Source organism: Bos indicus, chromosome 27 (assembly GCF_029378745.1).
Source record: "Bos indicus isolate NIAB-ARS_2022 breed Sahiwal x Tharparkar chromosome 27, NIAB-ARS_B.indTharparkar_mat_pri_1.0, whole genome shotgun sequence".
In the NCBI taxonomy this organism is placed as follows: domain Eukaryota; kingdom Metazoa; phylum Chordata; class Mammalia; order Artiodactyla; family Bovidae; genus Bos; species Bos indicus.
The window spans coordinates 26,849,017-26,993,195 of record NC_091786.1 but is presented as its reverse complement, the minus strand read 5'-3'; the positions used below and the strand labels follow the sequence as shown (position 1 = coordinate 26,993,195).

The window sequence follows — 144,179 nt, the reverse complement described above, 5'->3', positions numbered from 1 at the left end:
TCAGTTCTTACCATATTGATATTGCTTGAGTAGTGTGATTAACTCCCAGTTATCAATGTAGTTTGAAAAAAAGCAGTGTGGAGGAAGAAAATTAAATTATTTTTATAAGACAAGCATTCCTTAAATTAGATCTGATGGACACAGTTCTAAGAGGAGTGACTGCAGATTCTTAGCAGAGCTAATGAAGAGAAACTGGAAAGTAAAGTGTTGATTAGTAATGCAATGTGGGAAGAAGATTTAAAAGAACTCATTAGATAGAGATTAAGATAGGAAAATTTTGTGATGATATAAATTTTACTCATTCCTTGAAGTATAAGATCTGTTGTCTGCTTTATTGTTAGCATCATAATTCTGAATCTTTTAACCGTTAAAGAAAACTGAACTGAACTGGTATTTATAAGAAGTCTCCTTTAAAATACCCTGTGGAACCCTTAAAACACACTGCATTCTTACTTGTCACAGGAAACTGCATTTATCTTAGGATTTATAAGTCTATACTTAAGTCTATTTTCCTTGGTTAGGTAAGAATAATTTAGATCTATGACAGATTCATTTCTTTTTCTTAAATGTGAGAATCTATGTTTTGACCTGATATAGTCAGTTGAGCATGTTTGGTTATTTGAAGGTTGTGTTCAGTCAGCAATTATTGAACATCTGATTTGTGCCTAAAGTATGTTGTTTTGCTTGTGTGCATGCATCAGCTAATCTTTATATAGCCCCATACAGGCAAATGTTATTCCCTTATTTTATAAATGCATTCATGCAGAAGGCCCTTCAAGATATTTTGCCCCTAGAGTCATCTTAGTGAACATCAGTTAATAGTCTTCAGTATTGTTGGTTTGAAAAGAATATAAGACGTATCTCAGTGCTATTTGCTTTCTAATTCCAGTCATCAGCTTGTTAACCTGATACATATAATCCCTTGAAAATTTTGAATACACAGTGTGCAAAGAGCAATACAGTAACTTGAGATTTTTCATACTTGATTAAGAAACAATTGCTCTATGTGCATACAAATCTAGTCCCTTGGCAAAGATCATTTTAGTTATACTGAGAAGTGAATTATTTTTCATATTGAGAGTTATGCTAAATCAAGTAACTAATAACTCCCAACCAAGGTGTTTACAACTACATCTGAATATTAATGAAAACAATTTCCTCAAAATTGGCTGTGTTCCCACTTTTCTTTTCAAATGTTATCCTGAAGATTATCCTCCAGTAAGCTTTGGTGAAAGGCAGACTCTCTACTTTCCATCCCCCCCTCCTTGTTTTCAAAACTAACCCAAGATCGTTCACTTTTGTGACAGTTTCTTAAAGATACACCCACCCTCTTAACCTTTCTTACAGGTTAGTCATAAAAATGTTTCAGATATGTCATCTATTGAAAATGAACACAGAACCTGCTGAGTCAGCTAGGTTTCTTTTGTGGTCTTCCACTTGGTGGAATTTTTCAAGGCAAAATATTAGGACAGACTAAAGACTAATTTTATTGCCTGGCTTTCTGGGTTCTTGACCCAGGAACCTGCAATAATGAAAAAAATTTTCATACAGCCTCTACTGGTATCCATCAAATGACAAAGTAAAAATAATCTGTTAATGAATGATACTTCATCATGAGTGTCTCTTTTGGATCAAACCCTCCCAGCACATCAATGTGTTCACCAGCTTGGAAGCTCCACAGAGACTGAGTGACCGGAGTTTTTATTGGAATTTAATTACATGCTGCTGCTGAGTCACTTCAGTCATGTCCGACTCTGTGCAACCCCATAGACGGCAGCCCACCAGGCTCCCCCGTCCCTGGGATTCTCCAGGCAAGAACACTGGAGTGGGTTGCCATTTCCTTCTCCAATGCATGAAAGTGAAAAGTGAAAGTGAAGTCACTCAGTCGTGTCCGACTCTTCACGACCCCATGGACTGCAGCCCACCAGGCTCCTCCGTCCACGGGATTTTCCAGGCAAGAGTACTGGAGTGGAGTGCCATCACCTTCTCCGTTAATTACATGAACATGTGTAATTACATCCTTGGTCACACAGATGAGTTCAGTCCCCAGCCCTATGCCCTCCCCTAAGGTCAGGCTGGCCCAAAGTTGGCTGGCCTGACATGGGGTTGATCTTCCTGGTGACCAGACCCCATCCTGAGTCACCTCATCAGTATAACAGATACTCCCCTCACTCCAAATATGAAGGATTTTGGCCACTGTGTGGCAGGTGGTGGTTTAGTTGCTAAGTCTGGTCTGACTTTTGTGACCCCACAGACTGCAGCCTGCCAGGCTCCTCTGTCCATAGAATTTTCCAGTTAGAATACTGAAGTGGGTTCCAGGAACCAGGGACAACGGCCAGATATATTCTTTATTATAGCATTGCTGCTTATAAAAAACATAAATGGAGAGATGAACCTTATACTTGAATATTGGACAGAGATTCACCATTTGCCTTGCAGAAAAGAAAACTGATGATAATACTAATAAAGTGACATTAAGGAAAAGTTTCAGAGCAATAATTTATAAAGTTAATATTACTATGAATACATAATACATAAATATATTACACAGAATACTAAAGTGTAGTTCAAAATTGGAAATAAATTTGCAAAATTTTAGAAATCCAGAAGTGGACAAATAGGATTATTATGGGAGGTTTTTCACCTTATTGACCTGTGACAATAGATTGAGTAAAGCCATAGAAAAAATGACAATATATACAAATAGACTCAGAGGAACTTTTGTCATTCTAGCATTTCAGCATTATGATCAATGGGCTTATGTGGAAAAACATGGAGCAATTTCAGGTGATTTAATCTCAGTATCTGTTGACTCAGATTATTGCTGGATACTCCTCTCAAATGTTTTCCATGTTTTTGTTTTATGTATCTCCCCAGAAACAGCTGTCAGAATCTCAAGTGATACATTAAGTGAAATATTTCACTTCTGCTTGTACTTAATGTATTTCCTGTTTTTAATTCTTAGCCACAGTATCTTTCTGTATGGTGCTCACAGTTGCAAACAGAATCACATGTTACTGTCCTCCCCTTTGGTTATCACTTTTTGGTTATTTGTATCCATGTTTCTGTTTGATCACTCTTGAGGTCTTTCTGGTTTCCAGTTTCCAGTAACTCTTAGCCTTCAGATATTAGTTTTCAAAGTGTATCTCAAGCCTAATTTTTAAACAATTTTATTATTTTTAAGTGAATAACCATTTAGTTCTGACATTTACTTCCTAACTTGCCAGTCCATTTTAGCATTTATAAATGTAGCAGGATGTTTCCCAATTACTCACTGGATTTTGGCATCTTCATTTCCTTGAGAGGTCAGGTGAGAACAGCTGTGTGTTTGTAGTACTCTGTTATTCACTTACCATCAGCCATTATCCTTAGTCACAAATGGGTTCTTTTCTGGATCTTACTGAGATTTTTAAATTTTTTTCAAAATTTAAAATTTAAGTTATTTTATAGTTATAAAATGACTTTGTACTCATTGTAAAAATTTCACCAATACAGTAGAGAATTCCAATACAGTAGAGAATAAAAATCTGACAAAACCTCTACATCTCTCCCAAGAAATAGCACCTATTCTTATTTGGAGGAATATCCTTCTATTTTCTCTGTGGCGTATTTGTATGTGTGTGGTTTTACAGGAATGAGACTGTGCTATTTGGGCAGTCTCTTTTTCACCATTTAATATTATATAGGGACCTTTTAATAGCAATACATACAAGTCAATTTATATTTTGATACCCATCTGGAACTCCAACAAATTTATTCATTGGCTGTTAACCAAACCCTGATTTCAGATACTGGAAAGGAGAGTGCTTGAAATTAAGGGGTGATACATCCCTGCTCCAGACCTAGGGAATTATTAGCAAATGAATAATACAGTCATAGTAATCTAGTTTTAGAAAAAAATGAAAAAAGCAGAAACGTGAATTAAAAATACACTGAGATACCATTTCTCGCCTATCATATTGGTTCTGATTCAAAGCTGGACCATATTCTCTGTTGGAGAAGCTGTAGGGGAACAGGCTCTCTTCATACTGTCTGTGGGCATGTATAAACAGGTACAACATCTAAAGACAGTTTTCAATATTTAATGAAACTACATATGCCTTTAATCTCTGACCCAGGAACCTTACTTCCAGGGATTTATCCTGATGGAAACTCTCCACTAAAAATATAAATGTATTACTTGAATTGGAAAATCTTGGAAATTATCAAAATGCCCAAACAAGACATTGATTGAGGAAACTGTTATACTTACCGATGGAAGACCATGAATTTATAAACAGAAAATGAACAATACATAGGAACCATTAAGGAGTGTTTTCTGTGAAATATTTAATATTTTTTACATGAATACATAAAATGTATTACCCATTGCATAAAAAGAGATATATGTGCATATTTTTGCATAAAAGAACACAGTAAAAATGGAAAATAGTGAAGTTGATTACTACAAAGAGTAAAGGAGAAGAGAGTGAAAGGGGTGTAAGAAAAACATTTCCTGAATTCACCTTTTAGTATAAACTTTACTTTGAGAAGTTCCTATAATGTTTTATAGACTGAAAAAAAAATTAAATCAATAAGAATGGGAGTAAAACTATATGCAAGCAGAAATAAATTAGCCATTAAATGACTCCTGTAATAACACTGAAATGAAGAGTGAGGAGAGACCAAACTAAAGTTGAGCACAGCCCTTGGGCCATAAACCCTCATTCTAAGGAAATTTGATTGAATCTAAGATGTCATTGGTTGTAGGTTGGGACTCAATTTCAGAGATGTTAAGCTGCGAGAAAATGGAATCTTGTATGGGAAAATGAAAATTAGAATTCAATTAATAATCCAGATAATTCAAGGGTATCCAAACAGGACTTCCCTGGTGGTCTAGTGGTTGACTCTGTGGACCCCTAGTCAGGGAACTAAGATCCCACCTGTCAAGTGGCCAAAGGGGGGGTGGGAATTTTTTTTAAAGTATCAGAATAAGAATGCAAGGGGTTTCAGAAATCCCTTGCATACCTATACACTAACAATGAGAAGACACAAAGAGAAATTAAGGAAACAATTCCACTCACCATTGCAACGAAAAGAATAAAATATTAGGAATAAATCTACCTAAAGAAACAAAAGACCTATATATAGAAAACTATAAAACACTGATGAAAGAAAGATGACACAAATAGATGGAGAAATATACCATGTTCATGGATCAGAAGAATCAATATAGTGAAAATGAGTATAGTACCCAAAGTAATCTATAGATTCAATGCAATCCCTATCAAGCTACCAATGGTATTTTTCAGAGAACTAGAACAAATAATTTCACAATTTGTATGGAAATACAAAAAAAACCTTGAATAGCCAAAGCAATCTTTAGAAAGAAGAATGGAATTTGAGGAATCAACCTGCTTGACTTCAGACTATACTACAAAGCTACAGTCACTAAGACAGTATGTTACTGGCACAAAGACAGAACTATAGATCAATGAAAGCCCAAAAATAAATCCATGCACCTATGGACACCTTATCTTTGACAAAGGAGGCAAGAATATACAATGGAGAAAAGACAATGTCTTTAACAACTGGTGCTGGGAAAACTGGTCAACCACTTGTGAAAAAATGAAACTAGAACACTTTCTAACACCATATACAAAAATAAATTCAAAATGGATTAAAGATCTATTTGTGAGACCAGAAACTATAAACTCCTAGAGGAGAACATAGGCAAAACACTCTCTGATATAAATCACAGCAGGATCCTCTATGACCCACCTCCCAGAGTAATGGAAATAAAAGCAAAAATAAACAAATGGGACCTAATTAAACTTAAAAGTTTTTGCACAATGAAGGAAACCATAAGCAAGGTGAAAAGACAGCCTTCAGAATGGGAAAAAATAACAGCAAAAGAAGCAACTGACAAAGAATTAATCTCAAAAATATATAAGCAGCTCATACAGCTCAGTTCCAGAAAAATAAGCGACCCAATCAAAAAATGGGCCAAAGAACTGAACAGACATTTCTCCAAAGAAGACATACAAATGGCTAACAAACACATGAAAAGAGGCTCAACATCACTCATTATCAGAGAAATGCAAATCAAAACCACAATGAGGAACCATCTCACGCTGGTCAGAATGGGTGCTATCCAAAAGTCTACAAACAATAAATGCTGGAGAGGGTGCATTCCCACTGTTGGTGGGAATGCAAATTAGTCCAGCCACTATAGAGAACAGTGTGGCAATTCCTTAAAAAACTGGAAACAGAACTGCCATACGACCTAGCAATCACACTGCTGGGCATACACACCAAGGAAACCAGAATTGAAAGAGACACATGTACCCCAATGTTCATCGCAGCACTGTTTATAATAGCCAGGACATGGAAGCAACTTAGATGTCCATCAGCAGATGAATGGATAAGAAAGCTATGGTACATATATGCAATGGAATATTACTCAGCCATTAAAAAGAATACACTTGAATCAGTTCTAATGAAGTGGATAAAACTGGAGCCTATTATACAGAGTGAAGTAAGCCAGAAAGAAAAACACCAATACAGTATACTAATGCAAATATATGGAATTTAGAAAGATGGAATGATGACCCTATATGCAAGACAGCAAAAGAGACACAGATATAAAGAACAGACTTTTGGACTCTGTGGGAGAAAGCAAGAGTGGGATGATTTTGAGAGAAACATTGAAACATGTATATTATCATATGTAAAATAGATCACCAGTCCAGGCTCGATGCATGAGACAGGGTGCTTAGGGCCAGTGCACTGGGATGACCCTGAGCGATGGGATGGGGAGGGAGGCAGGAGGGGGGTTCAGGATGGGGAACACATGTACACTCATGGCTGATTCATGTCAATGTATGGCAAAAACCACTACAATATTATAAAGTATTTAGCCTCCAATTTAAATAAGTAAATTAATTTTTTTTAAGTATCAGAATAAATGCCAAGAAGTACTTGTCAGGGTAAGGGCTCTTCTGATATTTATGATAAGTAATATAGAAAAGTATGTGTGTGTTAGGGGAAATAGTAGATTATTGTTTAATCGGTACAGAGATTATGTTTGGGATGATGAAAAAGTATTGAAATGATTGTCATGAGGGTTGCTCAACACTGTGAGTGTTCCTAATGCTATTGAATTATATGCTTAAAAAGGGTTAAAATGGTAAATATATTTTACCACAATTCAAAAGTTGCCCCCAAAAAATTATTGTAAGGAAATTTTAGTAGAAAATTTAGAGTAAACTCTGTATGTCATTTATACATGTATGCTGCTGCTAAGTCACTCCAGTCGTGTCCGACTCTGCGAGACCCCATAGATGGCAGCCCACCAGGCTCCCCAGTCCCTGGGATTCTCCAGGCAAGAACACTGGAGTGGGTTGCCATTTCCTTCTCCAATGCATGAAAGTGAAAAGTGAAAGTGAAGTCGCTCAGTCGTGTCCAACTCTATCGACCCCATGGACTGCAGCCTACCAGGCTCCTCCGTCTATGGGATTTTCTAGGCAAAAGTATTGGAGTGGGGTGCCATTGCCTTCTCCATTAAAATACTTAATAAGATACCCATGTAATCTTGAGGCAGAGGAGACATTTAAAATCTCCTTAAAAGTTATTGACAGGACTGGTGGCAGAGCATAACAGACCATGGCTCTGGCTACCCGGTTTCATTTCCCAGCTCCGAATGTTTGGGCTCAGGCCCCTCACTTATTTTCTCTACCTCAGTTCAGTTCAGTTCAGTCGCTCAGTCGTGTCCGACTCTGTGACCCCATGAATCGCAGCACGCCAGGCCTCTCTGTCCATCACCAACTCCTGGAGTTCACTCAGACTCACGTCCATCAAGTCGGTGATGCCATCCAGCCATCTCATTCTCTGTCATCCTCTTCTCCTTCAGCCCCCAATCCCTCCCAGCATCAGTCTTTTCCAATGAGTCAACTCTTCGCATGAGGTGGCCAAAGAACTGGAGTTTCAGCTTTAGCAACATTCCTTCCAAAGAAACCTCAGGGCTGATCTCCTTCAGAATGGAGTGGTTGGATCTCCTTGCAGTCCAAGGGACTCTCAAGAGTCTTCTCCAACACCACAGTTCAAAAGCATCAATTCTTTGGCGCTCATCCTTCTTTACAGTCCAACTCTCACATCCATACATGACCACAGGAAAAACCATAGCCTTGACTAGACGGACCTTTGTTGGCAAAGTAATGTCTCTGCTTTTGAATATGCTATCTAGGTTGGTCATAACTTTCCTTCCAAGGAGTAAGTGTCTTTTAATTTCATGGCTGCAGTCACCTTCTGCAGTGATTTTTCTACGTCAGTACCCTCATTTAATTAATTGAAACTATAATGATAGCACCTACTTTCATAAGGTTGTAGTGACACAACTAAATGAGGTAACAATCTAAGAAGTTAGAATACCGTCTGGCATAGTAAATACTCTTATTATGAATGGCAAGACTCTTACAAACAAACATAAAATTCAAGTAACACACTGCGTGAAATATTGAAACAAGTATGTCAAACAGCCTAGAAATCAATAATAAGGATGTGAAAAAGCTAGTAAACACTCAATTCACATACACAGTATTGATGTCCAAAAAATATTTTTAAAAAATCATAATTTTTCACCTATTTATTTAGTCAATGCTAAAAATCAGTAGTATCTGAATGTATCATTCAGACTTGTGTTTAGATGGCAGTAACAAAATCCCCAAACGTAGCTTCAACAAATTATGAATTTTCTTTTTCACTCATTTCTGAAGCATCATCCTCACAAACTCAGCTCCCTACTCCCAGCTTTAAGAGCATTCTCTCACATTAATCTCAAACACATTTGCTTTTATGTCAAGGACCTCCCTCCCTAAACACAATCTGTCCTTCCCATTTCTCCTCAAGGTATATTTTGGTTCTCAATCCATCTTCTTTAGGAACTCCAAAAAAAAAATACTATTCTTACTCTCATTTTCATTCTGAGCTTGCCAGGTTTAGCTGAAACTCAACCTCCTTTCAACCTTTATAGACGAACCTCCTCGGAGATCGCAAATCTCCTGAATCAAGGCAGGTATCCCGTTTGTTCAGTACTGTTTCGCGGTCTTTTCACGTTCTGTCCTTCAACTACTTTGCTGCTATTTACAAGGCACTTGAGAACAGGAGCTTTCCAGCCATATTTCCCACCATATGACTGACTGCTGATGCTAGGAGTATTTATAGCTTACCAAAAAGACCTTAGTCTTTCACACATTTGTCCTCTGCCACCGTCCAAAAAACAAATCGGTGTAATTTCTTTCCTCTTCTCCAGGCAACTTCAAGGTTTTGCCCCGGGGAGAGAAGCTTTCGGTAGCTGTTGCCTAGTAGGGATAGTAAGGCAAGGAACATGAGTTCCATTCTGTACTGTTGGATAAGCTCTTGTAGAATTTAATCTTCACAACTTGAAAAGGCAGGCCTTACCGCACCCTTGTAACAAATGAGGACTCAGAGGCTGGGGGCAATCTGGTCATTGTCCAAGGACACAGCGAGGAGGTTGGCGATGCCAACAAGGGGCCCTTGCCCCCTGGTAAAGGATGCTGCCTGCCGCCACTTGTCTAATAGAGGAAGTATGCTTGGTGACCACCTGCTCTCCAGGGTATCTGGCAGTTAGTAGTTGCTCGATGAACATTTGCTGAGTGAACAAATCATTAGAACTCAGTAAACACTGCATAAATGTGGTGAAGAATGCTGGAGCTGGAAGGGACAACTGATTGATAATCAGAGTAATCGACTCGTTTTTCTGATACCTAAAGGGAGGATTCGAGATGTCGGTGCCCTACAGCAGGTTAATGGCAGAGCTAAGATATGGAAGAATTTACGTATGTATCTGTTTAATAGATAATGAACGCCTGCTATGGGAGAGTGCTAGACTCTGGGGAGACTATGTGGTCAAGGAGAAGCACAAGCTTCCCAATTCCCTCTCCAGAGCACTAAAAAAGAAGAAGAAGAAAGAAAATTCTCAGAGAAAAGGACGTAAAAGAAGAGCGAGGAGAGACTGGTGTGGACCCGAGTGGAGAAGTACGATACAAAAGGGAAAAGCGAGACAGCAGCGCGCCCGTCGGCCTGTTTCTCCGCCGCGCCACACGGGGGCGCTGCAAGCCTGCTCGCGTCCCGGGCCCGGCGGCGCCACCCGCTCGCCTTTTTTCCCGGCGGAAATGCCCAGGCGATGACGGAAAGCCGGAGGGAGGGGAGAGAAAGAGCGAGAGAGAAGGAGCCTGGGAGGCGAGAGCGGCCGGCGGCCGGCAGGCGGCGGGTGCCCATCCTCCGGCGGCAGCTGCGCGGAAGCCCCGCACGTCCCCGCGTCCTTCACCGACTCTCCGGGCGCGCGGGCCGGCGGGCCGGGGCGGGCGGGGGTCTCCCGGAGGCCGCGCGCTCGGAGCCGCCCGAGGGGCTTGGGCGGGGCGCGGGGTCCGCAGTGCCCGGCTCCTCCCTCCCCCGCCGGGAGCTGGCGGCGGCGGCGGCGGGGGGCTAGGGGAGCGGCGCCCGGGGCGGGGGCGCGCGGGGGGCGGGAGGAGGCGGCGGCGGAGGGGCGGGGGCCGCCATGGACGACAAGGCGTTCACTAAGGACCTGGACCAGTGGGTCGAACAGCTGAATGAGTGTAAACAGCTCAACGAGAACCAAGTCCGGACGCTGTGTGAAAAGGTGAGCGAGAAGAGGGGCGAGGTGCGGCCGGGGAGCCTCGGCTGGGTGGGGGAACCCCCTCCTCCTCCCCCTCTCGGGCCGCCCGCCCGCCTTCATCCCGGCACCCGGTCCAGGCACCTGCGGAGCTGCGTCTCCCGCTTCGGCATCAGACCCTGGGCGGGGCCGGGCCTTTCCAGGACCCCTCTCGGGACACAGCCCTTGGTTAGGCCCAGACCCCCGCTCCGCCCCGGATCCAGACCTAAGGCGTCCGGGATGGGTGGGCGGGGGCTCCGTGGCACCTGGAATTCATCACCCGAGTGTGATTGTGGGGTGACCGGCGCTCTAGTGAGGATTGCTGACAACCCCATTATTAACCCCGGCGGACTGGCAATCCCGAAGCTTCAACCGCCAGGCAGATTAATCTCCTGCAGCCTCGTAATGGAAAGTGCACCGAAATGAGCCTGGGTGTTGTGAATTATCAACGCGCGTGGTAAGAAACAGAGGCTTTTTCTCAGGTGACTTGGCCCTTCAAACATCGCTAATACTTGGTAATGCGTCAGGCATTTGTTTGTAGAGAGGTGGGTGTGATGGCAGACTGTGATTTTTTAAAATAGAAGTTGACTCTAGTTGAGACAGATGGTGGCTGGTCTTCACGTTGAGAGGCTCTTTGGAAGCAAAAATGTTTGATTTTTCAGAAACAAGACGGCAAGTCTTCAGTTTGGCAACAGTGCCTACCTGAAATGATAAGTGGGGTCTGTGTTTCTCCTGCAGGGTAGCACTTTTCAGAAGGTTATTTCTGTTTCTGTTACTTGTAAGGTTTTTTTTCATTGCCAAAAAGTAATAAAATATGCAGATGGTTTACTGTTTTCAGTCGCTCTTGATTGTGTGATCGTAGACAATCTTCTGAATTCTGTATCCATTTTTTTCTTAACCATTGGAATTATTTTGGACTTTACTTTTTTTTCTCATTCATCTTTTATAGCCTAGACTATTTTTATGTAAAAAGGTCTCGTGAAGGAGTAACAAAATTATTTATCCTTTAATGCTTTTGAATTGTTACGTATTTTTAAGCCATAATCCCTAAGACTTTCTTGATTTTGTTTGGAAAGCAGGATGCCTCAGAAAGGCATTGAAGGAAAGATTTTATTAATATTATTTATAGAGGACCCTTAAAATTAAATGTCTGAGAAATGGAAGAGTTAGTATTAAGTTGAAAATAGTGTTTTGTTTTTTAAATTAAGTGTAACGCTGTTTTGGGTCTTTATTAACATTTTTTTTTTTGAAGTATAATGTTGCATTTAAGTGTTCAACAACTCATTCAGCTATAAACATACAATATTCTTTTTCAGGTTCTTTTTCATTATAGGTTATTACGTGACACTGGGTATAGTTTCCTGTGCTATACAGAAGGTTCTTGTTTCTTTTACATAGTAAAGTAGTGTGTATATGTTAATCCCAAACTGCTAATTTATCCCCTCCCCATCCCCTTTTGGTAACCCTTAGTTTGTTTTCTATGTCTATGAGTCTACTAAATAACTATTGATACAGGAGGATGTATTTCTGTAAATAGAACTGGCAAAAAGTGGTATATTTGTGTTTCTGAGACAAATTGCGTATGGACCGCTTCAAGTTCTGGCTGCATTCAGTTTTCTTGTGTGATAACCTGTAATTTCACGTTTTAAAATTTGCGTTAAATCGCTGTCTCTCAGGCTCTCCTGTCAGGTGAATAACCCAGTTGTGCAGTTAGCTGAGTCCGTTAGCCTCACTGTGACTAGTAGACGTGGACTGTAAGCGGTGGGCAGCGGTGGTAGTTGAATCGGCTCTTCTCTCTGACTGTCTGATAATTTAAAGATGTCTTTCCGGAGAAGAATGTTGCACCCCTCCTCGATCACACGATCCTTTAATCACCTGAGCAAGCTTTCTGAATTTGTCCAGAGAGATTATTTTGACTTCAGCTCCTAAATAAATTGGACTGCCAGTCCCTAGAATCTTTGAGGTATATTTAAGCTTATATCTTACCCACTTTTTTCTCTGAATATTTGTACTTTTCCACCAAGCATGAATTTTTAAGTGGCAGCTCTGTCATTTATCTTTACCCTCCACTTTTGCCAGGGACGTGGAGTGCTCCGCCGCCCCCCGCCCCCGCCCCTCTCAGCCGTGCTTGGTGTGGAGCCCCTTTCCAGCAGCTGTGGCAAACCTTTGTGGTGTTGGTTTTCTGTCACCTAACCTTACAGTTCCATTTTACTTCCCTACCTCTGCCCTCCTTTTTCCTGCTGAGTGCAGCATTTGTTTGTAATGGCCAGCCTGCATTCAGACCCTGGCTCCACAGCTTGATGGCTGCCCAGCCCTGCCCCTCCTGTTCCTTATCGCTAAGGCCGGGGTGATCACTGACCTCCTGGTTTGCTGACCTCCTGGGGCAGTTGTATTAAGACTCCACTGGAGTGAAGTCCTAACAAGAAATTTGCAGTAGAAACTAAATGAAGGAAAGCTAAAAAAAAAAAAAAACCAGCTGTTCTATCTTCTTTTAAGTGTCATCCTATTTTCTTTTGGAAGAAGCTGCAAAATAAACAGATTTGTCGATATGACTTCTCTGTGGAAAATGTACTTCAAGAGAGGTTTTCCATTTAGTGGCTCTAGAACTCTGAAAAAGTTTCGTTATTTCTTGTGATCCCTGTTACCTGAAGCACAAACTGCTGGGATTGGTAGTAGTTCCTCACTTGGTCTACTTAATATGTGTTCTCCCCTTCCAGGTCAAGAATGGCAGGCATAAAGAATATAAGAGAAAATAAAAAGTTAAGCCTAATGTTTTAAAACTGTAAAAATCATCTTTTTGTTTAATTCTTTGTGACTAGATTTTAGTTTTTTTAAAAACATTTTTTGAGAGTCTATTAGAAATATTATTTTATAGAAAGTTACATCATAGGATGGTGATTTCTTCCTCAAAATTAAATTTCTGTTCTAACTCAGATTGCCTGAATCTTAATCAGCTGAAATTAAAGACCAGAGTGGTACTGGGAAATAGCCCTGTTTTGAGGTAGTGGCAAAATAAAATCCATCCAAATGCCAATTGGAGAATAACTATTGATTAAAAAATATATATGGGTATGCATGATATGGTATGTCTGGCCTTCAAGGTTAGTTTCTGTCTAGAGAAAAACTGTTTGCATAAAATAGTTAAGGCATGTCTTCCAAGAAGATGACCAACTCTTAACATGAACTTAAATTAGCAGTCCAGGGGCTCCCTGGTGGTCCAGTGGTTAAGAATCCACCTTGCAGTGCAGGGGACACAGCGTCAGTGCCTGATCTGGGTCCCACACGCCACGGAGTGACTAAGCCCGTTCGCCACAACTTCCGAACCCACGTGCCGCAGCCACTGAAGCCTGCGTGCTCCTAGGGCCCCTGCTCCACAACAAGGGGAAGCCCATGTGAAGCAGCGAAGACCCTGCACAGCCAAAAATTAAATAAAGTTTTAATTAAGAAAAAAAAAACGAGCAGTCGAACTTAGGGGCCAGTTGCACGTTTTGCCCTCTTGGTGGGCAGAGCGGTTGCTTCTCCGTCTGCGCACGGTGTGCACCGTGATTTATAAGGATAGGGGCCTGGAGAGCCAGCCTGGCACAGCTGAGCACATTCTGACTAGAACTATATTTAACGTTTGGTAGAGTCTCAGGAGGAGACATTTTTAGGCTCTTCGACCTGATAAACTTTATTTTATTCTGTAGAACCTTGGTGATGATATTCTAAGCAGGGAGGGAAATTTTAGCCCATGTGTGTGCGAGCAGAGCTTTATGCTGATGGTTATACAGTGGCTACTTAGAAACAATTTGAGGTTTGTATAGATAAATATGTAAATTCTGTATTGGTCTAATGGATATGTTCCTGGGTCCTGGCCTCAGCCTTGAAAGAAGCAGAATTCTCTGTAGGGTATTACTTCACTGATGTGAAATAGCATGCATAAATTCATGAATGCCTAAAACCATCTTAATGAAAATTAGGTCCTGGTAAAAATGATTTTTCTGAGTTGAGAAAAGCTCTCGAATGGTTTTCTTTAATAGTTTGTACTTAAAATTGGTGTTAACAGCCAAAAAGCCTGTTACTTTCATTTTAACTTCCCTTGAGCCAGCTCTGGTGGCCCATAGAGTTGAAAATGCAGTGATGGAGAGGACGTCCCTGGTGGTCCGCTAAGGAAGCACCTGCCTTCCAGTTCAGCGGCACCGTTTCGGTCCCTGGTCAGGGACTGAGATCGCACGTGCCGCAGCGAAACAGCCCACGAGCTGCAGCTGCTGAGCTCCCGAGCCACACCCAGGACCTGACACGGCCAGATACAAATAAGTCATTCTTTTAATTCAGTGATCGAGAGAGAGAGTAGCGTGTTTCTGTCTTACTATAACAAAAAATAGCATGACTGCGGTGAAATCTGAGGTTAAAACCCAGTATTACCAACTGAACAAATCATTTTCCGTGCTTATCTAAGCCATCCTTCATGTCAGACAGGTAAAGAAACTAAACCAGACTGGACTAGCATGAACTACTGCTCCGACTAAAAAGCAGCCTTTTTTAAAATCAGTTCATCATTTCTCAGCTGTCCATAGGATGTGTAAAATCATGTTCACAGATAAAATGAAGATAATTATATAAACTACTTTCACATGGAGTAGTTTTATTTGCAACATATGTCTTACTCTACTTTGAAGATCTTGCAGAGATTTTTCCTTCACTTTTTCTTTTAGGTGCTATGAAGGGCTTGGTGGATGAAGTCTTCTTTGATTAAAGGAAATCAAAATGCCATAAATTGAAGTTAAAATTAATACCAAAACAGTCACTGCATTTTACTACATAAACTATGTGTATTTCCTGAACTCAGTTTTTCTAAGAAAAAATGGCATTAAAATCACTGTCGTCCTTTCCTGGCAGTCCAGTGGTTAGGATGCCACGCTTTCACCACAGGGGATACCAGCTGAGTCCCTGCTCAGGGAGCCAGGATCCCGCGTGCTGTGTGCTGCTGCCAAAAAATAAAATTAAAAAAAAAAAAAAGATCCCTGTCATCTTTCCAAGAAGGCTAGTTCAGAGCCACAGCAGTGTTTCACATTGAGGTTTGGGCTTTCCTTGTATGTTTAAATTGAGGTACAATTCGTATAGTATAAACGTTTGCCCTATAAAGTGTACAACTCAGTGGTTTTAGTATATTCATCGTTTTGCGGTCATCTCTACCATATAATTCCAGAACATTTTCATCACTCCGGAAAATAAACCCTGTGCCCGCTGGCAGTCAGTCCTCACTCTTCCTTCTCCATCCCCTGGCGGCCACTGATGGACTTCTGTCTCTCTGAATTTGCCTGTTCTAGACACTTTATATCAGCGTCATCATGTGATACATCCTGTTTTGTGTCTGGCTAAAGATTCCACGTTGTAGCCTGTGTCAGTATTTCATTCTCTTTTGTGGCTGAATAAAATTCCCTTATATGAATATAGCACTGCGGTTGTTTTTAGGTTATTGCCTAAAAACAACAATAATAATTAGGTTGTTGCCATCTAGAATTTGTTTCAAAGTTCAAAAAGTTATTTTTTAAGATTGAAAAAGTGCTTAATCGCCCAGTCGTGTCCAACTCTTTGCGACCCCATGGACTGTAGCCCGCTAGGCTCTTCTGTCCATGGGGGTTCTCCAAGCAAGAATACTGAGGTGGGCTGCATGCTGTCCTCCAGGGGATCTTCCCAACCCAGGCATCAGACCCAGGTCTCCTACATTGCAGGCGGATTCTTTAACAGCTGAGCCATCAGGGAAGCCCATTGAAAAAGTAATACTTTTTTTTTTTTTTTTTTTAATTTAAGCATCTCAAAAATGTAGGGAAGGAAACCAGCAGGCTCCACTGTTAAACCCACCTTCCCCTCCCATTACCACCCTACCTCAGAGACAAACCTGAGGTGATTTTCCAGCCTTTTGTTCTCTCTGTGCAAAAAGCATGTGTTTTGTGGGCTAGTGAGGATGTTTGTGATGTACGGTTTTTATTAAGATGGGATCACAGTTATCCTAAAACCTTTTTAACCACACAGTGTCTTGTTCTGTGTACATATGCATGCCTCATTCTTTCTTAATTTTAACAGAGTATATGATTTTTTTCTTACTTGTGTTTCCAAGCTTGATATTACTTGGCATATAGACACTTGAGTGTCATTGAACTGAAAGAAAAAGTTTGTTCCCTTAAAAAAAAAAGTCAATTCTCATTTTTGGAAGAAACCTCATAACTGCAGGAGGACAGGCCACCATACTTACATTAACCTTGCCCTGTAGGATCTAGAGGGCTTCCCTTGTGGCTCAGCTGGTAAAGAATCCACCTGCAATGCAGGAAACCTGGGTTCAATCCCTGAGTTGGCAAGTCCCCGGGAGAAGGGAAAGGCTACCCACTCCAGTATTTTGGCCTGGAGAAGTCCATGGACTGTATAGTTCCTGGGGTCGCAAAGAGTTGGGCATGACTGAGTGACTTTCATGAGATTTAGAGGTTTATTTGATCTCATCTTTTTCAGAGATCACTCTTTTCTGTGGCTTTCTTTAGATGAATTTGCCTAGGAGTAAGAGGTAATCACTTTTTAATAGCAGATGATTTATGTATAAATAGAGGGGAAAGGAATTTGTATGCTGGCTATCCCAAAACCAAATTCAGTAGCTTTGTGGTATTTTGGTTCCAGTGATGGGCACCAGCACAGAAATAGAGATGTCAATAGCATGTCACCTGTTGAGGGGCTGGGAAGACTTGACGTTTCCATTTTCTGTATTCTTAAACATAGGTAGAGTGAAAATAATTATATGTGAATGTCATTTCCAAACTTATTTTTTCAGTTCTGTTCATAGATTTGACTTGACGGCAACAAGGAAGAATGTTTTAAGTGGGTGAGAAACGAAACAAGTTTGAAGGGATAGGAACACAGCAGTGCATCAGTAGTAACAGCGGTCTGCCTGCATGCATCTGGACCAAGTGGCATCTTGCATCACCACAGTCCTTCACTTCACAGTTTTAACTAGGTCTTATCAGAGTCTTGGGGATGGTCTTGGTCACTGTCACCTGTACGGTGTCACAAACTTCATCCGTAGTTCTTCAGGCACTCTATCATATCTAATCCCTTGACTCTATTTGTCACTTCCACTGTATAATCGTAAGGGATTTGATTTAGGTCATACCTGATGAAGTGATCAACACCATCCCCAAGAAAAAGAAAAGCAAAAAGGCAAAATGGTTGTTTGAGGAGGCCTTACAAATAGCTATGAAAAGAAGAGAAGCAAAAGGCAAAGGAGAAAAGGAAAGATATACCCATTTGAATTCAGAGTTCCAAGGAATAGCAAGGAGAGATAAGAAAGCCTTCCTCAGCTATCAATGCAAAGAAATAGAGAAAACAATAGAATGGGAAAGACTAGAGATCTCTTCAAGAAAATTAGAGATACCAAGGGAATATTTCATGCAAAGATGGGCTCGATAAAGGACAGAAATGGTATGGACATAACAGAAGCAGAAGATATTAAGAACAGGTGGCAAGAAAACACAGAAGAACTGTACAAAAAAGATCTTCACAACCCAGATAACCACAATGGTGTGATCACTCCCCTAGAGCCAGACATCCTGGAATGTGAAGTCAAGTGGGCCTTAGAAAGCATCACTATGAACAAAGCTAGTGGAGGTGATGGAATTCCAGTTGAGCTATTTCAAATCCTAAAAGATGATGTTGTGAAAGTGCTGCACTCAATATGCCAGCAAATTTGTAAAACTCAGCAGTGGCCACAGGACTGGAAAAGGTCAGTATTCATTCCAATCCCAAAGAAAGCAATGCCAAAGAATGTTCAAATTACCACACAATTGCAGTCATCTCACACGCTAGCAAAGTAATGCTCAAAATTCTCCAAGCCAGGCTTCAACAGTACATGAACTGTGAACTTCCAGATGGTCAAGCTGGTTTTAGAAAAGGCAGAGGATCCAGAGATCAAATGGCCAACATCTGTTGGATCATCAAAAAAGCAAGAGAGTTCCAGAAAAACATCTATTTCTGCTTTATTGACTGTGCTGAAGCCTTTGACTATGTTGCTCACAACAAACTATGGAAACTTCTTCAAGAGATGGGAATACCAGACCACCTTACCTGCCTCCTGAGAAATCTGTATGCAAGTCAAGAAGCAACAGGGAACAACATGGAACAACAGACTGGTTCCAAATCAGGAAAGGAGTACGTCAAGGCTGTATATTGTCCACCTGCTTATTTAACTAATATGCAGGGTACATCATGAGAAACGTTGGGCTGGAAGAAGCACAAGCTGGAATCAAGATTGCCGGGAGAAATATCAATAACCTCAGATAGGCAGATGACACCACCCTTATGGCAGAAAGTGAAGAAGACCTAAAGAGCCTCTTGATGAAAGTGAAAGAGGAGAGTGAAAAAGTTGGCTTAAAGCTCAACATTGAGAAAACGAAGATCATGGCATCTGGTCCCATCGCTTCATGGCAAATAGATGGGGAAACAGTGGAAACAGTATCAGACTTTATTTTGGGGGGCTCCAAAGTCACTGCAGATGGTGACTGCAGCCATGAAATTAAAAGACGCTTGCTCCTTGGAAGAAAAGTTACGACCAACCTAGATAGCCTGTTAAAAAGCAGAGACATTACTTTGCCAACAAAGGTCCAGCTAGTCAAAGCTGTGGTTTTTCCAGTGGTCATGTATGGATGTGAGAGTTGGACTATAAAGAAAGTAGAGTTCTGAAGAATTGATGCTTTTGAACTGTGGTTTTGGAGAAGACTCTTGAGAGTCCCTTGGACTGCAAGGAGATCCAACCAGTCCATCCTAAAGGAGATCAGTCCTGGGTGTTCCTTGGAAGGACTGATGTTGAAGCTGAAACTCCAATACTTTGGCCAGCTGATGCGAAGAGCTGACTCATTTGGAAAGACTCTGATGCTGGGAGGGATTGGGGGCAGGAGGAGAAGGGGACGACAGAGGATGAAATGGTTGGATGGCATCACCGACTCAATGAATATGAGTTTGAGTAAGCTCTGGGAGTTGGTGATGGACAGGGAAGCCTGGCGTGCTGCAGGCCATGGGGTCTCAAAGAGTCAGACACGAGGGAACGACTGAACTGAACCGAACTATCGTCAGTCTTCACGCGTGTTCAGTCATGTCCAACTCTTTGCGCCCTCATGGACTGTAGCTTGCTAGGCTCCTCTGTCCATGGGATTTCCCAGGCAAGGATACTGAAGCAGGTTGTCATTTCCTCCTCCAGCGGATCTTCCCCATGCAGGGATAGAAGCTGAGTCTCCTGTGTCTCCTGCATTGGCAGGAGGATTCTTTACCACTGATTCACCAGGGAAGCCCCTGTCAGAGTCGTAGAGATAATTAAGCTTTGAGTACTAAGTCACATTAAAGAAACAGTCATGAGAATTACATGCAGAGTTACACAGTGTCCAGAAAAGAGTTGGCATAGCAGCCCCAAGACCACTGTCTGATTAAAGGCTGGGTGTCAGGGTTGCCGTTGGTGTCTGGAAGCTTGGATTTGGGGAGGCTTCACACCATTCCCTGTTGAGAATGGCTCACTGTGCCTAAACCATTCATGCAAACAGTGTGATTTATGCTGGACACGTGGTTTTCTTTGAATGTCTAGTGGAGAAGGCAATGGCACCCCATTCCAGTACTCTTGCCTGGAAAATCCCACGGAAGGAGGAGCCTGGTAGGCTGCAGTCCATGGGGTCGCAAAGAGTCGGACACGACTGAGCAACTTCCCTTTCACTTTTCACTTTCATGCATTGGAGAAGGAAATGGCAACCCACTCCAGTGTTCTTGCCTGGAGAATCCCAGGGATGGGGGAATCCAGTGGGCGTCTGTCTATGGGGTCGCACAGAGTCGGACATGACTGAAGCGCCTTAGCAGCAGCAGCAGAGAGCCCAGCTCCCCATCTGGGCGCCGAGGCTGAAGAGCTTCCGGGTGACGGGCAGGTTGCGCATGGGCGTCAGGTGCGTTCTGTGCAGCTCCGCCTGGAGAGGACTCTGAAGCCTGCCCTTGGTTTGCTCAGGGCCGTGCGTCTGGCCTTTTCCGTCTGGTGATTGTGCTGTGTCTGTTTTTACTGTCGTAAGTCATAGCTGTGAGTACACTTGTGTGCTGAGATCTGTGGATCGTCTTTTGTGAATCACCAGCAAACCTGGGGCGCTTTTGGGGACCCCTGACACACAGAGGTTTGTACATTGAGAATTCTAGCTGTCAGGTGAACTGTATACTTAACTTCTGCCAGGCCAGCCCACCCTTTGCTTGAAGGGACCCAGAGTGATCGCAAAATAAGAGCACTTTACAATAAAGGGTGTGAGTTATAAATCATTTAGAAACATCAGGGATCTGTACTGTAAAGATAAAAATTTGTCTGGCCTGATGAAGTACTTCATTGTATGAAGATAAAACCTCAGGAAGCTATTAATGTAAAGCAAACACACACTGTGAATGATGTCTCTTAACTCATCTTCATAGTTTTATAAAACCTGTGCTGGGTTAAGATAACCATATGTCCTTAAAAGAACAGTTGAATTGGATAATATTTACATTTTGGTGCTTTTTATTTCCATGTTTAAAATAAGGTACTGAAGATAGTGTTTGTATATGAAGGAGATTTCCTGTTTAGATTTGGAACCATCAGCTGAATGTTGAGGGGTTTTCTCAGTAATAATAAGTACAAGACATCAGGTCCAGGGACTTCTTGGTGGTCCAGCGGTTGACCACTTTCCATTGCAGGGGACGTGGGTTTGATCCCTGGTTGAGGAAGTAAGATCCCGCAAGCCTTGGGGTAACTCAGCCTGTGCACCACAGAGAGCCGGCACAGCCAAAAAAAAAAAAATAGACATCAGGTCCAACTGAACTCTGATTTATGTTCCTCAGTTTGATTTTTTTTCCTGAACAAAATTAGGAAGCTATTTTTATGGACTAAACTTGATAAAAATGCTGTTTCATTTGTGAACTTGGACATTTCTGAGCCATTTGTCAAACCTCATAGGAGATACTTGATAATCTCTTTGCTGCTAATTGGAATTACACCTTGTAGCAGCTCTGCCCTCCTCCTTGCCCCATCCCAGTGACTGACTGGGCAGCAGGGAGCTCATGTCTCAGTTGGTACATATATTTTTACCATATTTGCTCATTACTTGAGAGTATTTTTTCATTTACTTCTGATTCTGGGCTCTTATAGGAAAAGTTGTTAGATAAGTGAGGTGTCATGAACTTGAACTTAGTCAATATATTTAATTTGTCACTGTTTATGTATAAATTCTGTACTTTAGGGCCTCTGAACAGTAACTTGAGTTATTAAATATGGAATAGTTGAAATAAATTGAAAATTGTCCTATGAGTTGGTGTAAGGTGTTTGTGAAAGAATTTGAATAATTGTGACTTTTTCTTTAATATTGATATTTGTAATCTATAAATAATATTGTTCATTTAAAAAAAAACAGCTTTGAGATGAAATTTCTATACCATACAAGTCACTGATTTTGAGTGTTCAGTTCACTGGCTTTTAGTACATTCATAGATATGTGCATCCATCACCGCCCTATTAGAATATTTTCATTACCCCAGAAGAAATCTCATACCCCTTAGTTATTACCCCTCAGCCCTAGGCAGCCCTGATGTTCTCTCTGTGTAGATTTGTCTGTTCTGAACATTTCACATCCATGGAGTCATCCAATATGACCACTTGTGACTGTCTTTCGCTTAGTATGTTTTCAAAGTTAATAGCGTGTAATCAGTCTTTCATTGCTTTTATTATTGAATAATACTCCACTGAACAAACAATACCATTATTTATTCATTAGTTAATGGACGTTGAGGTAGTTTCCGCTTTTTGTCCATTGTGAGTAATGCTGCCGTGAACGTGTGTCAGCTGCAGTTTTCACTTCTCGAGTGTCTGTCTAGGGGTGAATTGCTGGATCGCACGGTAGTTCTGTGTGTAACACTCGGAGGGACTGCCGGACTGTTCTCCACAGCAGGTGTACCGTTCTGGATTCCCACCAACACTGTGTGAACGGTCCCAGTTTCTCCACATCCTCAGAAACACTTGTAATTCTACGACGTGTACAGTGGTATCTTCTTGTGGTTTTAGTTTACGATTTTATAATGCACATTTCAGTTGATTTTTTCCTCCACATTTTCTTAAATAGACAAGAAATGATGCCTTCAGATTTGTGGTAGAATCTTTTTTTTCAATTGTTGATTTCATTTCTTTAACAGGCTAAGGAAATTTTAACAAAAGAATCAAATGTACAAGAGGTCCGTTGTCCTGTCACCGTCTGTGGAGATGTGCATGGCCAATTCCACGACCTTATGGAACTCTTCAGGATCGGTGGGAAGTCACCAGACACAAACTATCTGTTCATGGGCGACTATGTAGACAGAGGTTATTATTCTGTGGAAACGGTAACTCTTCTTGTGGCATTAAAGGTATGACTAAAGAAATGCATTTTTTTCCCCCAAGCTTTAAATCAGCAAAAGACAGAGTGGGCATTGCATATCATAATGTTCTAGTTTATGATCCATTCATTTTATAGCCCCTTAAAATAATGGTTGATTTTACATCTTTGGGGAAAAAGATATGAAAATGATGCATTAAACATCTCTTGCCTATTTCTGGCAAATTATTTCTATAGGTTGTAATCCATAGCTGAAGTCTTGGAATCATTTTTAGTCAACTTATCCCGCATATATAGTTAATTGATACTGTATTTTTAAAATTCTTGCCTTGAGAAATCTGTTATTCCTGTGTCTTTTCTATTTTTACTGTCATTTAACGCATATCTTCATCATGTCACTTTAATTAGTACAGTAATATTTTAATTAGTACAGTAATGTGGTAACCTACATTTCTGTCTCCAAGACCTGACCCCTCCAAATCTACCTTGCATATGCTGCCAGATTAAATCTCTCATTTAACTTTCATCTTATTTCACTGTTCCCAGCTCTTCAATGATTTTGTGTTACCTTTAGAATCAGGCTTACCCTCCTTGACTGATCCTCTACTGTCTAGCTTGAATTTGCTGCTTAGAGTTGGTAGCATAAACTTTTTGCCTCAAATCAGAGAGTTTAAACGTGCTGTCTGTCTCCAAATATTTCCTTATCTGATTTCTTCAGAAGATCAGTCTCTCTTATTTCTTACCCCTCTGCCACAACTCGGCTCAAGTCCTACTGCTTCCATGTTAGCCTTCCTCTTTTTACTCTAGATTATCATGAAACTTGCTCATATCCCTTATTTATGTCACATAGTGGTTTCTTGCCTTGTTTTATTTATTTCTCATTCTTCCTTAAATGAAATTAGTCCCCATCCAGCAGAATTCACGTATTATATTTCTGTGGAACTGGCATCTAGCTTTGAACTCTGTGCTCAGTGTTGGACACACAGTGGTTGCTTAGTAAATATATATGAAGTATGCACTTGCAGCTTTTTGGTTTACAGAATCTGATGCTTTTTCATACTTATCAGACACATTCCTAACTAAAAATTATTCCATAAAGTACATCTCTATGTTCTGTCATGGAAAGGAAGCTATAAATAATTTGAAATTTTGCCCAGATTTTTCAGAGCCTGTTTTTGTGTTTTGTTAGCAAATACATTCTTCCTTGTGGGAAAAAGGAGGAAGAGTGTAGAGTTTATCTCAAATCCAGATCTCTGGTCTGTGTCCACTGAGCATTAAAAAGTCATAGGGTTCTGGAAACACTGGGAAGACTAATGATAATATGAGTATGAGAAAGTGTTAGAGACAAAGAATCAGGTGCAAATATCGGTTAAATAAGGAATTCCAGCGAGGGGAGTATGAGTACATAGTAATGAAGAAAGATGACCATAAAAAAATATTTCAAAGTAATCAAGAGGGGACCTGGTGATGAGTAAGATAGTTTTTTATTCTGAGAAAGAATTAACATTTAATGTATTGGCCATTAAATGAAGCGGGTCAGAGGTTAATGTGCTTAACTAACGCTAGTAGCTACCAGGTATACCATGGGTTCCTTTTCCTTCCCTCCAGGTGCGTTATCCAGAGCGCATTACAATACTGAGAGGAAACCACGAAAGCCGACAAATTACCCAAGTTTATGGCTTTTATGACGAATGTCTGCGAAAGTATGGAAATGCCAATGTTTGGAAATATTTTACAGATCTCTTTGATTATCTGCCACTTACAGCTTTAGTAGATGGACAGGTATGTATGCGGGGGTGGATAAAAGCTTTCTTATTAGTAATTTAGGGGCTAGGTTTCTGTGACATTCTTTCTGCATCTCCCTGGCCTTGTCTGTGTCTTTCCCTTAAAGTTTCAGAACAGGGCGTTGGGTGAGTTTTATGTGAGACAGCAAATCCTTTCTTTCATCCTTCTTCACCTTCCTGCTTCCCTTTCCATCTATTGATCCATCTATTTATACACCATGCGTTAAGTGACAGTCTGATTCTAAGTAATCGGACAAATCTCCCTCCTTGGAAACTTTCAGTCTTCTACTAACACTCATAAGATAAAAATTATTTCCAGATGACCAAGTGGAAATATGGTGCAGACTGAAACTTTTAGGTGTAGTAAGGGATGCAATACAGGGAAATGCATTTATTTATAAATCACATTTTATCTGTAGAAAAATAGAAAAGAAATGTAAAATAAACATTTAATTCAAAGAGTGAAACACTAAATAATTTAAAGGATTAATTCAAAATAAAAGCAGAAATGGATACCAACAAATACAGAGTTGATGAATATAGCCAAACGCAAGGTTTGAAAAGTCTATTTGGGAAACATAATAGTAAAAACTGATCCAGAAAAAGAGGAGGAGGTCGCATAAAACACTGGGATTGAAAAATAAAGCATTACCGTTAAGTATGGAGGTACTTGCATATCACAGGTACAGCTTTACTTCAATAAAGTTGAAAAGATAGGTGAAATTTATTATAGCAGAATATTATTAAACTGCTTCAAAGAATTTAGATCAGTGTAAATAACTACCAGGCTAAGAAAAAACTGAAGTTACCAGATCTAGATAGTTTTATAGGCAGATTCTACCAAACCTTTAAGAAATACAACATTTCCATGTTTTAGAGCTTAGGAAAAGATGGAGAGCTTAAAGCTCACTCTGTAAAGCTAGTATAGCCCCAATATAACATCAGACATGGCAAGCACAGAAAGATAAAATCAGACCAAAACCATCTGAATGACGTGCTGTATTTTTGAAGCTCCATTAAGGAGTGAAATAGCTTAACTGGATTAAAAAAAAAAAAACCCCACTGACTATGCTGCTGCTGCTGCTAAGTCGCTTCAGTCGTGTCCAACTCCATGCAACCCCATAGACGGCAGCCCACCAGGCTCCCCCGTCCTTGGGATTCTCCAGGCAAGAACACTGGAGTGGGTTGCCATTTCCTTCTCCAATGCATGAAAGTGAAAAGTGATAGTGAAGTCACTCAGTCGTGTCCGACTCTAGCAACCCCATGGACTGCAGCCCACCAGGCTCCTCCATCCATGGGATTTTCCAGGCAAAAGTACTGGAGTGGGGTGCCTTTGCCTTCTCCGACTGACTATACTTATCAGCAAAACATCAGAAACCTCTTCAAAATCAGGAAGAAAGTATCCTCTAAAACTTTATTATTACTATCTCTGACTAAGAATCCCTGGAGGCTGGACCTGGGAGTACTGTCTCCCCTCCCTCCCACCAAATCTTTTATTTTTCAATTTTGTTTTTGGAAGTCCTAGCTAATGCACTGAGCTGTAAAAAAAAAAAAAAAAAATTGTATAAACACTGAGAAGTGAAAGTGAAAGTCGCTCAGTCATGTCCAACTCTTTGTGACCCCATCAGTCCATGGAATTCTCCAGGCCAGAATACTGGAGTGGGTAGCCTTTCCCTTCACCAGGGGATCTTCCCAACCCAGGGATCAAACCCAGGTCTCGCGCATTGCAGCCAGATTCTTTACCAGCTGAGCCACAAGGGAAGCCCAAACATTTGAGAAGAAAATAACAAAATTATGATTTTGTTATTTGAAAATAACATGATTATGTACTCAGAAAACTCTTAGAAAACTGACAGGCTGTTATATTAGAATCATTAACAGGCATCAGTAGGGTCTTTGCTGTAAGAGAAATTTTAAATTTTTATCTGTCAGCAGTAACCCACAGAAAAGGTAATGGTGGGTGATCACAAGCACAGAAATTGCATTCTAGAGAAAGCAGAAACACACTACATAAAATACCTAGGATTATAAAGAAAAAAGATAGAAGAAATATATTTGAATATTAACTGCTTTCTCTGATAATGTTTTCTGGTTTTTTCATTGTATTTTATAAAATTTTCCACTATGAACATTATGAAAGATTATTTTGAAAAGAAAAGCTACTAAGGTTGACATTTAGCATTTAATAAAACAAGTTCATTTTTTTAAAATTCCTAAACAGATATTCTGCCTCCATGGTGGCCTCTCTCCATCCATAGATACACTGGATCATATAAGAGCCCTGGATCGTTTACAAGAAGTTCCACATGAGGTAAACTTAAACTTAGTTTTAATGAAAAAGAAAGAAATATAACCACATGTGGTAGCCCTAGATTAGTCACGTGTGAGTGCTAATAATGTGTGTTATGTACTCCATTTTCCTTGCCAGGGCCCGATGTGTGATCTCTTATGGTCAGATCCAGATGATCGTGGTGGGTGGGGTATTTCACCACGTGGTGCTGGCTACACATTTGGACAAGATATTTCTGAAACGTTTAACCATGCTAATGGTCTCACACTGGTTTCTCGTGCTCACCAACTTGTAATGGAGGTATGTGCTTCTCCTGTGGGATGACGATCTCTGCTTCCAATAAGTGTTTCGATGAGGCTTCATGACTTAGAGTGTCAGAAACATCCCTCCCCATTACCTAAAGGAAAGGAGAAAAAACTTGGCTGGTTTTAGCAAGTAAGGAAAATATTGTTGACCAGAGCAAAACTGTAACTCACTTTAAGACTTAGAGAAAAGTTGCAAAAATAGTAACAAAAAAATTCCTTTGTATCGTACACTCAGATTCCTTGAGTATACTTTAATGTTTGCTTCATCATTCTCTCTCTTCCTGTTCCCCTTTCCCCTGACTTTTGAACTGTTCGAATGTCAGTTGCAGGTGAAATGCTCCTTTACATCCAAATTTCCGTGTGTATTTTGTAAGAATAAGGACTTTCTCCTAAATAACCATGGTATGGTTATCACAGTCTGGAAATTTTCATTGAGAAAGTACTATTATCTAAATACTTTATTCAAATTTTTATTATCTCACCAATGTCCTTTTATAGCTAAATTTTTTATAGCAAAATTTAACTATATTTGTGCGTTTAAGTCTAATCCAGGCTCATGCTGTATTCAGTCCTTTTTGACGTGGACATAATTCCTCAGATTTTCTTTGTTTTGGATAATCTTGACATTTTTGAAGACTACAGGCGTTTTGTAGAAATCGCCTTTGTTTGTGGTTTGGCTGATGTTTCCTTATGATTCAGGACAGGCATTTTTGGCGGGCATATCAGAGTATGACATGATGCTTGTGTCCTTCTCGGCACATCATAGCAGGTCATGAGATCTGTCCCACTACTGGTGGCATTCACTTGGATCACTTAGTTAAGGTGGTGCCTGCCAGATTTCTCTACCATGATGTTACTATTTTTTTTAAACACTAAAGGAATATAAATAGAATATAATCCTTCCAAACCATTAGGGAGTGGCTTCAGGATGTTAGAGAAAACTTCACTAATCCAGTAGAGTCAGGTAGGGGAACAGCATGTTAAATAAAGAACATGAGTGCGGGTGGTAAAGATACACCTAATTCCATCAGTCATCGTAAGGAATGCAAATGGATGGAAATGTGCACTTCCCTGAAATACTGAGACCTTCAGATTGGATACAGAATCAAAATTCATCTGTTATTTGGGATTTATCTAAAACATACTGATACCATAGACCAAAAGTACAGGGATGGGAAATGGTGTATCAGTATATCAATTAGATAATTATCCAAAGTATAGCTAATAATATGAGCAAGGCTTTAGATACTTATAAATAAAAAGAAGTCTTCACTGATGAAAACTGATCTGGTTCTATGGGAGGGAATAATTCTAAATTTTAATTTACCTAGTAATAGAGTCAAAATTCATAAAGCAAAAGTTGACATAATTTAGGAGGAGGAATTGAGACCTCTTCCATCACTGTGGGAGAAATTGAATACACATCCTAGCCCTGATGTCAAACATAGACCAAGCAGAAAAAGGTATTGCGCCCTAAGTAACAGAACAGTGTCCACAGGTGAGCCTCAGTGCAGATGTCTAGTATAAAAGATGGGCACCACATCAGGTGATGCACAGAATAAAGGTTGCATCTGTCAGCATAACAGTTTTACGGTGAAATACTGGTTTTGATGGGTTGGTTTTTTTTATTATTTTTTAATGTTGCAGGGATACAATTGGTGTCACGATCGGAACGTGGTTACCATTTTCAGTGCACCCAATTACTGTTATCGTTGTGGGAACCAGGCTGCTATCATGGAATTAGATGACACTTTGAAATATTCCTTGTAAGTACCTTTAAATTTTAATTGTATGGAATCACTTTTAAAAGGAGAACTATAATGTAGATTATGAAAATTAGAGGTAGAAGATTTCTGATTTTGAATTAGTGGGCCAAGAAACATGGCAAATCCTCTCCCCAACAGAACCCACCATTGGACTGGAGAATGTTACATTAAACTGTTATTTCACATTTTTGAGATTTGTCCTAAATGTATACAGCAAATGTAGACACACTGATTCTAGAAGATCTGCTGACTCTCAGCATAACACCTGAGTCTGTGGAATTTGAGTCACAGTGTGTTCTCTCCTGTTTCCAGATCCCTGGTACAGAAGCTACTCTGTAGGTGTGGCCAAGAAGACGGGGCTTCTTCCCCGACACAGGCAGATGCCAGCATATCTCAGCCTCTCCAGTCCAGTTCTGTACAGTCAGTCAGGCTGAGACTCCTTTCCCCTTCCTGGTCCTAGGGTGGAGGCTGTATTCCAGTTGGGCACATTAGGAGTAGAGAATGCTGCATCCCTGGTTCTTGCCAGCACCGGCTCTAGAACAGGGGATGCCACGAAGAAGTGGGCCTTCATACCCGCCTGCATCTCTTAGCAGTGAAATGAAAGTTCTGTTCAGAGAGATGCAGGGAAAAGTTCCTCACCTTTGCCTGAGGGGACTGACCTTACTTAGAACAGAGGGTCAAGAATTGCAAGCCTAAGTATTGTGTTGAAGACAATGGGTAATATGGTGGAGACCAATGAAGAAGGCTCTCATAGCTCCCACAATATTAGTAGCAGTAAGCAAAAGAGGAAAGCAAGGAGAACTTTAACAGATAAAACCAGGAAAAGAGAAGAAGAGCTTTCCTGAGATCATCACAACTGGGAGAAAAGAAGGCCGTACTCAGTTACTAGGCTGTATGGACACAGGTGTAGTCAGACATCACGGTCAAAATGCTGAGAGTCTAAAAGAAGAAATCCTGGCAACAGTAAGAGAGAAATGACTTACAAAAGAGTACCTCAATGGAGTAATCAGCTGACATCGCCTCAGAAAGGCAATGAAACATTCTTAAAGTGCTAAAAATAAAAAAAAATCCGGGTCATATCCCGCACAACTTCAAAATGAATGCAAACAGGGCATACTCAGATAAACAGAAACGGAGAGAATTCCGTTCTAGCAGACCTGCCATATAAGATACACTTCAGGCTGAAAGCAAGGGACACCAGACAGTAAGTCTGCTACACACAGAAAATAGTGATTGCATCTTCTTAATGAATTTAAAAATCAGTTGCATGGCACAGTATGGATATATTTATAGTATAGTTGAACTTATAAGAAATGGAATATACAGAAATGTAGATTTGACAGTAACAGCACAGAAGAGGTGGGGGGGAACAAAGCTGTACTAAAGTAAGGGCCACCAGATGGTAAATTTGAATTAAAGGAAGTATATGAAGAAAAAATGAGGAAGATATTTAACAAAATCTATAAATATATACTCATTCTCCTGTCTCAACTTAAGGTTGTAAGAGTGTGTAAAATAGTAATTACATAGTATACTAATTATATAGTATTATATATAATTTAGGGGTTTATAAAATATATATATGTGTGTATAACATCAGTAGCAAAAAAAAGGAAGTACAGATGGAAAGGAGCTATATGCTATCTAGGAGTGAACACCTCTTAATTCACTAGAATTTACAAATCTGAAGTAGAATTTTGCAAGTTGTATAGTCTAGGTTCTAGAGCAACTGCTAATAAAATAAGTGTACAGTTATTAAGGAATTTAAATAGTATGTTAGAAAGTAATATTTTACTACAAAGAATGCAGTGAGAGCAGGAACCAAGAAACAAAAGGCATAATTTTAAAAAAGAAAATGACAGGTATAAATCCAGTCAGTATCAGTAGCACTGAATGAGTCATCAACATAATGCTACCAAAGGGCAGAAATTATCAAGTTGCTGTTTTTGTTTTTAAATATCTAGCTTTATAATGTCTATAGGAAATATAATTTATATTCAAAAACATGAATAGGTTAAAAGACGCATGATGAGAAAAGATATGCTATGCAATTAAGAACCACAGAAGTGCTGAACTGGATATACTAATGTCAGGCCAAACAGATTTCAAAACAAAAATTGTTACTAGACGTGAAGAAGTATATTTCACAGTGATCGAGAGTCTGACTGTCAGGGAAATATGTCACAAAGATAGGCACTTGATAGTGGAGCCCTGAAATACATGGAGCAAAAGGAACAGAACCGAGAGTCAGACAATTCAACCATAGCTGGAGACTTCATTATGCCACTTGGCAGTAACAGGAGTACACAGAAGACCAGCAAGAAAATAGAGGGCTTGAGAAACATTTTCTCTCACATCTACAGAACTCTCCACCCGGCAACAGCAGAACAGTCTTCTCAAACACGCCTGGAACATTGTCCAGTACTGACCATGTGCATGGCTACAAGCCAAGCCTCAGTAAATTTAAGAAGAATGGGATCATACAAAGTATATTCTCCAAACATGGTTGGATGAATTAGAAATCAATAACAAAAGAAAAACTAGGAAAATGTATAAATAGGTAGAAATAAAGTCACTCCTAAATAACCTTTCAGGTAGTCAAAAAGAAAATGAGATGAGTGAAAATGAAAACACAGTGTACCAAAACTTACTGGATATCCCAGGGAAAGCAGTGTTTTCAGAGAAATTTATGGTTGTAAATGCCTATATTAGAAATCAGGTAGAATTAGAAGTTGACAGTCTGTAACCCAGAAGAGGGCTCCCATCAGAACTCACTCACGCTGGTACCCTCATCTCCAAATCCAGCCTCCATAACCTATCTTTACATCTTATGGACCTAGAAAAAGAAGAGCAAGTTAAAGTTAGTGCAAGCATATGGAAGGAAATAAAGTTAGTGGTGGAAATAAAATCAAATAGAAAAATACTGAAAACCAGTGAAACCAAACGTTTCTTATTGATAGAATTGAAAAGCCTTAAGTAGATTGGCCAAGAAAAAAAAAGAGTGAAGACCCAACATGAGCAAAATCCACACAAGCCTTACTGAAATAAAAAGAATTGCAAGGGAATACAAGGAATAACTGTATGGGGGCAAATTAGGTAAGTAGGATAAAATGGATGAATTCCTAGAAAGACAAAAAGAAAAACTACCAAGACTGACTCAGTAGAAATAGAAAACTTCAATAAACCTGAAGCAAGTGAAGAAATTGAATTAATAATTTTAGGACTTCCTACTAAGAAAAGCCCAAGCCCAGTTGGCTTCAGTTGTGAATTGACCAGATGATTAAAAAAAGGAGTTAGCACCTTTTTTAAAAGGAAAAGCCTGCACAAACACCTCCAAAAAAACAGAAGAGGAAGGATTACTTCCCCAGCCATTCTTTAAAGATATTTCCTAATACCGAAATCAAAGACGTTTTAAGAAAACTACAGACTAGTCTTTATGCATATACAGATGCAATGATGTGCAACAAAATAGTAACCAAGTCCAGCGGTATATGAAAAGGATTATACACTGACCAAGTGGGGTTTATCCTAGGAATGCAAAGTTGGTTCAAAACAGGAAAATTAGTCCTTATAATAAACCATATTAACAAAGGACAGAAACCACATGATCGTCTCAGTAAGGCCAGAAAAAGCCATTTGTCAAAATTCACAATAAAAATACAGTTGACCCCTGAACGACACAGATTTGAACTGCATGAGTCCACTTACATGTGGTTTCCTGTTTTAGTTCTCTAACACTAGTATTACAGGATCCTTGGGACCACAGGCAGGAACCACACATACAGAGGGCTTGACTGTAAGTTATACTCGGATTTTCAACTGCAGAGGGGCGGGACCCCAACCCCTCCCTCTTTCAAGGGTCAGCTGTACCCACCTAGTCAAAGAAGGGAACTTTCCCATCCGAATAAAGGTCATCTACAAAACCCCCATAGCTAATTTCATCATTCTTAATAGTGAAAGACTGAATGCTTTTCCCTTAAAATCTAAAACAAGCATGTCTGCTCTCATTGCTTCCATTCAACTGATGATAATATTACAGACCTCTTATGTCAGACGTGAGCCAGACAGCTTGTTAGCTTAAATCTTCACTGTGGCTTAGTGAGCTGGTTTTGTGGAAGAGAACACCTGCAGTGACTACCCAGGGTCACAACACAGAAAAGGTGGGAGACGAGCACTGCTCTTTCTGCCTCAACGTCTTGTTCTTAATTGATTTGTATGCCTGCAAAGTCAAAACCTGTAACCAATTGCTTTCTCTCTTTCTTTTTTTTTTTTTTTGCCATTTATAGCCTTCAGTTTGACCCAGCACCTCGTCGTGGAGAGCCTCATGTGACCCGGCGCACCCCAGACTACTTCCTGTAAATCCCTCTTGGGAAAACCTGCCTTTGTATGTGGAAGTATATCTGGCTTTTATATATATATATATATAAATATATATATATAAAAACAACAAAAAAAGCAACAGTAATCTATGTGTTTCTGTAACAAATTGGGATCTGTCTTGGCATTAAACCACATCATGGACCAAAATGTGCCATACTAATGATGAGCGTTCAGCACAATTTGAGACTGAAATTAGTGCAACACTAAGTTCTAGATCGGTCGGTCTTAACAGTTTGCCTGCTGTATGTGTAGTAACCATTTTCCTTGGGACTGTTCAAGCAAAAAAGGTAACTAACTCCATCTCTTGCACTTACTGGGAAATTTTAGTTAAGAGTGTTTAACTGGCATGGATTAATAGGGTTGGATTTTTAAGAAAAATTCACAAGCTAACTTCCACTTAATTCATTACCATTTATTTTATTGAAATGTATAATTAACTGAAAAAAGGATTCTTGGGAGTACGTTGTCATAACATTTAAAGAGATTTCCCTTCTTTAAAACTAAATTACTGTTTTATGTTGATCTGCATATTTCTGTATATTTGTCATGATAGTGCTTGCATTCTACTTGGTGTACTGAGCAAATAAACTTTCTGTTTTAAACAAAAACGTATTGAGTTACTGTGGTACACTTTAAATGAACATTTTACTTGCTTGAAATTTCATAGATCTCTGACTTGTAATAATAGTTGTGTTGAGGTACTTTCGCCCCCCTCTCCTGCCTCCTCCCCCTTCTTCTTTCAACCTGGCTTCCTTTCCTCCCTTTCAAATCTTTGATATTAGTACTTGGATCTGAAGTTCTGTGTCTCTAGGAGGTTTTCTGAGAGACTGTATTCTTGTATTTAAGGGCTTCCCTGGTGGCGTAGAGGTTAAAGCGTCTGCCTGCAATGTGGGAGACCTGGGTTCAATCCCTGGGTCGGGAAGATCCCCTGGAGAAGGAAATGGCAACCCACTCCAGTATTCTTGCCTGGAGAATCCCATGGACGGAGGAGCTTGGTGGGGCTACAGTCCACGGGTCGCAAAGAGTCGGACACGACTGAGCGACTGCACTTCACTTGAGGTACTTTAAATGTGGTGTTCTTTGTATAGAACTTATTTTCAGAAGAAAAAAATTTTGATAGTACCCAATAACTTTTAGGCCATAATAGATTATTATTTGTAAACATCATCTCATTAGGTAATTTGTATTATGCAGATTTTTTTAAGTCTTTATTGAATTTGTTACAATATTGTTTCTGTTTTATGTTTTGGTTTTTTGGCCGTAAACCATGTAGGATTTTAGCTCCCAAGAGAACCTGCAGCCCCTGCATTGGAAGGTGAAGTCTTAACCACTGGACCACCAGGGAAGTCCCCCTGTTATTCACATTTTAAACGGTGGATTATATGCTAAAACTGTAGGATAGCATATGGCTGGGTAAACGCTTTTAAAAACAAAAATATGTTATTTTATCTTTACCTTTTAATCTAGAAATGAGAATAATCTCCAGATAAACTTTAGTACAACTGGTAGGACTAGTTAAGTGTGTAGTATAAATCCCAAGTAGTAGAAAGGAAAATACAGAGTCCTTATGTGGTGTGAAGAAGAAGGGGAAAAAAAAAAAATTTGAATTTTTTCATCTTTATATAAGAAAATGACATGGTAAAAATAGGTATAAACATCTCAAAATTACAATCAATGTAAATGAACTATATTTTCTAGTTGAAAGACATAAAGGGTCAAGTTTGATTTTTTAAGAAAATCCAGCTATATAGCTGATTACAAGACACATACCAATAGCAAATTATTTGGATAGGTTGAAATTAAAAATAGATTAGACCAAGAAAAGATGTTAAATGAGGGAAATCTGGAGTAGCTATATAAATATTAAAACAGAGTTGGAGACAATTTTAACAGTGTAAGATCAATACAAATGGAGTTAACACATAATTTAAACTTTTATGCACATACCAAAATAGCCTCAAATATGTTAAAAAGCCTTAAAAATGCAGAGAAAGATTGACAAGTTTGCATTACAGTGGCAGAGTTCAACTCACTTCTCTGTTACACAGTAAAACACAAATTGTGGAAGATTTGAAAATATTTGAATAAAATTGATAGAATAAACATATATACATCTCTGTATTCCAATAGAGAATACAGTCTTGTCAAATTTATATGGGACATTTATAAAAATTGGCAATTATTAGGCCATAAGGCAGGTCTCAGAAACTTTCAAAGAACTGATACATGACACCAAATTCTGACTGTAGTGCAGTTAATTTAGAGGTTAATAGTGAAATTAAAAAATAACTCAAGGGTCAAAGAAGGCTATGGCACCCCACTCCAGTACTCTTGCCTGGCAAATCCCATGGACGGAGGAGCCTGGTAGGCTGCAGTCCATGGGGTCACTAAGAGTTGGACACGACTCAGCAACTTCCTTTTCACTTTTCACTTTCATGCATTGGAGAAGGAAATGGCAACCCACTCCAGTGTTCTTGCCTGGAGAATCCCAGGGACGGGGGAGCCTGGTGGGCTGCCGTCTATGGGGTCACACAGAGTCAGACACGACTGAAGTGACTTAGCCTCTAGCCAAGGGTCAAAGAAGAATTAAAGGAAATTTAAAATGCCATAAGATAGAATTTAGAAAAACTGGTTATGAAAATACATACAAAATTATATAAATAAAATGCCTAATTTTTTTTTGGAACTCACCTTGCAGCACATGGGGTCGACAGTGCCCCAACCAGGGACTGAAGCCATGCCCGCTACATTGGAAGCATGGAGTCTTAACCATGGACTGCCAGGAAAGTCTGGATGAAATATCTAGAACAGCCAAAACAATTATGAGAAACAAGAACAAAGAGTACATTTTCTTCCCTATGTCAGAATTTAACTATACAGTTTTTAAGACAGTGTAGTTTAGGAGTAAGGATGAACATATAGATCAGTGAACAGAATTGAGAGTCCAGAAGTAAATCCTTCTATTTATAGTCAACAAAAGTAGCGAGGCAATTCATTAAGGGAAGAATTGTTCAACAAATGGTGTTGGGAAAGTGATGTCCACTTGCAAAAGGGTGAACTGAGGTGCTTAACATACACAAAAATTCAGTAACAATGGATCAAACAAACTTTAAAAAGAAAACTCCTTTGAGAATGGGTTAGGCCAAGATTTTGTCAATGATATCAGAAGAATGGTACATAAAATTTTTAAGTTGATAAACAGCCTCATTAGAATTCAAAACTTTCGTGCTTCAAAGGACAGAATTAAATGAAACTAGAAGATTGCATCACATATCTAATAAGGGACTTATATCCAGATTTTAAAAGAACTCTTACCACTCAGTAAGACAACCCAGTTAGAACATGGGTGGAGGATGTGAATAGACATTTCACTAAAGAAGATACACAAATAGCTAATAAGTATGTGAAAAGATCAACATCATCAGTCATTAGGAAAATGCAAACTTACGCACAGTTGAGATTTCACACTCATCAGAAAAAGTGTAATGATTTCCTTATTTATTCACAAATAACAAATATTGGTGAGAATGTGGAGAAATTGGAGCCCTCATACATTGCTATCAGTTAATTTAAAAAGGTGCAGCCACTTTGGAAAACTTGACAACTTCATAAACGTAAATTAACTATGCCCCAACAATTCCATTCATTCATATCTTCCCAAGAGAAAATGCATGTTCACACCAAAACATGCATGCAAATGTTCATTAATTATAGCCCAAAACTGGAAACATTCTAAATGTTCGTTAACTGCTCAGTGGATAGACAAAAATGTTACAGAGTGGTAACTGCTACTGCTAAGTCACTTCAGTCATGTCCGACTCGGTGCGACCCCACAGACGGCAGCCCACCAGGCTCGGAATTCTCCAGGCAAGAACACTGGAGTGGGTTGCCATTTCCTTCTCCAATGCATGAAAGTGGAAAGTGAAAGTGAAAAGTGAAAATGAAGTCGCCCAGTCGTATCCAACTCTTAGTGACCCCATGGACTGCAGCCTTCCAGGCTCCTCCATCCATGGGATTTTCCAAGTTAACTGAAACATAACAACATGGATGAACTTCAAAACATGCTAATAAAAGAAGCCAGATATGAGACACTACACGTATTTCATTTCTAGGAGATGCCTAAAAAAAGGCAAACTTATGAAGACAGAAGTAGATTGAGTGGTTGCCTAGCCAGTAGGAATGGGAACTAACTGCAAACGATCACAAAGGTACCTGTTAGAATGAAGAAAATGTTCTAAAACTGGTTCATGGTCATAATTGCTCCTTTTGGTAAATTTACGAAAAATCTTTACCCTTGAAATGGGAAAATTCCATATGTAAAATATACCTCAATGAAGCTGTTCACAGAAATAAAATTTGTGCAATGCAACCAAACCAGGCTCTACAGGAAATTTATAATTAAGTGCTTGTAATAGAGGAACAGCTAAAAATTAATTGAGCTGTGTTTACTATTCCATAAAAGTTAGAAGATTAAAAGAAAATATTTAAAAAAAATTTTTTTAATTAGCAAATATCAAAAGACTCAAAATATCAACAGAATGAAAGTACTTCAAAAGATAAAATGAAAGAAAGCATTCGCACCAAAAAAACCATGAATTTGCAAAAAGAAATGATTAAAACATTTAGATGGTAGTATGAATAATACTTGCCAATAACTTGGTTGGATGGCATCACTGACTCAATGGACATGAATTTGAGGAAGAATGGAGATAGTGATGGACAGAGAAGCCTGGCGTGCTGCAGTTCATGGGGTCACAAAGAGTTGGACATGACTGAGCGACTGAACAACGATAAATCTGAAAACAGAAGTAATGAGCAAATGACTAGGATATTTTAACTTATGAAACTGACTCAAGAATAAATGAGTCTACACAGACATAAAGAACCTGTGGCTGCCAAGGGAAATGGGGATGGGGGGGTGGCGGGGGGGAGAGGTGGACTGGAATTTTGAGACTAGCAGATGCAAACTATTATATATTGAATGGATGGATAAACAGGTCCTATTGTATATTCAATGTTCTGTAATAAGCTGTAATGGAAAAGAAAACAATGCAACCTGCTGTTACTATTAAATTGAATCACTCATTTAAATCTTACAAAGAATACACGAGGTACCAAAGTTCTTAGTAGCGTTATTCACAATAGCCAAAAAGTGGAAATAACCCAATTGTCCATCAGTTGGCAAAAAAAATAAAATATGGTGTATACATACAATGGAATAGTATTCAACCATAAAAAGGTCAGATTCTGATACATACTACAACACAGATGACCCTAAAAGACATGCTAAGTGCAACAACCAGGCACAAAAAAGCAAATATTGTTTTAATTCCACTTATATGAGGTACCTGGAATTGGCAAATTCATAGATACAGAAAGTAGAATAGAGATCCCCAGGGACTGGGGAAGAAGGGAATGGGGAGTTACTTTTCAATGCCTGGTGTGTTTGGAATGATGAAAAAATTCTGGAAATAGATGGTGGCACACCATGGTGAATGTACTTAATGCCACTGAATTGTACACTTTAAAATGGCTAAAATGGTAAATTCTGTTATATATATATTACAACAATAAAATTTTTTTTTAGAATCAGCTTTTATAGTCATACATGCAGAAGAAAAAAAGCACCTGCTAGGCTTTTGAGCAGGACTGCAGTGTCTATCGCTGGGGGAGAATAGATGCTGACACATAGAGCCTTCCAGTCCATGGAGACAGCACATGCCCCCTTCAAGTCTTAGTTTCTCTCAGCGTCATACTATACTATTTGGCGTATAAATCTTGCCATCTAACGTTTTTTTGTGTGTGTATCTTTTTGTCCCTCAACAATCTCAACACTTGGATCCTACACATGTGGGAACCAGGAGAAACTAAGAATCATCCAGCTATCTCCTTCCTCCCACCTTTTCCAGACTGGTTGGTTGTGGTCCAATTTTCATTTATTTGCCAACAGTTTCAATCTTCTGTCTCCAGCCACAATTTGTCCTCTGAACCCCAGACTGCTTCTGCAGCCCCTCCGCCAGGATGCCCCATGGTCCCTGAGTCTGAGCACGTCCAGGACTGGGCTCAGCACCTCCCCGACCTCGTCCTCCTCCAGGCTCCCCTGACCTGGTGAAGCACATTACCACCAGCCCCTGCTGCCAGGGCCACAGTTTGGAGAGGCCCCTTGCCACCTCCCACAGCCTCCCACCACCTCAAACATCAAGGCTGGTAGTTTCCACCACCTAATTCACAAAATCTTTCCAAGTCCCCTCTGCCTCCTTGGTTTAACTGTCTCATAGCTCTCAATGGACCCCTTGCAAAAGTCTGCTTATTAAACCCCCAAGTCTGTTCGTTCCTCGTTCCAATCTGCAGCAAGAACGACCTTTAAAAAAATGGTACTTTCTGATTTATAATATCTCCTTTCCTGACAGCCTTCCAACAGTTCTCCACTTTGAAAAAAAAATTGTTATTATAATTAACACTTATAGAAAATTTATTATGTTCCAGGACCTGTTCTATGGTCTTTATACATAGTAACTCAGTTAATCCTCATAACTCTAAATATTCCCATTATACAGATAAGAAAACTGAGGCTCAGAGAACCACCTCCAACGTTTTTGCATCAGCTCTTGCCCCATCCTGTTTCTTTTAGGCAGCATACAGTTGAGCACTAATTTTTTTAATCCAATTTAATACTCTGTCTTTAGGAATATTGAGAGTATTTACATTTAATTGTGATTATCAGTACAGTTAGCTTTATGTCTGTCATCTTGCTATTTGTTTTCTATTTGTCTCATACATTCTTTTTTTCTTAATTCTTCTGGATTAATGGAATATTTTTTATTCCATTTATCATTAGTGGCTTATTAGCTTATAATTTTGTTACTCTAACTGGTAGTTTTGGGATTTGTGGTATGCTTTTACTTAAAACAATGTCTTCAAATAGTATTCCACCATGCCACATACAGAATTAGAGCCTTATGTTTATCCCCACCCAAACTTTGTACTATTGTCATACATGTTGCTTTTGCACATATTAAAAACCATATATTACTTTTGTTTAGACAAGATTATTGTTTAAAGAAATAGAAATAATAATGTTTAAGACTTGTATATATGTATTTGCTTGTTTAAATGTAGACTATTTCCGGGACTTCTCATATCTTTGCTTACGTTCATATTTCCCTTTGGTATAATTATTCTTCGACCCTAAAGACTTACTTGTAGTGCAAATCTACTGGTGAGCAATTCCTTCAGCTTTTGTATGTCTTAGAAAGTATCCCCTGATTCTTTTGTTTATTAATTTTTTTGTGTCCATGCCTTGCGGCTTGTGGGATCTTAGTTCCCTAACCCGGGATCGAACCTGGGCCCTCGGCAGTGAACGCACCGAGCCCTAACTGCTGGACCACCAGGGAATTCCCTCATGATTCATTTTTTGAAAGATATTTTCACTAGGTATAGACTTCTATTACTCACAGTCTCAAGGCCCATAGGCCTCAAATTCCATTAAAGGTGGGCAGGCTGCTGCCCCTTGTGCTCAGGGTAGGCGCTGGGTGTCGGGTTTCCTGGGGTCCCTGTGCCCCCCTCAGCTTGCCATTGTCCCCACATACATGCATCAGAGTCTTTCTCCAGGCTCTGACGCCGTCCCCGGTTGTCCACAGCTGTTGTTTATGACTCTGGTGCTAAGCTCGTGGTAGGACCAGGTGAGATGTGTTTTGTCCCAATTCAGCCTCAAATCTCAGGCAGGCCCTTCACACTCTGGCTTCAGGGGTGAGGTTTTCCTGGCATTCCTGTTCCTCCTACCCCTGGCCTCCAAATGCTGCCTTGTAACTGCGGTGGCCTGGGGTGGTTGTTTTCCACACACACCCCCCAGGAGAGCAATCACCCAGGATCTGTACCTGCCCCACCACCAGGAGCAGAGACTTCTGGCTTCTACCCTCCCCCTGAGGCAACAAGTCTTTGCCCATGTTCAAGGAGAGGCAGATGGATTTTACTTCTGCTGCTTCTCCAGAAAGTACCATGCCCAGCACGTCATGACTTGGGCTCTGCAGAGGAGAGGGAGTCCGGGAGGCTAGTGGGACTTTGAGCTTGTTCCTCCACAGCCACCAGTCACCTCCTCAGTCCTCCACAGCCACCAATCACCTCCACGTTTGCAGGGAGGTCAGCACCGCATGCTCTCCTCCTCAGGGACACCTGGTGAAGGCAGAGGGCGAAGAGCTCTCAGGTAGGTGAGAACTCCCTTTATATCCGAGGACTGGCTTCAAGGCACGTGATCTGTGCATCACAGACAGCCCACACTTTGAAGATCCTTGCAGCTGCTTTCAGGCTGTGCCATCAGCATCCTGAATTCTTTATTTTTGAGCAAAAGTTCTCGTATTTTCCTTTTGCACTAAGACCCACAGATGAAGTAGCCAGTCCTGTTCCAAAGTGATGTGGTAGCCTTTACAGATGCTAGAATCTTTGCTGAGTTTTTCGTATCGACTTCTAGAGCAGCTACCTTTTGTCCCATCCTGTCTCTCTTCCCAGTGGATTATCTTAGAGTTCAGTTTCTGTGGTTGCCTTGCAACCTCTGAGGGCTCAAAAACGTTGCCATTGTGTCTTTCATCAAGCTGTTTGTTAGGGTAGGAGAAACATTTTTGTAGGTTTCTAAGGGAATTTTTTCACATCCTAAGTGGAAGTCCAAAACTGCTGTATGGTTCAAAACTTGCTCTTTTCAGGATCTCAAAATTTCAGCCAACAGAACAATTATCTGATTAAGGTGCGTCTTCCCTCTCCCACCCCCGACTCCCCACCCCACCCCCCTACCTTAAAAGGGAATATCACATTTCTTTTAAAATTTCCTACAGAAAAAAAATGGTTTTATGTTTTTTGTTTTCTCTTTTGCCCACAACAAAATATGTGTTCGTATCACTGTCAATAGTAGAACAACCTGAAATGACAATTACAGTATTTTGATAATAGGCAGCTATGGTACCATTAAACCCAATTACTCAACTGAGCGCCCCCATTAGCTCATGACAGGGAGAAAGTTACAAAGTGAAGCGTGAACAGAGAGGAGGAGTAATAAAATTAGGGGAAATTCTCTAAATAAGGATATGTGGCTTGTGTGCTAGAGATAAATAGGTTATATAGTACACATATTGACTGCACACTCTTTTTAAATACTCATGCCAGCTACAAACTGGCATATGCCATCTACTCAACAAGGATTAAATTGTGAGCTGCTGCAGCTGCTGACCTTCAACACCCTCTTAAAAGAGCTCAGGGTGAAAACAGGTATGACTCACTCTGTGTTCTGGGAAAAACTGGCATAACAGGTCTTCAAATAGTTAGATATCTTTAGAAGACTTTATGAGCCCAATTCTTGCATCTCCTTATAATTTGAAAAATGATAACATCATGAATGGTGACACCTGCTCCCTATGACTAGCAGCAAGCCTCTGATAAAATGTGAGCTTGACTGTACTGAGCCCGTCACTGAGATCATATATGACACTGACCTTCCCTCCTGCCTCTTGGTAGTGATTTCTCAGCGCAATTTGAAATGCTGTCTCCTGGGCTTTAGTCCTCCTTTTGCCCCCAAATAAAAACATAGCCCACAACTCTCATGTTTTGCTTTTTTTCAGTTGATACTCAGACTCTTCGTTAGTACACTAAAGATGAATGTCTTCTAAATATTTCAGTATCGCTCCTTCACTGTTAGCATTGTTTTTATTATTAAAAGCAATAATACATAGGCTAAGTTGAAATAGGATTCAAGTTAGTTTTCCCTCAGGCTATTCTTTTTTAAAAAATCTAAAGCATTTTAAGTCACACTTCTCTTAGAAATCACTTGACAATTTACAAGTCTGCTTCTTTTTTTGTCTTAAGCTGGTGATATCTTTAAACATTTTATCATGGAAAATTAAACAAAAGTAGAAATAAGAGTATAAGGTGCCTCAATGTATCTTTTACTTAAATTTAACATTTATTCATCTGTATCCCTACCTACTGTCCCCCTCTGATTATTTTGAAGCAGATTTTGACCATAATTCCTATCATATTGTAGTATTGTATCTTTAAAGGCTTTCTTTTTTTCTCACCTAACCATGATACCATCATCACATCTAGAAAAAAATAAGTCCTTAATCGTATGTTTCTAATTTCTCCAACTCATTGCAAGTATAAGAGAATGGTATTATTAACCAAGAATCTGAAGATTTAAGGCATCTGCAGTTTCCCTAAATTAAGAAGAATTAGCTTTTATCACCAAGGGAACAATTAACCATCTATTTTTAGCGCTTTAGCTGTACATGCAACTCATAGTGTTTTCCTTTGTGTTAAAGACAAACGTATTGCCAGGCAAAGAAATGGCCTTAACGTTTTTGTATTAAAAAGCAGGGATTAGAGGGTTGGAGGAATATTTATCCTACAAATTTTAGGACCTATTTGTTAATGTCTGGAATTTTAGCTTTTAAAAAAAAACACAGATTTTATTTTTAATGGTAATAATTCTTTTCTGCAGCCAGTATCCTTGGAAATGGATGTGGATGGACAACTGAAAATAGAACCTGTGATTAGAACAGGTAAATACGGAAATGTTTGGATTTTTTTTCTTTTGCATTTCTCTTTGCATTTGAATGTATTTCAAAGAATAATGGAAGCTTCCTGAGTCTTTGTAAGGGATCCTGATTAAGAGATCTAAACAGCTAGAAGAACCAAAGAATCCGGAAAAGTAAAAAGTCATTCCTAAGGATGAAGGTCTTTATATTGCTGGGGACAATGCCCTGAATATTGCTTGTACTAGTTATTGCCACATAACAAATTTCCCCAAAACAGTATAGCTTAAAACAATGTGGATTCTCTCTCCCACCATTTCCATGGGTCTGGAATTCCAGAGCACCTTAGCTGGGTGGTTCTGGCTCAGGGTCTCTGATTAGGCTGCAGTCAAGGAGTCAGCCAGGCCTACAGTCTCTGGATAAAACTGAAGCTGGAGGATTCTCCCCAAGCTCACTTACAGAGTTGTGGCGAGAGGCTCCCATTGCCTGACCCATGGTCATCTCCACCAGATTGCGAACAGTATGATTCCATCAGAGTAACTGATGAAACAAAGCCAGGGAGAGAAGCAGCTGTCCTTTGTCATCTAAGGTAAGAAGGGACACAGCATTACTCTAGTTTATCCTATTGGGCCTGTGATCCACCCTGGTACGTTGTGGGCGGGAACAGTGCAGAAGTGTGAATACCAGGACAGACGGACCACTAGGGCCACCTGGGAGGCTGGCTCCCACAGCCTGCCCCTCCCAAGGAATACAAAAGTCTCCACCCATCCAGCATCAGCTCAGTCCAGAGTCTTATCTAAATCAGGTCCAGGTGCAGATGGAGCTATGAGGATGTCTGCAGCACTTACGCACAGTTCCCCCCGTTCTGTAGGCCTGTGAATAGCAATGGTATCCCCCTCCCGGTGCCCTGTACACATGCTTATCAGACAGGATGATTCCTGCTCAGAAAGATACACAATGAATGGCACGCAGAAGTTACTGCTCTGTGAGTAGTTCTGAAATCCAGCTGGGCAAGTGTTAGAAATTCCTTGACTAGAATTCAGTCTTCCTGCCAGGAAATGACTTTCAAATGGCTCTTGACTTGGGCCCTCTGAGGCTTTGGCCTCATCTTCTGAGTCATCCTTTTACATGAACGGTTTACGGGGGAGCCATTTCTCAGCTGCTTCCCACCAGTAGAATCTTCGGGGTCCAAAGGCCCCCCTGTACTTTTACTTCTCTGTCTCTTTCGGTCCAAGTTGACCAGGTTCCTGCTGATATATTTTTAAAACTTTGAATCTTCTTTGAGTCTTATTCTGAGGCATCATTTTTTATCTTTTTTCAGATCTTAACAAATGACTTTATAGTTGTACTCTTGTGCTTTCCTGAGAGTGTTAGCTTCCATGATGGCTGAGACGGTAAAGAATCTGCCTGTAGTGCAGGAGACTTGGGTTCGATCCTTGGGTCCAGAAGATCCCCTGGATAAGGGAATGGCAACCCATCCAGGTATGACCTAAATCAAATCCCTTATGACTATACAGTGGAAGTGAGAAATAGATTTAAGGGACTAGATCTGATAGACAGAGTGCCTGATGAACTATGGATGGAGGTTCGTGACATTGTACAGGAGACAGGAATCAAGACCAACCCAAGAAAAAGAAATGCAAAAAAGCAAAATGGCTGTCTGAGGAGGCCTTACAAATAGCTGTAAAAAGAAGAGAAGTGAAAAGCAAAGGAGAAAAGGAAAGATATACCCATTTGAATGCAGAGTTCCAAAGAATAGCAAGGAGAGATAAGAAAGCCTTCCTCAGAGATCAAGGCAAAGAAATAGGGAAAACAATAGAATGGGAAAGACTAGAGATGTCTTCAAGAAAATTAGAGATAGCAAAGGAACATTTCATGCAAAGATGCGCTCAATAAAGGACAGAAATGGTATGGACATAACAGAAGCAGAAGATATTAAGAAGAGATGGCAAGAATACACAGAAGAACTGTACAAAAAAGATCTTCACGACCCAGATAATCATGATGCTGTGATCACTGACCTAGAGCCAGACATCCTGGAATGTGAAGTCAAGTGGGCCTTAGAAAGCATCACTACGAACAAAGCTAATAGAGGTCATGGAATTCCAGTTGAGCTATTCCAAATCCTGAAAGATGACACTGTGAAAGTGCTGCACTCAATATGCCAGCAAATTTGGAAAACTCAGCAGTGGCCACAGGCCTGGAAAAGGTCAGTTTTCATTCCAATCCCAAAGAAAGGCAATGCCAAAGAATGCTCAAACTACCACACAATTGCACTCATCTCACACGCTGGTAAAGTAATGCTCAAAGTTCTCCAAGCCAGGCTTCAGCAATATGTGAGCCGTGAACTTCCTGACGTTCAAGCTGGTTTTAGAAAAGGCAGAGGACCAGAGATCAAACTGCCAACATCTGCTGGATCATCGAAAAAGCAAGAGAGTTCCAGAAAAACATCTATTTCTGCTTTATTGACTATGCCAAAGCCTTTGACTGTGTGGATCACAATAAACTGTGGACAGTTCTGAAAGAGATGGGAATACCAGACCACCTGACCTGCCTCTTGAGAAACCTGTATGCAGATCAGGAAGCAACAGTTAGAACTGGACATGGAACAACAGACTGGTTCCAATTAGGGAAATGAGTTCGTCAAGGTTGCATATTGTATATTGTATATTGTCACCCTGCTTACATGCAGAGTACATCATGAGAAACGCTGGGCTGGGAGAAGCACAAGCTGGAATCCAGATTGCTGGGAGAAATATAACCTCAAATATGCAGATGACACCACCCTTATGGCAGAAAGTGAAGAGGAACTAAAAAGCCTCTTGATGAAAGTGAAAGAGGAGAGTGAAATAGTTGGCTTAAAGCTCAACATTCAGAAAACTAAGATTATGGTATCCGGTCCCATCACTTCATGGCAGATAGATGGGGAAATAGTGGAAACAGTGGCTGAGTTTATTTTTCTGGGCTCCAAAATCACTGCAGGTGGTGATTGCAGCCAAGAAATTAAACAGACGCTTGCTCCTTGGAAGGAAAGTTATGACCAACCTAGACAGCATATTAAAAAGCAGAGACATTATTTTGCCAACAAAGGTCCATCTAGTCAAGGCTATGGTTTTTGCAGTGGTTGTGTATGGGTTTGAGAGTTGGACTATAAAGGCTGAGCGCTGAAGAATTGATACTTTTGAACTGTGGTGTTGGAGAAGACTCTTGAGAGTCCCTTGGACTGCAAGGAGATCCAACCAGTGCATTCTAAAGGAGATCAGTCCTGGGTATTCATTGGAGGGACTGAAGTTGAAGCTGAAACTCCAATAGTTTGGCCACCTGATGTGAAGAGCTGACTCATTTGAAAAGACCCTGATGCTGGGAAAGATTGAGGGCAGGAGGAAAAGGGGATGACAGAGGATGAGATGGTTGGATGGCATCACCGACTCGATGGACGTGGGTTTGGGTGGACTCCAGGAGTTGGTGATGGACAGGGAGGCCTGGTGTGCTGCGGTTCATGGGGTCACAAAGAGTAGACACGATTGAGCGACTGAATGAACTGAACCCATCCAGTATTCTTGCCTGGGAAATCACATGGACAGAAGAGCCTGGTGGGCTACAGTCCATGGGGTCGCAAAGAGTCAGACACGACTGAGCTACTAACACTTTCACACTTCCTGAGAGTGTCCTTGATTTAACTTTGCTCTGAAGCCATTTCGTTTGGCATTATTTGGGATCTTCCAAACCAGTGAACCCTGGTTCCTTTTTAAGTCCTTTCTTGAACTTCTGTTTCTTCTCACAGTTTACTATAAGCAGCAAGAAGAAACAGGCTGATGTTTTCAGTACTCTGGTTACAAACAGATTTAGCTAGATTCCTTAATTTGTTAGCTGCATTTTCCAATTCCCACATAACTGCACAAGCTCCTTCCTCTTGCTTTTGGCTTCACTTCCTTGCCACACAGGCCTCTCCATGAGGCCACCCACAGTATGACTTCTTTCTCCATTTGAGTGACCAGAGACAACTCATGACAGAAGCCACAATCTTTCATAACCTAATCTCAGAGTGACACACACCACTTCTGTTGAATTTTATTAACCACACCGACCACCCTGGTACAATGTAGGAAATCACACTGTGGTATGATGGCCAGGGGGCAGGGATCATTGGGGACCACCATGGAGCCTGCTCCCACATTTCCTAAGCAGCATCATTACTTGGTAGGTTTGACAATAATCATTTTTTCCAAAAGGTCTAAAAATATGAGGTCTTGTTTTTTTAATCTATGGCATGTAAGTACAGAAAAATCTGGCAGGACCTACAGAATCGCAGCGTCAGTCATACTTATTTCTGGGTATTGAGATTATGCGTGATTTTACTTTTGTTTTTGTAACTTTGTTTCCAAATGAGTTTATAATAATTTACAATCAGAAAACATTCTTTTTTTTTTTTTCCCCAGTGTGGAATATTCCAGGGGAAAAGAAGTTAAAGGTTGGGACAATTTATTATTTTCAAACATTTTGTATTAAGCATTATTAGACATTAGGTACTTCCGAAGGGAGAGGATGTAATCCTTGTTTTTAAGGAATTACAGCTATAATACAGTGTAATAAATTCTACAGAAGAGGAATGAAAGGAGCTTAAATAAAGGGCAATACACAGAGGAGCCAAGTTAAACTGACCCCTTAAGATAGCATGCAGGGACTTCCCTGGTGGTCCAGTGGTTAAGACTTCCAATGCAGGGAGCATGGGTTTGACCTCTGATTGGGGAACTAAGATCCCACATGCCTTGGGGCACGGCCAATCACACAAACAAAAAAATCTATTAAAAAAAAAGAGTGGTAGCATAGGAAAGGGATGAATAGACAGCCTTTAAACCATCCTTGGAGTTTGAACTTGTTATTATAGTGTGAATACACCAGTATAGAAGTATAAGCAGGGAAATGAAGTGCCAGATATATTTTTAAAACTCACCTTCACTTTGTTTTCATTGTTTTATCTTTAAAACACTGATCCACCTGGAATGTTGTAAATGTTACAGTTCAATGCAAGGCAAAATAAATCTCAAACATTAGTTAAGTAAACATGAGTAGTGTTTACTATCAAAAAGAACTTGGAAGTCTAAAAAGAGCTTTGACATTATTTTCAAAGTTTAATTTCTAGAAATACAGCAGACTAAACATTCCTACTTAGAAGACCTTAAAGAGTTTGAGTGGTGAAATGTTCACTATGGCAAGGCACGCTGAAAGAAGAAACTGATAAATGACGTCAGCTGGGAAAATACAAATTAATGAGCACCTTACTGTATACATTTCTATCTCATCCTCATTTGGTACATTGTAATATGGCACATTCCCGGATTATTATATGTAGAAAGCAATCCTTTTCTAATACTTTATGTCCATACATTTCCATGGAGATCAACACTGAAATGTTTACGGCCTTGAGCTCAATCAATGTATGGCATGATTTTAATGTGAATCCTCTACTGTCCTGTAAGGTCAAGGTGTAACTGATTTCATGAAAAACTGATTTCATGTAAAACAGCTAGTTGGCATTTCTAAACTAGCTGCTCTGCTCCTTCTCTTCCACGTTGAGTACAGTATCCACAGTTATTCCAATGTCCTGCAGTGACCAGCCTGCCTCCACTTCCAGAGGCCTTCTGGGAAAGGAAGTAGAAAGGCTGTATAGGGATGTGCGATACCCAAGCTTCATCATCCAGTCAAACAAGACCTAGAAGACAAAAAGCTTCGTTATAAATACTGCACACGCTTTGTCCCTCATGATAGTTTATGATCTCTCATTGTTACATCATGCCCCTAGGAGTCATGAAACAGAACTTTCGTATCTTTCAAAGGAACTTTCCAGTGTTTAAAGCAAAATAGCATGCCATGAATTTTGAGATGTGAATGACCCTGATACCTTTTGTTTCAAAGAAGGCCTAGGGACTACTGACACCTACAGGCAGCAGAAGCATTTAACAATTAGGAAAGCTCCAATCATTGGGAATGGGGAGATTATTCATTAAAAAGGCTAAGAACAAAGGGTTAGCATTTGGGAAAAAAGTCATTTAGATTACAATCAAAGCCAATACTCCACATCAAAATCACCCAGGAACAGTCAAAACAGACATGTCCACGGCCCAGAGACTCTGCCTTTTGATAATAGCCCATCCCTATGAATGTATTGCATTTCCTGTCATAAAGATTCCCATTGTAATTGTCCAAATTTCCACTAAGACTCCTGCTAAAGGATGGTGTGTTGCTTTAGGAAGAAAGCTCAATGACAGAATGTTCTCAGGGGATGCTGGTATCAATTATACATATATCAACTTATATCAATAATTATACTTTATATCAAAGTGATACTTATATCAATTGTAAGTAACCCTTGACTTCTACCACCATCCATGTCCCTGTTGATATTCCATGTAATAAATGTGCGTTATGTCACAAAATGCCATAATTTTCCAGTATGTGAATGAGCCTTAGTTTAACCAATGCCTACATAAGCACTTATATTATTACCTTTGATCATCTGTCATTATTCCCAAAGAATAAATTCTCATAAATGAAATTACTGGGCCAAAAGATATATTTTAAAATATATACTGATAAATTATCCCACAAGAACAGCAGTCTAAATTACATTACATGAATAATGTGAATGTAATTTAATAAGAATCCCTGTTTTCTGCACACACTGCCCCAAACTGGGTACTCTTCTTTTTAATCTTTGACAATTTGATAGGTAGAAAATGGTATCCATTTTAATATGCACTTCTCTAATTCTAAGTGAGACCAAACATTCTTTTCATGTTTATCACTTGGTTTTAAATTTTTCAAATTTTTTTAGCTAGCATAATCATCATTACTTTATAAATATTTATTAAAGTGTTGTTGTTTGGTTGCTAAGTTATGTCTGACTCTTGCAACCCCATGGACCCCCACCAGGCTCCTCTGTCCATGGGATTTCCCAGGCAAGTTTTTTTTCTCTAGCTAGCATAATCATTACTTTATAAATAATTATTAAATTGTTGCTGCCAAATTTTTAACTTGATGAGCTTTACAGAATTTAAAATTTTTATGTAGTCTAACCTACTAGTATTTCCTATTATAGTTTATAGCAGTCTAGACATAGAAGGTTAAATGCAGCAATAAGGAGAAATTTATTTAGATAATAACTTAGATTTTTAATGCATTCATAATGATAAATTCAAATGTACTTAAAATCAGAAATACACCAACATATTAGTAATTGGCTTTGGTGTCAGATGGCAAATCAAAATTGTTTTTCACTCTACTTTTCTGTATTTTCCAAATCATTGCTAGTGAACACAATATTGTTTTTAAAAGAAAAAGAAGTCTATTAGAACAAAAAGAAACAAGCTTTAGAGAATGATCTGAAAACACATACAAGCAATGGGGCTTCTTAGATTAATAATCCATTAGCGCTAATAAGAACAGAGTTAATAATAGCTGCTTCCTAAAGATTTGAAAGCATCTTACCACTGAGCTGTGAAAATATAATTAAAAAACAAAACAAGGAAGAACTGAAAAAAATTTGAATGCAGAAATCACAATTCAAGAAGGCTCAGCAAGCCTAATTCTCCAAATTTCTGTCACGTAAAGCATACATAAATCCCATTTACCCTGACCTGATGGTAATGCAGACAACAGACAACACATCCTCCCTGCATGGGAATAAACTATTGCCAAATCCAACACAAATATCTCTCCGAATATGATTTTTCCTCACCTGTGAACTGCAAGACTTAAAAAACCTTCTCCTCAGGACACGCCCACTCGGACAGCGGAGAGCTACAGTCACGACCTGAGGAAAAAAGTGTTCAGATGAGAATTCCAACCACAGCTGTTTGTAATTCCAAAATCACTACTCCTGTGAAACACCTGTACCCAGTTCTCAGCACTCATGTGGGGTTTTGTAGAAATTTAGCTCTCAGAGTTGCACGCCAACATTAAGGTCCAGTGAAAATTCACCTTAAACACAGAAATAATTCTTCTGAACCTGAAAAATATCTTCCTACTGCTTGAGGAAACCAGTGATGGAGTCTTCCAGAGAGGGCGCCAGAGACCCGAGGTTTCTGTCTGCCCAGACAACACTAAGAGGGCAGCTGGGCCTCGAAAGAGGCCTTACCAAGCCGAGATGATCCAGAGCCGCCTCAGAGTCTGCAGGCAAGACAAACACTGGACTGGAAGGAAACAAAACGCTACCCAGGCCACCCCATCAGCGTAGGCTGGGCACCATGTCTCCCTCATGAGAACGAGAGATGAGCCTGGAGTTAGTCCTGGCTGCTGGGGATCTAGGAGACCCCTTTTCCTGAGCCGCTTTGTTCTACATATTGAGTTCCCCCACAGTTTTTCCTCTGATAAAAGTGTTAAATAGCTAAAAAGAGCTTGCAACATGCTAGTATTTTAAAGAACATTCTAAAAAAGAAAAGAGTGGGAAAGACCTAGAGATGATCATATTAATAAAGTCAGAAAGAGAAAGACAAATACCATATGGTATCATTTATGTGGGGAATCTAAAAACAGATGCAAATGAACTTATTTACAAAATGGAAACAGATTCACAGGCATAGAAAACAAACTTACGGGTACCAAAGTGGAGGGCTAGATTAGGGGTTTGGGATTAGTAGATACAAGCTACTAAATAGATGAACAACAAGGTCCTACTTGTATAGCACAGGGAACTATATTAAATATCCTGTAATAAACCATAATGAAAAAGAATATGTATAGGTGTATAACTGAATGACTGTGCTGTCCACCAAAACTAACACAACATTGGAAATCAACTATACTTCAATTTAAAAAAAAGAAAAGATGACAAATTAGTCATTAATTCTGACATTCATTATTCACCCTCAGGAAACACTTTCTGATGGTCCTATGGAAAGTGTTTTAACCCTTTCTTATGGGTAAGAAAGGCACACTTCCCAGACTAGAATGCTATCTTTTTCTTGTCTTTTAACTTTTATGAACGTTATCCTAACTGTCCTGGGAGTTTTGTTGGCAGCACAGTTACAGAAATGGTGGAAATGGTTGTTTTATAGCAGCACCCACCCGCTTCAGGAAAGCCACCTTAGCACTATTTCCATGCAAGTAGGTAGAGTGTTTTATTCACATCCAGATTGGTGTGATGTTGAGCTCTGTTACTACTTCTACTAAAGGAAAGTTTTATAATAAAACACAAACTAACAATCACAAAAGCCAATTTTGCTTATTTGTAGAACAATAAAACCTAACTTTTACAGTGAGGTTTTGTTCAAACTTTAATGATCTAAGAGGAGAATTAAGGCCAAACGCTTTCAAAGAAACTAAGGTTAAAATATAGTGACTTAATGTTTACCATTGTGATTAGATAAATACTTAAGAGAAATGAACAATCATTGTTTGAAACCTAGTTACTGTTCTGTTATAACAGTTACTGTGAAAGGTGGGTGTGTAATTTTCTCCTAAGGCTACTGACGTCCAATGGACTGACCTATGAACAGGTCAAAGGCCTGGAACACAGTCCAAATTGTAAAGTAAATCTCTGTCCCAAACACAGAGTGTTAAATGAAATCTAAATGAAAAGGGGCAGCACTAATTAAAATTTGGTCCCCCTTAAAATGAAATAAGATAGCATACAATAATGAAAATAGTTGCTATGGTACTATGGTAATTACATGATGATTTACAAAACTCTTTTCAAATTATCTTAAATTCTACGGTTATTGTCTTTTCAGTTTAAAAGCAGAACAGTAACATGTGGTGACTATTCTGTTGTGAATTCTAGACTACTTATAACTCTTTTGATAGTTGTAATATGAAATACATAACAAGCACTTAAATCAGGGTGTAAGGCTTAAGAATAGCATTGTTTCAGATACCGCCCCCCTTTCAGAATCCATGTCAGCCATTAGTTCACTTATTAGTCTGCTCCTAAGTCCAAGGAGGCTTCCACTATAACAGGAATTTTCTCACATGGCTATTGCAAAGCCTACAGAGCCACAGCTACTACATATACAGGATACACACTCACACAGTGAAAACTTCATCCTGTTCTGATAACCTTTAAGACGAATGTTAGTCCCTTCCCTGAGCAACACAGATTTATTAAGATGTCCCTCTATTCTGTGGGTGACACCACACACTTAATGGGCCCAACTTTAATAAGAAAATAGAGAATGTCCTGAAAATGAAAATCTCCAGTATTCCTAAAGGTGAAATTATTCTTTTATATATGGATTCATGAAACAGCTGTGTGGCTTAGGTATTAAAATATATTAGTTATGATGGGCAAGCTTTATGTATGATGATAGATCATGATTATGGTATCAGAACAAAGCTTCAAAGTTGACAGAATACAAAAGGGTACTTTGCAGAAAGCCAGAAACAAGTATGACTATGTGACTGACAAAGACAGACATCCTAAAATCTGGGGTAACTGTGGCATAGTGCTCATTGCCAACTCCAGGTGTGCCTTTTTAACTCTGAAAGCACTTTTTTAGGGTGACGGGGTGAAGGATAGGTAGGAAAGGCACACTCTCCAAACTAGAATGCTTCCTTTTTCTTGTTTTTAACTTTTATCATGATGACGACATTCCACGCCTAAGGTCTACTTTCATTATTATTAAACAGTCCAACTACAACAGAGGGGAAAGGTCAGGCAGAGACACCCGGAGGGACCAGGCTAACTGCTCAGAAACAGCTCATTAGATCAAAGCGTTGGCTGACTAGGTCAAGGAGAATAAACTAGGACACCCAGAGTCATCCAGGGAGGTAAAAATAAGGGCTGGTGAATGGCTAGCAGAGAGTTAGGAATTTATCCTTTGAATTCTAAGAAATCTATGCGCAGTAGCAACTGCACAGGTGGAAAACGCCTTGCCCAGTGATGATTCTGACAGAATCAAAACCTTCCAAAATTTATTTTCTTTTCTTGATTAGTGTAGAATATACACTAGACAAGTATCAAGTGGTATTATTAGTGGCATTCTTCACAAAACTTTATTATATAATTTAAAGTTGCTTATACCTGATTGATACTATGTATGTATGTGATTCTCAGGTAACATGTAATTCTCAAGTAACAATTTTTTACCATAATTTTGTTGACTTTATTAACCAAAAATAGCAAAGAGGACCAAAAATCAGAGCAAGGCCAGAAGAGAAGCAAATAGGAGCAAGGAGAAGCAAATAGGAGCAAGGAGAAGCAAACAGGGATAGTATTGCTTCTAGAGTAAATAAGGGAATTAAGCCCAGAGGTCTCACACAACCAGAGGGCCTGGGCTCCCCGAGGAGGGACCTCAAAATCCTGCCTGTGGCTTCAGCCTCAAGTTGAGGAGATGGGATGAGACATGATTGAGGTTCATCCCAGCTCTAAAACTCCAAAACTGTGACAGACACTTTAATGAGTGTAGCACAGGTCATCTGTCCAAGTATGGGAAAAGAGCAGAAAATAAACAAAACGGAATGACTATGAATAACTCTTATAAAGAGGAGAGCAACACCAACTGCTTCCAGGTGGAGATGTGTTGACCTTTTTAGGGTCACAGACCTGAGATTCTGAAGAGCACACTCCTACCTGTAGTCACAAAAAGGTAAAATTTCAAAGGATTCACTGACCACCTGACGTCTGTCGTCACTGGTGACAGACTGGTGTTCTGTGGGAATAAGGTCATGTGCTTTAAAGCTGGAGAAAAGGCGTTCCTTGTCAACCCGAGCTGTACTTAGTTACTCCCGTATTTTAAGTGGTTGTCACGGATACCAACCCAGAGCTTGAGGAGAGGTGAGGATGTAGGAGGGTCAGAACAGACATATCATGGGTGTGGATGTCATGGGTGTAACAGGGAGGAATCAGACCTTTGGCTTTTTCTTAAATTGTGTTTCTCCTGGGACTATGATTCTCCTAGGACTGATTGCACACTTCATTGTCTCTATTTCTGTAAGACTTTCAGAATTTTCCTCAGTATTTTAGTATCCAAAATACTAACTTATGAGCTGCAAATGTGTTGGCAAAAATGAACGTGGCCTCCAGCACGTTCATGGCTGCCTCAGAAATGGTTTTCAGGGACTGTAACAGTCGCTGAAGAGTCAAGAAATGGAAAACCATCCAGCTTGCCTTTGCCTACGCCATTTCACGGCTTTAAAAATGTGCTTCTGTACCTCAGAGACTGAGTGAAACTGAGCTGGGCAACCGCAAGAAGGTGGCACAGATTATGGCAAAGCAGTTGGGCAGAGGACACAATGCAGAGTTGGGATTCAGTCCAACCCTGACCCCAAACAGCAAACCATCTTTCAATTCAAACGCCTACAAAGTAGCTGCATCCTTCATTTTCTCTTTTTTAATGGAAAAACCACAATTTGAAGTCATCTGCCTATTTTGATTCTATTTTAATAGGCAACTCATTTGATGACCCAACATTCTAGAAAAGACCACATATCCAATCTCTGCCCGATGAAGTGGAAGGGCTTTAAAACACAAGCTCAGCAGACAGCAGGCTTCCAAAATAGGGCTTGACTGAAGCATTTGATACCACCCCATATTTGAAACAAGACCTAATCGTGGTGCAAACACATAAACACTGTACTATTTTCTCTTTCTAAACCCAAATGTAGGTAAGATGTACTTACTTGATGTTAAAGAAAATTAAAAATACATTGATTTTCAAAGAAAAAAAAAGATAAGCTTACTTCTTCAGCTGTTTCAGGGGGTTCTTCAGGTAAATCAAGAACCTAAAGAAAAGTAAGTATTTAGTAACAGGAATGTAAACAGAAGAAGAAAAAATAACCTCGAAGAGAAGAGTTCCTTTCAACATAGAGTTTGGACATATCTATGCTTAATGAAATCTTTTCTTTTAATATACATTTATAAAATGTTTACAATGAGGACTCAATAAACATTTTTGGATAAGCAACTCTGTGCTAACAATACATCATAAAAACAGGATTTGAAAAAAAAACAGATCTCAGATGACAGCTGCTAATCTATACACATTTAAAGAACATTATGTTTATGCTGTTCTAAGATATTACATAAAAATGTACTACTAAAGAAACAGAGGATAAAAATTAAATTCAGTAAAACTCCGTGATTATTTAGGTTCACACATATATGCATCAGGATGAGTACATATATATTTCTCTTTACTGGCGCCTTCTAAGGGGCTGGAAAACCACCATTCACTTTGGTTGCTTTCATGATTTATCCACGTTTCCCTATTTCTGTTAATCTATTAAAAAACCAGATGTACAAAGCATTTTCTCTCACTAAAACAGTGTACAACAATTTCACCTTCAAGGGATGCTTTTTATTTTTTAATACCATAGATTCCATATTTTATAACATTTTATCTAACAAATATTCATTGCATTTATTAAATAAATCATTTGTTTTTGTTTGGTATCAAAAACATATGTGATGGTCAATTAGAATTTACCATCAGCATGAGATAATCTATGCTATTAACAAATAGCAAAGAATCTTACAAATGTAATGAGTCCATGTAGCTCTCTAGATCTTTTTCAAATGTTAGAAACAGTTCAAAGACCCAGTTCCTACCCTCAAGCTCTATGAAGGGACCAGGAAACCTCAGACTGAGAAGCAATACATTGAAAACTACTTGTAGGGAACACATAGCTTAGCAGCTTTCCCTAAGACTCAATAGAAACACACTTATTTCAACCTTAACCAGCTCCAAATTGGTCTTCTTAGGGATTAAAGATTTGAAAGAAAAGAAGGAATAATAAACCTGGACACTGCTCCAGAGTGAATGGTTGCTAACTCATTCCCTAAAAGGGGCACTGGGGACAATGATACATTCATGTTAATAACGTTAGCCACTCAACTAAGCTCCAGTACTTTGGCCACCTGATGTAAAGAGCCGATTCATTGGAAAAGACCCTGATGCTGGGAAAGACTGAAGGGAAAAGGAGAAGGGGGCAGCAGAAGAAAAGATGGTTGGAAGGCATCACTGACTCAATGAACATGAGTTTGAGCAAACTCTGGGAGATAGTGGAGGACAGAGGAACCTGGCATGCTGTAGTCCATGGGGTCAGAAAGAGTTAGACACAACTGAGCGACTCAACAACAAAATATATGACTTCCTTATATCTTAGCTACCCAAAGGAATGTCTTCGTTAGTAAATATTGCATTTTTTGTTTCTACATAACTAAATTACTTCCTTAAAAAGAACTGTTTACTAAATGTACTATCATTTATCTTCCTAGATTCCTTGTAAGTTTGGCTCAGAATGCTAGTATTTAACAAGAAAGTGATTTTTAATGAAGCTGAAGTGATTCTTAATGAAGACACCATCTGGATTCCCTCAATATACCACTTCCACCCAAAAAACAATATCCCTACTGTATGCAGATACAGCTCAGTGAACAGTTATTAAGTAATGAACCTCCTTCTTCGTGGGCTGCTCAGCGGGTGGTGAAACGTTGGTTACAGGCTTGGGCAAGTTCCGTCTCTTTGCTGCTTCTCTGTTTGATGTTTCAAAAGATGTCTGACTCTCACTGTCAAGCTCCAAATCTTCATCACCCTGGTCAAAAGCAAACTCAATTCAGAAGTGAAGTCACTACCTAGAGCAGTTGTATCTTCTGTTGCCATCTTTCACATTACCTTTCTTACCAACCCTTGATGGTTTCATGACATGTTTACCATTATGAAATGGATACAAACATTCTGCTTCACTGTCAGAATCCTGTTTACCCTTACTGGATCATCTTTATGAGATGTTGAAAGGTACAGTGTAAATAGAAAGCCAAAAAAGAAGTCTTTGGGACAGAAAGCATCTTACACAAAAAAATCTACAGCCAGTTCCTCTAAAAATGAATTTATGAATATCCTTTTTTCTCTGAAGAAAACTTAACATTGTAAACTTCCACTTGCAAATGACAAAATTCATACTCAGTGCCAAAGGAAGAGAGTCAAAGGTCAATTTGGCTTCAAAAAACAGAGCTAAATTGAATATAATGTGAGCTTGTAATACCCAAGAGATTTGGATGCCCTCATATAAAAGATGTGATTTAATCAACAGTTTTCTCAGACTGTCTTAAGTTAGAACTTTTCAAGGATCTAAGTTATATGCTCTTTAGGCACCAAAAACCACTTAAACATTTGACATACAAATATGATCAATAAAAACTCTCTCTATATATAACTGATATATAAGCATTATTAATAAAGACTCCTAAAAATAGACTAGAATAATAATTTACAATTTTTAAAATAATTAGTATATGTTAAAGGAAACATAAACAATAGCAGAATTAAAAAATATGAAATGAGAATATTTTCTAACCCCAAGTTTATGACCATTGCTTAACTTCCAGGTTTCACCCGTCATCTGATAAAAGCGTTCTTCCAGCTTTTTCAATTTCATTTCCTGGCTAGGTTTTAGAACATTCTCTATGTATCTGCTGACCTGTTCAAAAAAAAAAAAAAAATCAGGTGACTATACACTAACAACCCTAAGATTCTATTTACATTGTCTATAAAGTTGTAAATAAGAACCAGGTAAGAAGTGGTGTTTTAACACTAATTCAGTTTTGCCAAAAAACCTACATCCTCCACTGTTGCATTACTCTCTAAAAATTTGCATTTGTACACAATGCAAAGAAAACCAAATGTTCTATCCTTCTGCTTGTCTGGCAGTCTGCTGATACATCCTTTAATGGGTTTTCAGTGCAACAAAAACTTACTAGGGTTGGAGATATAAGTATGCCCAAGTGCTACCTGATATTTCAAGATCATGAAAATAACTGTTAAATGATCATCCATGGTAAATGCAACTTCTAGTTAGCAAAACCAATCTTGGATAGGATGAAGCAAAAACAGTGCTCAGAGGTAAAGTTATGGCTATAAATATCTAATTAAAAAAGAAGAAAGGATGTCAAATTATTAACTTTACATCTTAAAAATCTTGAAAAAGAACAAGTTAAACACAAAGCTGGCATATGAAAGCAAATAATAAAGAAGACATAAAAACGGGATAGAATAGAAAAACAACAGAACCAATGAAACCAAAATTGGTTCTTTGAAAAAAAATTAACAAACCTTTAACTTGACTAAGAAAAAGAGATGACTACCAAAATCAGAAATGAATGTAGAGAAACTGAGACCCTCAGAAATTGCTGGTGGACATACAAAATGGTGTGGAAAATAGTTTGGCAGTTCCTCAAGAAGTTAATATATAGAATTACCACATGACCCAGCAATTCCATTTCTATGTATATACTCCCAAAGAATTGAAAGTAAGTTCTCAAATATTTGCACACAAATATTCACAGCAGCACTATCCACAATAGTCCAAAGGTGGAGACAACCTAACTGTCCATCAGTGAACAGATAAACAAGTTTTGATCCATCCATACAGTGGAATATGACTCAATCATAGGAGGAATGAAGTGCTGATTTATGCTATATGGATGAACCCTGCAAAACATTAGGCAAGGCAAAGAAGTCAGACACAAAAGGTCACATGTTATATGATTTCACTTGTATGAAACATTCAGACAGATCCATACAAACAGAAAGCAGATTGCTGGCTGCCAGAGGATGGAAGGAGTGAGGAATGGGGACATAACTGTTTAATGGGTTTGGGGTTTTCTCCTGGGGTGATGAAAATGTTTTGGAACGAGACAGAGGCAGTGGTTGTACAACACTGTGAATATTCTAAACGCCACTGAATCACGGGCTTCCCTGGTAGCTCAGCTGATAAAGAATCTGCCTGCAATGCGGGAGACCCGGATTTGGTCCCTGGGTTGGGAAGATCCCCTGGAGAAGGGAACGGCTACCCACTCCAGTGTTCTGGCCTGGAGAATTCCATGGACTGTATAGTCCATGGGGTCGCAAAGAGTTGGACATGACTGAGCGACTTTCACTTCTCAATGTTTAAACCTCTTAATTTTTTAGATGGGCTAAAAGGGTGATAGGCAGTAAGGCCAGGCGTGAAGTCTGAAGACGGCTCTCTGAAGTGAATTGAAAGTCGCTCAGTTGTGACCTAAATTTGAAATTCCCCCGGATATTTTTGTATTTTCTCTATATAATACTTTCCAAACAGTAGGCTTTACCTTTTCACCCTGTGCCTCTTGTTGTTTTTTCCTCACAAGTTTTTGCCTTTTCTCGTTCTTCTCTTCTTCTTCTAAGATATCAAAACATATAAGTGCTTTTTAATTCCCATGTATCCGTAAGTTGAATGTTATTTTCTCTGAAAATCATCTGTAGATCCTCACATTTGGGGAGAGAAAAGCTTTCAAAAAACATTTATTTTTCAAATAATAAAGATCAGATAGAGACAGTTGAAACAAAGAAATCCGCAAGAAATTTCTTTCTGTAAGAAATGTCAATCTGTAGGAAAAGGTCTGTTCTGAAACAAAAACTTTCTGACATGTATTAATGTTGCATGTTACAGTTTTGGTAGGGAGACTTCAAGAATAATGATGGTGGGGTTTTTTCCTGCAGGTGCCGGAAAGGGTTTTAGCAGCTCTACAGAAGCCCATTCTCACACATGAGGTGTGGAATACTGTGCTCCAGCTATTTGGTCACCCTTGGACATGACGGTAAAAGCAATACGCCTAGATTCTCAACGTGGGGTGTGAGTGGCAACCCTTTCGGTGACTTAACCAATTATTAGATTATAAGCCACTGAACGTCAAGAGAAGGGATCTCTGCTGTTGTAGAGACCTTTTAAAGTTTGGGTTAGAAATGATATAGTTTCAGACGTATATACAAGAAAAAAGAGCAATTTCTCATAAAAATATTGGGGTATAGCCCATTCAAAATTGTTAACTAAAGTTGTAAGTATTACTCTACCATAAAATTACATAGCACAAATGAATGGTAAAATAATGCTTATTGTGCAAAAGTTCTCGAATAAAGGAAAGAAATTTCAGTAGAAAAGTATAAAAGGGTAGCATAAAGAGTAAACTTACCTTTCAGATAAACTTGGGAAGGTTTAAATGAGTTAACCCATGAGGTAGTCACAGAAATAATTAATGTAAGAAGAGCAAGCAGTAGGAAAATCTGGCCACACAGCAAAATTAGATCTTTGATTCCTTATAAAGGTTAAAAAAAAATTACAATTACAATTCAAAACATTTTTCTTGATACTAATAATGAGTACTAATACATTAGACAGAAGATTATCTGTCTCGAAAAGTATAGTAAAATTTAAGGTATGTAACTGTCTTAAGATTTTTCATATAGTCTCCTTTGGGCAACAAAATTCATCATGACTGTCATTACCAGAACAAGTTTTCAGAAAACGATTCTAGAACATCTTATCTCTCAGGAATATAAGTATAATCTGAGTGACTGGCTACATTATAAATATATGACTATCCATAATGCATAAATTCTGGTTTCCTTTCTGCCCAGAGAAGGAAAGAAAATAATCCACATAATTGGGAACTAAATTGTGATAGTATCATCTTATCAGATTCTAGTTCTATTTAAAAAAAGCCACTCCCATTGAAACACGAAATTCTTCTCACTGGTAAATTATGCAACTCTGTACTTCTCTATTGCTCAATATTTACTTCATCATTTGTAAATAAATTTACTAGATACACGTTTGCCTAGAAAAAATTAAAATTTCAGTACTTTTATTATTTTAAGAACCAAATGAAAATTAACCAGCAAAAATGTAACAAGTACCTTCTTTGTGTAATACACTTTGCCAAATGGTAGAGAGTGTACGTATAAAGTTGGATTAAAAATGGTTTCCACCCTCCATGAATTTCTAGTTTTGTTTTGTAATTCTCAAAAGTTACCAGGCAAAAGTACAGAGGAACCATCTTACCAGTGTGATGCGGGCTGGCAGTTAGTCAAATAACTAAGAATTAACAAAGGAATCATATATACAGACTTAAATATTTTATTTTTAACTGAAAACATATATACACACACACATACATATACATACACACACACACACACATATATCATCCTTAAAAAAATAAGCAATTTAAATTTGTTTAAAGTTTTTTTTGTTTTCTTTTGCATTACAGCCCTTCCAACCTTTGCCAACATTAACTACTGATTCAGGTATTGTTCAATATGACATGTAATTAACTCTAGAGTAACTATGATCATTTCAAAAGTAAAAGTAATTTGATACCTAGAGTATTCATATTTAGAGAAACAAATGCTTTATGGAATTCATGTTCTATAACACTGCTTTTTGTTCTAACAAGCAAGCAATTTCAAATGGGAATACAAAAGAACTAGATTTATGTGTACACCTCTCAAGTAAGAAATTTTTAAATTGAGATGTTTTGTTTACACTATGCTCAAGAGCCCATATGCAGGACACTTCAAAGGATAACAAATGTGATGAACCAGCATTAAAACACTTAGCTTAAGTATAAGTAAAAATGTATCAGCAATGAATGCTTTTACAGAGTGGAAAAAAAACGGATCATTTCTCAATATATGTCCAAAAATATAGCACAGGTGAATGAACATGTCTGAATTCTCTTTGGTAATTCAATTAGCAGTTCCAGCTAAAAGTAGCAGTATCTCTAAGTTCTGGTCCAAACATAACTAGCCCTGCAGCTGTTGCACTGAGATGTATGATTTTTAAAATAGACTAAAACACTGTGACTGGATATTTGCAGAACCAGTAACAAGAAACCAAAGTAGACAATTACCAGTTCACAATTGTAAGTGGAAAGGCTACCAGGAGGCCAGTTGCATTTTCTAGAATTTTTTACTTTTATTAAATTAGATATTGTGATAAGTGATGGGAATACAAAAAAAAGAAGGAGGGGGGGGCCTCTGTGCTCAAGGATATTATCCTGTGGTCAGAGCTTATTGTGTGAACATCTCCTTCTGCAACTGAGTAACCACCTTCTCATGGACTAGTGACTCAAATAATAGTGCAAAGTAGATTATAGATGAGCAGAGTAACGGTGAATTCTGTAAGGTAAGGAAGCAGGTAGATTCTGGAATAAGTGTGAATTTAACATTTCTGTCTATCATTTAGATAAAGGTCTTGTTAGAGTCCAATACGGCTGGGAACTTCTAGAGAATGTCTGTAGATTTTTTAAAAGGCATTTTATTTTAATTTCTTATTTCAAGCAACGTTCTGGGTACCTGACTTCTTGCGGGTAGGGGTAACGAGAGGAAATATACAGAGTTAAATTTCATCATGGTCTCTTAATTCCCTTCTTCCCTCTCTCTTTCCTTCTCATCCAGTCATTGATTTATGCATGCATGCAGCGACTAGAGATTGAACACCTGCCTTCTGTAGCGAGAGTGCAAATCCTAACCAATTCCAGGGAATTCTCACAGTGGCCAATTTTAGAAGTGAGTTTAATAAGGGAGACAGACATGTAAACAGATCATTAATATGTCCAAAAATGAACGAATTCTCCACCAGTCCACGTTTCCTTTCATTTTTCCCTTTATCACTGGTACCACCAACTGCTTGAAGTTGTTCTTTGCCACATGTAGGAGTCATCCTTGAATCTCTGCTTTCCGTCACCCAAATCATTAATCCATCAACATCCCTGCTGATTCTACTTGGCTAAAATCCCAAATCTGTGCGCATTTCACCTCCTCTGTTATCCTATGCTATGCTATGCTAAGTCACTTCAGTCATGTCCGACTCTGTGCGACCCCATAGACGGCAGCCCACCAGGCTCCCCCATCCCTGGGATTCTCCAGGCAAGAACACTGGAGTGGGTTGCCATTTCCTTCTCCAATGCATGAAAGTGAAAAGTGAAAGTGAAGTCGATCAGTCGTGTCCGACTCTTAGCGACCCCATGGACTGCAGCCTACCAGGCTCCTCCGTCCATGGGATTTTCCAGGCAAGAGCACTGGAGTGGGGTGCCATTGCCCTCTCTGTTATCCTAGTCCGGGCCAACTGTCATCATGACTTCCCTACTTCAGAAGCCTAACATGCCTCACTGCTTCTGCTGTAGCATCCTTGCAAAACATTCTCCACACAGAACCCAGAGACCTCTAAAAAGCCTTAAGGAAGTCCCTTAACCTCACCATATCTCAGTTTCTGCCACTCTAATGACAGAAAGCAAATAGGAACTAAACTGCTTCTTGATGAGTGTGAAAGAAGAGAGTGAAAAAGCTGGCTTAAAATTCAACATTCAAACAAGTAAGATCATGGCATTCAATCCCATCACTTCATGGCAAATACATGGGAGAAAAGTGGAAACAGTGACAAATTTTATTTTCTTGGGCTCCAAAATCACTGCGGATGATGACTGCACCCATGAAATTAAAAGATACTTGCTCCTTGGAAGAAAAGCTATGACAAACCTAGACAGTGTATTAAAAAGCAAAGACACCACTTAGCTGACAAAAGTCTGTATGGTCAAAGCTATGGTTTTTCCAGTAGTCATGTACAGATGTGAGAGTTGGATCATAAAGAAGGCTGAGGACAAGAAGACTTGATGCTTTCCAATTGTGGTGCTGAAAAAGACTGTGGAGAGTCCCTTGGAATGCAGGGGAAGCAAACCAGTCAATCCTAAAGGAAATCAACCCTGAATGTTCATTGGAAGGACTGATGCTGAAGCTGAAGTTCCGATACTTTGGCCACCTAATGCGAAGAACTGATTCATTTGAAAAGACCCTGATGCTGGGAAAGATTGAAGGCAGAAGGATATGGGGTGACAGAGGATGAGATAGTTGGATGGCATCACTGACTCAGTGGACATGAGTCTGAGTAAACTCCAGGAGATAGTGAAGAACAAAGAAGCCTAGTGTGCTGAAGTCCATAGGGTCACTGTCAAAGTGTCCGACACCACTTAGCGACTGAACAACAAAAATTGGGATTATAATAATACCCATCTTTTTGCTTTTTCATATTGATTGTAAAGCGGATTAGATGAAATAATGAATGAACAGCATTTAGAATTTGGTGCTAAATGAATGTTACTGATACTATCTTGAGCCAATCTCCCTCTATGTCTCCTTGATCCAGCCTCAATGATCTTCATCCTTTCCCTCCAACGCGTCACAGTTCCTTTGTCTGGAATGTTTTCCGGCTTTTCAAAGGGTTGATTCCTTATCATTTAAATCTCGGCTTAAATTCCTCAGCAGGTTTACCTCACGTCAGTTTATTTCCTTTTGAGCATTCAACACAATTTGAAAGTCCTGTATATGTTTGTTCCTGTGCTTTCTGCCTCTTGTTCCCTTGCACGCAAAACTTCCAGATCAAGAGCGACTTTTTCAGCCACCTGCAGTCAACTTCCTCAATGAAGCGGGAGTCTCGCTTTCCCCCTACCAGACCCCTACCCGGACCCCGATCCAGACCTGGATCCGGAAGAGGGAGGCCGGCGCGGTGCAACCTGGGAGTCGTAGTCAAAGCCGCCCAGAGGCATCGCGGCTGGGAAACGGGAATTCAATGCAGTGTTCATGGGGCCGTTACCCGAGTATGAGGGTCAAAAGGGAAAAGCCAACACTTACCGAGATCTGGTTTCCCACGTCGGAGCTCCAGACACAAGAGGGGGAGAGCAGAGAGTAGAAAAATACCAACAACCCCACGAGAATCCATAGTGACGGGAGCCCCGTTTCCGGGCGGAAGGCCCGCCCCTTCCGGCTACGCCTCCCTGGGAAAGTGGAGTGGATCCCTTGTTAAGGGAGGAATTTGGGGAGACAGCTAGACCCTGAAGCCGGCGGGTCGTTGGTCAGATTGAGATGAGCCCAGGTTTTTGAACTCATAATCTGTAGCGTTAGAACAAATGCAGGACACCTCACGTCACGTGGGCGGTAAGACGGCCTCGCTGGCGCCCGCCTAGTCAAGTCCTGTCAAACGTGCTGTCAAGTCAAACGTGGGCTCTGGCGAGGCTGACCGCACCTGGATTCCGGAGACTGTGAAAAAGAGTTGTCAAGAGTAAAATGAGGCGTAATGGAAAGGATATGGGCAGTTGACGCTGTGAGGAGGCAGCCTGGCCCTTTAGCCTTGTGTCCGTAGAGGGTGCTTTTGGACTTTTGGGTCCGAGCAACTGAGCGCCACTCTGCCGCAGCACCTTCTTCATCGCCTCAACGGTCTCCGGCCCATTTCGTGGTCTCTGGTTCCTGTGGAAAGGTGATTCAAAAGTGAGACCTGGCGCCTAATCCTGGAGACCCGCCACCCCTTCTCCGCTCCGGGTTAGTTTGGCCAGCAGGGTTATTGTTAAAGACTTAACTCGGCCTCACAGTTCTGTGACCTCATTGCCATCCCGTGACTCACCTCCACGGCGCTTCTGCCAACCTACAGCGCAATTAAGCTAGGGAGATCCTTGCAGTTTACAAGCTTTCATGCTTTGAAAGTTCATTTTCTGACCTAGCCATCAATTTTCCCACCCTGGCATTTAGTTCAGCTAACATTTATTGAGCCCCACAGTTTGCTGCCCGGAGGATTTATGAGACTCAAATACGTGTAAGTTAGTGAATTTGCCCCCAGAAAGCTCAGAAACTCAGTTTAGTAGCCTTGTAAACAGATAAATACAGCCAGTGCTTGAGTGTTGTGATAAGGATGGGCACGGGGCTGTAGAACCCTATCCCCAGCGAGGGCTTGAAGGCTTTCCTGAAGGAAATCATGCCTAAATTATGTCCTAAAGGTTAGGAATTGGGAAAGGGGGCAAGAGGAAGAGTGGGATTTCAAGTTTAGGAAATTGAATGCAGAAAATCCAGGAATTAAAATATTGCAGTTTCAAATTTGAGTGGAGGTGCCTAGAGGTAGGTTGCAGTTAGGAGCACACAGGGCTTGGCTTTGTAGGCTAAGAACTTTATCCTGGAAGTAAAGGTGCAAAATAGGAGGGCACAAACTCAAAATGAGTCTAGATGAAGTATTATAAATTTTCATATGGCATACCAATGAAGTAATTAACTATATTGACTCAGAGCTTCTCATTTTTTGTCTACATGAAGAAAGGAAAGAAAGGAAGTTCCACACTTCTTATCTGTCTTCATTTTGGTGTGATTTCCTTGTTTAAGCATTTTGCTTCCTCTCTCTGTATTCCTAGTATAATCTGTTGATGACAGCAATGAGTGTCTGTCAGAACAGTAAAGTGGAGCTTCCCACATACTCTAAGATTTGCATGATGTTTTAACACATTTCCCAAACTTTGTTGACTGTGAAGTCTCTTCACCGCAGTTATCTACTTCTATCCACCCCTTCCTCCCACCAGACCACCAAACTAACCTATTCAACTAAAACCAAGTTTCTCACTGCATTAAGGGAGAATACTGATGTATCATAATTTTTGTAGTGTCTTAGAGGGGAGTTCAAGGATGATTTTTATAAGGCTTTTCAAATCTAGGTTGGAAGGGTTTAAGGTAGTCTTTCTGATGTTGAGCTCTAACTGGGATTAGACATAGTACATGGTATAAGAGTTTAGTTCTGGTGGACATAGCAGGATGCAGGACTTGACGGCAGATGTGGCCTCTTTTTGATAAGAACGGGAATTTTCCCAATTGAGTGACCAATTCAGCTTCTTAGTGCATGAGAGGGAAGCTTTTTACCCAGATGAGTAACCTGTTGTTCACATAATTAGATTTTCAGGAAGTTTATAAAGCTAACAGTGAAGGCAATTAAGTTATGTGCTGATTTACAGCTATCCTTGTTGGCAAGAATTTCCTGGAACAAAAAGGAAAGTCATGTTGATTGATGTAAGGTCACAGTTCTCAGTGATCATAATTAAGCTATTGTTTATAGGTGTTTCAGTTCTTACAATAAAATCTTATATGAACACTTTGAGTATTGCATAAGAGGAAGAAATGATGTGTTAGTTGCTCAGTCATGTCCAACTCCTTGTGACTCCATGGACTGTAGCCCACCAGGCTCCTCTGTCCGTGGGATTTTCCAGGTATGGATATACTGGAGTGGGTTGCCATTCCCTTCTCTGGGGGAATCTTCCTGACCCAGGATTGAATCAGGGTTTCCTGCATTGCAGTCTGATTCTTTACCATCTGAGCTACCAGGGAAACCCTGGTATAAGAGGAAGGGACTTTTAAATCTTGATAGTTTATATTAAGTCATTCTCTATTAGCATTCTTAAAACACAAATTTCACATTTTTTTATATTTAAGAAGTGATGCTACCAGTTTTCTTTATGTGTAAAAAAGTAGGATTGTCGAGACTTCTGTGGTAGTCCAGTGGCTAGGACTCTGTACTCCCAATGCAGGGGGCCAGGGTTTGGTCCTGGTTGGGGAACTAAATCCCACATGCCACAGCTAGGAGTTTACATCCTGCAACTAAGGATCTTGTGTGCTATAGCTGGGACCTGGTGCAGCCAAATAAATTAAAAAAAAATTTAAGTAGGATTGCCATCACATTTTAAAATCGAATCATATTTGATTGGGGGGAAAATGTTTATTAACACGTAGCATGAATTGTATGTATTAAGAGAATCTACACTCCGGAAGATGGGGAAGGACAGGGAAGCCTGGTGTGCTACAGTCCGTGGGGTTGCAAAGAGTAAGACACGACTGAGTGACTGAGTAACAACAACAGAACTGCTTATGTTACCTAATATTTGAAATTTTTGTATTTAAAAGAAACTAGTTAAGTTTTTCTATAGCTTATGACAATTTTCAGACAAAAAAGTTGAATAAATTTAAAATGACTATCCATACACCCACATTTTATTATGTCGTTTGTTGTTTAACTGCTAAGTCATGTATGACTGTACAACCCCATGGACTGTAGCCTGCCATGGGGTTTTCCAGGCCAGAATACTGGAGTAGGTTGCCATTTCCTTCTTCAGGGGATCATTCCAATCCAGGGATCAAACCTGTGTCCTTGCATCTCCTGGTTTGGCAGGTGGGTTCTTTACCTCTGAGCCACCCGGGAAGCCCACATTTATACATATGATCATATGTATACATATGATCATATATCTGTCAATCTATCCATTCATCAATAGGTCTTATTTTGATTCATTTCATAGTTGGAGACTTTAGAACATTTTCCCCAAGATACTTCACTGTGCATATCATTAACTATATCATATGTGTCTGCATACTTCAAATATATACTTCAGCATGCATTTCATTAACTACAGTGAAAAGCTAACATCTTAACTCTACCCTTCCTTGGATTCCAACATAATCATTGTTAAAAGATAAACTGAAACATGTTAAAAATTTTGAGAGTTTGAGCAAAAGTTGATTCAAACCTTCTATCCTGATAGAAAAGAGCTCTGGGGAGCCAAGAAAATGAAGGACTTTACTAGGCAAAAGGGAAGAGCAACACGGAAGTTATTTTAGGCAAAACAGCAGGTTGGTTATTGCAAGGCTATTTTAGAGGATGGCAGCGGTCCAAGAAGTAGATTCCCTACCTAGTGCTGATCAGGTGATTCCATTTCTGGGAGAGCTGAAGCTGTAAGTAAATTCTGCATTTGGTGGTGTGGGGATTCTCATAATCAATCCGTTTTAGGCCTCTTGTCTTGTTTCTTAACCTCATATACTAGTGCAAGATAACAAAATTTTTCCCAGAAAGTAACCATTGTTTTGATTTTTTCTTTCTACTATAGATTAGCTCTGTCTCTTTTAAAACATTTAAAATCCCATGGACAGAGAAGCCTGGCAGGCTATAGTCCATGAGGTTGCAAAGAGTTGGACACAACTGAGCAACTGCGCACACACAGGACTTCTATAAATGGAATGATAGAAAATGTGCTGTTTTCATTAAGCTTTGTACACACATCACGATTTTTTAAACTTTTTATTTTGAGATAATTTTAGGTTCACATAGAGTTATAAGAGAGAATACAGAGGGAGCACATGCATTCTTTACTCAGTTTCCCCCACTGGCAAATTCATTCAAAATTATAGTACAGGATTTATATAAACAGGAAATTTATATTGACACAATCTATCAAGCTTGCTCAGATCTTACCAGTTTTACGTACACTCATTTGTCGGTGCTGTATACGGAGTTATTACCTGTGTTTCCTGTGACCGCCACTAGTCGAGATACATAACACATAATAATAGCTCCATCACTATCTCTTGCCCTACTTTTTTATAGCCACAGGCACTTCATTTTCTATCCTTCATCACCACCATACCCCAGGCAACCAGTAATCTGTTCTCCATCTTTTAAGTTTGTTGTTTCAAGAATATTATGTAAAGTGAAATTGTACAGCATTCATTGACATGAAGTGAAAGTCCCTCAGTCATGTCTGACTCTTTGTGACCCCATAGACTATACCCCATGGAATTCTCCAGGCCAGAATACTGGAGTTCATTAACTACAACGAAATGCACATCTTTTTTTAAAATTCACTTATATTAATTGTACCGTTCCTTGAGTACCCATATAAGCATGTTTAAAAACAAACTAGCAACTGGGACTCTTGTGCTCCCAGTGCAGGGGACCAGCTTTGGTCCCTGGTCAGAAAACTGGATCCCACATGCTGCAACTAAAGCCTGGCACGGCCAAATAAATAAATACTTTTAAAAACTTTAAAAAAATATTGAGTCATATTAAAAATTTTAATATTGGCTTTTGAGATCAGATCAGATCAGATCAGTCGCTCAGTCGTGTCTGACTCTTTGCCACCCCATGAATCGCAGCACACCAGGCCTCCCTGTCCATCACCAACTCCCGGAGTTCACTCAGACTCACGTCCATCGAGTCAGTGATGCCATCCAGCCATCTCATCCTCTATCGTCCCCTTCTCCTCCTGCCCCCAATCCCTCCCAGCATCAGAGTCTTATCCAATGAGTCAACTCTTCGCATGAGGTGGCCAAAGTACTGGAGTTTCAGCTTTAGCATCATTCCTTCCAAAGAAATCCCAGGGCTGATCTCCTTCAGAAAGGAGTGGTTGGATCTCCTTGCAGTCCAAGGGACTCTCAAGAGTCTTCTCCAACACCACAGTTCAAAAGCATCAATTCTTCGGCGCTCAGCCTTCTTCACAGTCCAACTCTCACATCCATACATGACCACAGGAAAAACCATAGCCTTGACTAGACGAACCTTTGTCGGCAAAGTAATGTCTCTGCTTTTGAATATGCTATCTAGGTTGGTCATAACTTTCCTTCCAAGGAGTAAGTGTCTTTTAATTTCATGGCTGCAGTCACCATCTGCAGTGATTTTGGGGCCCCCCAAAATAAAGTCTGACACTGTTTCCACTGTTTCCCCATCTATTTCCCATGAAGTGATGGGACCGGATGCCATGATCTTAGTTTTCTGAATGTTGAGCTTTAAGCCAACTTTTTCACTCTCCACTTTCACCTTCATCAAGAGGCTTTTTAGTTCCTCTTCTCTTTCTGCCATAAGGGTGGTGTTATCTGCATATCTGAGGTTATTGATATTTCTCCTGGCAATCTTGATTCCAGCTTGTGTTTCTTCCAGTCCAGTGTTTCTCATGATGTACTCTGCATAGAAGTTAAATAAGCAGGGTGACAATATACAGCCTTGACGTACTCCTTTTCCTATTTGGAACCAGTCTGTTGTTCCATGTCCAGTCCTAACTGTTGCTTCCTGATCTGCATACAGGTTTCTCAAGAGGCAGGTCAGGTGGTCTGGTATTCCCATCTCTTTCAGAATTTTCCACAGTTTATTGTGATCCACACAGTCAAAGGCTTTGGCATAGTCAATAAAGTAAAAATAGATGTTTTTCTGGAACTCTCTTGCTTTTTCCATGATCCAGCGGATGTTGGTAATTTGATCTCTGGTTCCTCTGCCTTTTCTAAAACCAGCTTGAACATCAGGAAGTTCACGGTTCACATATTGCTGAAGCCTGGCTTGGAGAATTTTGAGCATTACTTTACTAGCGTATGAGATGAGTGCAATTGTGCGGTAGTTTGAGCATTCTTTGGCATTGCCTTTCTTTGGGATTGGAATGAAAACTGACCTTTTCCAGTCCTGTGGCCACTGCTGAGTTTTCCAAATTTTCTGGCATATTGAGTGTAGCACTTTCACAGCATCATCTTTCAGGATTTGAAATAGCTCAATTGGAATTCTATCACCTCCACTAGCTTTGTTCATAGTGATGCTTTCTAAGGCCCACTTGACTTCACATTCCAGGATGTCTGGCTCTAGGTCAGCGATCACACCATTGTGATTATCTGGGTCGTGAAGATCTTTTTTGTACAGTTCTTCTGTGTATTCTTGCCACCTCTTCTTAATATCTTCTGCTTCTGTTAGGTCCATACCATTTCTGTCCTTATTGTGCCCATCTTTGCATGAAATGTTCCTTTGGTATCTCTGATTTTCTTGAAGAGATCTCTAGTCTTTCCCATTCTGTTGTTTTCCTCTATTTCTTTGCATTGATCGCTGAACAAGGCTTTCTTATCTCTTCTTGCTATTCTTTGGAACTCTGCATTCAGATGTTTATATCTTTCCTTTTCTCCTTTGCTTTTCGCTTCTCTTCTTTTCACAGCTATTTGTAAGGCCTCCCCAGAAAGCCATTTTGCTTTTTTGCATTTCTTTTCCATGGGGATGGTCTTGATCCCTGTTTCCTGTACAATGTCACGAACCTCATTCCATAGCTCATCAGGCACTCAATCTATCAGATCTAGGCCCTTAAATCTATTTCTCACTTCCACTGTATAATCATAAGGGATTTGATTTAGGTCATACCTGAATGGTCTAGTGGTTTTCCCTACTTTCTTCAGTTTAAGTCTGAATTTGGCAATAAGGAGTTCATGGTCTTTTTTTACTCAATATACACTCCTTGAGATTTATACAAGTTAAGTGTATCATTATTTATTCTCTCACAATAGAAACAGTGAGAGACTTTATTTTGGGGGGCTCCAAAAACACTGCAGATGGTGACTGCAGCCATGAAATTAAAAGATGCTTGCTCTTTGGAAGAAAAACTATGACCAACCTAGACAGCATATTAAAAAGTAGAGACATTACTTTGCCAACCAAGATCCTTCTAGTCAAAGCTATCATTTTTCCAGTAGTCATGTATGGATATGAGAGTTGGACTATAAAGAAAGCTGAGTGCAGAAGAATTGATGCTTTTGAACTGGGGTGTTGGAGAAGACTCTTGAGAGTCCCTTGGACTGCAAGGAGATACAACCAGTCCATCCTGAAGGAAATCAGTCCTGAATATTGGACTGAAGCTGAAACTCCAATACTTTGGCCACCTGATGCAAAGAGCTGACTCATTTGAAAAGACCCTGATGCTGGGAAAGATTGAAAGTGGGAGGAGAATTGGACGACAGAGGACAAGATGGTTGGATGGCATCACTGACGGGATGGACGTGAGTTTGAGTAGGCTCTGGGAGTTGGTGATGGACAGGGAAGCTTGGCTTGCTGCAGTCCATGGGGTCGCAAAGAATTGGACATGACCAAGTGACTGAACTGAACTGATAGTAAACACATTTTTAGTTTTGTAAGAAAATGCCATATTTATTTTTCAGAGTGATTCCAGAAATCTACTTGGGATCCTAAGCTCCACAGGTGGAGGGAGAAACTCCACAAGGGCAGGCAAAGACTGATCAGGGAGCTGTAAGGTGATTGAACCATACAGCTCATGTAAGTAAGGAAACATTTAGACTCTAACTGACCAGCATCGAAGTCCTCCCTCTAGGAGAGGAATAAACAAACATTTTATGTAAATGACCAGGTAGCGGTCATTTCTATAAATGAGTAGATAGCAAATATTTTAAGCTTTGCAGGTCATGTAGTCTCTATGTCAAATACTTAGCTCTACTATTGTGGCACAAAGGCAGCCACTCGTAATAAATAATCAAATGGTTATGGCTGTGTTCCAATAAAACTTTATTTACAAAAACAGTCCATGGGCTAGATTTGGCCTGTAGACCATGGTTTTCTGACCATTCTGTGAGGCATTTATGAGACCACAAGAGAGTTTTACTTAAAGGCTTCTTTAGAACTGCTCTAAAAAAACTTTATCACAAAAGGATCAAGTTGACTTTAGAAAAGAAGTCATAAAAGGATCAATTTGATCCATAAGTAACAACTTTCTGCAAAAACAAAGAGCAACACTTTTAAAGAAAAAGAACAAAATTCAGATATTCAATATCATGTTAACCATTACATTTTTTAAAATACTTTTTTTTTTTTTTTTGCTGTGGCAGCTTTTTTGGCTCTCGCAGAACGTGGGATCTAGTTCCATGAAGTGAAGTGAAGTCGCTAAGTTGTGTCTGACTCTTTGCAGTCCCATGGACTGTAGCCTACCAGGCTACTCCGACCATGGGATTTTCCAGGCAGAGTACTGGAGTGGTTGCTATTTCCGTCTGCAGGGGTTCTTCCCGAAACAGGGATTGAACCTGGGTCTCCCGCATTATATTCGGATGCTTTACCATCTGAGCCACCAGGGAAGAGCCTAGTTCCATGACCAGGGATCAAACCTGGGCCTCCTGACTTGGGAGTCTGGAGTCTTAACACTGGACCACCAGGGAAGTCCCTCAGCCATTAAATTAAAAAATAACTAGGTATGACAAGAAGCAGGAGAAGGTGACACATAAGCAGAAGAAAAGCAGGGGAAACAGACTCAGAAATTACATAGATGATTGAATTAGCAGACATGACTTTAAAATAGGCCAACAAGGAAAAATGGCTACATCAGAGTGGTGAAATTATGGATGATTTTTAAAATTTTCTAAATATATATATATATATATGGAAAAGTTTCAAATGTTAGCATATTATGTAACTCTAAGTAAAATAATATTGTTTTGCAAACTTTAATATATTCTTTTCTCATTTAATGTTATGTTAAATTGTTCAAAGTTAATATGTATAGCCCTAAGTTTTTGAACTGTGGTGTTGGAGAAGACTCTTGAGAGTCCCTTGGACTGCAAGGAGATCCAACCAGTCCATTCTGAAGCAGATCAGCCCTGGGATTTCTTTGGAAGGAATGATGCTAAAGCTTAAACTCCAGTACTTTGGCCACCTCATGTGAAGAGTTGACTCATTGGAAAAGACTCTGATGCTGGGAGGGATTGGGGGCAGGAGGAGAAGGGGACGACAGAGGATGAGATGGCTGGATGGCATCACTGACTCGATGGATGTGAGTCTGAGTGAACTCTGAGAGTTGGTGATGGACAGGGAGGCCTGGCGTGCTGCGATTCATGGGGTCACAAAGAGTCGGACACGACTGAGCGACTGAACTGAACTGAACTGAATTTATTTTCACTTATGCATAGTATTCCAATATAAGAACATGGATGTCTGTTTTTCTGATGAGGGACATTTAATTCCAAGAAAAGAGAAGTGATAAAGACCCAGTTGAGGATAGTGATTACCTCTGAAGAGAGGAAGGAGGATGGAAAAGGGATGGATATTTGGAGCTATACAGTGTGGTAAAACTTCATTTCTTAAGCCAAAATGTGTGGATGTTCACTGTATTATTCTTTTCTCCCTTTTAAAAAATTGAAAAAAGAATAAAAACAATTGAGATATAGTTGAGGTACAATATTATATAAGTTATAAGTGTACAACACAGTGATTCACAATGTTTGAAGATTATACTCCACTTATAGTTATTAATAAATATTGGCAATATTCCCTATGTTGTACAATATATCCTTGTAGCTTATTTATTTAATACCTAACAGTGTATCTATTGTACCTCTTAATCCCCTAATCATATCTTGCGTCTTGTCACTTCTCTCTCCCCAGTGGTAACTGGTAATTTGTTCTCTATATCTGTGAGTCCTTTTGTTATATGCACTAGTTTGCTTTATTTTTAGATTCCATATATAAATAATACCATACAGTATTTGTCTTTTTAAAAAATGTATTTTAAATTGAAGCATAGATAATTGCTTTACAATATTGTGTTCGTTTCTGCCATACATCAACATGAATCAACCATATGTCTTCTCCTTGAGCCTCCCTCCCACATCCCACCCCTTATTTCACTTAGCATAATACCTTTCAAGTCTATCCATGATGTTACAGATGGCAAAATTTCATCATTTTTTATGACTGAGCAGTATTTCACTGTGTGTATGTATATATATGTATAGTATATAGAACTAATTTTATATATATATATATATATATATATATATATAGTTCTAATAATTTTTTGGTGGCATCTTTAGGATTTTCTAAATATAGTATAATCTGCAGGGACAGATTTACTTCTTCCTTTCCAATTTGAATTGCTCTTATTTCTTTTTCTTGTCTGATTTTTAAATTACTGATTCAGTTTCCTTACTGGTAATTAGTCTGCTCGTATTTTGTAAGTTTTACTGGTTCAGTTTTGGTATATTGCACGTTTCTAAGAATTTGTCCATTCCTCCTGCTGCTGCTAAGTTGCTTCAGTCGTGTCCGACTCTGTGCGACCCCATAGATGGCAGCCCAACAGACTCCCCCGTCCCTGAGATTCTCCAGGCAAGAACACTGGAGTGGGTTGCCATTTCCTTCTCCAATGCATGAAAGTGAAAAGAGAAAATGAAGTCGCTCAGTCGTGTTCGACTCTTTGCAACCCCACGGACTGCAGCCTACCAGGCTCCTCCGTCCATGGGATTTTCCAGGCAAGAAAGAGTACTGGAGTGGGGTGCCATCGCCTTCTCCTCCATTCCTCCTAGATTGCCCATTTTCAGATCAGATCAGATCAGTCACTCAGTGGTGTCCAACTCTTTGCGACCCCATGAATTGCAGCACGCCAGGCCTCCCTGTCCATCACCAACTCCCGGAGTTCACTCAGACTCATGTCCATTGAGTCAGTGATGCCATCCAGCCATCTCATCCTCTGTCATCCCCTTCTCCTCTCGCCCCCAATCCCTCCCATCAGAGTCTTTTCCAATGAGTCAGCTCTTCGCATGAGGTGGCCAAAGTACTGGAGTTTCAGCTTTAGCATCATTCCTTCCAAAGAAATCCCAGGACTGATCTCCTTCAGAATGGACTGGCTGGATCTCCTTGCAGTCCAAGGGACTCTCAAGAGTCTTCTCCAACACCACAGTTCAAAAGCATCAATTCTTCGGCGTTCAGCCTTCTTCACAGTCCAACTCTCACGTCCATACATGACCACAGGAAAAACCATAGCCTTGACTAGACGAATCTTTGTCGGCAAAGTAATGTCTCTGCTTTTGAATATGCTATCTAGGTTGGTCATAACTTTCCTTCCAAGGAGTAAGCGTCTTTTAATTTCATGGCTGCAGTCACCATCTGCAGTGATTTTGGAGCCCAGAAAAATAAAGTCTGACACTGTTTCCACTGTTTTCCCATCTATTTCCCATGAAGTGATGGGACCGGATGCCATGATCTTCGTTTTCTGAATGTTGAACTTTAAGCCAACTTTTTCACTCTCCACTTTCACTTTCAAGAGGCTTTTGAGTTCCTCTTCACTTTCTGCCATAAGGGTGATGTCATCTGCATATCTGAGGTTATTGATATTCCTCCCGGCAGTCTTGATTCCAGCTTGTGCTTCTTCCAGTCCAGTGTTTCTCATGATGTACTCTGCATAGAAGTTAAATAAACAGGGTGACAATATACAGCCTTGACGTACTCCTTTTCCTATTTGGAACCAGTCTGTTATTCCATGTCCAGTTCTAACTGTTGCTTCCTGACCTGCGTACAGATTTCTCAAGAGGCAGATCAGGTGGCCTGGTATTCCCATCTCTTTCAGAATTTTCCACAGTTTATTGTGATCCACACAGTCAAAGGCTTTGGCATAGTCAATAAAGTAAAAATAGATGTTTTTCTGGAACTCTCTTGCTTTTTCCATGATCCAGCGGATGTTGGTAATTTGATCTCTGGTTCCTCTGCCTTTTCTAAAACCAGCTTGAACATCAGGAAGTTCATGGTTCACATATTGCTGAAGCCTGGCTTGGAGAATTTTGAGCATTACTTTACTAGTGTGTGAGATGAATGCAACTGTGCCATAGTTTGAACATTCTTTGGCATTGCCTTTCTTTGGGATTGGAATGATTGGATTGCCCATTTTATTGGTGTATAATTGGTCATAGTTATCTCTTATGATCCTTTATATTTCTATGGTGTCAACTATAATGTCTCTTTTTTAATTTCTGATTTTATCGATTTGGGCCTGCTCTTTTTTTTTTTTTTTTTCCCTTGATGGATCTGGGTAAAAGTTTATCTGTTTTTTTTTTTAATTTTTTTCTAATCTTTTCAAAGAGCCAGCTCTTAGTTTCATTGATCTTTCCAAATTTTTTTTAGGTCTCAATTTATTTCTGCTCTGATCTTTCTTATTTCTTTCCTTCTATTAACTTTGGGTATTATTTGTTCTTATTTTTCTAGTTTCTGTAGGTATAAGGTAGGTTACTAATTTGAGGTTTTTCTTGTTTCCTGAAGTAGGCCTGTATTGCTATAAAATTCCCTCTTAGAGCTTCTTTTGCTGCACCCCATAGATTTGACTCAGGGGTAAAGAATCTGCCTTCGATGCAGGAGATGCATCAGGGGCTGCAGGTTCAATCCCTGGGTCGGGAAGGTCCCCTGGAGAAGGCAACCCACTCCAGTATTCTTGCCTGGAAAATTCCATAGGCACAGTAGCCTAGTGGGCTATAGTGCATGCAATTGCAAAGAGTCAGACATCACTTAGTGATTAAACAGCAACAGCAATGGATTCTGAATCATTGTGTTTCCATTTTCACATATCTCTGGGTATTTTAAAATTTTCTTCTTTGATTTATTCATCGACCCATTGGTTGTTTAGTAGCATATTGTTTAGCCTTCCATGTATTTGTGCTATTGTGCAGGTTTTTTATTAACTTAAAAAGTTACATAAAAACTCAGTTGTGTCCGACTCTTTGTGACCCCATGGAAAGTCCATGGAATTCTCCAGGCCAGAATACTGAAGTGGGTAGCCATTCCCTTCTCCAGGGGACCTTCACAACCCAGGTATGGAACCCAGGTCTCCCACATTGCAGGCAGATTCTTTACCAGCTGAGCTACCAGGGAAGCCCATTAGCTTATAGTTGATTTCCAGTCTCATAGCGTTGTGGTAGGAGAAGATGCTTGATATGATTTCAGTCTTCTTACATTTATTGAGACTTGTGGCTAGCATGTGATGTATCCTGGAGAATGTTCCATGTGTATTTGAAAAAAGAATGTATTCCACTGCTTTTGGAAGGAGTGTTACATGTATCCATCTGATCTAATGTGTTGTGTAAGGCCAGTGTTTCCCTACTGCTTTTCTGTCTGGGTGATCTGTCCAGATATATCTGATATAATATCAAAAATATACAAAGAACTCCAACAATTCAACATCAAAAAAACCAAACAACCCTGATTTGAAAATGGGAGAGGATCTGAATGGACATTCTCCAAAGAAGAGATACAGATGGCCAACAGACACATGAAAAATGCTCAACATCACTAATCATCAGGGTGATGTAAATCAAACCCACAATGAGATATCACCTCACACCTGTGAGTGGCTATTATCAAAAAGACAACAAATAACAGGTGTTGGTGATGATGTGGAGAAAAGAGAACACTTGTGTACTCTTGATGGAAATATAAATTGGACAGTGACTATGGAAAACAGTGTGGCATTTCCTCTAGAAATTAAAAATAGGATGACCCTATGATCCAGCAATTCCACTTCTGGATATTTTCCCAAGGAAAACAAAAACACTAATTTGAAAAGGTATATGCAACCATAAGTTCATCTCGGTCTTATTCAAATAACCAAAATAAGGAAGCAACCTAAATGCCCATGGATAGACGAATGGATGAAGAATGAAATGGAATACAACCCAGTCATAAAAAAGAATGGGATATTGTCATTTGTGATAACATGAAGGAAACTAGAGGGTACAGTGCTATGTAAAATAAGGCAGACAGAGAAAAACAAATAGTGTATGATTTTACTTATATGTGGAATCTAAAAAGCAAAACAAATGACACTCAAAACAGAAACCATCATATACACAGAGAAGAAACAGGTGGCTGCTGGCGTGGGAGGTGATGGGTAGAGGAATGAGCAGGTGAGGGAGATTAAGAGGCATAAACTTACAAAACAAGTAAGTCATGGGGATGAAATATACATTGTAAAAAAAGAAGTGATTACAGAAATAATAAAACATGCTTAGATTCAGAATAGGTATATGTTATTTCTAAAGCTTTTTAATCATCTCCCCCACCTGTATTCTTTGAAAATACATTAGCAAAACAATTAGAGATCAAAAGGGTAATCAGTGCGTATATGATTTCTGTCTCGATATGTCTGCTGAGGGAGTGGCCCATTTTCCAACAAAGGAGGCTTGCTCTTTCCCTTGGAAAAATTCCTCTTATTATAAAACTTGCTTTGTGTTAATCTCACATTCAATTATAGTTATTGTTCTCTGTCTCTTCAGTATTCATTCGTTTTCTCAATACGAAACAATGAAATTGTGTAATTGAGTAATCCTTATATTATTTCTTTCTCATTATTTCTATCCCTCTTATAAATAACTGTAATTATTTTCACATATGCATCATGAGAAATTTATATTTCATTGAGCAACTGGGATGTGCAAGCTTCTTTGTGTACTACTATTTCCTGTACGGACTTCTCAGATTGTTTATTGGAGTACCATTTCTACCTTCCTTCTAACAATAGCTCTTGACCTATTAGCTTAAAAGAAGACAGAGTTGTAATATAAATATCACTTATGAGTCATGAATACATTTCCTATAAATTACACTTTAGAAAAAAGGGAGAGGCATAGGGAGAGGCTACAATTAAATTTTTTTTTCATTTTAACAGTTTTTAATGAAAGCTATAGACAAGATGACTTTATTCCTACATCTTCTTAATTGTTTCTTCCTTATATTTGCCCTTTTCCTTTCCTACTTGGCAAGATTTGGGTTTACGTTCAAGGATCTTTTGGCAGGCTTTGTCCAGTTTTAGTCAGGTGATAACTACTTGCTGGGGTGAATGCGCACATGGACAGTCATGCCATTAGCCTTCTCCCACTGCACTCGTTCAATGCAAATGACGTATTTCTTCCTGTAAACCTGAACTATTTTGCCAATTTGCTGCCCTTTGTAATGCCCTCATACAACCTGAAGTTCATCATCCTTTCGGATGGGCATGGACTGAATGTTGTACTTCTGTCTTAGCTCTTTAGAAAGAGAAGACATAAATTTCCTGAGAATGTGGGAAGGCGCATTGAAATGCCTTTTTCGGTTTTTGCTTCCGTCAGAAGTCACAAAGGGATTGAACTTCATTTTGGCCGATAGTGCTTCAGCGATGGCCACAGAAGGGAAGAACAATTTTTGAAATGTTTTACTGGGTGCACTGGGTCTTCGTCGCTGTGTGAGGGCCTTCTCTAGTTGTGGTGAGCAGGGGTGGCTCTCTAGTTGCCGTGCTTGCGCTTCTCACTGTGGAGGCTTCTCTTGATGTAGACCCTGGGCTCTCGGCGCATAGGCTTCAGCAGTTGTGGTGCATGGGCTTAGCTGCCCTGAGGCATGTGGGATCTCCCCAGACCAGGGAGCGAACCAGTGTCTACTGCATTGGTGGGCAGATTGTTAACCTCTGTACTACCAGGGAAGTATGAGGCTACAAGTTCTTTTAACAAAATAAAAAGCGATATTGAACATTTTCTCCTACAAAACAAATTAAAAAAAAACCACTTAAAAAAACTTGGATCTTGTATTCTCACTGAGACAATATCTTTGATGATTTCTTTCCAGTAATGGTCAAGAAAATATGGTTTAGAGTCAGGATCTGAATCCCAGCTCTGCCATTCACCAACTGTGTCATCTTATTCAAGTTAAGGCATTTACTGTCTTTGAGCCTTGGTCTCTATTTCCAAAATGGAGATGATAATATTATTTATTTCTTGGGTTCAGGAGGGGATAACAGAAAGCTCTTACCATCATGCTTAATAAAGCTATGTTTAAAATATATATATATTGACTGATTGATTTGGTTGTGCCAGGCCTGATTTGTGGCATGTGGGATCTTCAATCTTCATTGCAGCTTGTGGGATCTTTAGTTGTGGCATGCAAGATCTAGTTCCCTGACCAGGGATCGAACCCAGGCCCCCTGCATTGGGAGCGTGGAATCTTAGCCATTGGATCACCAGAGAAATCCCTAAGAAAGCTCTTCAGGACAGTGCTTGGTTCAATCCATATTAATCACTGGCAATATGGCAACCCACTCCAATATTCTTTCCTGGAGAATTCCATGGACAGAGGAGCCTGGTGTGCTACAGTCCATGGGGTCACAAAGATTCAGACACAACTGAGTGACTAACTTTCACTTACACTTTATTATTTTGACAAATATTTCACAGTGTCTTTGTGGAAATCACCTAAAATTGTCTAGTGGTCAAAAGAAAAAATTAATGATGAAATTATTAAAACATGAAATAGATGCTTTCCTCTGCTGTTCCTTACAAATTATGGTAGATTATAATGATGTCATAAGACTGCCACACTTGAATAACTTAGTTGATTTTCATTCTCAGCATCCTGAAACTACCTCTTATTAGCTACATTTACTAAATTTTTTCTTTAACTAATATTTCTTTGATTGAAGAAGAGAGAGTTTAGGTACAGTCTGAAGTCTTCAAGTGCTGGGGATATGGCTACCTGTTCCTTCCCACCTAAGTCAGAAGTTCAAAAAGGAAAAACATTTACATGAATATAATATATATATTTAAATATTTTTATTTATTTATTTATTTGCCTGCACTGGGTCCTTAGCTGCATGTAGTATCTTCAATCTCAGTTGCAGCATGTGGGATCTAGTTCCTGGACTAGGGATCAAACCCGGGTCCCCTGCACTGAGAGTATGACGTCTCAGCCATTGGGCCACCAGGGAAGTCCTGACCATAAAATATTTTAGATTCAAATAATACATTATGAATCTTTGTTCAACATATTGCATGGGATTATGTACTTAGGGGATGGAAAGTTTTCTGTATTAAAACCAGCAGAGATATAGACCTTGACCTCCATTCATCATCTTTATGTTTGCTTTATGGCATCATTGTCCTCCCATATTTCCTGGTTCAAGACTTGTCATCTTTGACTCTTGTGCCCTCTCCCCGATCTGTCAATTTCACTTCCTTAGTTTGTCCAATCTGTTCCTTCCTGTCTGTTCTCAATACCTATTAGCTTTGCCTCCTACACTGCCAGTTTCACCATTTCCAATCCATTTCATCTATTTCCAGGGAAAGACACCTCTGAGAAATCTCCAGAGGCTACTGCCTGTGGAATAATGTCTAAACACCTTAGCCTGCTTACTAGCAAGGCTTTCCAGGACTCCTCCACCCATCTCCCATCGCCCGCTTCAAGCTGCCTATGGTTCAGCCAATCAGCACTGCTCTGCTTACTACTTCCTCTTACTGCTAGCTCACTTCCTCCACTCTAAGTTATTTTCTTTGTTTGACATGCCTGTCTTCTTTCTGTCAGTCTTCCTACTTCACACATGAAGAAATGACTCTCAGAGGGATTAAGTGACTATGATAGTGCCTTTGGGGTGGGGGAGGCGGTGTTGAGGCGTATACGAAACCAAGTTTCTCTGACTCAGACTCTTTACTCCTAAGTACTTGCGAATATTTCTTAAGAACAAGGATATTCTCTTATTTAGCCACAGTACAATTCTCAAACTCAGGAAACTTAACATCAATGTAGTATTATTGTATATTATACAGTACAGTTCAGTTCAGTCGCTCAGTCGTGTCTGACTCTTTGCGACCCCGTGAATCTCAGCACGCCAGGCCTGTCTATCACCAACTCCCGGAGTTCACTCAGACTCACGTTCATTAAGTCGGTGATGCCATCCAGCCATCTCATCCTCTGTCGTCCCCTTCTCCTCCTGCCCCCAATCCTTCCCAGCATCAGAGTCTTTTCCAATGAGTCAACTCTTTGCATGAGGTGGCCAAAGTACTGGAATTTCAGCTTTAGCATCATTCCTTCCAAAGAAATCCCAGGGCTGATCTCCTTCAGAATGGACTGGTTGGATCTCCTTGCAGTCCGAGGGACTCTCAAGAGTCTTCTCCAACACCACAGTTCAAAAGCATCAATTCTTCGGTGCTCAGCTTTCTTCACAGTCCAACTCTCACATCCATACATTACCACTGGAAAAACCACAGCCTTGACTAGACGGACCTTTGTTGGCAAAGTAATGTCTCTGCTTTTGAATATGCTATCTAGGTTGGTCATAACTTTCCTTCCAAGGAATAAGCGTCTTTTAATTTCATGGCTGCAATCACCATCTGCAGTGATTTTGGAGCCCAGAAAAATAAAGTCTGACACTGTTTCCCCATCTATCTGCCATGAAGTGATGGGACCAGATGCCATGATCTTAGTTTTCTGAATGTTGAGCTTTAAGCCAAATTTTTCACTCTCTTTCACTTTCATCAAGAGGCTTTTTAGTTCCTCTTCACTTTCTGCCACAAGGGTGGTATCATCTGCATATCTGAGGTTATTGATATTTCTCTGGCAATCTTGATTCCAGCTTGTGCTTCTTCCGGCCCAGCATTTCTCATGATGTATTCTGCATAGAAGTTAAATAAGCAGGGTGACAATATACAGCCTTGACGTACTCTTTTTCCTATTTGGAACCAGTCTGTTGTTCCACGTCCAGTTCTAACTGTTGCTTCCTGACCTGCGTACAGATTTCTCAAGAGGCAGGTCAGGTGGTCTGGTATTCCCATCTCTTTCAGAACTGTCCACAGTTTATTGTGATCCACACAGTCAAAGCCTTTGGCATAGTCAATAAAGCAGAAATAGATGTTTTTCTGGAACTCTCTTGCTTTTTCCATGATCCAGCGGATGTTGGCAATTTGATCTCTGGTTCCTCTGCCTTTTCTAAAACCAGCTTGAACATCTGGAAGTTCACAGTTCACGTATTATACAGGCCATATTCAAATTTCACCAATCATCCTTTATAGGAAAATTTCCCCATCCAGAATCCCATCTAGGATCAAACTTGGCCCTTCATTCTCTTAGTTCTTCAATCTTCTTTAACCTGGAATAGTTCCTGAGCTTGCTTTGTTTTTAAGACACTTACAGCTTTTAAAGAGTACAGGTCAGTTATTTGTATAATTTCCAACCCTGTGGCTTTTTCTGAATAGATTCAGGTGGCTTTCATGAATAGATTCAGGTTATAGATTTTTAGCAGGAATACTATATAAGTGAAGTTGTATTCTTCTCACTGCATTGCATCGCCAGGCACACAATGAGAGCTGTCCCACTATATTCGCCTTTGACCACTGGAATAGGGTGGTGTGTGGACTACTGCAAAGCCACCAGTTTCCCCTTTGTGATCAGTAAGCAATCTTTGGGGACATATTCTGACTGTGTAAATAACTTTCCTCCTCAAACTTTCACCCAATGGTTTAATGTTTAATGACACAGCGATCACTATGATAGTTGTAAAATGATTTTTTAAAAAAACTCAACAGTTTCATCTACATTTACTACATGGCCGTCTAGTGAAAGGAGGAACTTTCCCATTTTTTTCTGTATTCCTTTTTAGTCAGGCAAAGAAAACAAAAATAATCCAAACAAAAACTTAAAAGAATTGGATACTAGTCTAACTGGACTGCGGTTGATTCTCCTTCCTCTGGCACATGCGGGGCCTAAGCTTCTCTCAGACCGGACCTTTATTCCTCTGCCTACAACGCTCTCAGCCTCGTGAGTGACGGGCGCTGGCCACACAAAGTGGAGTGGCGTTGAGAGCCTCCAGATATTCTAAAATGACACCCCAGTCTCTACACCCTGGGAGGAAATGCTTTTGTGTGTCCACCTCTACGCTATCTTTATGCTTCAACTTTTGAACACAAAAACATTTGTTCCAAAGCCTTCCAAACCGTGCTTAAAGTATCATCTGGTGGTGGTGATGGGGGCTGGGTGGAGGGTTTAAAATGTAGATTGCTCGGGTCCTGCCCCAAAGCTTCCGATTTAGTAGATCTGGGTTAGGGTCCAGGGATCAGGTGGCCTGCGGATTAAACCTTGAGAAACATCACCCTCAAAATGATTGTGGGCAAGTCTCCTTTCCTGGAGAAGTCGGGCGCCACTGGCAATTCCCAAGGGGCTCGCTCAGAAAAGGCTGGGGGAACAAAAAGGGGCATTCATCCTTCCTCCATCCATCCGACTTCAGAAACCTACATCCGGCTGATGCCACTCGGGTGCGGGGACCCAGGTGCTGGGGAGAACACGTAGGCGGCAAGATCGGGAAAGACATCCCCCTTTGGAGCAGGGAGGGCTGGCTCCCGAGCGCGAGGGGACGCAGAGGGGTCGACACCGCCCCTCGGCGCCGATCCGCCCCAGGGCAGCAGTGCCCGAGGGCTCCACCCCCACCCCGCCCCGCTCCCAGCGGAGCACCGCGCGGCGTCTGAGTGCTTAGTCACGGTGAGGCTGCGCCTGCCCCGGGGCCAGCACGCCCCCCTCCCTCCCGGGGCCCGCCCCCGGCCGCACCCCCAAGGCGCGCACTTCCGCGCGCATGGCCCTGCTGGCCCGGACTCTAATCGCGAGCGCGGGACACTGCTGGCTGCGGGTGGCGCGCGCCTTCCCCAGCTCCGCGCCACCTCCGGCCAGGGCAGCCCGCGCCTTCTCCCGCGCCATGGCATGCAAGCAGGAGCCGCAGCCGCCGTGCCCGCCGCTCAGCGCCGGCGCCGAGATCTCGTACGACTACCTGGTGATCGGCGGCGGCTCGGGCGGGCTGGCCAGCGCGCGCCGGGCGGCGGAGCTGGGCGCCCGGGCGGCCGTGGTGGAGAGACACAAGCTGGGCGGCACATGCGTGAGTATCCCTGGTTCCTGGCGCTTCTCCTCGTTCCTGGGTCCCTGCTGAGCAGCGTTCCGAAGCCCCGCTTTGTGTCCGCTGCTTTCTGCAGGAACAGCCTCCGTTCTTCCCTAGTGCGATCCACCCCCACCTCCACCCCCGCCCCCCGCCGCCAGCGCAGCGCTTTCCGCTTCGCCTCGCCGGTCAGAGTCAGGATCCCAGCGAGTATAGAGGAAGGAAGTATAAAAGGACTTATCCGCGACCCCCGAAGCTAAGCCTGCATCCTTTCTGGCGCAGGTGTCATCCTAACGGTGGCCCGAGGTGATTAAATTTAACAGAACTTTCCTACATCCTCACTCCTCTGGGTGGAAGGGTATTATTGTATTCCATGCTGGATCTCAACACCAGACCCTTGAAACGTAAAACTGCGTGGAGAATAATTGCCGCTCGCCCGCGTCTCTCCGGGGCGGGGGGAGGAAAGATGGAGCGTGTGCAGTTCACTGGGGATCATGGGGCTCTCCCTTCAGTTTTAAGGGCAGAATGAGTTACAGCAGCGGTTCTCTTGGCTACACATTCAAGTCACCTGAGGAGATGAAAAAAATTCTGCCTAACCCGGTTGCAGCCTCGGCTTTGGCGATTCTGAATTGCAGCCAAGGTTGAGAATCACCGACTGCAGTTTACGTGGATGTAGGATTTACTATTAAATGATTTTACAGATCTTTCGTGGCGGGGGGGGGGGGGCGGTGCGGGATTTTAAAACTACCTCTCCTCCAAAGAGGGTTGTAAATCCAGCGATTCAGAAACTATTCATTTAAAAAACAAATTTAGTTTCCAAGTTTTTGATGAGGGCTTTTCTGTTGCAGAACTTGGGTGAGGTACTTGCTGTTGGTATTATCCCAGGGACTTTGCTGGCGGTCCAGGGGTAACACTCTGCGATTCCGTTGCAGGCGTCGTGAGCTCGATCCCTGGGTCAGGAATTAAGATCCCGCGTGCCTCGCATGCGGCCAAAAAAAAAAAAAGAAAGAAAGAAAAGTTGTATCTAAGAGTCCCTTGACTTGGGAATGGGTTCTTGAAGTTCCTTTGGAGAGAGATGCTTAAATGACACTACATTGGGAACTCCTTAAAGGCAGAAGCGGGTTTGTATGTTTTCAGCCCCTTATCACTTTAACAAAGTCCCTGCTCAGTAACCGTATGTGAATGAAACTCAAAATTAACAGCTGTGAAAGGTTAAAGGAGACAGGACACTGTCTCCAGTGTCCAGTGCTCTTTTTTGAAGTTCAAAACGGAAGTGGGAACAACGAAAGGAAAAATGACAGTTTAATGGTCAACTTGTACCGTGACACCTTAGTCCAGACGGAGCCTCGAAGAAGTCTGACTGCAGAAAGCAGATGGAGGGGTGCCAGTAAGAGGCCCCCAGGACAGCCGGTGACATCACTTGATAGCTGCCCATTTTAGTCCCTCTCTGCTTTTCCGTTTTCCTTCTTCCTCGTGAATGTCCTAATCAGCCTGTGGCATCCTTTATCATTGTCTTGATTAAATTGTCTTGATTAATTGGTATTAATCAAGAAGGGGATGCCCCCACTTTTAGATTCCTGTTAGAAACGTAAATAGATGAATTACGAGATCAGCTACTTCCAATTTAAAAAAAAAATCAACTAGTTTGGAGAGCTAGCAAAGGACAGCTTAGGAATTAGCCACTCACTGTTTCCTTATAAAGAACTTGGCTTTGCTTATCTCGGACTTCGCTGGTGGCTCGGACTTCGCTGGTGGCTCGGACTTCCCTGGTGGCTCAGACGGTAAAGCGTCTGCTTACAATGCGGGAGACTCAGGTTCATTCCCTGGGTTGGGAAGATCTCCTGGAGAAGGAAATAGCAACTCACTCCAGTATTCTTGCCTGGAAAATCCCATGGACAGAGGAACGTGGTAGGTTATAGTCCATGGGGTCGCAAAGAGTCGGGGTACGACTGAGTGACTTCACTTTCACTTTCCTTATCCCATTCTGCTGCTACAATTTAGTTTTCAGTAAACACTGATCTCTTGGGGAAAATCCCCCATTTCATATTTTTATGATGTGCCATTTGGGCTTGTATCAAACTGGATTTGGTTTTGAAATGCCAGGAAGGGTGTAGTATGCCTTGACTATCAGAGAAGATAGTAACTAATTGATAAAACGTGAGTTTAGATTTGTCCCAGGATTCTCGACTGAAGCGATTTAGCAGCAGCAGGATTCTCATTATCTGGGTTATCTGCAGGTGCCATAACAAACTCCTTACATGCAGTGATTTCCAAACAGGTGTAGGGAAAATGAAAGCACATTTCATTTGTTCCTGTCTTCACTTCACTTCTCTTAAGTGCGAAGTATTTGGACTGGAGATGATTGAGAGAAAAGGGTAGATACCAAGATTTGTAGGCAAAGGTATCTTCCCTCTAGAAATTTACTGCATGATAGGGGAGCAAAACGTATTGTAGACAGTCAACCCCAGAGTGCGATGGCACCAGAGTAAGGTTCCCTTAGAGTAGTTGAGAAATGATCACGTCTGCTTGGGCACATTGGATAGTTTGGGGATGGAGATAATATCTTTGTGAACTTGAACTGGATATATATCATTTTTTGACAGGGTAGGTCAGGGGCTTAGGCACAGAGGCAGGGTGTGTTGTGTAATCAAATTTGACTGGAGCAGAGGTGTCTCCAATGAGAGAGAGAAGCTGATGGGCAGGGGTAGTAAAAATATAGTGTTTCTGGAAGCACAGTTAACTATGGAAGGATTTTGAGCAGGAAAAGGACACTGTAAAAGTGGTTTTATGGTCAAGGTATTAATACTGTTGCGAGATGTCCCTTGGGAAATTGACATAGATGTTTCTTTACTTTTGACTCTCCAACCAGTTTTTTTCTTAAATATATAAATCTAGGGACTTCCCTGGTGGCACAGTGGATGAGAATCCTTCTGCCAATGCAGGGGACATGGGTTCGATTCCTGGTCCAGAAATCCCATATGCCTTGGAGCAAGCAACTTAGCCCGTGCACCACAGCTACTGAGCCGCGTGCTGCAACTACTGGAGCCCTGGCGACCAGAGCCTGTGCTCTGTAACAAGAGAAGCCACCACAGTGAGAAGGCTGCATGCACAGCAACAAAGACCCAGAACAGCCAAAAATAATAAATAAATAAATAATTCCTAAGAGCATAAACTTTAAAAAATATATAGATCTCAAGCTTGGTGGATTTTTAAATTTTTTGCTGTGGGTGAATTCACACAGAAGTTTCAGGTTAGAGCCTTCTAGTGGTGGTGGTAATTTACAGGGAGTTTTGTTTTTAATTATTTGCTCGTTTATTAGTATACCAGGTATATAGGTACATTTTTCGATGCTGTGGTCATAGCAACAGACAAAGCAGGTAAAAATCCCCATCCTCATGGAGCTTATATTGTGATCAGTTCAGTTCAGTTCAGTCGCTCAGTTGTGTCCGACTCTTTGCGACCCCATGAATCGCAGCATGCCAGGCCTCCCTGTCCATCACCAACTCAGAGTTCACTCAGACTCAGCGTCCATCGAGTCAGTGATGCCATCCAGCCATCTCATCCTCTGTCATCCCCTTCTCCTCCTGCCCCCAATCCCTCCCAGCATCAGAGTCTTTTCCAATGAGTCAGCTCTTCGCATGAGGTGGCCAAAGTCCTGGAGTTTCAGCTTCAGCATCATTCCCTCCAAAGAAATCCCAGGGCTGATCTCCTTTCATTATATGTAATTTCTAAATTTTCCATGTGGTTTTTAACAAATAAAAAAGTATACATTTTTGTTTTTAGCCTTCCTTCATGAAAGCTTAGACTCAAGGATTGATGAACTTGGAAATGATTTTGGAGCTCTACTAATTCAGTCTTACTATAGTTTTTTTTTAAAATAGGAAGCACTAACATAAGCTTGCTGACTCAATTTTTTTTAATGACCATTTGAAAAAATTGTATTACTATCATTTTTATCAAGACTTTTTTTTATTAAAAGTAGGAAGCTTATAATTTTAAGTAAAGGACAGTTCTTTATTTATTTGGCCATGCTGTGTGGCTTATGAGATCTTAGTTTCCTGCCCAGGTAACAATCCCATGCCTCCTGCAGTGGAAATGCGGAACCCTAACCATTAGACTGCCAGGGAAGCCCTGACAGTCCTTTAAATTAAATACTTTTAGCTTTATGAAAATGGGGCATGTGCCTTGTTGCTTTCATTTCATTAAGGATCAGACTCACATAGAACCTTATAGGAATTTAGAAGCATTGTTCTAGCCTGCTACTGCTATTGCTAAGTCACTTCAGTTGTGTCTGACTCTGTGCGACCCCATAGATGGCAGCCCACTAGGCTCCGCCGTCCCTGGGATTCTCCAGGCAAGAACACTGGAGTGGGTTGCCATTTCCTTCTCCAATGCAGGAAAGTTAAAGTGAAGTCACTCAATCGTGTCTGACTCTTATCGATCCCATGGACTGTAGCCCACCAGGCTCCTCCGTCCATGGGAGTTTCCAGGCAAGAGTACTGGAGTGGGGTGCCAGGGCCTTCTCCATGTTCTAGCCTAGGACCCTCATTTTTACCAAGGAGCAAATTGAGTGTCAGCTGAAATGTGGTTGAAAACAAACCAAGCATAAAATAATCTATGGAATTAGCAGCCCAGCCATCAGAAGCTGTGGCTTTGGTGTCATTGTGTAGAGTAATTTATGACTTGATAAACATTTTTAATCACTCTTCTCAGCTACACAGAAGGAAACTTCTTCTGCCTCTTAGGAATCAGTCATCATTTTGTGGCTAAAACTCCACTCTCTCAATGTGGGGATCCTGGGTTCGATCCCAGGTCAGGGAACTAGGTCCCACCTTCCAAAACGAAAGAGCCCGCATGCCACAACGAAGATCCTGCAACTAAGACCTGATGCAGCCAAATTAAAAACCAAAGCAAAACAAAAAACGCTTGCTTTGGAATCTACCAGGTGGGTGGCCACTTCAGAGCTCCTGATTTAGCAGGTCTGGAGTGAAGCCCCGGCAGGTGTATGTTATGAAGAGCCCGATTCTGATTCTGGTGTACTTGAGCCAGACACAATGCTGCAGGCTTCATGGGAAGCAGGAACTGTGCGAAGACTGAATTCGACCCCATGGAAGCACAAGAACGAATCTGGTGAACCCTGCACAGTTGTCGGGGTCAGATGATAATGAGTTTGGTCCAAGAGTCATTCCCTGCTTTCATAGTTTCATGCTTCCAGAGTAAATGCCTTCCATGGGTGTATATGTGGTGTGACTGCTTGCCACATATACAGTTTTCCTTTTCCTGGATGCTTTTGTTCCTTCTGTGATATAATGGGGTCGGCCCCTTCCAAGGAGACAGGTGTTTTCAGGATGAGTGACCTGTGTTGGTATACTGAGAGTTCACTTTTCCTTGATGGAGTTTATCACCTTAAACTGTTACTAACTCAGGTTTGAGACGACTATGTCCCATACTGTGTTCTGTAGGGAAGGAAAAACTTTTCCTCCACCCTTTTATGTTCAGTAGCTGGGGCCTGCAAATTAAACTTGACAATGGGCAGATTAATGGGAGAAAAGGTTTATTTCCCATGCACACATGAGTGTCACAGAAAAGAATTGGGAAAAAAGGAACTCGTAGACCTGGAAGCTTAATACAAATTAACAGAGGGTGACAAATTGTGGAAAAGTAACCAAAGGAAGAGGGATTTGGACATCTAGAGGCAATAAATTGTGGGAAGGTAAATATATGGGGGGAAACTAATGGAAGATAAGAGTTACTTTATAAGGGGTGTGTGTGTGTGTGTGTGTGTGTGTGTGTGTGTGTGCGCGCGCGCGCGCGCGCAGATTCTTCTCATTGCTACCTTTCCATCTCCAGTGATAAGGGTTTTTCTCCAGCTAGTATAGGATTGGGTGGGAAACACCTTCACTAAGGGAAATGTTAGCTTTGCTTTTCAGCACAAAGGTGGGGAGATCAGAGTTCCTCCTGTCTGCTGTTTCTAAATTGTCTTCACCTCAAAATAATGCTGGAGGAGTGGCATGGGCAGTAGGGTGGCCCACTATTTTGGAGTACCACATTCTGTTGCCCTCAAGTTCAGTGTGGAAATAAGTGAAGGCTAGAACTGCTACTAAACGTCTAGTGGATGAACTAGGGAAAAAGGCTTGTGCAGCTCTAATAACATGATTCCACTCTTAAATCAGTCTTTATTTTTCTGGATCAGGTTAGACATTAAAAATGGGAAGCTGAAAGAAATCATCTTTTTAGCATTCAATCAGAAGTAAGTAATCTTGTATTGCCTACTGCAAGTCATTAATTTCTGAGGGCTGGAGAATACATGAGATAATTTTTGAGTTCATTCTGTGGAGTCTCCAAAAAGGTAAATAGGAACGTGACTCGTTTTGTAGCACTTTGCAGATTCTGTATTTGTGTTTCCTTTTTACAAACTGCAGGCTTGTGGCTGCTCTGCGTTGCCCGCATCTCTTGGTGCCATTTCTGCAGCAGCATTTGCTCACTTCGTGTCTCTGTGTCATTTTAACTCCCGTGGTAGTTCAGACTTTTTCTTCATTATTGTATCTGTTATGGTGGTCTGCCATCAGTGATCTTTGATTGTAACTACACGACTTGGTGAGGACTCAGATGACGGTTAGCATTTTTTAGCAATAAAGTGCTTCTTAGTTTTGTGCCTTTTTTCTCAGTGCTGTTACACACTTAATTGACTACAGTGTAGTGTAAACATAACTGTTGTATGAACTAGGAAACCAAAAAAATTCATGTGACTCTTGTATTTCGGTGGTCTGGAGCCAAACCCGAAATATCTCCGAGGCCTGCCTGTATCATGCTTGTCTCATGATCAAGTGCAGACCAAGGAAAATGCAGAGGTTGCCCAAAGCCAGGGTGAACTAGAGCCTTCTGAGAGCTTGGTCGCCGTGGTTCAGGGCCCTTCTTTCTGACTTACTATTCCCTTGCCCCAGGGCCTGCAGGAGTTCTTGCTGAGTGTACTGATGCAGCGATAAAGACTAACCCAGTTTTTAGTGTATCAGTATGAGGTTCTTAACCAATGAGAGTTAGGGAGTAACTTTTTGTCCAGGTTGATCCCTGGACAAAAAGTCTTTTTTTTTTTTAATATGTATTATATTACTTTCAGATAATTTGACATTTGTATATATTGTGAAATGGTCACCACCATAAATGTAGTTAACATCTGTCACAATACATAGTTACAAGTTTTTCCTGTGAACTTTTTTTTTCCCACTTTTATTTTAATTAATTTATTTGACTGAGCTAGGTCCTAGTTGTATGCAAACTCTTAGTTGTGGCTTGTGGGATCTTAGTTTCCCAACTCGTGATAGAACCTGGGCCCCCTGCATTGGGAGTGTGGAGCCTTAGCCACTGGACTGCCAGGGAAGTCCCCTCTTGTAAACTTTTAAGATCTGCCCTCTTAGCAGCTTTCAAATAGTGTTATTAACTGTAGTCACCATGCTGTATGTAGTTACATCCCTGTGACTTACTTATTTTATAATGGAAAGTTTGCACTTAGCAAAAGTCTTCTTGATCATTAATGTCACAGTGAGCTGTGCTGTACACACCAGTTGGAGAGACCAGCCGGAGGAGTAGAGGCTTTAAAAGAGGCCTGAGAAACAGCCATCTGGTAAATTGTTGTCTGTATTCATCTAGGCTGTTTACAGGGCTTCCCTGGTGGCTCAGATGGTAAAGAATGTGCCCCTGGTCGGGAAGATCCCCTGGAGAAGGAAATGGCAACCCACTCCAGTATTCTTGGCTGGAGAATCCCATGGACAGAGGGGCCTGGTGGGCTACAGTTCATGAGGTCGCAGAGAGTCGAACATGACTAAGCAACTTAACACTTCTTCACTTCAGGCTGCAAACAATTACGTGGTATAACAGGTAAATCATACACTAACTTGGAGGTAGTAGCATGTACTTTGATATTATAACATCTGTAGCCCCAGTAGGCTGAACATACATATTTTTTAATGGTAATAATACCTAACATGAAATCTACCCTTTTAACAAAATTTTAAGTGTACAGTACTGCATCACCGACTCAATGGACATAAATTTCAGCAAGCTCCAGGAGTTGGTGATGGACAGGGAGGAGGCCTGGCGTGCTGCAGTCCATGGGGTCGCAAAGAGTCAGACACGACTGAGCGACTGAACAACAACAGTATTGCTGACTGTAGGTACAGTGTTGTACAACAGATCTTTAAAACATCCTGCTTATCGAGATTTGGAGCCTGTTAATTGGTAAATCCACATTGCCCTCTCCCACCCCCAGCCCTGGCAGCCACCATTCCGCTGTTTGATTCTTTGAATTTGACTGTCTTAGATCCCTCATGTAAGTGGAATCATGCAATAGCTATCTTTCTGTGACTGTCTTATTTTACTACGATGTTCCAAGGTTGGCTTCCCTGGTGGCTCAGATTGTAAAGAATCTGCCTGCAGTGTAGGAGACCCAGGTTCCATCTCTGGGTCAGGAAGAGCCCCTAGAGACGGCAATGGCAACCCACTCCAGTATTCTTGCCTGGAGAGTCCCATGGACAGAGGAGCCTGGCAGACTATACAGTCCACGGGGTTGCAAAGAGTCAGACACGACTGACCAACTAACACTTTCCCAAGGTCGAACATGCATTTTTAAATGAACATTTATTAAAAGGAGGGCTCAGTTTAGGGAACCTTGCCATTAGTTCCTTCAGTATTGACAAAGATCCCTCAAAACCAGAAAATAATCCTGATTGTTTCATGAGTTGAGAGTTTCATAAAATGAGGCACACCTATGTTCATAAGTGCCAAAGAAAGGAGTGATCAGAAAGGGTGGGGTTCATTGAAGCAGGCAAATCCTATTATTGAAGTCTTTTGATTTACCTTGTTGATTGTTTAATCTTTTGCAACAGTCTTAGTAATGTTGTTTTGCCATCCACCTCAGAACCCACTAAATTTGCAAGGCCGGTAAAAGAAAGGCTGCCTCTTAATCCTTCAGAGTTCCTGCTTGCGTGTAAAAGGTATTTTGCACAAGTCGCAACAGAATTTTTCTGGTCGAGTGGAATTAAAGAATTTTATGGAAATATGAGTGACCTTCCGCATTTCTAAGCAGATTTCACACAGTCACAATTAATAACCATTTATTCACTGAGTGTTGCAACATGAGATATTAAATAGGATATGGGATCCTAGATCCTTTTTCTTTTGGGGGTGAGCAAGAGCTGTGGGGCCAGATATCACTCAGTGGGTGTCAGGTGGTTGAGAAAAGTGACACCCTAGAGGAGCTTGTCTCACATAGCTGAATCTGATTTCTCCTGGTTGCCCCAGAGTAGGAGTTCATTTGTGTTTGATCCCTGGGACTGGAAGATTATATGTTAATCTAAGGATCTGCTAAAATAAGAATTGAGCTCAAACAATTTTAGTTCTAACATTTGAATACCTCTTATATAAGTTCATTTTCTTGCTTTAAATTCTGTTTTATATAGAATACCTTCACTCTTCTTTCAAGCTAGATGCCTTCCCAGACTAACTTTCATCTGAAATTTGAAGGTAAAAGACATGGATATTAAATGTTTAATATGTGCCAGGGTGTGATAATTGGATTTATAATAAGAAATACGTATTCGATCTTTGTTCCCATTTCTGGCACAGAGCTCCTAAAACCTTTGGAGTTTACTATATGATGAGTGCCTTGACATTCGGCCTCACCTGGGTTTATGTTAATGAGGTGTCTGATGGAAAGAATGTAAGCATAGGTCCTGGTTGGCAAAGGAACCAGCCTAACCCCCTGACCTTGGGAAGGAAAGGACAAGGGTTTGGAGGTCGAATAACACCAGTGGCCAATGATTTAGTCAACCCTGACTGTGTAATGGAAGCCTTCAGAGAAAACCAAAAGGACAGAGTTCAGAGAGCTTCTGGGTTGGTGAACACTTGGAGATTTGAGGAGAGTGGCGTGTGTGCCCAGATAGGGCATGAGGGCTCCACACCCCTTCCTACATAGCTTACCCTGCACATCTCTTCCATTGGTCTGCTCCTGAGTTGCGTTATAGCTTTTTATAATAAACTGGTAATCTCATGAGTAAAATGTTTTATCACATGTTTCTCTAGGTCCTGTGAGCCACTCTTACAAATTAATCAAACCCAAGAAAGGGCGGTGGGAGGTGGAGTCATTGAAACTTTGGATCTATAGCAGGTTGGTCAGAAGCACAGCTGATAACCTGGACTTGTGTTGGGTGACTGACATGGGAGATAGGGCAGTCTTGTAGGACTGAGCCCTTCACCTCTGAGATCTGATCCCGTCTCCAATGGATGCTGTCAGAATGGAGCTAAATTGTGGAGAAATAAAACATACATCAGGAGTGGTCAGAATTGTGAAGGGACGTGGGTAAGTGATGTCCAGGGGCTTATTAGTTGTGGATGTAAAGCTGGTGAGACTCGCCAAAGACAGAGATCTTTATCTCTTCTGGTCATCAACACTGAGCCCCTAGAACAGTATCTTGTGCAACATGACTGAAAGATTGTGCTCAAAGAAGCTGTTGATGAACCGATAGAGTTTTGCTTAGTGAATGACGATTTGTCATTTGCTAAGTGCTCCTGCCTCAGTCCTGAGCTAGATTTTAGGCTGTGAAGAAGGAAAATGGATGGAAGAAACCATAGGCAACTCGTGATGGGAGGCAGTAAGGGGGAAACCAGAGGAAGGAAGCTTACTGTTACTTAAGCACCAGTGACATTCTTGACCCATGAGATTGCAGATTAGCCGAGTTACTGTGACGTTTTTACTTGTCTGGGCAGAATTGTAGGTTAGAAGGCCAGACCTTGGTTAAATGGTGAAGCTCATGAATTTTGCCACAGGTACCATTGGACTCTCAGGCTTCCTAGGTGGCTCAGTGGTAAGAAATCTGCCAGCCAATGCAAGAGACGCGGGTTCAATCCCTGGGTCAGGAAGATCCCCTGGAGGAGGAAATGGCAACCCACTCCAGTATTCTTGCCTGGAGAATCTCATAGGTAGAGGAGCCTGGTGGGCTATAGTCTGTGGGATCACATAGTCAGGCACAACTGAATGACTAAAACACACACTTTTCCATATGGCTTTTCTATAACCAGAAGAGCTGGCAGACTGCAGAAATAATTCAGAGAGGTCAGTGGCATCATCAGAAGTATCATGAATTAGAAAATAGGTGCTTTACATACATCATCTCTGATCATCTCAAAACCTCTACAATATAAGTATTATCAGTCCCGTTCTATGGGATAGGAAACTGTGCTCAGAAGGGTTTAGAAACTTACCCCTAACCACCAGCAAGCAGAGGATTCAAGCTCCTGTCTGTCTGACTCTATGTCTGTGCTCAACCTCAGCTAGAGAGTGGGAAGGAGGGTTGACCAGGGCTGCGTAGAGCTCTCCACCCCAGCTTCCTCAGTTTTGTAGGTAACGAATCATTTTCTCCTTCCACGTCAAAGAGGCATTTGATAGTTGGGTTGCGCTGAAGTGTTTGAGGTTTTGGAAACCAGTGGAAACCCCTGGAGGCCTGTCACTAGGAGCTGCCAAAATAGGAGGAGGAGTACGTCAAGGTCATGGGTTTGCATTCAGCCCTAGCCCCAGGTCCCAAAGTGTGCTAGACAGATTCTCTGGCTCCTAAAGCTCATAATTTTCTACCAGCTTCCTCCTTTGACTTCGGGCCCGAGAGTGTGCGATTTTAGGGAATGTGGGTGATTCTGCTGCTGCCTCTCGAGTCGGCTTCTTGGACAGGCCAAGCACCTCCTTCTGGTCGGGACTGTGGCTCCATGAGAGCAGAGTCTGCGTCCATTTAGTGCTCTGTTTTGCATCATTTCTGGCATTAGTGAGTGAGCACTTAATCAGTACTTCTGAATGAATGAATGGTTAAACTTCTAAAAAATAAACTACTCAAGAGTCATACACTTGGCCCCAGACCTGTAATGTTTAGGCATCCAGAGAGCCTGCCTAGTTCTCTATGGTCGTGGTCAGCAGAGCTTATGAGCACCTGATATAAATTATTCCAATGTTACAAATGTTTCCATGTAAAAGAAAAATAATTGTATAGTAGAAAATACTGAAAACAGATAAGAGCGGTCAAAGAATGAACCATCTAAATTCCACTACCCAGATAAAATCATTTTGGTTTATTTCTTTGTCTAAATGAATTACACAAGTAAGGAATGACATTATAGAAAGTATATGGAGTAAAATATGAACATTTTCTCCCTCCCCAGAGATGACTACTGTTAATAACATGGAGTATGTGCTCAAAGTGTTTAATTGTATGTGCACATTTTCAAATATATATAAATGTAAATTGGAATATACAGAACAAATTGTTCTGCAGCTTTCTTTTTGTCACTTAATATTCTAAGAAACCCTTCTGTAACAGTAAATAGAAATCACTGTGGCCTTTTAAAGGACTGCAAAGTATTCCATAGGCTCAGTGTACAGTAATTTCCCTGTAATAATGCTTCCTTAATGATGGATAGTTACCTTGTTTCCGGTTAATCCCTGTGACAGTGAATGCACATCCTTATCTATGTTTCTTTGGATGCTGGAACATAATATGTGACCGTTTATACAGTCCTAAATTTAGAATTGCTAACCTCTAAAGGTGTGTGCCAAATAGTATGTGTAGTTTTAATGGCTTACTCTTTAAAAAATACATATTTATAGTTGAATAAGTTTGATGTGTTAACATCGTGTAAGTTTAAGGTGTATAGCCTGTCACTTTGATGTATTTATCGATTGTAATATGATTGCCTAATATAAGAATATTTATCATGTTACATAATTATAGTACAATATTGCTGCCTAAGTACTAATTAGTCTTACTCTTAGCCACAGTTTTTTTCAAGTTATAAGTTTTAGGGTGTGATCAAAAGGAAGTAAACAAATGTACACAAAAATGTGTGTGTATACATATACATCACAATTTACAAGGACGGTTGGGAGGAATTTCTCTCTAAGGAGTTTGAATAGTTATATATTTTTTTATGATGAATCAGATCAGATCAGTCGCTCAGTTGTGTCCAACTCTTTGCCACCCCATGAATCGCAGCACGCTAGGCTTCCCTGTCCATCACCAACTCCCGGAGTTCACTGAGACTCACGTCCATCGAGTCAGTGATGCCATCCAGCCATCTCATCCTCTATCATCCCCTTCTCCTCCTGCCCCCAATCCCTCCCAGCATCAGAGTCTTATCCAATGAGTCAACTCTTCGCATGAGGTGGCCAAAGAACTGGAGTTTCAGCTTTAGCATCATTCCTTCCAAAGAAATCCCAGGACTGATCTCCTTCAGAATGGACTGGTTGGATCTCTTGCAGTCCAAGGGACTCTCAAGAGTCTTCTCCAACACCACAGTCCAAAAGCATCAATTCTTCGGCGCTCAGCCTTCTTCACAGTCCAACTCTCACATTCATACATGACCACAGGAAAAACCATAGCCCTGACTAGACGAACCTTTTTTGGCAAAGCAATGTCTCTGCTTTTGAATATGCTGTCTAGGTTGGTCATAACTTTCCTTCCAAGGAGTAAGCGTCTTTTAATTTCATGGCTGCAGTCACCATCTGCAGTGATTTTGGAGCCCAGAAAAATAAAGTCTGACACTGTTTCCACTGTTTCCCCATCTGTTTCCCATGAAGTGATGGGACCGGATGCCATGATCTTAGTTTTCTGAATGTTGAGCTTTAAGCCAACTTTTTCACTCTCCACTTTCATTTTCATCAAGAGGCTTTTTAGTTCCTCTTCACTTTCTGCCATAAGGGTGGTGTCATCTGCATATCTGAGGTTATTGATATTTCTCCCAGCAATCTAATAGTATGCTTTTAAACATCTGGCTGGTTTTTACTGAAATCTTACTATCTGTATTCTCCTTTGTACTGGCTGCTAGAAGACTAAGAGTCAAGTTTATGGTCTGTTTCTAACATATAGACATAAAGGTCTATATATATACATGAATATAAGTGTATAAATGGTGTATTATCTTCATGTATATAAGCATAGAGAGAGATAATGGATGAACTTTACTGCTTGATTCATCATCATACTTTGATCTTGAAAAATAATGTAATTTTCTGCTATAGATTTTCTCAGAGGAGACATTCTGGGTATTTTACCCAGCATAAGCTATAGTAAATTTCTCAGAAATCCTCTAGGACAGCTGCTCAAATGATTCAGTTGCCTTTATTCAGCTGGTGGGTCCTCTCGCCACTGCATTGCTCTTTCTCTTCTGCTTTGTCCCTCTTGGCTTGTGCAAGCTCTGACCTTGGGTACCTCCTGATCTGTATCATGCCCGGAGTGCCTCCCTCCCCACTGCCCTGCCTCAGAAATGGACTTGTTCTCCCCTGCAACCCACTGCTTTTCTTGACAAAATGCTGATAAGTAAAATTCTTTGCCTTCTCGCACAAGGAAGTATTGTTCATAAATTTTTCAACTCTATAATAGAAAAAAGGGAGTAAATCTCCAGGGTGGATGCTTGGGTTTCATCTTTTGTAGGTTTCTTTGATGATTTTGAATTGAATCTTCCTAAAATATGTCCCTCTTATTTTTTTCTAGGTGAATGTCGGATGTGTACCCAAAAAGGTAGAGCTTTTATTCCTCCTTCCTTTCATTCCCCTTGGGCATATTTGGTGAATCGTGATCAGAATAAGGTTATTTTCAGATGTACCAGTTAAAATCCTTGCCTCAAAAAAGAGCTGAGAAACCTACTAACGGTAACCACAGGATAGTTTTTATTTGTGTTTGTAAATATCATTCGGGCTTCCCTGGTGGCTTGGTTGTGAAGAATCCACCTGCAATACAGGAGATTAGGGTTCGATCCCTGGGTCAGGAAGATCCCCTGGAGAAGGGCATGACAACCCACTCTAGTATTCGTGCCTGGAGAATCCACATGGGACAGAGGAGCCTGGTGGCCTACAGTCCAGGGGGTCACAAAGAGTTGAACACAACTGAGCGACTGAGCATGCACAAATAACATTTATTAAGAAGCCTGAAGAGGGAGAAAAGATGCCTGGGGATAGAGTATCTGAAAGACCCCTGGCTTCTCGCCATCTTTCCACTCTGGTATCCTCAGTGTATGATCAGTAGTATCATGCCCCAAAGCCACAGGATGGCTGGTGGAGCTCTCCAGGCAGGATGTCCTCACCCAGCACTTTCCCCACAGATGGCTTTAGATTCTCCTGGCCAGGGCAAGCTACCCCTGCAGAGGAGACTGGGCAAGTGAATGGCATATTCAGCCCAGAAAAAGGGAGGGAGGGGCTGCTGCAGAGATAACCACAAAATATTAGCTCCTGGATACTAACTGCATCATACATACAAGGGAAATTCATCCTGACCATTCACCTTGTGGTTAAGTTCTCACAGGGACAAAGTTCCTTTGGGGACACAGTGGGGAGATAACCAGGAATAGAACACAGTGTCGTCTCCAACTTCTGATGGTCTAGAAGGAACAAAGGCCAACCAAATGTGCATAGTCGTGACGTTAAAGAAAAGCATTATCTGTCTGCACAGGATAACCTTTTCTCAATAGGGAGGTCCAGCCAGGAAATAAAAACGATTATATCCAACTCTAAGCCCAAGTGCCGAAATGACCAAGACCTAGTAGCTGAGGGTAGCAAATGGATGGGTGTGGCTCACACACATGGCTTCAGTTATTACCTGGAACCCTCAGTGACTTTGCACAGAGTCGGGTATTTGCCTCAATCCATCTGGTCTTTCACCTGCTCCGGTGCAGCTCTGATTTTTTTCTCAGGGAGACTAGAACGGTTTTTCTCCTGAAAAGATGTGTCAAGATTGTTGGGGGTTTTTTTTGTTTTGTTTTATCTTGATGCTGATAGTTTTTGTTTTTCAGCAGGAATCTATTGCCCTGTAAACTGTCCATGTTAAAACCATGCGTCATGTGACTTGGGGTATCTCCTGGCCATTCTAAAATTGAATTTCTCAAGTTGCTTGAATGATGTTTCTGAGGATAGTATTTGGATGCCATGGTGGTAAGCAGTTGATAGAACTGCACCTCAGTTAAAAGAGTCCAGCAGAGTCATCAGTTTATTCTTTTTGAGGCACACGGGGAGAAAAGCAAAAAGAAGAAATCAAAGGCTTGTTAAAAGTGGAGTCTCGGGCATTTCTGACCAATAAAATGGCAGTTTGCCATCTAGACTTCTGGATGCCAGTTTTAATTCAGTTATCATGACAATCAGTTGGTATAAAAAGTTTTTACAGATTATAGGCAACATCCCAGTCAAATCTTGTGAGTTCCAGGTGTCTGGTTACATATATCCTTACAAAGACATATTGTAGTTACCGAATACATAGTAAGAGTCCGTTCTTTTAAAGTTTCTAGTGATCAGTTTTATCTCACAGTTTCCTTCCAAATCACTTTGAAGTTATAGATGCAAAAGGTTAAAGAAATCTGAAACTTAGAATGAATGTAAGCAGTAGTGAATAGAACTGTGAGGCATATACTATTCTGCTTTTATAGAGCTTATAAACTAGGGAATGAATTCAAGAGCAGAAGTAATTTCCCCCAACGTTTCAGAAACCTCACTAGAAAATCTATCTGGTCATATTTCTGAACTTCTCTTTAAAAATGTTTAGTTTTATTTGTTATTTATTTATTTTTGTTATGTTTTTATTTGTGACTTAAAGATCAGTATTTTTATCTATTGTTATATAGTTATATTTTTCTATAGGAAAAAAATATCTCTTTTCTGTCAAGACTCAGGCACCACTTTTTTTTTTGATATAGGTAATGTGGAACACTGCTGTCCACTCTGAATTCATGCATGACCACGTTGACTATGGCTTTCAAAGTTGTGAAAGTAAATTCAATTGGCGGTATGTATAAATGCTGAGATGGTTCTGTTTATAAGCGTGAATGTTTTCTTTCATAATGAAGTGAACCATAAACTTTTGGGGACGTATTATTATTATTAATGTAAACGGTATATAACAAACATTTGGAGGTGATGGATATGTTTGTGGCATTGACTGCAGTGATAATTTCATAGGTGTATACTTGTCTCTAAACTCATCGAGTTGTATACATTAGATACATACAGCTTTTTGTGTCTCAATCATACCTCAGTAGAGTGGTTTTAAAATACATATACAACATACAAGGTCCATGTTAGCTATTTTAAAGTTGTTGATTCAGTGGCATTAGGTATGTTCATAGTGTTGTACAGCCATCACCAACATCCGTTTCCAGAACTCTTCCAGCCTCCCAAGCAGAAACAGGGTACCTGTTAAACAGTCTTCCCTCCCACACGCAAACCCCTGGTATCTCTACTTTATCTTCTGTCTCTATGGATTTGCCTATTCTAGGTACCTTACACAATATCTGTCCTTTTATGCCTGGCTTATTTTACTTAGCCTAACATTTTTAGAGTTCATCCATGCTGTGGCATGTGTCAGAATTTCATTCCTTATAAGGCTGAGTGATAGTCCCTAATGTTTATATACTGTGTTGTATTTATCCATCCTTCAATGGACTCCTGGGTTTTTTCCATCTTTTGTCTGTTGTGAATAATGATGTTATGAACATTGGTCTGCAAGTCCTGTTTTCAGTTCTTTGGGGTCTACACCTAGAAGTAAAATTGCCGAGTCTTGTGACAGTTTATATTTTAACTTTTTTGGGAAGCTTTTATACCTGTTATTTATTTTTTATTGAGGTATAGTTGGCATACAACATTATATAAGTTTCAGATGTAGATCATAGTGATTCACACCTTTTAAAGGTTATACTGCATTTGTAGTTATTATAAATCATTGGCCGTATTCCCTGTGCTGTCCAATATATTTTTGTAGCTTATTTTATGCATAATAATTTGAACCTCTTAATCCCCTATGTTTAACTTTTAAAGGAACTGCCATAAACTTTTTTTTGGTCTCCTTTTGGCTGCATCTTGCAGCATGCAAGATCTTACTTCTCCAAGGGATTGACGCATGCCCTCTGCAGTGGAAATGGGGAGTCCTAACCTCTGGACTGCCAGGGAATCCCCTCGTATAAACATCTCTGAAGCCATACATTTTAAAAGTTAGCTTATTTATTCATTTATTGAGCAAATAATGAGTGGCCATGACATAGTAGGCTTTGTGCCAAAGCAGTGTCCTTGCTTTTTGTGCAGAAAAAAATTTATGAACAGTTTGTGTTAACTGAACGTTTTCCCTAGAGTAGATTAAGGTTTCTCTGCATGCATACGGAAAGCAGACAGACACAGGGGAAGGGGCGCCTGCCTTTAGGGACACGCACCCCCAGGGCTCTCGTGGATAGTCTGATTCTCTGCTCTGGGGTGTTCATGGCCAGAGGCCCTAGTTACCACTGAGCAAGGAGACTACGGATCCTCAGTACTGACTCCGGTTCATTGCAGGATTATAAAGGAAAAGCGGGACGCCTATGTGAGCCGCCTGAACACCATCTATCAAAATAATCTAACCAAGGTGAGTGTGTCGGGCTTTGAACTTTGAGAAGGAGCTGTTCTCTGCTGGAGAACTGAATCTGGCCAGGCTGAAACACAGCCTCTACATTTATCTCTTTTCTTTCTTTATGATTAATGGTTTTGATGTTGATCTGTCAGAGCATAAATTGGACTCGGTAGATCAATCTTGTTTCTGTTTCTGTGGAGAGATGGTGGTATGTGCCAGGTCTCAGCGAATACCTGCCTGCACCTGTCTGGCCCTCCACTCAGTTCCAGAAACCAAGCACCTAAGAGCCTGATTTATGTAACAGTGTGCCAGTTTGTGGATTAAATTCAGGACCATTATCTCCCTGGAATGCTGCCACTGCTCACCTGCTCAGAACAGCCTCGTCCTTGGTGGCTGGATCTACTCAGGACATGCTGTGGTTCAGAAGGGCATTTTTGTGAACGTAGTTCGGTCAGCAAAATTAGGCAGACATAAACTGGGCTGTAGATGTGCTCATTGCTACTACTATTGGTTTTAGGCCCTCTTGGCCAATGAAGAAAGGAAATACATGTGTTTATGCTTATCTATGTGTATATTAATAAACGTATCTATGAAGACTCTAAAAGTGAAAGGAAAAAGGAAAATCAGGCCGCGGTGTGTTTGCTTTCAGCACACTGTGGTGGTCTTTGCTGTCCTGAGGCCTTTCCCGCCTCGTGTTTTACCGCCTGAGCCACCAGGGAAGCCCCCGCTTTGTGCTTCTGTGTCACACCTCTTCCACAGCACTGTGGGAGACATCGACGAACTGTGCACCACGAACGGTCCAACTCTCCTTCCTCTTTTTTATTTATTTATTCTAAATCAATTTATTTTGGGCCACACGACCTGCGGGATCCTAGTTCCCCAACCAGGGGTTGAACCCACAGCCTTGGGCAGTGAAAGCTCAGAGTCCTAACCACTGAACCACCAGGGAATTCCCAACTCTCTCAACGGCATGACTCTCACCATCCTTCGTTGGTCTTTGTGGTCTCACTCTGCAGCTTCTAAGACTTCGGCATCGCTTAGGTTATGTTAGATCAGTATACTTGGGTTATATTTGGGCCACTGTAATCTCCTTAGCAGCATGTTTATATTTTTATATTAGTTCTTTTCATTAGGTTTCTTTTTGAGAAGGTGATATTTTCTGACCTTAAGCCCAGTTCAAAGGGAACATATTTGGTCTTCAGATCCCTGTGCACTGAGTTCATGGGATTTTAAGGCTGATAGACATGAATGTGAGATGCCATTTGCTATACTAAGACACCCAAGTTAAAAAAATAATAATTTTTTTTAAATGGAACTTGTTTAAAATACTTTTGCAAAAGAGAATGGAAAACTACTCAGGCAACAACATTTTTTTAATACTCACAAATCTTGGTGTGTAGCAGAATTTCCATGACCTCATATGGGAAAGGAACCATAGGTCATCCAGAAATTCAGAATAGGAAACTTTCTGTTAAATATCCTAGGGAATGAAAAGTAAAATTTCATCAGTTTCTTTCCTAAATGATTACGTATATTTATTGCCACTCGACTCAGTCCCTTTTTTGTCTAACATGGCATAGGAAATCATTACCTCATGAAGGAAGGTGTTTTGGGAGCCTCGTGGCTTTTGGCATCAATCTTGTTTCACCTTGATTAAGCAGGGCATCTGCAGAACAGGCCTGGAGGGCTGATTAGAAAGGAGGAAATAGCTCAATTTAGAACCAGGTATGCTCAAACTTAAACCGTCCTGTTCCGTGATCGTGCTTACAGGATTCCAGTGTCCTTGTGGGTTGCCCACATTTTTTGCCTGTACATGTATCATGGCTGGCAGAAACTAGCTGGCAGTTCAGACTCAGTCCCAGGCATGGAGGCTGCCAGTGAGAGCAAATCAGATCTGAGTTCTCAACCCCTTCTGTGTAAAACTTCACAGTCATGTAATTGTGATGTTCTTCCCCTCTTCGTTTGAGAAGAGAGAAGGATGGCGTTTCTCCCCGCTTTGGCCTCAGCTCCCTGCACCTTTATTCTTCTTGTTTTTCTCAGGTTTCTTTCCTCCAGACACATCGTTCTTCAGTCTGTTTTCATTCCAAGTGAGGAGGGCTTTCTCCTTCACCTTTTGGGAACAAACATGTAATCTTCTTCTTCACGGGATGACTTGCATAGATATATACTTTTTTAGTTTCTAGGTTTTCACCCAAGATTCTATCTTTATTTCTACTTACTGTATACTTCAGCATCAATGGCAACCCCCAACCTAACTATCAATCAACAGTTAAAAGTTCTGTAGAAACTCGGACGTCAGAGAGTTGTCTTGGCATCAGCAAGCCATAAACCAAAATCCTCCATAGAGACTGGAAAAAATAAGTTGCTGCAAGCTTTGTTTTGCTTTTTTTTTGGAGGGGGTGGACGTTCTTTTTTTTTTGGCTGTGCCGTACAGCTTGAGCTCAGTTCCCCAACCAGGGATCAAACCCTGGCTCTGGCTGTGAAAACACCGAGTCCTAACCACTGGATCACTGGGGAATTCCCTTGTTTTATTTTTTTAATCTTTTTATTTAATCTCTCTCTTTTTTAAAAAAAAATTTAAGTATAGTTGATTTACAGTGTTCTGTTAATTTCTGCTATAATGCAAAGTACCTCAATTATACATATAGCTATACTGTAGGACCTTGTTGTTTATCCATCCAAAATATAATCGTTTGCATCTGCTAACCCCAAACTCCCAATACTTCCCTCCCCACTCCCTTGTTTTTCAGTCCTACAAACAGGCTAATGTTACCGTGCTCTCTTCTCCAGTCCCACATAGACATCATCCATGGCCATGCAGCATTCACGTGCGATCCTCAGCCCACAGTGGAGGTCAACGGGAAAAAATACACCGCTCCTCACATCCTGATCGCCACAGGAGGTGTGCCCTCGGTTCCTCAGGAGAGCCAGATCCCCGGTGAGTCTTCCAAAGGCATCTGCTAACAAATAACAGTCAGACAGCCCTTACCGTTGTTTCCCACCATACCCACCACAGCAGGGCATCTGCCCCTTGCCAGTTCTTTGTCTTGGACACCTGAGAGGAAGCCTCTGCAGAACCTGAATGTAACTGGCTTAAGTGGTGCCTAAGTGACAGGGCAGGGCTTCCCTGGTGGCTCAGATGGTAAAGAATCTACCTGCAATGAGGAGACTTGGGTTCGATCCCTGTGTTGGGAAGATCCACTGGAGAAGGGAATGGTTTGCCCACTCATTTTCTTGTCTGGAGAGTTCCATGGACAGAGGCTCAGTCCTTGGGGTCGCAGAGAGTCGGACACGACTGAGCGACTAACACTTTGACTTTTCAGTGATGGGGCAAAGAAAGATATATTTCATCCAGCTCCAGGCTACAGGTAACACAGGAGGAAAAATCAGCAAGTGCCCCATCCTTCCCCTCTCAGCACAGTGGAGTCTGTTTCTAGCCTCAGTTTGTTGTGAGATATTTACTGTTTTGTTTAAAGGAGAGAAATCTTGTATAGATATAACTTCATCCGCTAATTAAGCCTTCTTATATGCATATTTTTCTCTCATGTAAAGAATTAGAAATTAAAGCAGTAATGAATCTCCGACAGTCATCAGCCTTTACTTTGTATACACAGAGAGGAATCATAAGGTATTGCTGTGTTCTGTCATAGAAAACACTGTCTGTATCTTTTTCCCCAACTAGTTATAAGCCCTTTGTTTTTAATAGATGATGATCGTGGTTTATAAAACTTTTATATTCTCCATGGATTGGCTTCTTCTTTTTTTTTGGCCATGCCATGTAGCACGTGGGATCTTAGTTCCCTGACTAGGGATTAAACCCAAGTCCCCTGCATTGGGTGCACAGTCTTAACCACTAGACCACCAGGGAAGTCTCTCCATGGATTGGCTTCTGAAGACCCACGACCAACCTGAACTGATGTGGAAAATTTTGAGTTTCTATGCATGTAGGTATTTCTTTCTCTCTGGAGAGGGAATCTGTAAAATTTCATAAGCTTTTAAAAGGGATATGTGGCTCAAAAGCTAAAGAACAACTAGTATAAAAAAAAAATGTTAAAGATACTGTTGTCAAATAACTTAAAATTTAGTTGGTGAGATGGGATATAAACATCCTGATAGGGAACAGCTTTAAAAATGGATTGTTTAGAGAAAGAAAGCAATGTACAGAACAATGTGTATAATATGCTGCAGTTTGTGTTGTTTTAAAAAGGCGGGGAAACTGTGCAGATGCACCGGGGTATCTGGAAGGGCACACAAAACCCTAGGAGAGCACCAGAGCCCTGGGTGGGAAAGCAACCTGCTTTTCACACAGTGGCCTTTGGTGCTTTTTGAGTTTTTTAAAACATACATTTATTAAAAACATGTAATAAAAATAAATGCAAAAATAAATAATTAACAAATGCAGAGAAATGTAAATATTCCAAGGTGATTGCCAGACAGTGAGCGTTGGGTCGCGGAAAGGGGGGATGGATTACTATGAGCTAGCATAGACCAAAAAGACTTGCCAGGAGAAGGGCTTACAGATTTGAGTATTATGTGCTGAAGAAGAAAAAGGCCAGAAGAACCAGTGGGTGATGAGGTCTTTAAGGGACATTCAGTCAGTTCAACCAGTTTTCTAGCAGTGAAATCTGGAAGCAAATACATTGAACTGGGACTTCCCTGGTGATCCAGTGGTCAAGACTCTGCCCTCCCAAGGCAGGGGGCTCGGGTTCAATCCCTGGTCAGGGAACTCAGATCCCACATGCCACATGGTACAGCAAAAAAGCCCCCCAAAATACATTGAACTGAAATTGGAAGAAGCTTAGGGCCAAATTGTGAAGACTTACAAAGTGAAATTAAGGAGTCTCTGTCATTCATGGAAACCAATTATTAATAGCTTATAAATAGGGTAGTGACAAGATCTAAGTGGTAATTTTAGAAACCTAATCTGACAGTGACTTACAGAGGAGGAAGGCCAGTTAGAAAGTTGTTACAGTGGAACGTGCAGGAGGTGGTAATAGGTTCTGAACTACAGTGTTAGTGTCTGAAATGTGGTGGAAGAACTCAGTTCAGCTCTGCAGACAGTTACTGAGCCACTGGTCTATGCCAGGCACTAGGAGAAGAGAGCAGGCAGGAAACACAGAAGGGAAAGCCAGCTATTTCATTGATTCCAAGACACATTTTTAGAAAATGTTCAACACTTCTGAAATCAAGTTGTGTCCTTAATCATTGTGCATTAAATTTGGCAAAATGCAGTATTTTTAATAACTGATGAGATGGTTGTTAAAAGAAGGAATCACAGATTGAGAACTCAAGACTTTGGATTATTTGTTTTCTTAAATAATTACATTTCTTTATTTTTGGCTGTGCTGGGTTTTCATTGCTGTGTGCGCTTTTTTCTAGTTGGGGAGACCAGGGGCTACTCTACTTGTGGTACAAGGGCTTCTCAATGCAGTGACTTTTCTTGCTGCAGAGCACAGGCTCCAGGGCACGTGGGCTCAGTAGTTTTGGCTCCTGGGCTCTAGAGCACAGGCTCAATCAATAGTTGTGGTGCACGGGCTTAGCTGGTCTGGGGCGTGCGCGAATCTTCCCGGATCAGGGATCGAACCCATTGTCTCCTGCATTGGCAGGCGGATTCTTTACCACTGAGCCACCAGGGAAGCTCAAGACTTTGGATTATTGATGGAGGGTGGTCTTTTTAACTGAAGTGGTAAATGAGAAAGGGATATAGTTTGGGAGATATTATAAAACTAAGGTTCAAGTTGGAAAATAGCAAGTTTGAAGCAGAGTAGAATCTTATAGCCGGACAGTTAAAAATATGGGACTGGAGCCTGGGGAGAAGGTCAGAACTGAAACTATGCATTTGGAAGTCTCCCCGCAATGAAGGGACAGTTGGTTAAAACCTTTGAAGGAAAAAAGGCAGAGAGAAGAGAACCAAAATAGTGAGCCATTTGGGGGTGGACCTGAGATCTTAATTTCTCAAAGAAATTTAATAGTTATTTAGTCATCGTGGCAGAGGAAATTACAGTGTTGACTTTGGGAAGATTTGATTGGCAGCTTCCTGAGTGGAGACTTAACAGAAGTCATCAAAACAGTGATGAGCTGAGGAGGTGTTTGGTTTGTGCATAGAATATGGTTGTTTTACAAGAGAAAGCTCCGTTGGTGTGACCTATATTGCCTTTCCCTACATAGGTGCCAGCCTAGGAATAACCAGTGATGGGTTTTTTCAGCTGGAAGAGTTGCCTCGGTAAGCGGTTTTCCTCCCTGACCTCCGTGTTCATTCTTCCTCAGTCTCCTAACATTTCTTCTACTTCCTCTTCCGAGATGTTATGTGTAGGTGTTTCCTAGATTCTCTTCTCCCACCTCTTTTCTTTTTATGACCTTGGGTCTCTCATCCATGAGCACCCCTCAATAAACAACTCAAATCTTTTCATGCTTTCGGTCCAAGGCCATGCTTTCGGTCCAAGATGTTTAGGACCAGACTCAAATGCAGGGGTGTTTTGAAAATAAGCACTGAAATCCTAAAACTGTCTTCTCTCTTCAGCGTGACAGAGCATCCGTTGATGATATGTCTAAAGTGACTCATTCAGGTTTTCAGAGCGGCTAGTGCAGAGGCCTCTGGATAAATGAAGCCTCCGTCAGTCCCACAAAAATAGGTTTCCTGAAAGTGTCATTTATATGTGTTTATCCAAATAACCTTTGTAAACCTCTGCCACTGGTTTAGATACACACAGAGAAAAAAGATAACAAGGAAGATGGTTTCTCTCTTTTTTTTTTTGGCTGCACCACGCAGCACATGGAATCCTAGTTCCCCAACCAGGGATCAAACCCACAGCCCCTGCAGTGGAAGCATGGAATTCCAACTACTGGGCCACCAGGGAAGTTCCTATTGAAGAAATTGCCAATTGCAGGCTTCCTAGATGAGAAGGGTGCTCCCCTCACTCATGCTAAGAATTGGGGCACCAGGGAACAGGAGGAGGGGCCCTGTTAGCCCAGAGACTGGCCTTTATCTTCTGTGAGTAGCGCTTACTCACTCCCGGAGTCATTGTTATTGTTGCTCAACTCTGTTGCTCCCTCGGTGGGCGCTGCCAGTCCACTGTGAGGTCTTAATCCTGAGCTTTTACTTAAAGGCCTTCCTGGTGGGTGACTCATAATCCCTGCTCGCTCCTTTACCTTGATTCACCTGGAGCCGCAGACTGTCCACAAGGGACAAGAGGGCGTCCTGGCATTTTCGTGGCTGCTGTGAAAATGTCCCATTACAATATTCAGACCAGGTCATCTTCTGACTTTGAGAAGAGCAAGCAGATTGTTTAGGTTTGTTGGGACATGGCAGCATGTTAAGAGAGCAGCCTTTCTTCATGATCTTTTGAGTTTTAGGGATGACAGATGTGAGACGTGAGAATACATGCAGAAATGTGGTTGTGACTCATGGTGTTTAAATGATATAATTCAGTCTAGACTCAGAGAAGCTTCATTCTAGATATCTGTCCGTTACATATTTTTAAACCATTTATGAAACTTGTGTAGGTAGCAATGCAAGTTTCAGAAGTGAATATATGCATGTTATAAATAAGACTCTGGAAACACAGGAAAATAACAATTGGTATATGATTTTTGTCTTTTTTTAAGACTCTTTTATCATTGTTATGTTGGTAAGTAAGTGAATAATCAAAGAAGGAACAAATTTTGTAGGTGAAGTTAACATGTGCTCTGGGCTGTATGATCCAGCTTTGTCCTCATTGAGCTTATGGCTGAGGGGAAGCTTGAGCACAGACCCTGTGGAATACTGTGGGGCAGGGAGTTCTGAGGGCCGTGATGAGGGAAAGAGAAGAGCTCTGGGGACCTAGCAGAATATAAGACTGTTTCCACGTGGTGGAGGCCTCCCATAGATGGCAGCCAAAGTGTCTGTGTGCCCAGGGTGAGCCGTGGCCACCCCCCTCCTCTCCTGGAGACTCTCCAAGACCTGTAGGCATTTAGGGTAAGAAGGAGAATGTGGAGGTTGTTCTTGGTTCACAGTTTTTACCTAACTTACTGAGTTTTCATCTACTGAACACTGGTGTTTTAAATCAAGACTCCGCAAGCCTGGGTGTCTGCTCCCCAGCCTGAGCTTCAGCTTCTTAAGACCATGCCACTGTGTCTTCATTCCTCTGGCAGTCTTTGTATCACAGCGTGGAGCCTGGGAATGAAGCCAGCCTGAAGCGCAAAGCTGAGCGGCTTTAAGGGACCACAGCATCTGAGCACCTGGATGCGGCCATCCCTGAAGCCAGAACTTCTTGGTTACATGAATCAATACATTCCTTTTTTTGTTCTAAACCAAAGCAAATGAAAAGATTGTTTCCAGTGGTTACTTTAGTGGTAAAAAGTGGACAAGAGGGGCCTGTGGAAGCTGAGAGGGGAACACTGAGCTCCTTGAAGATTTTTCACCTATTTCTTGTATATCCTTTCTGCTGAGAATACATCTCTGAATCAGGAGTGTTTCCTGTGACCTCTCCCACGCAGGAACTGCATGTCGTTCTCTGTGCTTTAGCGGACCCCTGGGCATGTTTCCCCTCAGGAATTCCTCAAGTGCAGGGATTGCTACCCATGGCGTCCAGCGCAACGCTTAACAAAAGTAGGACTTAAATAAGAAATGTTTGGGCAAGAGAGAGAAGATGGAGAGGGAAGAGGAGGGACTCAGGAGCAAAGACCCAAAGAAAGCATTGAGTCAACATAGAAAAAGGGACGGTGGAGAGGGAAGAAGAGCTATTTCCTAGTTTCCGAGTTAGACATGTCTCTTTTTGTACGCTGGGTTGTAGAAGAGAGTTCTTACCTCTGGTCATACCATAGGGAGAACTCCTTGCCCCACAGTGTTCCACAGGATCCGTGCTCCACCTCCCCCCAGCCATTCGGGTTCACACCACATCTTCCATCCACACTGAAGCCCTCTAAAGACAGGGACTCACAGCATGGATACCCTACCTGTGGTGGTGGTGGTGGTTTGGTTGCTAAGTCGTGTCCAACTCTTGTGACCCCATAGACAGAGGAGCCTGGCAGGCTACAGTCCGTGGGATTCTTCAGGCAAGAATACTGCAGTGGCTTGCCATTTCCTTCTCCAGGGGATCTGCCCAACCCAAGAATCGAACCAGGTCTCCTGCATTGTAGGCAGATTCTTTACCAACTGAGCTACAAAGGAAGCCCACCTTACCTGTAGAAGATACTAAAAAAGGGTTTCCTTTCTTGTCCCCTGATTGCTCACTTCTTACCCAAGCGTTGTGCTAGTAGTGCGACCGTGTTCGAAGCTTGAGAGAACGCCAATCCCAAAAGGGGCCGAGGGGGCACTTTTTCTGTAGGCTGCAGTGGGGAAGTTGGGGACTGGGGTTAGCTTCCCCGTTGTGGACTCAGACCTTCGTCCAAACATTTATCTAGTGTTTAAGTTGCTTTCTTAGGCCAGAATTTATTCAGGACATCTAGTTTCATTGCAGCTCTATCCTACAAGTTAAAATGGCTTGCTTCAATTGGCCTTTCATCATCTTGGAGAGACTGATAGGATTTAACAGTGATCAAGGAGAAATACTGAGCTAGAGGGGAATAATAGTGGTTAGAACTATGCCAATTTTAGTTTTAGGTGTGAAGATCATTGCATAAGGAATCATCTCTAGCTTCAAAGGCTTTTTATTTCCTCTCTGAAGAAACGAAGCTAAGGAATTTTTTAAACACCTAAAAATATATTTCCCTTCTACAGAAGGATATTTTCTGCTTAAGATGACTATGTTATACTGAACTGGACAGAAAAAGGAAATGAATGAAAAGACAGATGAAAGCTGAATAAAGTCTGGAGTTTGGTCCACAGTAATGTACCAGAGTCAGTTTTGACAGTTGTTCCACGGTTTGTTGTTTTTCAGTCACTCAGTCGTGTCCGACTCTTTGCAACTCCATGAACTGCAGCACTCCAGGCTTCCCTGTCCTTCACTATCTCCCTAAGTTTGCTCAAACTCTGTCCGTTGAGTCAGTGATGTCATCCAAACATTCGCATCCTCTACTGCCCCCTTCTCCTCTTGCCCTCAGTCTTTGCCAGCATCAGGGTCTCTTCCACTGAGTTGGCTCTTAGCATCAGGTGGCCAAAGTACTAGAGCTTCAGCATCAGTCCTTCCAATGAATATTCAGGGTTGATTTCCTTTAAGATTGACTGATTTGATCTCCTTGCGGTCCAAGGTACTCTCAAGAATCTTCTCCAACACCACAGTTCAAAAGAATCAGTTCTTATTGGACCACTCTTTATGGTCCAACTTTCACATCTGTACATGACTACTGGAAAAAAGCATAGCTTTGACTAGATAGACCTTTGTCAGCGAAGCGATGTCTCTACTTTTAATATCCTGTCTAGGTTTCTCATAGTTTTTCTTTCAAGATGCAAGCGTCTTTTAATTTCCTGGCTGCAGTCACCATCCGCAGTGATTTTGGAGCCCAAGAAAAGAAAGTCTGTCACTGTTTCCATTGTTTCCCCATCTATTTGCCATTATGTGATGGGACCAGATGCCATGATTTTCTTTTTTTTGAATGTTGAGTTTTAAGCCAGCTTTTTCACTCTCCTCTTTCACCTTCATCAAGAGGCTCTTTAGTTCCTCTTTGCTTTCCACCATAAGGGTGGTGTCATCTGCATATCTGAGGTTATTGATATTTCCCCCAGCAATCTTGATTCCAGCTTGTGCTTCATCCAGCCTGGCATTTCGCATGATGTACTCTGCATGTAAGTTAAATAAGCAGGGTGACAATATACGGCCTTGACATACTCCTTTCCTAATTTTGAACCAGTCTGTTGTTCCATGTCCAGTTCTAATTGTTGTTTCTTGACCTGCATACAGGCTTCCCAGGAGGCAGGAAAGGTGGTCTGGTATTCCCATCTCTTTAAGAATTTTCCACAGTTTGTTGTGATTCATATAGTCAAAGGCTTTAGTGTAGTCAATGAAGCAGAAGTAGATGTTTTTCTGGAATTCCCTTGCTTTTTCTGTGATCTTGCATATGTTGGCAATTTCATCTGTGATTCCTCTGCCTTTTCTAAATCCAGCTTTTACATTTGGAAATTCTCAGTTCACCTACTGTTGAAGCCTAGCTTGAAAGATGTTGAGAATTACCCTGCTAGCATGTGAGATGAGTGCAGTTATGCAGTAGTTAAAACATTCTTTGGCATTGGAATGAAAAGTGACCTTTTCCAGTCCTGCGGAAACCACGGTTTGTAAGATGTTAACTTTATTTTTTTAATTAAAGTATAGTTGATTTACAATATTGTGTTAATTTCTACAGCAAAGTGACCCGTTAAGCAATTTGTACGTTGTTTTTGGTATTGATTTTCTTTATGACTTACCCCAGAACATTGAATATAGTTCCATGTGCTATACAGAAGGACCATGTCCATCCACTCTACATCTACTGACCCCAACTCCCAGTCCATCCCTTCTTCAACCTCCCCCCATAGCCACAACTCTGTCCTCTATGAGTCTGTTTCTGCTTTGTCGATAAGTTTCACTTGTGTCGTATCATAGGTTTCACTTGTAAGTGACGTCATACGGTATTTGTTTTTCTCTTTCTCTTATTTCACTTAGTATGATAACCTCCAGTTGCATCCATGCTGCTACAAATGGCATCGTTTCATTCTTTTTATGGCTGAGTAGTATTCCATCGTATACGTGCACCACATTTTCTTTATCCATTCGTCTGTCGATGAGCATTTAGGCTGTTGCCATGTCTCGCCTATTCTGAGTAGTGCTGCTATGAATATAAGATGTTAACGTTGGGAAAACCTGGGCAGGGATATCCTTAGCTTTTCTGTAAATCTACATTTATTCAAAAATGAGCTTATTTCCCGATCTTAACCCTCTGCTCTTATAGCCGCAGTGTCATTGTTGGTGCTGGTTACATCGCCGTGGAAATAGCTGGCATCCTGTCTGCCCTGGGTTCTAAGACATCAATAATGATACGGCATGATAAGGTAAAATCTGTTCTTGATGCTAATCTTTTAAAAATTTTACAGGGAGGGCTTCCCTGGCAGTTCAGTGGTTAAGAATTTGCCTGCCAGTGCAGGGGACTGGGTTTTGATCCCTGGTCTGGGAAGAGTGCACATGCCTTGAGTCAGCGAAGCCTGTGCTTCATAAGTAGAGAGCAGCCCCCGCTCGCCACAGCTAGAGAAGGCCCGTGTGCAACAGTGAAAGCCAGCGCAGCCAAAAAATAAAAATACAGGGAGCATTTCCTGTTTCACTGTCAATAAATAGAAGGTGCAGCGCGTGTATTCTGTTCTTCGTGGAGCTGCACAGAAGGCAGGATTAGGACCAGTGTTCCTCCCAGCCACCAGCTGCTAGTTGAGAACAGTGGGCACCCCGGCTGGCGTTACTGTCATGAAGTAGTGGATATACTAATAAGTGCCTAATAAGGCATACAGGCTTAAACATAAATATTAGTTACATTGAGCAGACTGCCAGGTTAATTTCTTATTCTGAAAATCAATTTCATTTGGCCAGATAGTATTGGAGTATTAACATTCAGTCAAAATCTAGTACGTTCTTTGCATTAAAAGGAAACATCAAAGATACTTGCTTACTATGTTCATCGCAGCATTATTCACGATAGCTAAGAGGTAGAAGCAACCCAAGTGTCTGATGACACATGAATAGATAAACAAAGGTATGGTATATCCACACAAAGTGGAATATTATTCAGCTTTTAAAAGGAAGGACATTCTGACACATGCTACACAACATGATGAAGCGTGAGGACATTATGGTAAATGAAATATACCACTCTCAAAAAAATAAATATTATGATCCACTTACGTGTGGTATCTGGAGTACCTATGCTCAGAGAAACAGAAAATGGAGTGGCATTGCCAGGGACTGGGGGAAAGGAAACGGGGAGTTGTTTAGTGGGTACAGAGTCTCAGTTTTTCTTAATTGAAGTCTAGTTGGTTTACAGTATCATGTTAGTTTCAAGTGTTCACCATTGATTCAGTTATACATACATATATATATTCTTCAAATTTTCTTCCCTGATAGGTTATTACACAATACTGTGTGTAGTTCCCTGTGTTATACAGTGGGTCTTCGTGGGTTATCTGTTTTGCATAAACTACTGTGCATATGTTAATCCCAGCCTCCTAATTTATCACTCCCCCACCCCCAGAGTCTCAGTTTTGCAAGGGGGAAGAGTCTGGTCGCACAACAATGCAAATATACGTAACACCATCAAACTGTGTCCTTAGAAATGGTTATATGGTAAATTTAATGTTCTGTGTTTTTCACCACTGGGACTTCCCTGGTGGTCCAGTGGCTAAGACTAAGGGCTCCCAGTGTGGGGGGCCCGGGTTCAGTCCCTGGTCAGGGAGCTGGATCCCACATGCTGCAGCTCAGTTCACATGGCATGGTAAAAGATGCAGAAGAGCCAAATAAATATTTAAGAATGTGTGCGCATAACTGACTCACTCTACTGTACACCTGAAACTTAGTACAACGTTGTAAATTAACTGTGTTTTAGTTTTTTAAAATGGTTAAAAAAACTCACAGTGTGGCCATGAATGAAGAAGAAAGGGGGACTGATACTGAAATTTCCTCCCAGGTTTGTAGCGTATCTTTAATCAGGTTTTATTCTTTCCTGCCACCCATCCCTCGGCTGCCTCTGTATACAGGTGCTTAGAACTTTTGATTCAATAATCAGTTCCAACTGTACTGAAGAGCTGGAGAACGCTGGCATTGAGGTGCTGAAGTACTCCCAGGTACGACCGAGCCCTGGGCGAGCTTACCACCCTTGGTCATCCATCTGTCCTGCATCTCACTGGTTCTATCAACACAGATTACATCTACCCCAGTCGGTTATTCCTTTCTAGAGTACTTCCAAGTCTTTTCTGTACCCTAAGAAGCTGTATTTCACACTGATGTGTTAATGAAGTCTAAGGTATAAAAGATGAGGAATCTGGTAGTTGAATTTAGTTTAGTTGGAACTAAAACTATAATTTTTGTGCTCCAATTCCTCCTCTTCAGGGAGTCCTCATCTCCCTGATGGTCCAGTGGCTAAGACTGCACTCCCAGCAGAGAGGGCCTGGGTTCGATCCCTGGTCAGGGAGCTCGGTCCCACATGCCACAGTAAAGATCAAAGATCCCGCCTGCCACAAGTAAGACCCAGAACAGCTAGATAAATATGTGATAGATAAAATAATAAATGTTTTTAAAAAACCACAGTCCTCATTGAACATCCTTAATTTTCAGGTTTATACTTTTTTCAGGAAATATTATTATGGAATCTCTTTTGAAAGCATATCATTGAGTTTTGTAGATGAAAACAATGACAAAGTGACTATATATATATATATATATTTTTTATTCTCAGGGAATCACCAACTTGTCAGATTTTTTTCCCTGAGTATGAGCCTTGTAAAAATGATTTCCCCCCCAAAAGCTTTGTCCTTTCAGCATAGGCCATATTATAAGTAAAATAATAAATGTGAAGTTGCTTTGTAAATGCTGAAGTCTAGACTGGTGGTGAAAGTCAACATCAGAATCCCCCTGGGACTCCCGCTAAACTTTGTATGTCCTTCACCCTCCTGACCTAATCCTACCCTCCTCCCTGATCCTAAGAGTGTCCTGGGAGAAGCAAGGACTGTGCAGTTTAGAAAATTCTTAATGAAGCTGCTACAGCCCATTTCCTCCCCCGAGTCCAGTTGCAAATCACTGTGCTTAGATTTGTGATTTAAAATTTTATCACAACTTGGAAGTACACTTTAAAATACTTTGTTTTTAAGCTGAAGTGTTAGGGTCTTGGCATGAGTTGACATTTCTGGCCACTGGCTGTCTGATTTGGGGTCCCCAAGGATACTGTCTTGGCTCCAGAGAGTTCTAGTGTGGGCAGCCTTTGGGCAGAAGTAAATTGTCAGCATGTAGGACTCGTATGATTGGAGAAGCAAATGGCAACCCACTCCAGTGCTCTTGCCTGGAGAATCCCAGGGATGGCAGAGCTTGCGGGCTGCCGTCTATGGGGTCACACAGAGTCGGACACGACTGAAGCGACTTAGCAGTGGCAGCAGCAGGACTCATATGTGTGCTTCCCAGGTGACTCAGTGGTAAAGAGTCTGCCTGCCAAGCAGAAGATGAGGGTTCGATCCCTGGGTCGGGAAGATCCCCTAGAGAAGGAAATGGCAACCCATTCCAGTATTCTTGCCTGGAAAATTCCACAGACAGAGGAGCCTGGCAAGCTACAGTCCATGGGGGTCTCAAAGAGTCGGACATGACTGAGCACACACACTGAATCCTGAATCATTTGCAGGATTCAGTGGAGAGTTTTTAAATGTCAAGAATTCTAGTTTCCTGTTTATTTGCTTTCCTTCCCATTCCCCCCACCCCCAATTAATAACTTGTATTTGCCAATAGGTCAGGGAAGTTAAAAAAACTTCTTCGGGCCTGGAACTCCGCATGGTTACTTCAATTCCTGGTAGGGAACCCACCTTCACCACTATTGCAGATGTTGACTGCCTGCTCTGGGCCATTGGGCGGGACCCAAACTCCTGGGGCCTGAATTTAAACAAACTGGTAAGTTGACCTAGTCTTCCTATGATACTCTTCCCCTCACTCCAACTTTGTTTAAAAATGGTTGATATATATTACTGTGTAAGTTTAGAGAATACAGCATGATGGTTTGATTTATGTATATTGTGAAATGATTACCACAGAAGGGCCAGCTGACATCCATCTTCTCATACAGATACGATAAAAAGAAAGTAGGAAAGAGAAAAGGAAAAATATTTCTCTGTATGTTGAGAACTCGGGATTTACATACACTCTTCACAGCAGTGTTGCCTATAGTCATCTTGTGACTATAGATACTGCATCCCTAATACTTACTTATACTGGAAGCAGAAGTTTGTTTTTGACCACCCTCCTTGCCTAAAACATTCTTGAATCAGTTGATAGTCCTGTGGTTTCCCCTGATCCAGTCCCAGACCCCCCAAAACTTGAGTGGGTTCTGTTCAATTCTTTTCATTTGTCTAATTTGTCATCAAATCCCATTGCTTCTGCCTTTGAAAGTTCTTTAAAAGTTGTTTTGTTTTTTTTTTTTCCATTTCTGGTGTCCTCACTCGAGATCAGGTCGTTGTCTTGCTATTTCCTGACTAGCCTCCTCATTACAGATTTCCTTCGTACTCTGATAGCTGTCTCTTTAAAGCCCGATAATTATTCCTTACCCTCTGCAGCTCTCATCGTGATGGATGGGTGTGTGACTTGTCTGGGATGTTGTGGCACTCAGGGATGGGTACGCATGTGAAGCTGACCTACCAGTGCCATCGTTCTTACTTGTCCTTTAAAATTTTAAAGGATAGTCTGGTACAGTAGCCTGGGGTGTGGGTCCCAGTGTTTGACCCAATTTTGAACCTTATATTAGTTTCATGGCCTTAGGAAAGTCGCTTAGCTACTCTTTAAGTTTCAACTGCTTCATGGAAATATGGAAATAAAAATTGTACTTGTCACATTGGGTTAGACAGAAAGTAAATGAGAAAGTGCATGCAAACTAGCTTGCCTAGATGCTGGCTTATAGTATGAACTCAGCCAGTGTTAACCAGCTGCTGCTGATGGTGAGGATAATGATAATTGTTCTGATATGCTATACTCTTCTACTAGTAATAATAGAATATTTTATATGTTTGGTGGAGGTTTATATGGGGTGGCAAAGAGTCAGACACGACTGAGTGACTTTCACTATGTATTTGATGGAGCCTCTTGAGGAGTGTGTGACAGTTTGGTTTATATTCTAATATTAGTATCTGTTTTAAGTTCCATCCCTTTTTCATTTCACTAAAAGCCATTTTTCATAATTAAAAAGAATAAAATATCCAGGGACACGTTCTACTTGATTTTAATCTCATTATTCAGTGAAAGTTAGTAAAATCAGTAATCTATTTTTATATTAATGAAGCTATTCACCCAGCTTTTCACCTTTCAAGAGATGTTGTGCCATTACACAGACCTAAGCTTTGCTAGTCCAGTTTTCAACTATATTTGCTGAACTTTTAAAAAATGAGGCAAAAATTTTCCCTCAGTTCAGTGTTGATATATTTTTAGACTGCAAATTGAATGACTACTCTGCTTAAGTCTTCACAATATGGTACTAGCCTACTTAATCTTTTAAAAAAAATTTATTGGCGTAGAGTTGACTTACAATTTTGTATTAGTTTCTGCTGTACAGCAAAGTGAATCAGTTTTACGTATACTTATCAGTTCAGTTCAGTCGCTCAGTCGTGTCCGACTCTTTGCGACCCCGTGAATTGCAGCACGCCAGGCCTCCCTGTCCATCACCAGCTCCCAGAGTTCACTCAGATTCACGTCCATGGAGTCAGTGATGCCATCCAGCCATCTCATCCTCTGTCGTGCCCTTCTCCTCCTGCCCCCAATCCCTCCCAGCATCAGAGTCTTTTCCATGAGTCAACTCTTCGCATGAGGTGGCCAAAGTACTGGAGTTTCAGCCTTAGCATCAGTCCTTCCAATGAACACCCAGGACTGATCTCCTTTAGGTTGGACTGGTTGGATCTCCTTGCAGTCCAAGGGACTCTCAAGAGTCTTCTCCAACACCACAGTTCAAAAGTATCAATTCTTCGGCACTCAGCTTTCTTCACAGTCCAACTCTCACATCCATACGTGACTACTGGAAAAACCATAGCCTTGACTAGACGGACCTTTGTTGACAAAGTAATGTCTCTGCTTTTGAATATGCTATCTAGGTTGGTCATAACTTTCCTTCCAAGGAGTAAGTGTCTTTAATTTCATGGCTGCAATCACCATCTGCAGTGATTTTAGAGCCCCCAAAATTAAAGTCTGACACTGTTTCCACTGTTTCCCCATCTATTTGCCATGAAGTGATGGGACCAGATGCCATGATCTTCGTTTTCTGAATGTTGAGCTTTAAGCCAACGTTTTCACTCTCCTCTTTCACTTTCATCAAGAGGCTTTTTAGTTCCTCTTCACTGTCTGCCATAAGGGTGGTGTCATCTGCATATCTGAGGTTATTGAGATTTCTCCTGACAGTCTTGATTCCAGCTTGTGCTTCTTCCAGCCCAGCATTTCTCATGATGTACTCTGCATATAAGTTAAATAAGCAGGGTGACAATATACAGCCTTGACGTACTCCTTTCCCTAATTGGAACCAGTCTGTTGTTCCATGTCCAGTTCTAACTGTTGCTTCCTGACCTGCATACAGATTTTTCAAGAGGCAGGTCAGGTAGTCTGGTATTCCCATCTCTTTCAGAATTTTCCACAGTTTATTGTGATCCACATAGTCAAAGGCTTTGGCATAGTCAATAAAGCAGAAATAGATGTTTTTCTGGAACTCTCTTGCTTTTTCGATGATCCAGCGGATGTTGGCAATTTGATCTCTGGTTCCTCTGCCTTTTCTAAAACCAGCTTGAACATCTGGAAGTTCATGGTTCATGTACTGCTGAAGCCTGGCTTGGAGAATTTTGAGCATTACTTTACTAGTGTGTGAGATGAGTGCAATTGTGCGGTAGTTTGAGCATTCTTTGGCATTGCCTTTCTTTGGGATTGGAATGAAAACTGACCTTTTCCAGTCCTGTGGCCACTGCTGAGTTTTCCAAATTTGCTGGCATATTGAGTGCAGCACTTTCACAGCATCATATATCCACTCTTTATTTTAGATTCTTATTTCATATAGGTCATTACTGTGTATTGAGAAGAGTTTGCTGTGCTATACTAGCCTAATTTATTCTTGCCAACAACTGTTTCAGGGGTAAGAGTGAGGAGCCCAGGGGCACAGAGATAAGAAATTGTCCACCAGGCTGGTAAACCCTGCAGAGAATAGAGATGTCTGTATTATTTACCTCTGTATCCACAGTGACTACAGTAATGCCTCATTTTGAAGTGCAAGTATTTGTCGATAAACGGGAGGTCTCATAGCTATCAGTAGTAAGTGACAGAGCTGGGACTTGAACCCAGATCTCCGTGCTCCAGAGGCTGTACTTTTCACCACTACACTACCTTCTCCCTATGCCTGCTGCCTCTCTACTTCTCCTCTGGGGATATATACACCTGGGATCTGCAAAACCACAAGATAAGCATCATACATCTTTTTGGAGCAAAAATTTAACTCAACGTATAGGCAAAAAAATTTGGTTAAAGGCAACATTGATATGTTTTTAGAGTAGAATAGAAATTTTGCTTGGGGTTTTAAAGATAAAACTGTAAACTTCAATGAAATCTGTTTTTGATGACTGCTTCAGGCTATGCCCGTCTGAAGTATGAGTTAGCATGCTTCAGAAGCAGTGCTTCCAAGGGAAAAATGGAAAATCACTGTGTTAGATGGACTCCACAGGGATGCCAGTTTCCATGTATGACAGCTGAGTGATTCCTTCTCAGGCTTCTCTGGCCCACTGAATCATACAACACAAAGTCAAATCCTGTTAAAACTCCTCAAAATTGGATAAAATATTTACCTTTTAAGTCCAACAAAAGATAGCAAACTTGCCAACTTGAAAGGATGTTTTTCATCCTGTGGTTTCTTAGAGATTCAGGCTGAAGAGGTGCCTGAAGTGAGGCGGATCCAGAGATGTGAGCTGCTGTGTTTTATAGATGGCCAAATACTTACCTGATGTCCCTCTACAATTTTAGGGGATTCAAACTGATGACAAAGGTCACATCATAGTAGATGAATTCCAGAATACTAACGTAAAAGGTGTCTATGCAGTTGGGGATGTGTGTGGAAAAGCTCTTCTTACTCCAGGTAATGTTTCTTCTTTTGGGGGCGGATAAGGGAGGCTCTGTGTGTTATATAAAACTATAGAGCTTTCTACAGTCAAATCAGCTCAAGCAAAGTTAAAAAGATGAGTGTCTTTATGATAAAAATGTTTTGATATGGATGTTGGTTGGGTACCTGACATTTTCTGAATAATTTCCGTTTTTGCTTGGAGAATGCTTTTTAGTAGTATTCGATTTTCTTTCAAAGATTTTTAAAATGCTTAGTGAAGACTGAAACTTTTGTACAGATAATACAGTCACCCTCTGAACAGTGCTGGAAATTAGAATCCGAGTTGTGTTCATGACCGTGGAAGGAAGTGGCTTTGGGAACTAGTGATTTAGAGTGGCTTTCCTATATTTTTGTAAGAAAATATATATTTTAATCTTATATATTTCTTACATACTATTTAGTCTTTTAAAAAGATTTTATAGGGGTATAACTGATTTACAGTTTTGTGTTAGTTTCAGGTGTACAGCAAAGTTATCAGTTATACATATATACACTCTTTTTCAGATTCTTTTTCCATATAGGTCATTACTGAGGACTGAAAACAGTTCCCCGTGCTTTACAGTAGTTCTTATTCAGTTCAGTTCAGTTGCTCAGTCATGTCCGACTCTTTGCGACTCCACGAACTGCAGCACGCCAGGCTTCCCTGTCCATCACCAACTCCTGGAGCATGCTCAAACTCATGTTCATCAAGTTGGTGATGCCATCTAACCATCTCATCCTCTGTCGTCCCCTTCTCTGCCTTCTGTTTTGTATATAGTGGCGTGTATATATTAATCCCAATTTCCCAATTTCCTACCCTGACTATTTAGTCTTGATACAACTAAGACTGATTGCCATCCCCTGAATCCCATGCCTCAGCCTACTGCCTGAGTTAACTGATGTCGTTTCAGGCTCTCTACCCGCTTCTGTTGGCAGCATCCCTCCATCACCTTCATTCTGCCCCTCTAGGGCCTCACCCGCCCTTCCATAATCACCCAGTTCTTACTCACAATGGAAACTTCCTTGGTCACACCCCCCAAGCCCTTCACCTCCTTTAGGAAGCTCTTTCAACAAAAGCAAAACAAGCAAAGTTTCAAAGACTTCATAACATAATTGAATAGCCGCCAAAAGTTTTGTTGGAGTGAAGAAAATTTCTTTAATATCCTACTGATGCCTTACTTTGGAAAAAAACTTTTTGTCAATTTGAAGTCAATAAAATTAAAAACCAGAGCTTATATTGAACTCAGGCATTTGTTCTAAAAGACTGTTAGGAATAAAAACAGGCTAAGGAAGGTAAACTTTTTTAAAAATTAATAAGAAATAAAAATAATTTTTAAAAGAAACTTAAAATATTCCTGTGAAGTAGCTGATTGTAAAGTAGAAGTAAAGATGCTTGAAATAGATGCTTGAGATAGTTTGCTCCGTAAATATTGTATCAAAAAGCTAATATCCTCATTAAGAGGTAATTGCCACTGGAAGAGAATAGATACATGTATATGTATGGCTCAATCCCTTTGCTGTCCACCTGACACTTATCACAACATTGTTAATCAGCTATTGTGTGTGCTTAGTTGCCCAGTCATGTCCAACTCTGCAACCCCTGCTGGAGTCCTGTCCATGGAATTCTCCAGGCAAGAATACTGAAGGCATTCCCTTCTTCAGGGGATCTTTCCAACCCAGGGATCGAACTCAGGTCTCCTGCATTGCAGGTGGATTCTTTACCATCTGAGCCACCAGGGAAGCCTTTAAGAAGCTGTATTCCAATATGAAATAAAAAGTTTAATTTAAAAAAATAGATAACTGCCAGATGTTTGCAAACTTGCAAATGTGTGGGGGGATCGTAATGGAATGTGTAGAATTCGTATAAGCAAATTGTTTTGGATTGTTAACTAAGGCATTGATAGGTCTTTATTATATAGAAATGAATATTGTAATGAGCACTGATGAAAAACTTAAAACTTGTGTGTTAAGCCAGATGAATAAATGATTAGTAGAACAATTCTGCTATGTTAAAATGAACAATAAGCTAGACACTGATTTTAAAATATCTTTGTAGTTGCAATTGCTGCTGGCCGAAAACTTGCCCATAGACTTTTTGAGTGCAAAGAAGATTCCAAATTAGACTATGACAACATCCCCACAGTGGTCTTCAGCCACCCCCCTATTGGAACAGTGGGACTCACAGAAGGTAGGTGGTTAAAAACGAAGGTCATTTATGGTTTCTTCCCCTTCTCTGCTAACTTTAGCTAGGTGTCTGTCTGCTGACTAAATCTATCTCAGCCCCCCCAAATTATAATTCTTTTTATTGGGTTGGCTAAAAAATTCATTCGAGGTTTTCCGTAAGATGTTACAGAAACACCTGAATGAACTTTTGGGCCAGCACAGTAGTTAGCTTCTTATCACATCTCCAGTTTCTTCCCCAACTGTTAGTACTTTGAAAGTGTAATTCCTTTTCCCTACTCCATTTTATCTGTCTGACTTTTTAAAGCTTTTTAGTTTGAACTAATTTCAAATTTAAGGAAGAGTTGCAGAAACACCAGAGGACTCCTGTCTGCCGATCACATTTTTGCTTTATCGTTTTCTCGCTGTTTGCATACACATACTTCAGTATCTATTTCCTAAGAACAAGGCCATTGCCTTACAGAAGCAGTTTCAAATGGGAATATTTAAATACATGCAATATTATCTAAACTTTAAACCTTATTCAAATTTTGCCAATTACCTCAGATAATTTTATATTTAACATTTCCCCCCAAGTCTTGCATGTATTCTAGGATAATACAATGTATTTACTTTTGATACCTCTTTGGTCTCCTTTAGTCAAGAGACAGAATTCCTTAGCTTGTCTTTTGTCTTTCATGATACTGAGGTTTATGTTGTAGAACGTCCTTCCTTGTCGTTTTGAGTAATTTTCCTTTATGACTTGATTCAGGTTATGTATTTCTGGCCATCTCTCTGACTGCTCGGTGGAATTGTTTCAGTTTCTGATAGGTGCTTTTTCCCCCCTGCCTTACAGATGAAGCCATTTATAAATATGGAAAAGAAAATGTGAAGACTTATTCTACCACCTTTACCCCAATGTATCATGCAGTTACCAAAAGGAAAACAAAATGTGTGATGAAAATGGTTTGTGCCAACAAAGAGGAAAAGGTATGCGCCAAGTCCAGTAAGCCGAAGAGCGTCTTCAAGATTGGCACGGGTGGAGGTGTTTTCATGAGGAGGGAAGGGAAGAGACCTAGTAAAGCTTTTTCTGGTTCAGCCAGCACAGTGGCTCTTTTATCTGTCTCTCTATATTGGAGTTATTCATAATGTTTCACACAGAAAGAAGGTTCCCCTGCATTGAAAATGTAAGGTGGAGAGGAATTCCCTAGCAGTCCAGTAGTTAGGACTTGGCGCTTTCACTGTTAGAGCCTGCGATCAGTCCCCGGTTGCAGAACGAAGATCCCACAAGCTACATGGTTTGGCCCCAAAAAAGAAAAGTGTAAGGGGAAAAGGATGTCATTGACCAATAGGCCAGAACAGATAGGCAACTCAGAAATATTGGTAAGTGTAAGAATTTAATGTAAGAAGTTTAGATTTAACGTAACCGATCAGTCAGGAAGAAGTTTATATAGTAAAATGTTCTGAGATAATCGATTATCTTTTGTGGTTTGACGTTTTGAGGAACGGCCAAACTGTTTTCCAAAGTGACTGCACCATTTTATGTTCCCATTAGCAACATAAGAGGGTTGCAGGTCCCCTTCACCTCCACCAAGACTTGTTACTGTGTTTTTAATTGTGGCCATCCTAATGGATGTGAAGTGGTATTTCATTGTGATTTTGGTTTGAAGTTGAACAGTTTCCTTTTTTTTTCTTAATAATTTAAAAAATGGATTTTGTTTTGATATTAGATCAGCTTATTGGACTTTTCTAGAAATTGAATTAAATACTAAGGTGGAACTTAGCAATATGGGAACATGGCTCTGTGAGAAATGATGCCTAAAGATTCAGATGTAGGTTCCAACTTTTCTTATGAAAGAGGACATAGTTTGTATCTGAATCAACTGGGCCCTTACACTAAAAGCCATGAGACAAGGCCCTGGCTTATGAAAATCAGTGTCACTGAAAGTTAACAGAAGCAGAGAATCAGTATGAAGAGAAGTAAGTAGTTTGGCAGCAAGATAAAAGTTGCCGTTTCTCGCCCTGAATGTTCCCAGTAGCCTGAGATGTCCAGTTATTGAAACAGTGAGGTCGTTACTTACCTCTTCATATCCGTTATTTCTTTATACCGTTTATCATTCATTTATTTGGTAAACATTACCTGACAGTCAACTAAAGGCTAAGAACTGGGATATGAACAGAAATAGCATAAGACTCATGCCATCACCAGAAGCTGTTTGTGAACTCAGTTTTAGATCACCGTATCTAAAAATTTAGCCATGTTGAATATATGCAGTGTATGATTTGGGATTTCTTTGTCTTATATTGAGATATACTTTTTTTCAACTGTTAAAAAAAAAAAATATATATATATATATATAAAAAACAAAATTTGCATCTTAACCATCTTTAAGTGTACTGTTCAGGTATATTAAGAATATTCCTGATTTGTTTTGAAGCACAATATTTTTGTGGTGAAACTTTATATTCTCTAACTTTGTCTTTCAGCAGACTACATACCCTAAAAATATTTGCTGGAGATGAACATTAACTAGTTTTTAAATATATTTAGATGAACACTAACTAGTTTTTAAATATATTTAGAAACCTCATTGGAAAGTGTGATTTGAAACAAATGCCTCTTGATGGTCATCTGTGCAGTCAGCCAGCACGTTGTGGGTTGAGTGCCTCTAAGAGCTATCTCTGTGCTAGGCCAGATGGATAGAGTGGAAAGCAAAAGTGGACAGAGTCCCCTCCATCTAGAGATTAATGTCTGCTGGGAAAGACAGACTATAATTGTCCAGTCCCCAAGTAATACAACTTTGCAGTTGTTATAGAACCATGATGGAGTAATACTGGGACTGAGTGCTCGCATGGGTGCTTTAACTTGGTCGGAAAGGCAGGTGTAGCCATCTGAAGAATGAAGGGACTTTAACACTTGAGAGGGGAGGAAAGAGTGTCCAGACAGAGGGAACAGCCTGTGTTCCATCAGGAGAGAGCGTAGTGAATCCTCAGGTTGGGAGGAAAGCTGGTGAGGCTGGAAAGCGGAGAGCCTTTGGGAGAGCTGAGTGAGGTGGACAGTGGAAGGATGTTGGGGCAGAATTATGCAGGGACATGTAGGCTGTTTTATGCTATATCAGGATTAAAGATGTAAGTTTTTTTAGAGGTTTTTAAATACCAGGTATCTCTCATGACTAGACTTCCCTGGTGGCTCAGAGGGTAAAGTGTCTGCCTGCAGTGCGGGAGAAGGGGGTTCGATCCCTGGGTCGGGAAGATCCCCTGGAGATGGAAATGGCACCCCACTCCAGTACTCTTGCCTGGAAAATCCCATAGACTGAGAAGCCTGGTAGGCTACCGTCCATGGGGTCGCAAAGAGTCGGACACGACTGAGTGACTTCACTTCACTTCTCATGACTAATAAAAAAATCATTAGTGTACAAATGTGTGTGTGCATGTGTGCACACGCCTAGAAGGAGATTGATCACAAGGAATTGGCTCATGCAATTGTGGAGGTAAAAACATTTTTTCTTTTCTTTTGCAGGTGGTTGGAATTCATATGCAGGGAATTGGATGTGATGAAATGCTGCAGGGCTTTGCAGTTGCAGTGAAAATGGGAGCCACAAAATCTGACTTTGACAACACGGTTGCTATCCATCCTACCTCTTCAGAAGAGCTGGTCACACTTCGCTGAGAACCCAGAGACGTGTGGCCGGCAGCTGGACCAGTAGACCTTCGGGAAGGAACCAAATCATCACGTTTACTTACTGTTCCCACTTTCCGTTTTTCTTTATCGTCATCAGGATCTTCCAAGTGTGGAAATTTTCAGTCGGCTTATTTCTGTACTTAGAAATTTGTTTTGTTTTTCAGGATTGATTTTTCACTTGGTCACATCTCTCAGTAATTACTGTTTGTTTTATTAGTAGCTCTGGGCTGGCTGGTTTTTGTGTTTTTGTTTTAGCCTCATCCTAAGTATAAAACTATATGAAGTACAGTTAAATGAATGTTCCTGAATGAATATTGCTTGCTAATTTTTATAGAGGAAGATGACAGTTGCTCTTCACATTTAAAGAATGCAAGTACAGAGTGATTTTGTTTTTTATGAAGCCAGTACTGTGCTCTGCATATTGCAAAGCTATTTCAAGGATGTGAGTTTTCTTTAAAAACATATAACTTAAGAGGCATACCTCCTGTATTTTATTCTTTATTTTGTTCTAAATGATTTAAAATGATTCCTGTTGACTTTTAAGAGATGAAGTTCATCAAATTTGGGAAAGATTTGAGGAGGCTGGTTGCGTGAAGGACATTTGAGAAGTGATCCTGGCTTTCAGGAGAGGGACTCAAATACTTCCAAAGGCCTTTCCTCTGCCAAGAGCTCATAGTTCAATGAATGGTTGCAATTTTTGTATATGTTCTTGTCATTTTATTTCTTTGAAAACTGTTTCCAAAAATCTGAAAATAAAATCACAGTCTTTTCTTCTTATAATATTTGTTATGAGTTAATGGGTGACAGTTCATTTTCTAAGAATATTTCAGATTGAAGGGTCAGATGGCCAAAGTGAGCTGCTTTGAGTAGGCTTAAGGCCTTATGGGAGAGAAAAGAGATTTTGCTTTTATAAGACCAGAGGCATAATAGAAACATTTAGTGAATATAATGGTTGAGAAATCATAAGTTTTTAGCATTTTATTTCCATTAGCCTTTACCAGCTAGGTTAAGTAAGCTGGTTACATTTTCCCATGGCTTTCAATAGTGACTTAGTGCTACTGACTTCTGTCATTAAGCCTTTACTGAATGTCTTCCTGGTTAGCCATGACCAGGTTGCCGCTGTACTGACGGATTAAGTAGGTCCAGTCTCAACAAAAGAAAACTGTCACTAGTAACCAGGTTATATATCTGTCATCGAGAAAACAGGGTCTAAAAACCTGGACGTGAACTGACATAATCACTGCTGGCCAAAAGGTCATGGCCTGCAGTCCTGGGCTCCGCTGACCTGGTGGGTTTCCTTTTATCGCAGGAGCCCCCCACACTCCCTTTTTTCTGGTTCCAGAGTACACCAACCTGGAAATAACCTTTTCCAAGTGTTAGTCATCTTTCTCATTAGTCCTCAGCTCAGTCCAGCCTGCAAGCCGATCACCCAAGTTGCGAGTGAAGGCTCAGATACATGAGGCAGCCTGGTGTAGGTGCTCAGTAGGAAGGAAAGCTTATAGTACTTGGTTTCTTCAAGTAACCATATAATCTAGCGTAAGAGGGAGAATTCTACACAAATAACTGGGATTCAAAGCGGCGTGTTAAGCATAGAGTGACCGTATAATCTATTGACTAGAATGGGACACTTGGGGAGTGGGAGGGGCACTCTTAATTAATTGGGACCATAGACACAAATTTGTACTCTTGTGGGAAAAGGGGACAGTGCCATCCTAGTGAGGCTTTGGAGAGGTGGAAGGATACAAGTTCAGAGGAAGCAGAAACTACCAGTTTTCTGGGAAAACTAAGAGGTATGTAGGATTTGGAATTGGGGATTGTGGAGGAGGTCAGAGGATGTGGGAGGTACAGCGGGGCAGAGATGGCCACGTATACATGGGGAATGATAAAGTTCAACTTGACTGGAGCTGAAGAGCATGTGTTAGCTGAATGTTCTTTCCCACTTGTTAAACCTGATGGTCTGGTAATATATTGATACGTAATGAACTGCCTGAAAACAGGCTTAACCTAGCAATCATTTTCTTACACTTCACAATTTTGCGGGTCAGGAATTGGAGCAGGACGGAGCTTGCAAGGATGACTCTTCTGTTGATGTTGATAAAAGTCAATTGGTGGTGTTCATATGGCAGATGGGCTGGCTTAGTGAGTCTAAAACAATCGTCCATGTGTCAGACACTTGGACAGGGGTGACTGGCTGAAAGGCTGGGCTCGGCTGGGGCTGTCAACCAAACTGCCCACGTGTGGCCTCTCTAGCATGGCCGTCTCCGAGTTGATAGATGGAAGCTCAGGGCTCCCAGAGATTGTTTCAGGATTCCCAGATAGGCACTGCAAGCCCTATGACCTAACCTTGGAAGTTCTAGAATGTCACTAATACTCTGTGTTATCAGTTAAGCAAGTCACAGAGGATTTAAGAGGGAGTGAATTGGACTTCAGCTGTCATTGGGAAGAGTGGTAAATTTGTGGCCATCTGTAATCACACACACTAATGGCAATCTACTCATTTTACAATGTTTGACTAACACCACCTTTGTGAAGACTTCTTTCACGGTCTTATGCGTATGTATTCCCATAATTCCTTGTCACATAAGGCGGTCTACACTATGTGTTCACCTCGCATATGTCACTTTCTACTTAGTGTCAATCATTTTCTGTATTCTCTATTTCAGTTTTGTAATATTCCTGGTATATTATACAGCAAATTTGGCTGTACGAGGAAGAAGGTATGTGATTGTGTGATTTTTGAGACTAAGATCTGTATTTAAAAAGAGCCCTGTAACCCTAACCGTAACATTTTAATCCTTAACTTTTTTGTGAAAAATGGGTAGGCAGGATTTTCAGGCCTTCAAACTTTCCATGAATTTTTGTGTGAATCTGACCTCCAGGGAAACAGGTAGATACAGAAGGTGATTTCCATTGTGCTCTACTCTGAGAAATACTCTTTTTTTTCCATTACCATTGATACAATAATTTAGCATGTTGACTCATCAATAAAGATCAAAGTCAACATTTTAAAGGTAAGAATGATTGTATACAGTCATTTCTAGGTTTTATATAGCGTACTTTAAGTGCTATTTAATGTCTTAGGAGAAGTTTCAAAACATGCTAAATGGTAGGTAGCACTGGCGTTAAATCTAGATTTTACATACAATGTTTATGCAAACAAGTCCCCTTAAGTTGTGTAAGCAAACATTTGTTCATTTTGCATGTTCAACCTCTAGACTCCATATATTTGAGGAATCCGAACCTTACAAACCTTGGAGGCGAAGCCCAGCTCCCCACATAGAACCTAGAAATGCTTCCTAGACTGGTGCAAGGCTTCCCAGTCTCCCTTGCAGCTAAGGAGGAGGCACATGGCAGACTTGGCCAATCAGACGCAGCCATTCCTGAGCATTCAAGAAACCAGTGATGCAAAGGAACAGGGATAGGAGGCTCCATCCTAGTGGCAGGTGATGGCCGTCGTGGCAGTAAAATCAAGGGGCAGCCTGGCTGCAGCCCTAGTGCCTGTCTTGTTGGTTTCTAGCTGTCGTGATCAGAACACCATGACACTAAAGCTGACCTCGCTGGCCCATTTCCGAGCCATGGTTTTGGCCACTGTGACTCTGGCTGCCTAACTTCTGAATATGGATCACCAGTCCTCCCAAGATTCTGTGAGCTACCCTACATAGGATACCATTCCTTTTGCTTAAATTAGTCCATGGTTATCTGAAAGTTACACTAACCCTGTCTTAATTTCCTAAAACCATCTTGAATTTCAAGAAAGCTTGTCTGTCTAGGTGCACTTGCTGCGGTGCCATTAAATACTTTTCCATGTTCTTTGCTCCTTTCAAAGTCAGGGAGCACACCCTACACATTTCTGTGCTGTGTGTTCCTCTTCTTCACTGCAGCATCCAGTACTGTTGAGTGACTGGGAGCAGTGGGAGATGACAGTAGAAAATTAGGTTGTGCTGTGTAAAGAGAACCTTGATAAATGGATGAGAAGAAGAGCAACAAGGAATCATTGAAGATCATCAGAAGAGGAAATGTCATCAAAGTGGGGGTTAGAAGATGAAGGTGGAAATAGCAAAAAAGAGAGTAGGATGGAGATCAGCAATGGGGCTGATACTGTCTTTGTGTGAGTCCATAAAGGGGCCAGACTAGGGTGGTGGCAGTGGGAGTGGAAAGGAACGCATGCAAGAAAAATTGTATTAAAATGAACCTGCAGAATTTGTGAGCTGGTTGAATTTAGGGCTTGAGGGGAAGGGAGGAGTCAAAACTAGGCCTGACGTTTCCAGCATGAGGGACTGGGAGAAGGATGATACCATTCATAGAAAGACCATTAATAAAATACCAACAACAGCCAGAGGAACTGGTTGACAGGGAGCAGATGCTCCAAGATTTAGGCATGTTGAGCTTGTGGTCCCAGTAGGGTCCTGGAGATAAAGAAGCTGGAGTTTAGAAGAAAAGTCAAGACTTGGGAGAGATTTGTGAATTACACACGTGAAGATCATAGTTAAAGCCACAAGTCTATGCATGACCCTTAGGGAGTGTGATGAGAGACAAGGCCAGAGCATCAATAATGCCCACATTTAAAGGATGGATAAAGGGCTAAAATCTTGGAGGAAAAAGACAGGATAGGAATAAAGTCATGGGGAAGGTGCTCGGCGAAAAGGGAGAAGAGTCTTAGGCCACTGAACCTGAAGGCAGAGGAATGTTCACGGGAGTGTCAGTGTTCTTCAGCCAAGGAGCATCCCATCTTTGAGCAAGTTTTGCGTGCGTGCTAAGTTGCTTCAGTTGTGTTCTACTCTTTGCGACACCATGGACTGTAGTCTGTCAGGCTCCTCTGTCCATGGGATTTTCCAGGCAAGAATACTGGAGTGGGTGGCCATTTCCTCCTTCAGGGAATCTTCCTGAACCAGGGACTGAACCCAGGTGTCCCACATGGCACGTAGAGTCTTTACTGTCTAAGCCACCAGGAAAACACCATGCTTGAGTGTGGGGAGGAATAAATACTAGAGTGAATAAGACATGCTTTCATCATTCAGTTCAGTTCAGTTCAGTCACTCAGTCGTGTCTGACTCTTTGTGACCCCATGAATCGCAGCACGCCAGGCCTCCCTGTCCATCACCAACTCCTGGAGTTCACTCAGACTCACGTCCATCGAGTCAGTGATGCCATCCAGCCATCTCATCCTCTGTCGTCCCCTTCTCCTCCTGCCCCCAATCCCTCCCAGCATCAGAGTCTTTTCCAATGAGTCAACTCTTCGCGTGAGGTGGCCAAAGTACTGGAGTTTCAGCTTTAGCATCATTCCTTCCAAAGAAATCCCAGGGCTGATCTCCTTCAGAATGGACTGGTTGGATCTCCTTGCAGTCCAAGGGGCTCTCAAGAGTCTTCTCCAACACCACAGCTCAAAAGCATCGATTTTTCGGCACTCAGCCTTCTTCACAGTCCAGCTCACATCTATACATGACCACTGGAAATGGGGACATGCAAATCAAAAACTACAGTGAGATACCACCTCACACCTGTCAGAATAGGTATTGTCAAAAAACACAAATGCTGATGAAGATGTGCAGAAAAGGAAATCTTATTATACTCTTGATGGGAATGTAAACTGGTACAGCTAATGTAGAAATAAATATATGGAGGCTTCTATAAAAACTGAAAATAGAACTACCATATCATCTAGCAATTCCACTCCTGGATATATATCTGGAAAGAACAAAAACACGAACTCAAAGATACATGTACCCCAGTGTTCACAGCACTTGGAAATTATTTACAATATCCAAGATACATGGAAGCAAGTGTCCATCAAGGGATGAATAAAGAAGATTTGGTATATATGTGTGTATATATACATGTGCTGTGCTGTGCTTAGTTGCTCTGTTGTGTCTGACTCTTTGCAACCCCGTGGACTGTAGCCCACCAGGCTCCTCTGTCCATGGGATTCTCCAGGCAATAACACTGGAGTGGGTTGCCATGCCCTCCTATTTTACATATATACATACAATGGAATACTACCAATCCGTAAAGAAGAATGAAATAGCAACAACATGGATGGATTATTATGCTAAGTGAAATAATTCAGAGAAAGATAAATACTGTATGATATCATTTTTGTATGTGGAATATAAAAAATATAACAAACTAGTGAATATAACAAGAAACAGACTCACAGATACAGAGAACAAACCAGCGGTTACAAACGAGAGGAAAGGGGAAGGGGCAATATAGGAATAGGGAATTAAGATATACAGGCAGTTATGTGGAAAATAAGCTATGATGATATACTGTACAACCCAGGGAATATACCAGCATTTCAGAATAAGTATAAATGGAGTATAGCCTTTAGAATTGTGTATCACTATACCGTACACCTCTAACTTAGGTAATTTTGTACATCAACTATCCTTGAATTATAAAAACAAGAATGAAGTTCTGACACACTCTGTGGTGTAGATGAGCCTTTAACACATTATTCTGAGTGAAACAAGCCAGACAAAGAAGGACAGATATTGTATGCGTCTACTTATACAAGGTGCCGAGAATAGGCAAATTCATAGAGACAGAAAGTAGAATAGAAATTGCCAGACTCGGGGGAGGAAGGTGTGGGGACTTAACATTTAACAGGTGCTGCTTGGGATGATGAAAAAAAGTTCTGAAAATGGGGAGTGGTGATGGTTTCATAACATAGTGAATGTACTTAATCCCACTGAATTATGGACCTAAAATGGGTTAAAATGGTAGATTTACTTTATATTTTACCTTATTAATTTTTTTTTTAAATAATGCAGGGAATAAAATAAAATCTGGAACTGCTGCAGCCATCTTGTGGCCATGAAGGCAAAATTTTGCCATAGTTAGAGGATGTGAAGATGATTCATAATGACACTGGTGGTGTTGAATTAACGAGACCCCAAAATATCTGTCTCTGCATTTGTTATGTGAGATTAGAAACTATGTATTATTTCAGCTATATTTAGATAGATCTTTTGTTACTTGCAGTTAAAATATTCTAAACCAAAGAATACATTTCCATAGTTCTGAGTTTGTTTATATTATAAACAAAAAATGAACTTTTTCTTGTAAAAATTTAATTTATAAAACTCTGCATTTACAAAATTGTAGGAAATACGTTTTACATTAAAAAAACTAGCAGGATTGTTTTCTATAGCAAGTTTCATATGTGATAGCATATGCAAAGTATTAGCAGTTATCAGACATTTAGGTAATAATGGCACACCACTCCAGTACTCTTGCCTGGAAAATCCCATGGACGGAGGAGGCTGGTAGGCTCCAGTCCATGGGGTCGCTAAGAGTCGGGCACGACTGAGCGACTTCACTTTCACTTTTCACTTTCATGCATTGGAGAAGGAAATGGCAACCCACTCCAGTGTTCTTGCCTGGAGAATCCCAGGGACAGAGGAGCCTAGTGGGCTGCCGTCTATGGGGTCGCACAGAGTCAGACACAACTGAAGCGACTTAGCAGCAATAAAAGTTAGTTCCTTTTTCCTTAGTGTTTTAAAAATATTTAAGTCTCAAAATTCTACTTATATAAAACCTCTGGAGTATATTGTACCACTACTGAATAAAGTAACCTATATTATATATAACACATCTATAAAATACATAAAATTCATAAAAAGACTTTCTGTTGAAATTTTTATTCAGATGAACCCAGTATCAATACCCCAGGGTTTTAATAATTTGAAAAAAAGGAATATTTGGTTATAGAATTTGTAATAGTTCATAAATACTTTGAAAGCTCAATCTGCTTTAAAGATTATTGATATGCCTAGATATCTTAAATTGTATCTTGCTTTGTTTGTTTTTGCCCAACTTAAAAATTTCCTCCTTCTTTCCCTCCTGTTTGAGTTGTCTCTTTACTCATGGTCTTCATGGAGGAATATGTTAGGGCAGAGAACAGAAAGAACTTTGATTTTCAAAAGCTTAACTCTCTAGAAATTTAAGGATATCCTTTATCCCCTTTCTTGGCATACTTTTTCCCCCACCCCTGAATAATATCTTCTTCCTTTCCTTTGAAAACTCAGATACAAACTCATCAGCATAGATGCTGTTGGGTTTTGTTTCCAGTTTGACTAACAAAAATGACATCTCACTGTGGTTACGCTTTGCATTGCTAGGACTCTTCATGAGAGTGGATCTATTTTCATGTCTTTGTTGTGATGGGTTTCTGGTCTTCAAATGTCAAACAGGATCAGAATGGAAAGTAAGAACAAGGTGAATATAGAAACAAGAAATTTGCTAGGCCAACACTACAGTAGACAAGGGAACTTTCAAGAAATTATACTTAGCATGGAGATGGAGGATAGACTGACTCCTCCAAGTCAAACACTTGCAGTAAAATAAAGCCGCAAAGCCTGACGAGCAGAATGGAATCTGACTGTCTCGAGCAACTTTGTGGCATATGCTGGAGGCTTAACTACTGATGGGAAAGGGGAGAAGACTGAGGTTGGTGCCTCATGAGGTGGTATTGTAGGTGGTTTATGGCTCTGAGCCTGTGTAATACTGTTTATTTGCTGGATGACATTGGACAAGTTACTTAATCTCTTGCTGCCTTCCTTTGTTCATAAGTAAAATAGGGATAGTTAAAGTATTTACTTCACTGGGTTCTTGTGAGGATTAAATGAGTTAATGCAGGTAAAGAAGTTAGCATAATAACTAGTGCATAATAAACTCGGTTGCCCATGGCTATTCTTTGTCAGGCCAGTGAGCCTGATGTCAACATGTATTCAAAGAGTGAGTGGGGTTATAAAAGGGGAAGTCTGAGTTAAGGCAATAATAGATCAGGTTCATTGTTTTAAAACATTTGCTGGGTTTCTTCTCTGTGCAGGGCACTGTGTCAAGTCCCAGAGAAGATAGAAGCTTCTGGTTAGGAAAGAAGAGGAGACTTTGCAATCAAACCAAAAGTTGAAGGGTGGGAGGAGACACAAAAGTCCTTTGAAGCCAGCAGTTTCTGTGCCCCTTGGCCTTTGGTCTCTGGCTCTCTTAGGCCACTTGCTGCCCAGGATGCCAACAGAGGTGGGGCTGAAGCCATACTGTGATAGGAAAAGGGAAGAGGACAAGCTTAAATTATCCTTCTGCAGGGGATCTTCCCAAAACAGGGGTTGAACCCTGGTCTTCCGCAACGCAGGAAGATTCTTTACCAGATGAACCACCAGAGAAGCCGTAAATTATTGCCATCAGTCCCTAAGTTGTATTTGACTCTTTGCGACCCCATGGGCTGTAGCCCACCACGTTCCTTTGTCCATGGGATTTCCCAGGCAAGAATACCTGGGCAGGCTGCCATTTCCTTCTGGGGGTGGGGGCACTTAAGTTATATCCAATCTTTAAAGTGTTGTTGATTTGTTCTTAAATTTAATTAATTTATTTCCCCATGGGCTGTACGTCAAGGCTGTATATTTTCACCCTGCTTATTTAACTTCTATGCAGAGTACATCATGAGAAACACTGGGCTGGAAGAAGCACAAGCTGGAATCAAGATTGCCGGGAGAAATATCAATAACCTCAGATATGCAGATGACACCACCATTATGGCAGAAAGTGAGGAGGAACTAAAAAGCCTCTTGATGAAAGTGAAAGAGGAGAGTGAAAACGTTGGCTTAAAGCTCAACATTCAGAAAACTAAGATCATGGCATCCGGTCCCATCACTTCATGGCAAATAGATGGGGAAACAGTGGAAACAGTGTCAGACTTTATTTTGGGGGGCTCCAAAATCACTGCAGATGGTGACTGCAGCCATGAAATTAAAAGATGCTTACTCCTTGGAAGGAAAGTTATGACCAACCTAGATAGCATATTCAAAAGCAGAGACATTACTTTGCCAACAAGGGTCTGTCTAGTCAAGGTTATGGTTTTTCCAGGGGTCATGTATGGATGTGAGAGTTGGACTGTGAAGAAAGCTGAGCGCTGAAGAATTGATGCTTTTGAACCGTGGTGTTGGAGAAGACTCTTGAGAGTCCCTTGGACTGCAAGGAGATCCAACCAGTCCATCCTAAAGGAGATCAGTCCTGGGTATTCATTGGAAGGACTGATGCTAAAGCTGAAACTCCAGTACTTTGGCCACCTCATGCGAAGAGTTGACTCATTGGGAAAGACTCATGCTGGGAGGGATTGAGGGCAGGAGGAGAAGGGGATGGCAGAGGATGAGATGGCTGGATGGCATCACTGACTCGATGGACATGAGTTTGAGTGAACTCCGGGAGTTGGTGATGGACAGGGAGGCCTGGCGTGCTGCAGTTCATGGGGTCGCAAAGAGTCGGACACGAGTGAGCGACTGGACTGAACTGAATTTATTTCCCCATGGGCTGTAGCCCGCCAGGCTCCTTTGTCCATGGGATTTCCCAGGTAAGACTGCTGGAGCGGGTTGCCATTTCCTTCTCCAGGGGGGCACTTAAGTTATACCCAATCTTTAAAGTGTTGTTTTGTTTTTCAATTTAATTAATGTATTTGACCGTGCCGCACGGCTTGCTAGATCTTAGTTCCCTGATCCGGGGTTGAACCTGCACCCTCATCAGCGAAAGCAGAGTCCTAAGTGCTGGACCACCAGGAAATTCCCTAAAGGGTTGTTCTTAAAATGTTCATCCTCTTTGTTGTCCTCTGGCAAACCTGGGTTTTTTCTCCTGGGAGTAGCTTTATCCATTCCCCAGATTGTTAGCTATCAGGAAGGAAAGCTGACGAGTGCACAAGTGTGGTGAGAGCTGTGATAGGAAAGCTCCAGGAGCTGTGGAGCAAACCAAGGACAGGCATGACCCGGAGCCGGGGTCCAAGGAGGCATCCGGATAGAGATATTTGAGGACTTTGCTCCCTTCTCTCTCTGCATCATGAATTTCTCTTTCCTCATTGGGTGAGAACCATCAACATACACAGTTCTATAATCAGCTCCCATTGATTCCAAATCCTTCCTTAATCTTATATCCCTCCCTCGCTGCTGCTTCATCACTTTGAATCTATTTCTAGCAAAACCCTTAAAAGAGTTGTCTGGATGTTGTGTCAATACTCAGGCATTCATCCTCACCACACTATGATAACTGCCCTTGTGAAGGTCACTGATGACTACATGGTCAACCTTTTCTTCTTGAAACATTTCTTCACTTAGCTTCTGGGAAACCCACTCTTCCTTAGTTCTCCTTCTCCTTCCTTAGTCCCTTCTCAGCATCCTTTCTGATCTTTCTTTGAGGGACTTTGAACTCATTTCTTGTCTTTCTTTTCTATTTTCATTTACTACCCAGATGAACTGAGCCAGTTTCATGGCTTTAAATCTTTTTTGGGCCATGCCACATGATTTGCCAGATTGTAATTCCCTGCCATGGATTGAACCCATGGCCCATGCCCCCTGCAATGGAAATGCAGGGTCCTAACCACTGAACCACCAGGGAAGTCCTCAGTTCTGTGGCCTTGAATGCCAACTCTAAGCTGACTCCTGGGGCCAACTGCCTACGCAGCAGCTCCATCTAGGTATCTAATAGGGACTGTCAGCTTCATGTGGTCAAACGAACTCATTTCCTCCTCCAGAATCGCTCCTTTCCCATTTCAGTACATGGATCACCACTCACTCACTCACGCAAAATAAAAATTTGTAGTCATCCTTGACTTCACTCTTTGAGTGAAAGGTTTTTTTTTTTTTTTTTTTATATCCATCTTTTGGATGTGCCATGTGGGATCTTAGTTCCCAAACAAGGATCCATCCCACATCTCCTTCATTGGAAGGGTGGAGTCTTGACCATTGGCCTGCCAGGGAAGTCCCAAGTGAAAGTTTTTTTGATGACTTACAATGAAGTTGCTGCCAGGCAAAGAGTTATTGGGACAGCTGACTTTCATATATGGACCCTAGTTGAGAAAAGGATGGTGTTGAAAGTAGTGAAAGTTAGTCACTCAGTCATATGTGTCTGAGTCTTTGTGAGCCCATGGACAGTAGCCCACCAGGCTCCTCTGTCCATGGAGTTGTCCAGGCAAGAATACTAGAGTGGGTTGCCATTTCCTTCTCCAGGGGATTGTCCCAACCCAGGGATCAAACCCAGGTCTCCTGCATTGCGGGCAGATGCTTTACCAACTGAGCCAGCAGGGAAGCCACTGTTGAACGTATAGAGACTAATTACAGCTGTTGTATGGGGAGACCAGTTGGCCCCTCGGGAAGCGTCTCTGAGGACGTCAGTAGGACATATGTTGGTGCTTAGCTCTATGGGCGCAAGAGCTAAGGTTTCAGTGCACTCCTCTAGCAGGCTAGGGATGAACCCAGAGGCTTTCAACCATAAAGTTTATTTCTCACTCATGCTCCATGTCTATTGTTGATGGGTTATAGCTCTACTCCATGTCATCCTCACTCCAGGATCCAGTAGACACAGTGCCCCAACCTGGAATATGGCAGGTGAAAAAAACAAGACAGTGAATCACAAGCTAGCTCTTAAAGCTTCGCTTAGTTATTACATGTGTCACATTCCATTAGCCTAAGCAAGTCACATGCCACTCCTATGTTTAACAGGGCAGAATAATCTTCCTTCAAGAAGAGGTAATTATGAACAATTACACAACCTACCATAGAAGCCACTGGATTTGGCAATTGGG

At 40.8% G+C, this 144,179-nt stretch overlaps 3 protein-coding genes, 1 long non-coding RNA gene and 1 pseudogene across 5 annotated transcripts; 3 read left to right on the top strand and 2 right to left on the bottom strand.

Moving 5' to 3' along the window:
- Positions 1-10,504: 10,504 nt before the first annotated feature.
- PPP2CB (protein phosphatase 2 catalytic subunit beta) lies at positions 10,505-33,622 on the top strand. Of its 2 annotated transcripts, none has more exons than XM_019953557.2 (7): positions 10,505-10,660; positions 22,871-23,080; positions 24,658-24,831; positions 27,055-27,144; positions 27,262-27,423; positions 29,076-29,194; positions 33,481-33,622. In XM_019953557.2, exons 1-7 carry the CDS (start codon positions 10,559-10,561, stop codon positions 33,551-33,553), a joined length of 930 nt encoding a protein of 309 aa, XP_019809116.1. In that variant the 5' UTR covers positions 10,505-10,558; the 3' UTR covers positions 33,554-33,622. The 2 variants fall into 2 exon arrangements, with proteins under 2 accessions (XP_019809116.1, XP_070637440.1); XM_070781339.1 differs by lacking the exon at positions 33,481-33,622 and adding an exon at positions 32,155-33,443.
- A 14,518-nt stretch (positions 33,623-48,140) lies between these two features.
- On the bottom strand, positions 48,141-66,642 carry UBXN8 (UBX domain protein 8). The gene is made up of 8 exons (XM_019953574.2): positions 66,513-66,642; positions 62,018-62,140; positions 61,157-61,227; positions 59,386-59,508; positions 58,486-58,623; positions 56,770-56,811; positions 51,830-51,904; positions 48,141-49,804 (listed from the first exon to the last, which is right to left on the bottom strand). Exons 1-8 carry the CDS (start codon positions 66,598-66,600, stop codon positions 49,637-49,639), a joined length of 828 nt encoding a protein of 275 aa, XP_019809133.2. The 5' UTR covers positions 66,601-66,642; the 3' UTR covers positions 48,141-49,636.
- Positions 61,223-67,817, top strand: LOC139180104 (uncharacterized). The gene is made up of 3 exons (XR_011564421.1): positions 61,223-61,645; positions 63,095-63,131; positions 64,284-67,817. It is a non-coding gene; the product is annotated as an uncharacterized lncRNA (long non-coding RNA).
- Positions 67,818-81,004: 13,187 nt separating this feature from the next.
- LOC139180103 (large ribosomal subunit protein uL24-like) lies at positions 81,005-87,185 on the bottom strand (annotated as a pseudogene).
- Positions 87,186-87,355: 170 nt separating this feature from the next.
- On the top strand, positions 87,356-132,397 carry GSR (glutathione-disulfide reductase). The gene is made up of 13 exons (XM_019953586.2): positions 87,356-87,670; positions 102,193-102,219; positions 104,381-104,469; positions 106,005-106,074; positions 108,850-108,997; positions 112,228-112,282; positions 117,901-118,000; positions 119,687-119,773; positions 121,422-121,580; positions 125,661-125,772; positions 127,832-127,963; positions 128,792-128,925; positions 131,456-132,397. Exons 1-13 carry the CDS (start codon positions 87,374-87,376, stop codon positions 131,603-131,605), a joined length of 1,560 nt encoding a protein of 519 aa, XP_019809145.2. The 5' UTR covers positions 87,356-87,373; the 3' UTR covers positions 131,606-132,397.
- The last annotated feature ends 11,782 nt before the right edge of the window (positions 132,398-144,179 follow it).

Excerpts from the sequence above, each read along its gene's own strand:
- PPP2CB (XM_019953557.2), top strand. The coding sequence starts at position 10,559 with ATGGACGACAAGGCGTTCACTAAGGACCTGGACCAGTGGGTCGAACAG. Across the intron at positions 23,081-24,657 it reads CTCTTCTTGTGGCATTAAAG|GTGCGTTATCCAGAGCGCAT; the intron begins GTATGACTAAAG and ends CCTTCCCTCCAG. Across the intron at positions 27,424-29,075 it reads CTCACCAACTTGTAATGGAG|GGATACAATTGGTGTCACGA; the intron begins GTATGTGCTTCT and ends TTAATGTTGCAG.
- UBXN8 (XM_019953574.2), bottom strand. The coding sequence starts at position 66,600 with ATGGATTCTCGTGGGGTTGTTGGTATTTTTCTACTCTCTGCTCTCCCC. Across the intron at positions 51,905-56,769 it reads CCCCTGAAACAGCTGAAGAA|GTCGTGACTGTAGCTCTCCG; the intron begins GTAAGCTTATCT and ends TTTTTTCCTCAG. Across the intron at positions 49,805-51,829 it reads TTAAGTCTTGCAGTTCACAG|GTCTTGTTTGACTGGATGAT; the intron begins GTGAGGAAAAAT and ends TTTGTCTTCTAG.
- GSR (XM_019953586.2), top strand. The coding sequence starts at position 87,374 with ATGGCCCTGCTGGCCCGGACTCTAATCGCGAGCGCGGGACACTGCTGG. Across the intron at positions 87,671-102,192 it reads ACAAGCTGGGCGGCACATGC|GTGAATGTCGGATGTGTACC; the intron begins GTGAGTATCCCT and ends ATTTTTTTCTAG. Across the intron at positions 104,470-106,004 it reads GAAAGTAAATTCAATTGGCG|GATTATAAAGGAAAAGCGGG; the intron begins GTATGTATAAAT and ends GGTTCATTGCAG.